The 140,131-nt window shown below is 46.0% G+C and overlaps 8 protein-coding genes across 11 annotated transcripts; 4 read left to right on the top strand and 4 right to left on the bottom strand.

Moving 5' to 3' along the window:
• The first annotated feature begins 31,782 nt into the window (after positions 1–31,782).
• Positions 31,783–62,197, top strand: TSC22D2 (TSC22 domain family member 2). 2 transcript variants are annotated; one of them, XM_059822627.1, is made up of 4 exons: positions 31,783–33,798; positions 50,754–50,825; positions 59,744–59,795; positions 60,594–62,197. In XM_059822627.1, the coding sequence occupies exons 1-4, from the start codon at positions 31,802–31,804 to the stop codon at positions 60,852–60,854; spliced, it is 2,382 nt and encodes a 793-aa protein (XP_059678610.1). In that variant the 5' UTR covers positions 31,783–31,801; the 3' UTR covers positions 60,855–62,197. The 2 variants fall into 2 exon arrangements, with proteins under 2 accessions (XP_059678610.1, XP_059678611.1); XM_059822628.1 differs by lacking the exon at positions 50,754–50,825.
• A 6,714-nt stretch (positions 62,198–68,911) lies between these two features.
• On the bottom strand, positions 68,912–70,908 carry SERP1 (stress associated endoplasmic reticulum protein 1). The gene is made up of 3 exons (XM_059822769.1): positions 70,804–70,908; positions 70,646–70,721; positions 68,912–70,474 (listed from the first exon to the last, which is right to left on the bottom strand). Exons 1-3 carry the CDS (start codon positions 70,885–70,887, stop codon positions 70,434–70,436), a joined length of 201 nt encoding a protein of 66 aa, XP_059678752.1. The 5' UTR covers positions 70,888–70,908; the 3' UTR covers positions 68,912–70,433.
• Positions 70,909–71,222: 314 nt separating this feature from the next.
• On the top strand, positions 71,223–86,988 carry EIF2A (eukaryotic translation initiation factor 2A). Of its 3 annotated transcripts, XM_059822650.1 has the most exons (14): positions 71,223–71,251; positions 74,190–74,259; positions 74,598–74,672; positions 76,170–76,288; positions 77,459–77,558; positions 77,949–78,031; positions 79,349–79,422; positions 79,563–79,707; positions 80,619–80,735; positions 82,384–82,955; positions 84,280–84,396; positions 85,277–85,405; positions 86,362–86,427; positions 86,512–86,988. In XM_059822650.1, the coding sequence occupies exons 1-14, from the start codon at positions 71,224–71,226 to the stop codon at positions 86,575–86,577; spliced, it is 1,761 nt and encodes a 586-aa protein (XP_059678633.1). In that variant the 5' UTR covers position 71,223; the 3' UTR covers positions 86,578–86,988. The 3 variants fall into 3 exon arrangements, with proteins under 3 accessions (XP_059678633.1, XP_059678634.1, XP_059678635.1); XM_059822651.1 differs by lacking the exon at positions 74,598–74,672; XM_059822652.1 differs by lacking the exons at positions 77,459–77,558; positions 77,949–78,031.
• A 443-nt stretch (positions 86,989–87,431) lies between these two features.
• SELENOT (selenoprotein T) lies at positions 87,432–96,694 on the top strand. The gene is made up of 6 exons (XM_059822617.1): positions 87,432–87,531; positions 89,078–89,188; positions 90,299–90,425; positions 91,767–91,854; positions 93,948–94,099; positions 95,960–96,694. Exons 1-5 carry the CDS (start codon positions 87,455–87,457, stop codon positions 94,070–94,072), a joined length of 528 nt encoding a protein of 175 aa, XP_059678600.1. The 5' UTR covers positions 87,432–87,454; the 3' UTR covers positions 94,073–94,099; positions 95,960–96,694.
• A 2,656-nt stretch (positions 96,695–99,350) lies between these two features.
• On the top strand, positions 99,351–100,262 carry LOC104259352 (glucose-dependent insulinotropic receptor-like). The gene has a single exon (XM_059822361.1). The coding sequence runs from the start codon at positions 99,351–99,353 to the stop codon at positions 100,260–100,262; it is 912 nt and encodes a 303-aa protein (XP_059678344.1).
• Positions 100,263–101,154: 892 nt separating this feature from the next.
• On the bottom strand, positions 101,155–110,240 carry ERICH6 (glutamate rich 6). The gene is made up of 11 exons (XM_059822885.1): positions 110,129–110,240; positions 107,918–107,964; positions 107,703–107,819; positions 106,359–106,460; positions 106,124–106,281; positions 105,054–105,121; positions 104,039–104,196; positions 103,820–103,905; positions 102,393–102,545; positions 101,879–102,110; positions 101,155–101,418 (listed from the first exon to the last, which is right to left on the bottom strand). The coding sequence occupies exons 1-11, from the start codon at positions 110,238–110,240 to the stop codon at positions 101,155–101,157; spliced, it is 1,497 nt and encodes a 498-aa protein (XP_059678868.1).
• Positions 110,241–114,219: 3,979 nt separating this feature from the next.
• On the bottom strand, positions 114,220–124,047 carry SIAH2 (siah E3 ubiquitin protein ligase 2). Its single transcript, XM_059822726.1, has 2 exons — positions 123,664–124,047; positions 114,220–115,301 (listed from the first exon to the last, which is right to left on the bottom strand). The coding sequence occupies exons 1-2, from the start codon at positions 124,045–124,047 to the stop codon at positions 114,744–114,746; spliced, it is 942 nt and encodes a 313-aa protein (XP_059678709.1). The 3' UTR covers positions 114,220–114,743.
• Positions 124,048–129,554: 5,507 nt separating this feature from the next.
• Positions 129,555–139,529, bottom strand: MINDY4B (MINDY family member 4B). Its single transcript, XM_059822884.1, has 13 exons — positions 139,423–139,529; positions 138,410–138,559; positions 137,671–137,740; positions 137,048–137,302; positions 136,671–136,790; positions 135,118–135,209; positions 134,185–134,350; positions 133,671–133,736; positions 133,056–133,126; positions 132,148–132,220; positions 131,575–131,727; positions 131,276–131,456; positions 129,555–129,697 (listed from the first exon to the last, which is right to left on the bottom strand). The coding sequence occupies exons 1-13, from the start codon at positions 139,527–139,529 to the stop codon at positions 129,555–129,557; spliced, it is 1,647 nt and encodes a 548-aa protein (XP_059678867.1).
• Positions 139,530–140,131: the final 602 nt, after the last annotated feature.

Here is a 140,131-nt window from a genome sequence, read left to right as displayed (position 1 = left end):
AGGAAAGAAATATAGATGGAAGGGAAAAATGAGTATATCCATTGAAATAATGTGTCTGTGTTACACAGGTTGCACTGATGGCTCTGAGGCTTTCACAGCCCTGCTATCTTGCTGCTTACAGCTTGAAGGGACGACAGTGTCACCTCAGGCTATAGGGAGAAAAAGTCCATTGAACCACATTGCCTCTTTGCTAGACAAAACCCAGAAGGATGACTCACACCTGAAATGTGAGGGTTTTCCTGACAACTTCCAAACAATCACTTTGTTTCATGCCTCGACATCAGTTAGTGAATTTCCAAGATAACAGGTAAACAGAGACAATTAGGAATTAAAATATCTGGTGTTTCCTTTGCACCACAGAAGCTTCCAGCAGAGCTTTGTGCGCATTGCGCCGGGTGGGAGAACAGTCATCGTCTGACTCTGTCATTGGCTAAAATCTGCACCGTTAGAGGACAGCTGAATGTCTAGTTATAACTTTGTGAAACTATAATGAAAAACACACAGAATACCAGAACACCGTAACAGCCAGTGAAGGTGCAGGCGTGAACCCAGCATGCTAAGGCAGTCACTGCTTAAATCAGGATACTGTTCAGCAGGACGTCTTTTCTGGTGCTATTCCTGAGACCAGAGACCCACAGCGTTTAGTCAGCATATGAAAGCAGATCTGTCTCTCTGCTTGTTTACACAGACTGTCACATCCGTGAGTGTCGGTGATCACTTGGAGCAGTGGCTCTAAATATCCACAACCAGCACCACATCCCTCTTTCAGAGAAGTGTTTTGAAACACTCGTCCAGACTTTTCAGCAAGGAGCGACAATTTTTAGAAGGGGAGTAGCAACACAAAATTAGAAAAAAGCAAGCTACAGTGGAAGGGGTAGACTACGTGAATCTTCAGCTGCATGTCAGAGATTCATCGTGCTCTTAACGGAGTCCCAGCTACATTTCTGCAGGCAGAAGGCCTAGAGACTGGATGTGTTTCAGTGGCTGTGTACTTCTCATAGGCTTAGTCTTGGGGTAGCAACTGTCGCTATCTCAGCAACGGCAAGGCCACATGATGAAGAGCTGGATCACTCTAACATGCTTCTTCCCTCTTCATGCATGCTTTAAATCCAGAGACATTTTTTGCTGCCTGATCCTCACTGAGTCCCTGCTAGAGACCACTCCTGTTTTTCTTCCCTGGCTTCTCCGTAATTATATATAGAGCGTGAAGCCAGTAAATGGGATACAGGATTGCTGCTGGCTAGTTCCCTGTGCTGAGGACATGCAGGCAGAGGCAGGGCTGTTCATACGGACTCTTGTGAAGGGCAGTATTCAGTTCCTTAATAAATCTATCATGGTGCAGTTGGATGATGATTCATGTGCAGTGGTGGACCGAACTGCACTCCCAAAGCTCTTAAGACCACAGGTTACCTTCCACACCACTATCTTGGAGGCTGCTGGCTCTAAAGCAAGAACAGATGAGCAGGACACAGAGCAGCCTCTGAAAAGCCACGCTTTATAGTCTGGTGCACGATGTAACACAGACAATACTATATCAGACCAAGGCCCCTGTTAGTCCGGTGTCCTCTCTCCCAACCCAGCTGCAAGCAGATACCTACAAAGCAGTAAGAAAATGGCAAACATATCTGCTGTTTTCCCCCTGCTAATCTTCCAGCCTTTAATATTTTCAGTTCGGGGTATTTTATGAGCTGGTTGTGGTCTCTTCAGTAATTCCCACTGGCTCTGTTCCACGTACTCATCCATTTTGCCCTTGAGTCCCTGAGAAATTCTTGCCAATGCCCTTTGGAAAGCGTTCTACAGGGCTAGTGCTGCTGTATGAGGAGTGACCTCGTCTGATTTGCTTTGAACCTGGTTCTTATGATTCTTCGCCCTTTGTAGGCTCCCTTAGCCACTCTGTTCGATGGCTTCTAGCATGTTGCCTTTCTCTGAATCTTTTCCAGTTCTAATGTATCTGTTGGAGATGAGGCGACCAGAACTACAAACAATGCTCAATGTGTGGCTGAACCCTGGATTTGTACCCTACTGTCATAATTATTTCTTCTGTTTTGGTGCCCTTTTTGTCCCCTAATAATTGCCAGTGTTAAATTTGTTGGGTTTTTTTGACCACTGCAGAGCACTGAGCTGATGTTTTCACACAATCTAGCACAAACTCGAGGCCTCACTCCTGCCTGGTAATGGTCAGCTCATTTTTTATAAGTGAAGCTATAATTTTTTCTAGTTACGTCACTTCACAGTTATATACATTAAATATAATTTGCTGTTGTATTGCCCTGCACTCAGTTTTGCTAGGGTCTTACGCATTTCTTTGTAGTAAACTCTTACTACTGCAATATATTGAAATAAGCACTAGTAATCTTTAATGCACTGCTAGAAGTCCTGTTCAGCATTTTCCCTCCAGGGTTAGCAACATCCAAGAGAGTCATGGCAGGAAACTGGCAATGGTTACAGCATCACTCATCTCAGTTTAGTTTACTGTCAGATGTAAATCAATGCCTTAAGCCCACTGTGATAAAAATCTTTATGATCTCTGCAGTGGACAAAGCTGTTTGGCCAGGCCAAGTAGCCAATTTTAAACCAGTCACTATAATCCCCTTTTTCACCAAAGCAGGTGATTTTGTGATCACTGTGTATACTAGATCCCACCAGGAAATCATTATTCTAGAATGTTAGCTGCAACACTCAATTTACTTTGGGCTTTGCTAGAATACATGATGGAGTTGTTAGTTTGCTTCATTCTCACATCACAAACTGCACTGACACGTAACATACAAAGCTAAGTTTCTTTGCACTGTTACGTGAACTAAAAAGATTAGAGTAGCATCTTTTTCAAGAATGAAGAGCAAGCGTCTTTACTTAGATGAAGACAGGAAGTCTTGTGGTTAGACACCCACTTAGGAGCCACAGGACTTGGCTTGTTTCCAGTACTGAACAGATTTTTTATATTATCTTTGAGCCCCAGCTTCCCCATTCAGGAATTTTGTGAAGTTCAAGTGATTCATATTTCCTAAACTGATTTCTCTCTTCCTCCTATAACCATTTTCGCTGACTAGGCTTGTTCTTCTTCTCTTGCAACAATTAGACTTAAATATGAGTCAACCTGGAAGAAATCAGTAGCACAGGATGCACTAGCTTTTACCGAGAGAATAACCTCAAGTGCATACATTTCAAGAATTAAAGTGGGGCGTTACCACACTGTCCACATACGAGGTCCACCTCACTTTTCTCAGCTGACACAAATCTCTTCAGTTCAGAAAAGCCAGGGACTCGGCAGACAACCGCTGTGATGACATTCATTTTCCTCTTGGGTAGGTATATGCAAAGCTCCTGTAAAGGACTGACTAACATGCTCTTCTCCTGGTGTGTTACAGCAGCTTTCCAAAGATCAACCCATGCGAACAAAAGAACTCATGAGGCAAATACCACGAGCCTCTAGACCCCTCACTTACTTCCAGGAAACTTTATTACTGACATACGTAGCGATGAGAACCTCCTTTGCATTCCTCCTGGCACATCTACTGAAGGATATGATTCAGAGATGGCCTCTTATTGTGGACAGGAAGGCATTTTTGAGCTTTCACAATACCCAGGCATTAAAACATAGGTGACTGCACCAGAGCAGCCCTTTCTTTTGAATGGCATGATAACGCTTGGCACATACCTCACGTTTCCAACAAAAAGCCCTCATTACATTACCCCAGAACAGAGTACAGCATGTGCTTCCCCGTCTCCTGATGAGCCCATTTCCCATCACACTGTGCAGTGTAGGGCAGGCGCTTGCAGTGACTCTGGGTACTGTAGGGGGGGGAACACATCCGCAAGAGGCTGTTGGCACCGTATGCTCGATCCCTCCACATCAGCAGACCTGGGTTAGTGACAAGACAGATAGAAGAATAGGGCCGAAAGTTGGCAGACACCCAGTGCAACCACTGAAGATGTCTGCTTTCAGTGGCTGAATCTGGCTGGCTTTATTAAGGAACCAGAATCCTGTCTGGTAGTAAACATCTTAAATTACCACACAGAAAAAGAAAAAAAAAACCCAAACAATCACCTAGCCAAGTCTTTGGGATGGAAAATCTTGAAAGTCTGGATGAGATGGACACAGCACGTCTCCTGCCTGGAATACCTGGGAGCGTTTGTTGGTAGCGTGCCTGATCGCGTACTGCTGGTTGGACACGGGGCCAAGCCCACAGCTGTTCCCCTGCCAGCTGCATGATCCCTGTCCCTCCTGCTGACTGCGGGAGAAGCAGGTGATGCCTGGGTGGGACAACTGCCAGGCATCAGGGAAGACCACTTAGCCTATGCTTCATTTCCCAGGCAAGGCATACCTTGTTCCCAGGTGCAAAGCACTGATTGTGGCCAGCGCCTCCACCGCCACGCTGTGACTGTTCTCAGGAGTGTGCTGCAGCACTTCACGGCGGCATGGGACCACCAAGGGGGACCGTGAAAGCCAACGAAGCCAAGGAAGCAAATAAGGTGAATGGCACCAAACTTTCTGGGGGAAGCAATTTTGGTGCCACGTTAACCACCTATACTTCAGAGTCATTCTCTGCAGCGAGGCAATGTGGGCAGGCAGAGCACTGTTCACATATGGCTTGTGTAGGTTCCTTTGGTATGCTACAGCTGAAGCACATACAGTGAAGAAAGAGAGGCTCGCAACTCAGTCACAGGGCTGATCCTGCCACAGCTTTGACTTGCAATCTGGCAGACTCTGTACATTTCAAGTTGCAGAACTCAAGCCTTTCATATTTCAGCTTTACGAATGCTAGACAGTGGTTTTGCACATTTCATCTATCAGATTTCTCAGTTTTATCCACTTTCCATCAGAGTAAATTAAATCCCTAATTTTGCTGCCTTTCCTCGCTTGTAAATGGGTGACAAGGAGGTCAGCTTCAGAGAGGCCTTGTGAAGAGGAGGGTGGCAATAGCTGTGAAGTGCCCTGTCCGGTAAAGTCTCAAATGAAAGACAGGATGGCTGTGTAAGGCATGATAAGGTATTTGAAAATTAAGATAATGACAAGGCAGGCCCCTATCTTTTGCCAGTGTGTGAGATTCAGAATTGCTGCTGCTGAACAGCATTTCCATGCCAGGAACCTGCACCAGCTGCTATGGCCACAGAGCAGTCCTTCAGTTGATACCAAAGCATGGGTTGTGCTCTGGTTCTTGGACTCCTTCACCTCTGTATCACCAGGATTTCTTCAGCACAGTCATTAACAGCTCACACATACCTGCCACACCTTCCAGCACACGCCTCTGCATTCCTCACCCTGCTCCAAGACATGCCTTCTTCACAGACTCGTGCTCTTGGAGCTCACGATCGCTGTCTGTCTTATTCATGTGGTCCTATGAAGTGCTGCTAAGCTGTGGTCATGATGAATTTAGCCCACAGTGACCCTGTCCTTGCAAGAACAGATCAAGGGTAGATTATCCTGTCGCCTAACCAGTACTTTTTGGAAGTATTTTTCAATTTACATAATGAAAAAAAGTGCTGGAAATACCCGATCTGTAGTGACAGCCTCTGGACCTTACTACACACATAACAGAAGCTAATATCGTCACTTAATGCATTTTTGTCTGTTCTCCAATCTGTGACCGGAACTTGCAAGCTTTCTCCCAGCCTTTTCTCAGCTTATAAAGCTCTTCCTACCACCTCTTATGTTCACTAAGTCTCCAGTTCCCAAGTGCTGTTGATATTTCCAGCTCTCAGAGTTTCTGTGACAGAGACAGCTCTGTCTTCCAGGGAATGCAGTACCTGGTAGCTCTGACGGAACAAGCCAGCACCTCACCCTGGAGGGTACCTGGACTCTGGACCTTGGCACAGGCCAGACGAAAAATGATCACACCTTCCCCGCTTCTCATTGTTCTTCTTACACAGCGCAGCAAATCAAAACCTCAGATCAGCACAACTCCTATTGTTGCTTGATTTGCAGTCTAGAAAAAAAAAAAAAAAAAATGAAGCTCCTCATTTCCATACAGCAAGTGGGAACCAGCAGCGGTTGGCAACTTTCTAGCCTTGGCCAAGGGCAAAGGAAATAGTTAATCTATCACTCCTTTGAAACACAAATCTCTCTGCTTCTTACCGGGGCAAGGGAAAGATCTGAGTCCTTGACTAACATTAAAGTGGTCAGCTTAGGCTGATTTAATTTCCCATTTTTCTGTTCTAGTCTCAAATTTTATGCCTTGATTTTTAGTTTAATCCTTTAAGGTTTACCTGGCATCAACTGCTTCTCAAAACTATTAATTCTGCCCATTAATTAGACTTATTAGCTGTTTACCTAACATGTTACCTGATTACAATTAAAACAGTATTCTGTTCTGGAAAAAAAAATCTAAGAAGTGATACCTCAAGAAGAGTTCTTAGATTTGTATGGCAGAGAGGGTGTCCCCGGGCTCTGGGTGGGAATGACGTCTCACTGATTACCCTCGTTTTCTTCCAGTCACCTTTCTGCACATGCAGGTCCTGCTGACCATTAGATATGAGAGTCATGACAGGTTAAGGTATATATTTTGAGAACTTGCTTATGGTAAATAAGACGTCGCTGACAGATTCACCTCAGCCCCTTTGCAAAAGAGCTTCGTCTAGGAGAGATTCCCGGGAAGAAGGATGGAGATGCATGCAGGAGCCGGAGGCTGTTCGGGCAGAGAAGCCCCTGTTGTCGTCTACCTGAAGGTCTGCAGTCCTGCTGCAGGGCAGGTGCTCTGCAAGCCTTCCCGAGGGAAGAGTGGCCGGGTGGTGGGAAAGGGCTTTTCTCTGGAACTGATCCCAACCCACACCTGCTTTCAGGCTGTGGATTTCTTTTGCTGGTTCACTGCAATATTGTTTTGATTTAGGAAACTGACACACCTTGAGATGTGATATCACTTGTCTGATTACAGCAGAGACTCCTGAGCACACACCAGTGCAAGGCTTGCCTGCTTTCTCAGTTTTATTTTCTACTCTCAGCTTTGTAGTCTTACATCCGTGCTATATTGGCATACACAAAACTGCACTTTAAAAGTGGCCAGTCTGTTTTCATTGAAAAAAATCCCTCCTTCTGGTATTTTTGCTAGCATCAGCCCCCAGAACACAATTCCTAACACAGGGAATGTGTTCCCCACTGATGTGCCAGACAAAAGTTCATGCCTTTGTCTTACTGAAAATGAAGTCTTGATTATTCATGCAGTTCCCAGTGAGTCACTCCACACCCTTGAATTATTTCTGACAGATGTAAAATGCCTTCTGCTGAATTCCTACTCCAAAAAGCCTTTTGCATTACCGGTTTATCAGTGAATGTGAGCAGACTCATGATTTACAGCGCTTCATCATCACGGCATGTGTAATACTAAACATGATGACTAGGGAAACCAGACCCACCTATTTTTTGCCATAGGCTCACAGCCTCAAAAATCTCCTGGCAGCCACACAAGAGGCATTCGTGCAGGGGGTGTGTGCGTGCAGGGAGACCCTATATTACTCTGTGGATCTCAACAGAGCTATGCAGATGAAAGAAAATTGATCGGCGGAGGGTATATTAATTCACTTGCAGGGGTGATATGGAGACCGAAGTGCTAACCTGAAGGCCTATTTCTGTCACTTTTCACTTTCTTGCTTTCTCTTTGCTGCCAAGAGTGTGCTTACCACTGGCTGAATACTCAGCTGTGGCGCAAGTCACGCATAGTCACTGTCCTTGGGTGCGAGCAGTGGAGACCAGACCTTTTCAGCTGGGAGCTAGAGTTCAGCTCTGCTCCCTCAGCCTGCCGTGCTGACCTTACCTCCTTTAAGCTGGAAGTACGCTCTCTGCTGTGTTTACCCACAAACACGGTTAGTACACAGCAGTACACAGTCAGGAGACACAGATAAACTTTCCTCCACACCCTGAAGAAGACAGGCATAGGCTGCTTCCCAAAGGCTCTTTGGTTTCTTCCTGAAATGGGGGATCCCCAGGCTGGCCTGAAGGTTTTCAGATTTGCTTTCTCCCACAAAGAAAACCTCTTTTAGGGGCTCCAACATTGAGGGGACCTTCTCCAAAAGAGAACCTCCTCCACAGCAAGAAGGCAGTTGCCGTAAGGATGCTCTCAGGGGTACTGACAGCCCGGAGCTCGCCCGTGACCAGCCGCTGCTCTTGGGTGCAGCTCCAGTGTGCACCGGGAGGTTTAGTCTGGTTAGATGTAATCATTATCCTGTACATGACACTGCATGTATCTCACAAGAAATGGTGTGATTTCTTATAAAAGGGAGCTCTGCTGAGCAGCTGAGCACTCACTGTCAGAAAAGAAGACGCAAAAATCCCTGGTGCCATACCTGCAGTTAGTGACAGGGGCTGATGTGCTTTCACTGGCAGCTGCAAGCATTTCAGTGATACTCCCTAGCAGACAGCCCGTTCTGGCACAATATGAGGCCGAAGACATTACCTCTGCAATGTGAGATTTTAGGCTGGGATTCCACATTTCTCTCCTACGGAAATCTCTGTCACAGCAAAACACAACAACAGCACCCAAAACCATGTTAAACAGTCATTTTAGCAAGTCCGAAATCTATTATTCATCTGGCCAACTAAAAAAAAAACCCTCCTCCCTTCTTTTAATTTACAGATGGTCATGATGATACCTTTGTGTTCAATAATTAATCATTTTTGTGTCAGGCTCAACTTGTTTTAAGGAGTTAAACTGGGTCTCTTGCTCAAGGAAATCTGTAATTGAGATACAAAACTCTGCATCTGGGCATCTGTGAAAGACTTGAAGATTTGTGCAGATTACTAAATATATTTTTTCAAACATATTTTACTACCTTAAAGGTATCTACACAGGATGTTAGTAGAGGCTGATCTGTCACCTCTCTGTCTTGTCAGTAGACCCACTGGATTCTGACAGCTGAATGGAGGTTATCGATTGGAACTGCCAGGTTTTGTCAGACTTTTGTCATACTCCCTAGATAATTCAGTCTTATGCATTTCAAGCAGCTTCAGTGGGAACATGACCAAACCTTTACATTTCCCCCTAAATTCTATGCCTCTCCTTCTAAGAAAGAGGATTTATTCCCACAGTAATAACCCTTTGCATTTGGGGGGGGTGTGGGGGAGTGGTGGTGGGGGGGTGTCAGCGTTAAGGAGTGCCCAGGTTTGCACTGACTCCTTGGGCTGGGAGCAGCTGTGCTAAGGTTCTGGTATTAACTCCCCACCCTCGTGAAGGTTACAGAGGATAATGCCACAAGTTTTGCAGGAATAAAGAGCCTTTTTCTTGCTTTTCTAAGGAGGATCTATGCTAGAATAAGCAAACAAAAATTGGACCTGATTTCACATCCCTCTGCTCCCACAGCTATCCTCACTGGAGTCAGTAAATCGTCTCCTGTGGGTATAATGACTCTTAGCTATTCATTCTTAAAGGAGAAGTGTTATTTTTGCATGCCTATGACCTATTTTTTAATTTCGCTATATGTACAAATTTACTCTTCGTAGCACATCTATGAGTCCTTTGAAATGCATGTGATGCAGAGCAAATGATTGGACCTTAGAGGCATATTTAGAAAATGCCAGTTTTGTTTATTTTACATGTTTCTAATCGTCTCTGGCCACATTATCATTGATGATTTTCCACGGTAGCTTTCAAAGTAATGTTGGTTTGTCTGCATATGCAACATTGTTAAAAAGCACTTAAAATGTCAAACACAGGAACAGTTGTTTGGTTTTTCTCACTACTACAGCCTAATACATAGCTGAACCATGAGCCATCACGTTACAGCTTCTGAAATCAAAGCAAAGCTAGATAATTTATAGCATAGCACAAACGTATCCTGTAAATATACAGAAGTATCTTTCAGGAACCCATAGCATGCAAATGGATGGACCTTATAATATATTTTCTCATTGTTTTTTCAGTACATGCTTGCTTTTGTTTCAAAGGCATTTGAAAATAAAATTGTTTGGGTTGAGAGATTGGTTTGGGATGAGATAATAACTTGTAGTCGTAATGGACAGGTCTTTTATTACGCTGCTTACTTTCTAAATTATCCTCATCAGAGTTTCTCCTTAAACATTTAATTATCCCTGCTCCTCTCTGCTCCCCAGGCTTCTCTAGTCAGTGGGGACTGAACAGAAATTCTGTTGCTGGACCAGAAACAACTTTTCCTTCCCTGTAGCTATGCCATAGTAATTTTATAAATTTTATTTTTCTGTAAGGGATTATTTTATTTATTGTAGCTGAAGGAATACTACTAAATAACTTATTTAAGCACAATGTGTACATATTATAATTCTGTTTGTTTATTTGCTTGTAGAGCTTTTTGCCCACCCTCACTGGAGGAAGGAAACGGATTTATAGAAAATCCAGAATAAGATGTTGTTTCAACTGGAAGAAAATATTTGGGGGGCACACCACCATCAAGCTATACGACTGATCCACCCAAGCTCAGTCCCAGCTGGGAGCGGGTTGGCAGGTCCCCGCCCCACTGCCCGGGGCACACAGCCCTTCTGCAAGGTCAGCTCAGATGAGCAACGTTTCGCCACTGTTCACTCACACAGAAGGTGGTGCAACAAAACTGACTTTCCCAAGTGCCTCCCCTGCTTTATCCTATCCTGGAACATCCTCTGGGCACCAGCAGCAGGGAGCTCTCTCTGGCATGTTTTTGGTGGAAGCTCTCTCTGCACCTTAGAATTAATATGATTAATTATATTAATTAATGGGATTACTCAGGGATCGTGATCTTCTTATATAGTGTAAGTGATTGCCACCAAGGAGTCTACAGCTAAATGCCCCTACCCTACATGCTGCTGAAGGTATCCTTTGAGCATGCTAGGAACCTCAGCACCCTGCTGTCAACTACCTATGTTGTAGACAAGCAGAGTTAGACAAGCTAAAGTCAAGGAAATTCTACCTTTCAAGTCCAGCTTATGCTGCGCGAGCACCCAATTTTATAGGAGAAAACTAGGATATATGATTAGAGGTTAATACAACCTCTTACTGTCCTAGACTGCAATAGCAATTATTTTGCACGGACAGCTTGTTCCTTCCATGTACTTCTCAGAGATGGATCCTATTCAGAAACGTATTCCCTGCCCAAACAGAACAAAGGGCTATGTCATCTTCTTCGGGAGTAACCCCTGTTCAACTGGGATGCCACAGATTTGCCTTTGGGGCCAACCTGAGAGACAATAGAGCGTGGAGAAGGCTGGTTTCAGGTAAGACAAAACATGCAGTTTGCACACTTGTGAGTTTGTTGACTGCCAGACTTCCATGTGGAAGTCACACCAGGATTGAATGCGTTCCAAAGGGAATTCATACAGCTCCTTCCATGGGGGCTCCCATGGCTGCACAGAGGCAGCTATGGAGGCAGGTAACCGGCATCTCTGACATTCAAGAGGATTTTCCCACAGCTCACCTGGATTCAGGCAGTAGTCTCTAGAGACTCCGTTGCCTGTCACACTTTTTCCTCTAAGGTGTCCTCTGCAGTGACTAACACAGTAGCCAGGTTTTCTGCTCTTGGTCCCTTCTCATGGGGCTGCCCAGGGAACGAGGGACTCTGGTCCACCCTTGGGCCACCTCTTACGTCAGGGTCAGCCAACCCAAGGAGCTTGCTTTTATTCTTGATGCAATGGTGGCATCTTATAAGACCACTTGCTGTTAATCTCTGCACTGCGCGATGCAGTGTAAGGGCTAAGTATAATGTTCAATTACAAAGTGGCATGAATAAGAGCATCTGCCAGCGTCTGCATATATATGAGGTCAGTGGGTTTACGTTCCTTCAGGTCAGAAAACAGAATAAGCGTGATCTCATCCCCATGCCAGTTTCTCCACATTACAAAGTCACCGCAAGACGTGACGACACATTGTTCCTGCTCCAGGAGGATGGGACCAAGGGCTTGTCTGCACTGCTTGGAAGAACAAACTGGAAGGAACAAACACGCACAAGCAACCTCGAGGTAAGAATGCAGCGGAGAACAAGCACACTGGTTTTCCCACAGCATGAAACAGCCAAGCTCACAGTATATACCTCCAAAAAAACTTAAATGCCTGGTCTTTACTATATTTTTACCATAGTCATTCATGCTCCTTAGTAAAACCATACCGTATTTATGAGGGACTGCAAGATCTTAGTGACCACAATTGCTTGGTGTTTGCCCACCTGGTAGGCAAAAGAGGTCTATCACTTTAAAGTGATGTATACGATCTAGTGTCCAGCCCCAATGATAAGCAAGGGAGAGGAAAGCAGAATAGTGGGAGGCAGCTACACAAAACCTCCACAGAGCAATCATATTTTCCCACTCCTCATTTGTTATTCTGTGTGGCAATGTATTAATTCCTTAACTAAACACTTTTGATTATTTTTAAAACCCTTACTGATGTCACTCTGAATATTACTGTTATCCTTATAAATACACGATCCTCTTTCTGAAGAAATTTTAGCCATCCAGCTAACATGCCCTATGACTTTGACATCAGTACAGTAAATTCATCAACGGAAGTGAAAATAAAATTAAGCTTTGGATGAAAGCTACACTACATACCCCTACGGCTTATAAATTTGGTCTGCTCCAAGGTATAAGTACACGTCCCCAAAATGAATATCATTCTGATGGGGTTTGTATGTTTCTTAGACAGGACTAGACAATTTTAGAGGCATACATATGTGTGCAAAACAAAGTTATGGTTATAAAGGCATGTCCTGGGTTAAGGCAACAAATGTTGTATCATACAGAGGTTTACATTAAGGATGGGAATTGCTCAAAATTGGTGTGGGTAAAGCATTCCTTCAAATTTTATTCACTTTGGCAATACCCGAAAGATCAGACTCCATCTTGCACACCTTTGCTCTCTGTAAGCAAGCTTGCTGCAATGTAATCTGTCTAGAGTGGCAACAGCCCTGCACCTAGCTCTGAGTCCGGTCGGCATGTATCCAGCTCTAACGGGCAGCAAGCTGGCAAGCTGACGTTGGCACGGAGCTTGTCCCCAGCAGTGGACCCTGCTGTGTGTACCTGTATGGACAGCCACGCCGTAATAGATAATGGAGACGTTTTTCTGCTGCAAGGACACTGTAAGGCCACCATATGCACGGGTCTGCCAGAGGCAAGAGTAGGCAACAGACAAGAAGGGCTGGAACACTGGCACCATCAGGATTGAGTAGTCGCATTTACTGAAATGCAAAGCCACTGGACAATGGTCTTGATTCCAGAAAGAGGAATGCATCCATTCTCCTCCAATTTAATACAAAAACATTGGACTCTCCTTAAACATGCCACGTGTGAGAGTTGAAGTTAATGTTGGTGAATGGTGAACATGCCTCTGACACCCATTTGGATCATGTTTCATTGCGAGAGGATGGTCTTCACAGAGACTGCCACTGATTATATGTTCAGGACCTATTTTCCATGCTCAGAGAACAAGTTTCCTACTTCTTTTTTCCAAAAGCTACAGAACCTCAATATACTCGCTACCTTTGGGCCCAGCCCTGTAAATCTTGCTCCCATGAGCAAGCCTTATTCATGAACATTCTCATGCCATGAGAAAAAGCTTTTATGGAATTATGTTTTGTAAGTACTAATGAAAAGATAAGCTAGATGGCACCTAGATAAGACAGTGATGAATACATGATAATCGGTTTTTTGTATTAATAGCCAGACCCTAACACCCACAAAATGACCATACATATTGAGTAACAAACAAATGAAGAAGTCAATTTCTGAAGACCTACTTGGATAACTTAATTATTCTTTTCAATGCATAAAACTTGAATAGGGCTCTGGGAATTAGCAACATAAAAAGAATGATGATGGTGATGAATTTAAAATGCTCTCCAAACAAGAAATTGAGGAAGTCTTTAGAGAGGTCTTGTGGTGAACTTGATAAATCTTTCCACAGTTTTTAATTCTCAGTATTAGTTATTTCATAACCTACAGTGCTTACTTAGCAACTGCTACAGGCTATTGAATAAACTATCATGGCAACATACAGCTTTTGCCATAGGCCAGGATCATGAAACTACATGTGGATCATTTGTCATCCTCAATCTGCCTATGCTGTTGTTATTTTATAACTGCAGATCTCAAGGCGATTAACAACGCTGGGTATTCATCAACCTTATTTCGAAAATGGAGTAACTGTGATGTAATGAGATGAAGAAATTCGCTTGATATCATTGAATGAATTAGTGTCCATACAAGGATTAGAACATGTTTCCTTATTCCTGGTGCCATTCGTAATCCACTGCAGAAGAATGCCAAAACCACTTCTTGTTACCTTTCACCATGTTTCAACAGTCTAGGGCATCAAAGGTCTAGGCATTAAATCTTCTTCACTTTTCAAGTTTTTTTTTAAGAAACTCTGTTATGACTAATAAGAGGACTTCAGCAGCTGGAGAAAAAAGCCCACGATGTGTGCTCTTTCACTACACTGTTCCTCTCACAGGTCTACCTCTCTGTTCCCGCACTCCATCCTCCCGAAGAACCTTGAGTCCCACCACGCGTTAAGGCCTGCGCTGACATTGCTATGACAGATTTTTGCAGTTCTTGACCTTTGCAGGAACATAGCACGTAGCCAACACAGCTATGATACAGGATTTTGCATTTATTCTTGCTGAATTTTGTAAGGGCCACTGCTCCAGCCTCAGTATTTCTGCGTGGCAGCTCTGCGCAATTTTTCCAGTGATACTGATTCAGATTGTGGCTTATTGCAATGGGAATCCTTCAAGCACAAAGACAATGCCTTGTTTCAAGGGTGGCTTTGCTTGAGAAAGGACTGTTGTTATTTAGCTTAGACTATCATGGCTTTTTAGGGACTGAAATTCAAATTCTTCAAAAGCTCATACAAATTCAAGACGAAGATCATACTTACGCAGAGGTGATTTTCTCTACATATAGAAGTGTGGGTTTTGGTAGTGCTTTTAAGCTTCAGGAAGCCACTGAGGAGAACAAAAGAAGAATATACAGCCACGATATTTTTATGACATTTCCTTTCTTGGGCTTTTTTTGGGATGGGTAGTTGGCATATGGTTAAAAAAATGGTGGTGGAAAATGTAAAGGTAGGAAATTGAAGCAACTGATATGCAAATCCAATGTTCATGGTTATCCACTGGGTATTTCTCAGGTCCTTTATGTTACCAGAAGTGAATTTTTACAGAGTCAGACTGTACACAATTTCTGTATTACTTCCACTTGATAGGGCAGTTGTTCCAGATAGATACCAGCACAATTAAGAACAAGGTTTGTCTTGCATTGTATTTAGTGAATTTGGAAGCACTCTTGACATCAAATTTCTTTGCCTCTGTTGTCTTCTTCTAAGCACTTATACAATGCACTATTGTAATTTTTTTTAAAACTCTGCTAATACTCATAAAATTTATGAATAAAAACGTTGCTGACTTACTCTTTTCTTCTTGTTTTAGAACCTGTGAATATAAGCTCATAAAACTGTAACACATCTTTAACCTCCATGCCTTCCAAGATATTCTGATATTTTTTCTTTGCAACACAGCATGGAGGAGACTGAGGACAAGTGCTTTCAAGTCTACTCATTATCAGAGCTGTGATGTGAGCTTGTAATTCAGGTTCTGTGTCATCTGGAAAAAACTGTAGAATGCTCATCTCTGCCCCCTGCACCTACCCAGATGTGGTATCAGATTCTGATCGCATTAATCATTAAAACTTTTTGTTATTATTTGAATTTGAATACTGCCTAGATGATAGATTCCTTACAGACCAGAATGTTACTATGCTCTATGTTACCTAGCTTTTTCTGCTCTGTATTTATAGATGCCCGAATGGTTTAATTTACCATGTGTTATTCCGTATAAACGTAACTTCAAAATAAAGAAAGAAGGTTTGTCCTGCAGTCATGATCCTACCATCAGCGCTCTGTCACAAAGCTTTTTCTTTTACAGTCGAGTGGGCTAGTGCCAGTAACTACTGCAGAGAGGAATTCGTCCAGGCTGGAATGAGGGTCAGTGGGGACTGTGAGGGTGTGGTTTTTCATTTTGGTATTTCAGCAAGAGGAGGCTGAAAGGTATTAAGTCTAATGATTTCCAAAGCGAAAACAGGGTTACAAGGTTCCTATCTACGTGCAACTGTATATGAGTCATGGAAGGAAGTAATACACATTACACATTCTACAGGGTAAAGTCATATGAACTTGTCACTTGGGGTTTCTTGGTACATAACACAAGTCTCTGTCAGGTTCCTGTTACTGACTTTATTTCACGTCCCACAGCTTGTCTTCGTGAATACTGGCCAAGCAAAGCCCCAGATCTAACTACTGTTTTCAGTTACGCTGACGTGACCTAAATGTACATCCTTAATTAAAAACTCTAGCAATCTGCGAGGATGACAGAAGACTTGTCTTGCAATCCTCAAAGTGCCGTGCTCGAGAACTTTGATGACCAAACATGAGACCACCAGCTCTGGGAAGCCACTGCAGCTCCATGGAAGTCAGCAGCACTGACCACCAGTGGAGAATCTTACACGGGGGACCTAACAAATTTCCTCCTGCTGCCACACATGAAAAAGGAGGAAGTGGGAATGAGCAAGCAAATGTGGTAGGGAAAGATATAAACAGAAAATGTGGGAGGGAACTGAAAGCATCTCTCTTCTCCTTGCACAACTTTATCTACAGCTTTCCAAGTTTCTGCTCTGCATCACCTCTGTTATAAGCAGAACCTTGTTTCCCTCCTTGTCTGAGAACACACAAAGAAGTATAGGCTTAAAAATCCTTTACTAATTTAACACTTAAAATCACTTTTCCCCCCATATCCTATGTGGTGTCAATACATCCGCAAAAATACGGATGCAGAAACAACAGACTAGTGCAACATGTATTATATAATGCATATATATGCTCAAGACAGTTTACGCAAGGCATTGTTTAGTGTTCACAGTAGTAGGCAGGAGATGAAGAAATCCTAGATTTTTATTTTACTTTGGGCACTGACTTGGTCTGCAGCTTTGAGTGAATCAATTGCAATTTAGGTTTCAGTTTTATTACATGAAAAAATTGGGAGATATTATTTATAAGCCTTGTAGAACTTCTAGGAAATTCCCCTAAAATCCACCTGTTAATTACACTTCAACAGAAACTGAAATGTTTCTGCATACCATTCACAGAATCAGCACTATAGAAACAGACAGTACATGATACAGAAGATATGGCATATTACTTTTAACAATTGGGTGTATGACGGTGTTGAAGGCCTGGTTCTGTGAAACACACTGGAAAAAAAGTAGGTATTTTCTTAGGCATCGAGCTATAGACTAAGAAATTTGAATATGTCAGCATTCTTGAAATGAGTAATTTCAGATAAATTATGTGTATACTGTCATGCTAATTTGAACAGCATGCCTGCATGCACTTTTTAACTTTAAAAAAATCTGAACCCCCTTTCTGCTACTTGCGTGCACACTGATATCGCTTAACCTTCATGTTCTTACAGAGCTCACCATGAACTTTCCCACATGCTAAATCTATCACACTATATATTTACTTACCATTATAAAAGTCTTTTACCACATGAGTAAATACTGAAATATTTACACAGGTTAACCACGATATTGGTCTACATAGAATAAAAATACAGTCCCACTGTACTGTTGTTCTGTATTTCAGCATCACACTTCCACCACCATCTTCGTTTCCTCCAGTTTTTTCTGACCTATGTGTACTCATAAAGACCTTGACAATACAGTAATCTTCGAACCGGAACAGACTATGACTGGATAGGGTCACCCCTAGTACCACCCTGGGAAGAAACTCTGATTCACTGAAACACAATATAGCCATCAGACCAAGAATTACGCCCTGTGTGTCTTTCACTGAAGGCAACTGCTTGCCATAGTCACCCCCAGCCAGGGTCGAAGAGAGCAGGGGCATGCTCACCACCTCCCTGTCATGGCTGGCAAGGCGAGCCCCCATGTTGAACGAGGGCCACCCACACTCTGACAGTAACATTTTCTCGTAGCCTATATCCTTTCCCTCAGAAAACTTCCATTTATAGTTCACATCTTGTGCTCAGCTTGTTTTGCACTGGTTTGCACATACCAACATTGAATTAGCATCTCTAAATAGTAAGGACTATCAGGTAAGGGCCATGCAACTTGCAGACAAACTTCCCCATCAAGGTGTTTGAGATCGGGAGGACCGCTGCAGACCTTCTTTAGGAATTTTGTTTGATCCACTGCATAGCATTGTGCAACCTGCAATTCTGTAACAGAGAGCAATATTGATTTCACTTATCATCTCTGCCCTTTGTTATTGGCACCAGATGAGACAAAAAAAAAAATCAGCTCCGAGATAATTAGATGGAGAAATGTCCTAAAACGTAAAAAACCCAGGGGATCTTTGATCTAGGCAGTGCCTGATTCATATAAGATATGTAATCTTCTGAGTGCCTCACTGAGGGGAAAAAAGTGAGAAACTGAGTGGCTTTTATATGGCCATCGTAGTGCAAACTGAAGGTGCTAATGCTGAAAGACTAGGAAATTCAGAAAAAAACTTTTCCCTTTTCCTTCAGCTGATCTTCTCTTTGTATGACTATATCATCTAAAAATTGTGTATGACTTAACACTGAAAAAAAGCCAAAACCTCCTATACTGCAGAGACTACAATAAAACTGCTTACAAGCTGAATGAGTCATAATGTACATTACTATGTGCTGTTGAAGTGAGTTATCCGCAGAGTGTATCAGCCAGTACAAACAAATACTATTGTCCAAGGGGGAAAATCTACATCACTCGTGGTATTCAATAATCAAACCCTGTCTATCGGCTACTTAACTAGAGCAGATTTTTTTTTTTTCCATTTTCAAACAGTACATAAAAACTGAAAAAGAAAACAAATTAAAAGTACAGGCCAAATTTGTGCTGACCTAGAATAGGGTTATTCAGGTGGTAGAATAACTCCGAAAGCATTTTAGAACCATTCTCAAGGGAACCACGCTTACGTGAGTTGAAATTGTTATTCTCTCTAAAGAGGAAGGGAGAAAAGGGGTAAAAATTGAATGAACAGACAAGTGTAAGATTTACTAATTCAGAGAGAAATAGTCCATATATTTTCACAGAGCAAATCTCCTTGGAGATATTGGATAATATGTTGCATAATAATTGCCAAATATTTCATTTCATTAGGGTGGCCCATTCTCAAATGAATGCATATTATCTTTACAGATTTGTGAGCACAATATTGAAGTAGAAGGAAATATTGCCATTCATTTCAGTTTGAGAGGGATTCACCTCTATGTTTTCTAATATGTTTCCAAACCATGTTTGGTTTTAATATAAATGCATCTGACACTTTTTCTCGTATTTGGAAGAGTATTGAAAGAACCAGTCATAACAATTTGATGCCTGCAACTTCAAGCAGCGTTCAGAGTGATATTTAATCTCTGCGTCATCTCCTGCCAAAACCAAACCATAGCACGATGCCATAGTATGGGAAAGGCAGTAAGACTCCATTCTCCTCACTGCAGTTCCAGCAACTGTTATTACATATGTTATGTTTGAACGCTCTGGTTGTGTATTCATTTAAATTTCAGATCCAATTAAAAACTTCTTGAGAATTTCACAGGCTTTGTCATCAGTTGGGGTTTAAGTTAAATCATCAGCAGTGCCTGCACTTGACTAGCATTTTAATGAAAGAAAAAAACATGAATCTATGCATCACAGAGGGCAAAGCGTTTAGAAACAGCTTCTTCATGGTAACAGACATTGCTAAATCTTGCTAAATTCTTGCTGACACCTATTTCCAAACTGGATTTTGATGGGAATTCTGCTTGAACAAGGATTTCAAGCTTGATTCCTGCATTTCATGTTTGCCTGTCAGTATTAATTTCAGTTCCCCAACTCTGTACATTTTTCATAGAGGGCAATACAACATCAAGACTTAATTCCACATGATATTTGCACTGTTCAGTAAATTTATCCACAAATAAGGAAGTCATAGGGTTGCTTCTAATTCTATCACTAACTAAACAACCATATAAGAACAGCACTTTCTGATGTCACAGATCTATTTTTCTTCATAGTGTCAATAAATGTATTTGTTTTTCCTAACCAAAATTTGATTATTTCTTTTTTATGGCTTGGTATGTCACGCTACAGCAAAACAGCAACTTCCTCTTTCAAAAAGGAAGGACAGCAATTAATTTTCTTATGCATCAATACAGAATTGTTACTAATAAAATGGCCTAGCCCTTAACTGCTGTTTACTGCAGCAAGGCAACCACTAAGGAAAAACATGCTTAGTGACGAAGACTTGGTAAGAAAGACACCATATTTTGTTTTCCATGTTCTCAGCACATTATTATTTACTTTTTGCAACTGTTAATGTAAGCTAAATTCCATTGATATAAATAGAATATAGAATTAACAGCTGTACCTGAGACTCACTGCATGATTAAAGAAAACCTTGTTAAGCAGAAGGGGAAACAATAGTGGCCTGTTAGAGTAAACTAAAAGAAAGTGTCTGCCTTTTTGCCATGGAATAGCATGGTCTGACATTAACAAGCTCTGAAGGTGAATCCATGGTTTTCTTATTAGGATTACTCTCGTGAATGGGGAACGAATATTTCTTTCTGACAAATATTTTCTCCATTCTCTCATATAATTTACTTGCTGATGATCACAAAAGCCTGTGTAAAATGGGCTCTCACGCTTCTGTCTTGTTGACACCTGCTACAAAACAAAGCCAAATACCACTTTTCCAACTAGCACGTTATATATAAATCTGTTTTAAAACTACTGTAAATGCTAATGAGTGGGGAAACAGAGAGAGTACTAAATAAGGGAACTAGTTCTGGTATTGTACAGGTGAAATGCTGTTTTCTGATGGGATACTTCTTGACAATGCTGTACCAGACAGTGCTTTTCTGCCCGCCTTTTGATTGGGTTCCTGATAAAAGCTTGTTACAAGCTCTCTCTGTGACCTTCCAGCTGAGCTTCTGAGATCCACAACTACTATTTTGGGAACGGCAATAGCTAACAGAAATAGTTTTTTTACTGCATTCCACGCAAAAGGAAGAGCGTTTAGGAACAACAGCAGTGGCAGTAACAGCGGGGCAGGTATGTCAAGAAGGGGAAGACACCCCACGGCCCCCAAGTGCAACTTACCTGGACCTGGGCGTTCAAGAAGCCTTGCCTGTTGCCTAAGTAGTGCAGACATAGTGCTGGACCCATCACAATTACACTAAGCTCATGTTTCTGATACCGCTGCTGTTCTTTACTTTCTGGCATCTGTACTGATGTTACAAGGACATTTGGTCAGCTGCAGCACTGGGAGATGGGACACGGGTGTGCATTGCACGGGTCAGCGCCACTAACGGTAACACTACCACAAGATTTCCCTTAGGATAAAGATAAAGACCTAACTCCGTTGTTTCTGTATAACTGTTTTGTATCTCCTGCATATATTGCATATATCCTTCCACACTTAAACTTGGCTGCTGTGATGTCGCATTCGCTGCAGAGCAATGCTAACATTGTGCAGCCCATCCACTAGTTCGCTTCAGATGCTGTCAAATTCATTCAAACATCAGCAAGAGTGTGACTGTGGTTGGAAAAAAACCAACAACCACCCCTCTCTTTCTATAAGAGGGAGTCAGTAAGTCCTGACTACTGCCCGCAGGGACCACAGATCCTCTTCTTGGAGACCACTCTGTATCGATAGCCTTTAATGATTTTCAGATGCCTTAACAGAATATAAGCCCCTGAAGAAAAATACCCTATGGTCTTAACTTGCAAAATTCACAAACTAATTTTTATCCATATGGAATGACTTATTTATAGGGCAACTGAGAAAAAAAAATCCTCTTCCAAATGAAAATGCGTAGTATATCACTGCTTTTGCAATGTATTACTAATGCGTTTCCACTCTATTTAACACCTTCAGGAGAATTCCACTGATCAAACTCCTAATGCAGAATCTATTAGGGCTTGCCATGAAATAGGTGATTTTTATGGAAATCCTAGTAGTGGGGGTTTTTTAAGTATTGTGATATTTTTCATTTAACCCAGAAGTAAGTTTGTACCACTTCCATCAGTTTACTCCGATAAGCTTCAGAATATTCACTTCCCCAAATGTTCTGTTTTCTCATTTCTCTCAGGCTCCCAAGACAGAACTCTGAAAGCGTTTAGAATTTGCACACATGGATATATACTGAGATCACTTCTTCAGCATTAATGACGAAGGACAACAAATTGAGCCTGTTCTCTTAATCAAGTTTATAATGGAAGTGTTCCATTACAAAATAATAATAATTGCAATACAAAATGCAGGTCATCATAAGCAACTATTGCTTGTCTACTTCTAACACATTTATTTTTGCTGAGCAATCTTTCCATTTCACTGACAATTTGATTTCAGTGCATTTCAGTGGAACTACTTATGTAAGTCTGAAAACAAAATTAACAGCAGAAAAACTGAGATTTATGTGAACAGAATTTAGGTTTCTATTCGCCACATCATTTTAGCGTCTGACAGCATGAGTGTTTCAGTAGGTGCAAAGTCACAGGCTTTTATAGTACCTGTACGCTCTGATGAGAAAAGCAGGAATTAGCTACGGAAGTATTACTATTTTGTATACAGCTTCCATTTGGAGCCAGAGAATCCATCAATCCACTACAAAAACAATATTTGTGCTTTTGTAGAAAAGTTGCAGCTATTACAGAATGTAAGTTTTATGTAGCACATTTATGCAAAAAAAGGCCAGGGAGACAGTTTTGGCTAGTAAGTATCCCACATGCTATGGTAGCAATAGATCTGTCAAAAATTACTCAGAACCTAAATATGTAGAAGTTCCCCCACACCTTTATTTATCTAGCTCTAATCTTTGCTCTTGAATGCATGCTTAACAAGTAAAAAGGGGAAGAAAAGGCATTGCGTGTGTTGAAGTGAAATGTGAGGGGCATAGACACAGGTTCACCTTTGAACCTGAGTATCTCACACACTTGAACAAAAGGAATGTTGTCTCAGCTAGTTAGAGAGCACAGACATCACCATTCCAAACAATCAGGACTCCCTGGAAAGTCTATTTAAATAGGCCATCTAAATATTATTATTATAGAGTTGCAATCACTTTAATGTCTACTCTGTAACTGCTCTCTCATCTTAAAAATAGACCATCTTTCTACTCCACACTTCCTCTTACTCTTACGCTACAAATATTACCTAAGGACCTACACTTTAGGAACTCAGTACTGCAAACTGATCTATAACTATAGATCAAGTCATGCCACAGGTTATTTAAAGTATCTGACTAGCTATCTGAAATTTGTGTACATTCCCTTTTGCTTAGACAACATCCAATGTTAATGAAAAAATAAATGCCCTGCCATTATTTATGCGTTTAACACTGAGAGATAATTGATATAGCTGGTAAAAAACCTGAATAATGGTTTATACACAAAGTAAAGTGATTACTTACTGTTCAAAGAAGAATTATTCAGGAAAATGAGCAACCTAGATTCTAGGAAATCCAGCAATGAATTATTGAAATGTCCCATTAAAATACACTCATGCCAAACAGAAAGATTTAAGACATACAAAGTCTATCGAAGAGATGTGGATTTTCTCCACTACTGGTATTAATCTTTACTCAATATGAATTTGAAATAGATGAGAGAACATGCTGCTGAACTCTGTGTAAGATCTCTGAAACCATTCACATTGCTCTTTTAACTAGGTTAAATGAAACCTGATCTGGATTCCACTTGATCATAAGACTGGAATGCTGAAAATGCTGTAATCTATTTATACATCAAATTGGAGAAATTTTGTGTGTCTTTAAATTTCGTTGCATTCCAGTGTATTAACTAAATATCGACAGTTTACAAACATGTTCAAACTGAGAAAGAAAAGACAGACCAACCTGACTTATTTATCCTAAAGCCAGGATTTATTTCCTGGCTTTCAAACTATGGACCAAACCCAGGTCTGCTCTATGACTTCCTGAAAAGTGTTGTTCCTGCAGCAATAATTCATTGCTAGTGCCAACACATGGTAGTTGCTTTATAATCAGTTCAAAATACATACTTTTTCTCAGCATCAAGAACGTACTACAATTCCAAACTGGATTTGCAGCTCAGATTTGACTTATACTTCTCTTCTTATTTCTGCCTCTAAACCACACATGATTCAAAATACAGCAGAGAGCAAGGTTGAGAACAGCTATGTAAATGAGAACAGCCAAATCAAATGGATGAAAACCACACAGGGGCTTATACAGCCCAGAAGTAATTGACAATAACTAGTCTATTTACAGACAACCTCAGACTCCCCTGGTGAAACAGCACTCTTTAGGCAACTGTTCCATATAATGCTGTAATTTCCCTAAATCATTGACATAATTCTTTAGGTGTGCACAATGCTCTGACACGATATGCTGAATAGAGGAAAAGTCCTGCCCCGGACTGCTCCCAGTCAAAGAGCACAATCAGGCGCAGCACTAGGTAGTGTGGAAAAAGTAAAGGTACCCAAGATGAAGAAGAGCATGTTACACTAAAGACCTGTCCGTCGATCTGTACAAATATTCATCTTAGATTCTAACATATCTTAGTTACGTCAAACACAGCTCCCACTGACATTTAATGGGTCTTGCCATTGGCTTGAAAGGGGTCAGGATTAGGCTAACAACAACTGATGAGATTTCATAACATTTATTCATTTCTATTTGCACTTTAAATGTGTTTCCATGTGTGTAGCAGTTTCCATTTGTTCTCAGTTGTCGGTCATATTATTTTTTTTCATTAGTTGTTGTATTTAGTGCCTATTATTTTCCATATAGAAGACAATGAGCACTGCAAAGATAAATAAGAGCAATTTCGTTAGGGTCAGGAAAGAGGAAATTTCCATGGGTTTTGTCACATGAGACTTTAAGAAGAGCCTAAAGCTAAATACTGAAGCTACTATTCGCTGGTTCTCTTGATAGTTACTGGCCTTTATAAATGCAAAAATCCTACTTAGACATTCAAGTAACTCATTTGCCCTTTTCCATGCCCTTTTTCCCTCCAGCAGTCTGTAACCTGGAATTTGTCTTCCAGGCCTTGCAGTCAATGTCTTGCAGTTTGAAATTCAAAAGGACTTGAAATTCAAATTACCATTGCATCTCAGTCTGGTTTGAGATCATTTGTGGTAATTTAGATGAGTTTTAAAAACAAGAAGAATGTGGATAAGTGTCTTACTGTCTAGCACCACTAGTTTAATAAACTGTAAAATGTACAGTTTACAGTGAAGGAAAGGAATTTCCGATATTACTGTTTATTTTAAAATGTAAGATGCTAATGCAGGATCTTGATACAAGAGTCATCTGAAAGGGAGTGCACTCTCAAAATACCAAACTGGTAAACTTCAATTCACATATGTGAAAGTTTAATTTTTAGTAACTCCTAAACTTCTGTTCAAATTTGAAAGGAACCTGATTAATGAATTGCTTATCACTTGTCCATTATTCTACCAGTATGTTACTATTTCTAAGACAGTATCACATAGCCTGACCAAAATTTAGGTCTCAGTACTCAACACACAAAATAAGGCAGGCAGAGCTCTGAAGACTTCTCTGTGTCTGCAGACGAGGCAGGCTGATAGATGGGAGAGAAAAAAAAGAGGCACCAAGAGGGAAAAATAACTTGCACAAGGCCACACTGCAGACAAATACCGACTTAGGTGTAAGACTGAAGTTAAAAAACTAATCCCCTGAACTTTTCCTACTGACTTCCACACAAACAGTATTTCAGTCTGGACTCCTGATACTTGAGCAAATGCCCTATCTGTTAGACCACACTGCTTCCCCAGGCTAGTTCTTAATCTTCAACAATAATCACCTAATGTTATTAAAGGCTAAGAAATCTGAACCCATGAACTCTAGATACCAATAAATAGTCCAGCTCCCTCTGATAATTCCTACAACTTTATTTTAAAAAACATTGTATTTTTGATGTTATCATTAGGGATCTTAAAAATTTTAAATGTACATATACACCTTTTAATATACATCTTTATACACACATGCATACATCTCTAGATGTGAGCATGTGTGTGGCTGTGTAAACTCCGGAAGTGTTTAGGGTTTTTAATGTACAGCTTTTATCCCTGTCTTGATGATTTAAGCTATGATCAGTGGGAAGGACCACCTTTTGCCCATTTAAAATCATATAAACAAACAAACAGAACATTTTAGTACCGTTTTCACTGGATACATACATGCGAACAGTGTTTGAGTCTTTATAGCTTACACTCTACAGAGGAGCTTCTTTTTTGGTCTTCTGTCATCTGTGATAGCATTTCTGCTCTCTCAGTCTCTGAGGCTGAGAGCTTTTGTGAAAGATACGTGTCTTTTGCATGTCTGGTGCATGATCCTTAAATGCCAAAATACATAAATTCACCTGCAGTCCCCAAACAGTAGAACCATAAGTGTGGAAAGCTGCTAATAGCTCTCACTGCTACTGAAAGATCCTCCTAGTGAAATGTGTAATGGCAGAAGGAGATGGAGAGAGTGTGGAAGATTTACATGTATGAACACTGAAAAGCAGCCTGGTGCCCTCACCCAAATCTGCTACATCTGTCCTTGCCAGATCTTGAAAAAACAGGAACACGCACACATGGACACAGAAACCACGAGAGTCCCATACAGTTGACACTCACAGAAACTCAAACAGGAGTCGTGTGGGAATTTCTTTTAACTAACTGTGGCAGATGTTTTTCTTGAAGGCATTTATTTGCTTGACGCTTAATAAAAATATCAGTATGTTTATGCCCAACATACTAGAATATTGTTCAGCACTAATTCAACCTTGCAAAAATATTATCAGTGTAATGCTGCCAAGGCCATTGTGTGGATTATTTGTGTATATCTTGGCTACCCTGGCCATAGGCTGTAGCAATTTTTATACTTGACTTTTCAGAAGCCTTTCTGGTTTGTTAGTGAATCAGTTCATCTTGTTCATGCTTGTTCCTCATCCTTTCCCTAGTTTACCTTTCATTAATTTCCCTTTCTCCTTTGCTAGACTGCACTAAATGTCAGCCAAATAGCCCATTCCTCATTACATTTTAGGTTATGTTAAAATATGCATATATATATACAGTTCATGAATGGAGGGTTTAGCAAATAACTGTTTCAATCTGGGATTTAGAATGTTATAATTTCAAATGTTAATTTATTCTGAACAAAAACAGTGACAAATTAATGGATCCCAAAATAGCATCTTCGCTATTTTAAATTTCAGACCTATCTAAATTAGAAGACCACTCTATTCTACTAACGCATATTTTCACGCACTAAAGTAATGTAGTAGTTGCATAAAAATGGGAAGAAAGTAACTTTTCATTTTGGTTTACTGCACCGCCAGGAAAAACATCTGTTCTTACAGTTTAGCAGCCTACTGGTAGTTGTTCAATGTTGAAAAAAGTGTTACCCTATCTCTTACAGGTCTGTGTACCTATATGGTGGGAAGGAACTTCATCCCACTATTGATATAGCAGTCTCCTTCCTATAATAATTCTGAAAGAATTATTCTGAAAGAATTATTCTGAAAGTTTAAAATGTCACTTCCTGAGGGAGACTTTTTTGATTTCATGTTTTACTGAGATGAAATAACATACACAAATCCAAGTCTGTCAGTAAGAATCTTCACAACTACCTTATATCATTGTGTACTTAAAAAGTACTATCTTAAAGCAAAGAAAATGCAGCTTGGGGGAGATTGTGCCACCTTTGCCCATGATAAACAGTCCTCCACAGACTGCCTTATTGACTGAAAAGTATTTGTTGGATTGACTCACTGTTGTGTTCTGGCATCCTGAGTCTTTCCACTGATATGCCTGTTATTTATCTGTGTGGGGACAGTGTTTTTAAAATGTATTCCTATCTAGAATGGTTTTATCATATTTTGTTCTGAATGTATCGGATTAATATGCCCTAATGCTTTCCATTTGAAAATGCAGAAATTAAAAAAATCCATATACAAAATAGATCTCTAGTCTTTACTATTTTCTGTAGCTAGCTATTCCTTGCCCTTGTGAAATTTTCTCCGAAGATTATCATCATTTATAGAAGATCTGCACCACATACAATCCCAGCTGCTTCACCTCCCTACAGCTTTCATACTAACCTGAAAAAAAAAACCCAGAAATCCTGCTGACCTCATTGGTATCTGTGGTATAAACAGTAGTGCTGTAGAAGATATTGCATTATTATACACCTTTGGCCATATGACTTTCCCTTAGCTATTTAATCCACCATTGTTGTGACTAATTTAAAAACTCCCAGACACATCCACATGCTGCCTGTTAAAATGAAACTGAACTTGCCAAAGCAGCATCTCCCTCTCTGCTGAAATACAGAGTTCCATTCTTCTGTCAAATTATGCTTGGTTGACTTGCAGAACAACGAGTTCATGGGCTAATGGCAGGTTTAAGGTCTAACACCTCATGTCCCATGCCAAAAACACACTTTCTCATGGACATAAGACATTTCTTAGATTGAAATACAAAGTTTTAACATTGCAATTTTGTATTATCGTAGAACCATAGAATCATAGAATCGTTTAGGTTGGAAAAGACCTTTAAGATCAAGTCCAAAAGATGATCTTACTCATTTTTAGATATCTTGTACTGTGTACATCACATTTCATGCAGTGAAGATGGTGCACAAATCATGCAGTGAAGATGGTGCAGGAAACAAAGGATTGCATGTTGGGAGGAAGTTTGGGGGATTGTCTTCATTCCCTCTTCAAAGTCAGGGTTGGACAGAAAAGATGAATTCTAAGAATGTGGATTCGATCAGAGGGTAAGAGATGGCAGTAAACAGAAGATAAAGAATATGCTTTATCCTCCAGTGGGTGCATGGTGGAAGCTACTCCAGAAAGTGCTGCCTGACAGAACTCACGTCATATCAGGAGCAAAAACTCCTGTACACCAGGAGGAAATCCAAGAATTACAAATGGAGTTCAGATGGGAATTCAAAATCATGCAGGAGGAAAAAGGATGCCGCACAGACAGTTCATCATCTCCTAACATATGCAGAATGAAGAAAACTCTAGAAGGCAGACTTTGAAGAATATGAGGACAGGAAATAATAAGGGATGAGCTAGTACAAAGAGAAACAGAATCGAAAATAAGGTTCATACTAGTGTAAAAAGAAGTAGGCAGAAGACAAAGTGCCAAGGAAGATGAGAAGAAAAGCAAGTCTTGGCACACTGTGTGCACACAGACATGGAAACCAAGGATGATACACGCATAAGGAGAATTCACAAGAAACCACAGGACAGAATGCTTTACCGAAAGCAGAACAAACAGGGCATAACCTGAGGTTCAGGACTCGAAAGAGACTGCCCAGTGTGTATGGTGAGAGATGAAGGGACAGTCCTCTACTCGGAGCATACCCAGAAAGGCTGGGGTTTGTTACTTGGCAGGACATAAACTGTGGGACATTGACCTGAGGCTAATGGAGAAAACCCCACTGGTTATCTTCTACATTTGGTTAAACAACACTACCGGTTTCACACTGATTTATACCAGAGCATCTTCACCGGGCTGGTGAAAATGATGGCAATGCTCAAAGAAATGGAGACTTGGGTGATCATCAGAATTCTTTCCTCCCTGAGAAGAAACGGGAAGGTGTGACAAGATAATGAAGACAGAAAGTTCAAGGACGGAGGCTCTGACCGTTTGAAAGATCTGATTAATGGAAGACGCTAATAACATGAACGGACACTTACCCAAATACCTGTTGCAGAAGTTTTCTGGAAGGTTGATAAGAACTTCAAATTAAAGTTGGGGGAAAAAAAAAAAAAAGTGGGAAGGCATTTGCCAAAGACTCGTGTAATTGGCATGCCTGATTTTAATGGATAAATTTACCAAGGTGGCTCATGCCAGTTTAACTCAGAACTCTTTTCTAACATAAATTATTTCTTACATTGTCAATGCAGTAGATTTAACCTCTGTTGAAGCTAGAGAAGTATTTGGTGTGATACCATATTGGAAAATATTACTGAAAACAGATACAGAAGAGATGGATTAGCATGCAAAATTGCAAAATAAATCAGAACTTGGCTGAACTGTTGCATTTACAGGGAACAGTTGAACTGAAGGGAAGGCAGCAGTGGGGATCTTCCGTATTTTAGAGCTGGTCTTTAATGCACTTTGTGACCCTACACAAAAAGCCAGGTGGGGTTAATGGTACAGTTGCAAGGCGTGACTGTTCAAACCGGGACCAGATTATCATACAGGAAAACGCTGATGACATTGGCGGCGGGAACAACGGAAATGAGAGATAATAAAAAGTTGACTTACATATCATACCAGGGGTTTGTGAGAGGCGAGCACCTGAAGACACCAAAGGCAGGCTCCCCACGGGTGGGATGTGAACCACCCGTACGATGTAGCTGTGGGAAAAAAACGACAGAAGAGGATGTAGCAGGAAACGCAGTGGAAATAGACACAGCGAAAAGCCGCTGCTATGCACTGCCTCATCGGCCAGTCTGCTCGCTTGTCTGTAAGCGGGATTGATTCAAACTGCAAACCACGCGGAGCAGGGCTGCGAGAGTCACCCTGGGAAAGACAGCTCCAGTTGTGAGGGGTAACTAGGAATTGGCTACCTTTATGAATATAAAACCGTGACTAGAAATTGGCTGTAAACAAACGCAGGCTGGGAAGTATGGTTACTTTAGCAATTGGAAGAGTGATTTTTGAAATAACTTCCTATTGTGTCGCGGCAGCTGTCATTCAGCGGGAGGGATGAAGAGCTTAAATGCTGTCACCCGTTGCTTGATGAATTTAGGGACGGGGCCTGGCCTTGACGCCCCATTAACAGCTCTCCTGGAGTAACTGTACCTCAGCAACCAAATGCGAACAGACAAAAGGGACGCCTCTGCCGCGAGGCCCCGCGGGCAGCCCCGGCCTGAGGCGAGCCCCCTCTCCTCAGGGCGCGGCTGCGTGCGGCGCGCGAGGGGCGCTGTGCCCGCGCCCAACCGCCGACGCCGGCCCGCGCGCGGCCGGGAGCGACCAAGCCGGGCGGGCAGGGGGCGGGGGGGGAGCTGGCGGGCGGTGGCACATTCCAAACAGCCAGCGCACGCTCCGCTCCCCCCCCCCGACTCGACCCGCCCCCAGGCTCCGGCGGGGCGTGACGTCATCGCGCCGCAGCGTCGGGGGGCGTGGCCGGCGCCCTTCCCAGGGTGCAGCGCAGGAGAAGTTGAGCCCCATCTTGGGCGAGGGGAGCCGCAGTCGGAGCCCGCGCTCCCGGGGCCCGGCGCAGCGCAGCGGGGCCGCCCGCGGAAGGGCCGCTTCTCCTCCTCCTCTTCCTCCTCCTCGCCGCCGCCGCGCCGGCCCTCCGCCCCGGCGGGGGTCACCTGCGGGGCTCGCCCGCGGGCTGGTTCCGAGCAGGATGCGCCTGGCACTGGTCTCCAGGTAGAGCGCGGAGACAGGGCGGGGGGGGGGGAGACGGGGCCGCCTGGGCCTCGCCCGGCCGCCGCGGGGCCCCTCGCGCGGGGCGGGCCGCGGGCCTGCTTCTGCGGCCGCCGTCGCGCCCGCCCGGGGCCCGCGCCGCGCCGAGGCCGGCAGGAAGCCGCGGGGCGCTCGGCCGGCCCCGCCGCCCTCGGAGCGGGGGCTGCGGCGGGGAGGAGGAGGAGGCCCGCGTCCCGGCCGCGGGAGGAGGGCTGCAGACGGGGAGGAAGAGGAGGAGCCCCGCCGCCCCCCGCGCGGCCCGCGGCCCGCCAGCGGGAGCGCCGCGGCCCGCCAGCCCGCCGCAGGAAGCAGCCGGAGGATGTGCGGTAGCGCCGGGGGCCCGGCCGGCACGTCGTGACAGCCCGCCCCGGCACCGCGCTCGCCTCGCCCCGGCTGCCGGAGCCCCTCCCCGCGGAGGAAACATGTCCAAGATGCCGGCCAAGAAGAAGAGCTGCTTCCAGATCACCAGCGTGACCACGGCTCAGGTGGCCAGCAGCATCACTGAGGACACCGAGAGCCTGGACGACCCGGATGAGTCCCGCACCGAGGACGTGTCTTCTGAAATCTTTGATGTTTCCCGAGCCACCGACTACGGCCCCGAGGATGTCTGCGAGCGGAGCTCCTCCGAAGAGACTCTCAACAACGTGGGCGAGGCCGAAACTCCTGGCAGCGTCTCTCCCAACCTTCTTTTGGACGGGCAGCTGGCTGTGGCTGCTGGTGGGGTGGCTGCGGCGCTGCCAGCTGTGGCCCCCAATGGGGGGGCTGTGCCCAAGAGCTCTGCTGTGCCGCTGCCAGCTGCTGCCCCTGGCACTGCCGTGGCAGGAGGCGGCAGTGCTCAAACCGCCTTGCCTTCCACAGGGTCTTCTGCATCTGCTGCTCCTGGGACGATGTCTCAGACAGTGGCTGCTGCGTGCAGCTCACGCTTCAGGGTGATCAAGCTGGACCATGGTACAGGGGAGCCCTACAGGCGAGGACGATGGACGTGTATGGAGTATTATGACCGGGACTCAGATGGTGCTGGTGGTGTCCTGGGCAGGACTGGAGATTGCATTCGGCACAGCAGCACCTTCGAGCAGGCTGCTCAGGAGAGGGACAGTGGTCTTGGTGCCACAGGAGGTTCTGTCGTGGTCTCGGCTGTGCCAGCGTCGGCCCATGGCCCTGATTCTGTAGCTGACAGTTCCCTGACTGCTGTGTCACAGCTGCTCCAGACAGAGAAAATGAACCAGTCCTCTCTACAGCAACCTAGTTTTGTCATTGGGCAACAACAGCAGCCACAACAACCCATAGGTGGGGCCATGCCTCAAAGTACTGCTCAGCCTATGTTTTCTGGGGCTTCGGCAGCAAATCAGCAAATGATGGTGCCACAGCAATCCCAGCCACAGGTAAATACGCAGGGTGTTGCGCAGGCTGGACCCAACGGGAAAGGTATGGCACCTCCAAATGTGACAATAGGGCAGCCAAGCATTCCTGTGGCCCAGCAGCAGGTGCAGCAGGCAAACATACCAGTGACTCAGCCTCAACAATTTGCTTATTCTCAGTCCCAGATTCCACCAGTGCATCTACTGCCGACGCAACCTTCTGGTCAGACCGAATACATGCAGCACATGACAATTATGCAGTCTCAAGGAGCTATTCAACAGGCTACTACGGGCTCTGTTCCAAGTACTGTGGCTTCCAGCCTTCCTGTGGGGCAGGTGACCGGCCAAAATCCCTCACCTGTGGGAGCGCCAGTGATGGGGGTGTCAGCACAGCCTGGCGAGGCAGTCGGACAGGGATCGGGATTAATGCAGGGTGGCCAGACACAAGCTAGTCAGACTGCCATTCCGCAACCGGGAGGTGTGGTGCAGCAAGGCATTGGACATACGGGGGTTGTGCAACAGAAATCTGTGACTCAGCATCAAATGGGTGGAAGCGGTCAAGTGTCCGGAATGCCTGGTGCTCCCCATGCTGTGGTCTCTGGAGTTCAGAACGTGCCTGCGGTTGTGCCCGGTACAAGTGTGCCTAGTGTGTCTACCACCACTTCTGTTACTATGCCAAATGTCCCTGTTACGCTGGTCCAGTCCCAGCTGACTAGCCACGCTTCTGTCAGCAGAAGTACCGGTGTTGTCCAGCCACAGCGCGTCGGACACTCGTTAATGCAAGGCACGCCTAATGTACCTGCAAATCTGCCACAGTCAAACCTTGGACAGTTTCAGACTCAAGCTCAATCCTTAATAGGCCAGATTGATGATACTAGAAGAAAATCGGAACCCCTACCTCAGCCACCACTTTCTCTTATAGCCGAAAGTAAACCTCTTGTGAAGCCTCCCATTCCAGACACTCTAGCAAATCCTCTTCAGTTACCTGCAAGTACTCCTATGAACAGTCTTGCCAGCTCTGTGTTTGGCATATCTATTCCTGTTGATGGTGATGAAGACAGGTATGAATTATTTTATAACGCCATAAAAATACCTTTTCTTAAGGGGAAAAAAACCCCCAACTTTCAAGTTATTGTTACGTGGTTTTTGTAAGTTCATATTTTCAGAAAGTCATACTGAAATTTACCTGGACTATTTTTTTTTTTAAGAGTACAAAACATAGCTAAGTGTTTAGGCAAGTAGTGAACTGTACTTGTTCTTCTCAGGCTGTGAGTGTGATTACTTTTCTGTCAAACCAGGGCAGAAAGTAGCCTGAAAGCTGCTTAATGTACAAATAACATGACCTCTTCCAAATCAAAGACTGAAAACTGTCCTTCTGCATCTAATTGCTCAGTGTGTGAGGAGCTCTGATCTGTCCCCTGAACACATCGTAAAACACTGGAATGACAGCTAGGTTAAAATGGATTTATCAACACCACTATATTGCAGTGTTGTTAAAAATAGAAGTATAGTGCTGTCTTAGGGCCATCGGGTGAGGTATCTTTGAAAACTTAAAGGCTTATGACACAGATCCTTGATTTTTATCCTGCTGTTGAATTTGCACTTTATAGTATCAGTTAGTAAGGAAAGTACTTGCATGTGGATATGAATTTGTATGCCCTAATGAAGTGAAAGCTCTACAGATAACTGTCTTTTGCATTGAATAAAAAGGACGCCAGTTACTTGAGCAAAGACGTAGACACAGTGGAAAGTACGTTACAATGAGTTTTCTTTATAGGAAAGTAATTTGGAACTGCTAGTTGTAACAAAAGCGTGTAGCGTGAGCAGACTCATCAAAGGACCTGAGAGGAAGCATGTATGTGACTTCTATTCCCATAGATTTGTCAAACTACTCTGAAGGGTAGCATGATGGCTAAAACTGTTCTTAATTGACTTTGAGAGAAGACTTTCAGGGAAAGCGGTGTTTGAGCACTGAATTAATGTCATTAATGTTTACTGTTGGGATTACTGCAATTTGGAGGAATAAAGTACATGTGGGTGATACATATTTGTATTTTTAAAAATAGGCGTAACACCATTATGAGAAGGTCTGATGTGCTGAACTATCCTGTAAGCCTTCCCTCACCTTGGGAGAATACCAGACTTTAAGATAACACAGTCAGTGTTGCTCAGAGTGCCTTTTAGTAAAGCTGCTGCTGCTGGGTTAGGGTGTGGTGGATGGAGAAGGTACCTCAAAGACAGATTAGTGTTTGGAGAGTTAAATCCGCAGTAATGGAGGTCTTGTGCTCGCTGGAGCTTTGGCTAACGTTACATTTGAGATAGTAACTCTGCTAGTGCCTTTATGCAAGCAAAAGCTGTGTTGTAGAGAGTTGTGCTAGTTCTGATTAAAGTGGTAAAGGACTTAAAAGAAAAAGTTAAACAGTTAAAATTTTCTAGCAGTTGTGCCTACCTTAAGAGGATTGCTGACCCAGCTGACAAACTCTTCTTTGTGCAAATAAGGTTAGATTTCAAGCTGGTAGGGTTTTTTTTCATAGCTCAGTATATTATCAGAAGATGATTTGTCTTGTGTTTAATCATTCTGATGATTAAGGAGTCAGAAAGGAAGGAATGTATTTTGCATTTGTTCTGCATAGCTTCTAATACTTAATATTTTTATAAATTGTAGTGACAGACATGATTATCTGTGACAAATTAATCACTTTATATAACGATAAAGAAAAACTTGTCCTACTTATTCAAACCTGTAGGCTGCTAACTTTGTGTTGCACACTAGTGAGACAGTTCTTCGTACTCTGAACAGTGATTTTTAAAGATATTTCCATAGTTTTGTCTTTGAACTTAAGCCACTTCGCAGCATTGCTTCACACATTGTTCATTTCTAAGGAAACTTTTTCAGAAACTTGGCTATGAGAACTACCAACGAGAAATAGGAATGGACTCTAAATGCAGAGCACTCTTTTACGTGCCACATCATGGTGTAACTAACTTGTGGTTATCGGAAAAGAAATGCGTACTTCTCAGTTGTCCGCTTCTGCGCTGGGTGATAAAACCTTGTCATTTGCTGAAGTGGTACACTACGTAAGGAGCTATATGGTATGTGAGAGTCTTTCCCGGCTTGGAATAGCTTTCTTTAGTAGTGATACTGATAAGCAAGAAAAGCTTACTTAAACAGGCCTAGACTTCATACAAAGTAGGAGATACAGAGTTAGTAGATCTAAGTTTATTCTTCGCTTCCCTCTAACAGTATTCTGACTTCCACTGGTTTCAGACAGAGAAAGGAGAAAATAAAAACCTAGCAGCTTGTTAAGGCTGTTTTACCACTTATTTTTATTTGCTTTACTCACTGACAAAGCTTTATTATAAAACTGCCTCCTGATTGTCTGCTGTTCTTCTTGCTCCTGCTTTTTTCCTCTTTCCAGCCATATAAATTATGCCACTACTCCCATGGGCTTATGCCCAGCTGCTTTATCTACCGAAATCAGTGGTGAAATAGTTAATGAAGACCTTTAAGTGCCATTAATAGGCTAAGGGTTGACACCCTGATAAAACTAATAGGGTGCAAAGGGAGTTCACACATCATGAGTTGCTGTTTCAGGCTGCCTGCAGGTTCAGGAAGTTAACGCTTGGTTTTGTTTAGAGAGTTTGCTTTGATCATAAGAGCTAGAAATTTGTGGAAGGTGTTTTTCTCTTATCTTAATATGTAACATACTGGGGGGGAGGGGGGGTGTCAGTGTGTCGGCAGATATCTACATTTCTTCTGACACCTTCAGTTATATTTAAATATTTGTACATACTTGAAACTTGTGTAGATCATTCTCTTATAGTCATCTTCTAAAATAATGGTTCATCAAGGAATACTGTATAGCTCTAAATATCCAGGATTTATCTAGAAAGTCATTCACCATTCTGAACATGAAGAGGAACTGTTTTAAAGGTAAAATAGGTTAGGATGGGAAATGTTTGAAAACCGAATGTGAGAAATACAGTAAGTACGAGACAGAGATGTCTGATACAAAAAGCTGGTCATTTTCCATCTTTCTGCAAAAAGTTCTTTGTATTATTCCTGTCTTATGGTCTGCTGTTTTAAATCAAACTACATCTAAGATAGTTAGAGGTGGAGGTGGAAGGTTATATAGCCTGATATATAAATAGATAATATAGAGCTATGTATCTGTAGATGTAGAACTGACCTTTTTGCAAGACATTGCCTGAAAACCTTTTGTTTCCTGTTCTGATAGTCCAGTACACTTTTACAGTAGTCTAGGCAAAACTGTGGTTTTTTGCTTTGATCTGATGAATAATGAAAAATCAATTAATCAAGAAATCTTATCTGGGGGGGAAGCAAGAGTGGGTAGGTGGTCCAAAAGAATTAAAAAAAGAAAGCTTTGGCATGTCATAACCTTCCTTTAAAAAGCAAAGCTGTTTTTTTTTTTTTCAGTTGATGTGTCTAAATTGCTAAGCTCTTAAAAAGAGAAATGTTCTGTGGAAGTTATGAAAGATATACAGCATAACATAGTTTTATTTTCTTTTCCTCTCTAAATGTGGCTACAAGTAGAATAAACTGCAACAGTACTCAAGGATGGAGGAAATAGTACTCTTATTGAGGCAGATGTGAATATTGCGATCCACTTTGAATTTGGAGTCTGACAGATACTATAAAAACACAAGTAGAGCTGGATCTCAAAATTGCCCTGACTCTTCATTTGCTGGACTTCCGCAGCAGTACTAATTATTTTGGATGAAGGGCAGTCAGAGTACCTGAGAGGATTGCAGGATCAGTGCTTGTCGGTTTCTCCACTCACCTTTATGCCCATGTATACACAAATTTGTAGTTGACAGGCATAATATTCCAGCTGGCTTAATAACTTTATTTTGGCTCTTGGGGGAAAAGAAGTATGTTGCCTCTGTTAAAAGAATGTTACTGAGAAAGCTTGTTCAAACCTCCTACATGTTTGGCAGGCTTTTGGGGCAAAATATTACTAGGCGTGTTGGAAAAGGAGCAGAGTATAGATCATTTTCCAGAGATAGCTGACCAGCTTGGACTGCGCAGGCTGTATTCCAGGAACGCTAATGAATGGCTGCAATTGTGAACTGTCAACTACAGCAGCTAAACTGTTGAAAACCTGATTGTGCAGACCTCTTCACATATGTCTCTGCTCAGCTAAATCACGTATTTGTATAGCGTACTAACTGTTGATAGAACTGAGCTCTTGAGACCATGTTTGTAATAGAAGGACAAAACTGGGCATGGGCATTAATGTAACTTTGAGAAGGGCTTCCTTATGTATTGCCCTAGATGTATGTTTTATTGTACTCCTAAAGAAAAAAGAAAGTAATCTGCAAATACGTACCAGTAAGCAGTACTTGAATTGCATTATTATTGAATACTGTCCCTTTCTTTACTTTGCTTGTAAACTTACTAGAGGTTTGAGCTCTACTGCAGCTGCAGACTTGAATGTTTTCAGCTCTCCTCCTGAAGGATTGTGTTTACGAGTGTCTGTAGAAGCAGGTGAGAATGAAACATGGACAGACAGACATGCTCCAGTCATGAGTGCCTTCAGTTTGACGGCCAGAACTACAGCATTTGGAAAACAGTTGAGATAGGACTTCCAAGGTGGACATTACAGTTGGTGATACCAAATTATGGTTAATGTAAACAAACAAAACTCCAGTTAGTTGTGTTCACTTTTTGCTGTACTTTCTATAGCAAAAATTACATAAGGTAATTCCAGCACCATACCGGTTTCTAGGTTATGGAAAACCTGTCCTGCCATACATTCAGTTTTTGAGTGTTACAAGATAGCTAAACAGAAAAATGTTGCTCATTTGCCAGCGCTGTTGCCCAGTTTAAACATTCAAGTGCCTTCGTTAAGGAGGAATCAATACTTTCTTAAAATTAATGAGCTATAAGTGCTTCAGATGAGATACTTTATTAAAAGGAGGAAAGGGGGAAGGTACTTGAAAGACATTTACAAAGTGAAACAGTTCAATTTGTTTTAAAGACTGTAGTGTACCAGCTCTGACATAAATGGTTCTCTGTACTTCGTACTCCTAAGTATTCTGCTCAGCTGCTGTGCGTTAATTTTTTTTCTGCTCCCCTATAGAAAAGTGCAAGTGTTCCATAGCTTATTTCTGAATGCTGTCTTGTATGGTAGAAATAACAGCATATGGTTCATGGAAGCTGTTTTAAACTTCTTGTTAAAAGCTGAATATTCAAGTATTTAGGTTTTTTGAGCAGGCAGGACTACCAAACTGCTATCAAACTACTGAAGAGCTGAGTTTTCTCTCGAGCTGTGCATTTCTACAGGAGGTGCTGATAATCTCTTATGACTTCAGGTGACACTATAGTAAAAAGGAATTGTCCCTGTTACTGTACTGGATATTTGAATATCAGCCTGTTACATGTTGAGGATATATATTAATTTTTCAGTTTTAAAGCTGGTGATTAGCAGCTTCTGTTGCTTATGGAAAATGCAAACTTTGTTTGTGCTTTCTGTGTGTCGGCAAAGATTCCATAAGAAACTTCTGTGAGACTCCTCCTGCTAAAGTACAACTGTTTTAGTTCTGGTAGATAAATCTAGATTGTCAGCCACAGGTGTCTGCTTTTATTCCTATATTTGACAAAGTGTAAAGATAGAAGTATTTATAGTAACTGCTAAAGCTACTGTCTTCTGAGAAGGTTCTCCAGACATAAAAGGTCACTTGAAGTGCAGTGTAAGGTTGTATCTTCATTCCTCTTCTTGAAAATTCCTCTGTCTCTAAACTTCATGCTTTATAAATACATATGTGTACTGAGTGCTAGTAAATTCTTTGCATTATGGGATAATCTATTTTTACTTATGCAGGACAGGTGAGTTACTCAGCCACATGAAGGACAGCTGGATGCTTATCTTAATTTTTTTTGTCATGCAAAATAAAATTATTCCAAGAGGTTTTTTGTATATATCTATTCTCCCTTTTAAGCTGGGAGTAATGCATTTGTATCATGACAGCTTGCCTGAATGTTTTTAACAGTGCAGAGAGAAGGTAGAAATATTAATTAGTACTGTAGAGAGGTGTCAGCTGTCTGTCACAATGGCAACTGGCATGTTTGGCTAGTACTCATTAAAGATTACAAACTGAAATAGAGATCTATGTCAATAGCAGAAACCAGTCACAGAGTCCCAGAACAGTTGAGGTTGGCAGGGACCTGTGGAGGTCATCTGGTCCAACCCCCCTGTTCAAGCAGGGTCACCCAGAGCCGGTTGCCCAGGACCGTGTCCAGATGGCTTCTGAATACCTCCAAGGACGGAGACTCCACCACCTCCCTGGGCAACCTGTGCTGGTGCTGGGTCACCCTCACAGTGACAAAGTGTTTCCCGATGTTCAGAGGGAACCTCCGGTGTGTCACTTTGTGCCCATCGCCTCTGGTCCTGTCACTGGGCACGGCTGGGAAGAGCCGGGCTCCATCTTCTTTACGCCCTCCCTGCAGGTATTTGTACACATTGATGAGATCCCCCTGAGCCTTCTCTTCCCCGGGCTGAACAGTCCCAGCTCTCTCAGCCTTTCCTCACAGGAGAGATTATTTCTGGTCCCTTCATCATCCTGGTGGCCCTTTGTTGGACTCTCTTCAGTATGTCCGTGTCTCTCTTGTATTGGGCTACCCAGCACTGGACACAGTCCTCCAGGTGTGGCCTCACGAGTGCTGAGCAGAGGGGAAGGATCTCCTCCCTTGACCTGCTGATGATACTTTGCCTAATGCAGCCCAGGATACCATCCACCTTCTTTTCAGCAAGGGTACAGTCCTGACCCTTTTATTTCTGGGAGGGGATGAGTGTGGTATGTATGTGAGGTGGCAGTGGAGAAGTGTAGAATGGATAAGAAATGAGATACTGGTTTCAGTGAAGTACCCAAAGATTTTGTATCTGTCTAGCGCTAGTTTAATTTGTCTGGTTTATTGGAGGATGGGGTGATCAAAAATGAGGGTTGAAAGCCCCCTGCTTGCTTCTCTGTCAAGTTATTTCAGCTATTTTTGTAGGGGTGTAGATGACAACTCCTGGGAATGTCTCCTATGTAGAATACAGTTCAGTGGGTGCAAGGATCGTAAATACCTTGACCAACCCTACAAATGCCTTTTTAAAAATACTGTTTCTTTAAGCCAAGCTGTAAGCTCTCATACTGATAGAGCTTTAGTTAGAACTTCAGCTGAGTGCAGACTGGAGTGAAACTTGGAGTTGTAAAGAACTTGTAAATGGTGTGGAAAGGCAGACAAATGCATTTACAATATATTATGTAATAAACCATGCCACACATGGTCTAGGTTATAATATCTTTTTTTAAAAGCTAAGTATTTAGTTTAAAATGTTTGCTAATAGATGCTTTCTTGACCAATGTCACATAAGTAAGGACAGGTGGGATTTGGCTGAGTCTGCTTGAATCTGTTTTCTTCCACTTGCTTTTTTCCCACAAATACTGAAATATTTTGCTGTTAAAAAAAAACCAGGAACCACTTGTATTTATAGATAACGGAAATATCTGAAACTGCTGTACTGCAACTTAGTGGAAAATGAAAATCTCATTTTTGGACTGTTTTCCTTGAAAATGAATACTCAAGCCATCTGTTCCACTATGCAAGGCCACTTTCACCAATAATCACAAGCAGCTTTCCCTTTCATCAATAGGTTTGAGGAAATCTAGTCCTGTGGGCAGAGCAGGCAGTAGGAGCCTAATCCTCTACAATAACATGTTCATACATATTAATAAATGCCTTTTTCTTTACCAGCCAAGTTGTGTAAAAGTCAATATTTTTAAGAGTTTTGACATCTCTTCCAGATTTTTGTATGTATAATGCAATACTAGCAAATGTGGATCTTTCTAAATTCAGAAACAAGGAATTTATCTTGTTTTTTACTACCTCCTTTCATCCAGCATATTAGGATCTGCTTTTTAAATGCATTCCAAGCTTGATCTCTTGAATGGGATAATTTGCAAAAGAATAATATGGCATAGTGATGTTAACTAGCAAATTACAATAGATGCTGAAGAACTCTGTCCCTTGTGAGGTGAAATTCAAGATGTTTGTTGAGACCACATAAGTTATTTTCAAGAAGTCGTCTTTTTTTTTTTAAGCTTGCCTCAGTTCATCCAAACATGGGTAATATTGATGGGCCTTTCCATGGCTTTTCTTGAAGCTTCTTAATAGTGGCAAGAATCCCTGACTGAGTCAAGCAAAGACTTTCTGCATTGCCTTTAAGTTTATCGACTTCTAATCTATAACTGTTTCTCTTTGAAGATGTGATCTCTTGTGTTTTTTTTTCTTGGAAGCTAAGCTGTGTCTCATGTGAACTACATTGTCTTGTATCCTCCCTACAAGAACTGAAGGTTAACTTTACCTAGTGAGAAGACAAGTCATTAGTACGAGAGATCTTACACTTGTTACATGTTTTGATTTGAGAACAGAATCACTCAGATTAGTCCTTACACAGTCTGTAAGATTATGTAATTAAAATTCAGCCTGACTGACAACCATGACAGCCTTCACAAAACAGCCTTGCTTTATTAGCATGCAGTGTTTTAATAAGCGTATCCGTGACGATGCTGTCTGCAGGGAGGAAGAGCACGAGAGCGTCTGTTACCTGGCTGGAACAGAAGTACTGGTCAGGAGTGAACTAAGAGTGCACTGAGTCTGGCTTTGGAAAGTGGGAAGACAGGAGGTAGAGGATGAAAAAGATCATCAGCGAGTCCTGAACGACCTTAAAGCTGTTATGGTTACAGGATTGTCTACTATACAGGACTCCTGAGGTTTGGGGACCAGTTCTGGGACCTGAGAGAGTTGGACCCTAGAGTTTTGAGTTACAGCTGTTGAAATCAGAAAGAAGAAGAAATTTAGAAGATGAGTACTTGCATTGTTCTTTCCATGATTAGTATCAAATAGTCGTATCAGAATTTACTATTTGAACTCTTCAGCAAAGCTCCTTCAGAAATGTTGAATGATTATTACCTAACACAGTTACTGACTGCTGTTATTCAGTTATGTTTTAAGGCCAAGTGCCACCGTTTTACTGATCCAAGGCTCTGTGAACAGGAAGCACAATGTCCTACTAGCCTCATTAATTTTTGCCAGTATATGTAAACTTTAACTCTTTATAGAAACTTGGACTCACACTTTCAAAGAATGTAATAAAATCAAGGGAAATGTCTCATTTTTCATGTTCCTGTACTGATTTATTATCTACCAGAGACTTGAAAGGCAGAAACTTCAAAGCAAAACTTGGTAGACTTAAGTGAATAACTAGGTGCAGTTCCACCTGAAACATCTAGGCTGGTTAGCTTCTGTAAAGCAAATAACTATGAAATGCCTGTGCTAAAGAATATTTTGTACTAGCTGTTCTCTGGACTATATATTATAAGAAACTATCCTGATTTTACCGCTAGGAACTTTATATTTGCAGAAGATTTGTTGATACTAAATTATTGTAACCTGTTAATTGAATTTGAATCTAATACTGTGTCAAAATGCTTCTTGGTTTTTTTTAGACCGGATTTTCATAGTCAATAGTCAAATCCTTTGAGGAAAAAAACCCAAAAAACTTGCTGCTGTTTTATCAGATAGTAAGTGTAGAAGTGAAGCTAGATCACCTTTTGTTTCTCAAACCAGTATCACCTCAGGTCTGTCAGCTGAGTAAAGATGTCAAATGGTATAGTGCATCTGCTCTAATTTGGTACAAGACTGTTAAAGGCTTCAAGTATGTTTTAAAATGCAGTGGTGAGTCAAGTATACAAGTGTTTTCTACAACTATTCAGTGCTGGGACAAGAGAAGAAATTGTTGACATCTCTCTGGTATAACTGAGGAGAATGGTGATTGTCCTCAGGTGAGCGCATGTGGTGATACCAGTGACTGCTCTTTGTTCAGGGTGGGCTGGAACATTTGAGAAGCTTCCAACTGTTGCTCACTAAATACTCATTATTTGCTGCACTCCTCTGTCTGACCATTACTGATGTTGATCTAACCTGCTCTGTCCATGCTGCATTCTCATTACCAGTTTTTGTAAAAGTGATTTTATTCTTTCCCCTAGCATTCATAGGGACTAAAAAATGTTACCGGTGTCTTTTTTTAGAGAGCCAAGCCCCCAGAGCAGGGGAAAGCTGATCCCAGCATCTCAACAGAGCAGGCAAGTGATCAGTGAAATGCCTCTGCCGGACTTTCTTACCCGTGCACTTGAGACAGTCATCTCTCGTTCACTTCTCCACTTCTCCTTAGCGTCTTCTAGTCAGTGCAGATTATTTTCCAAAATCCTCTTTTGAGAGCAAAGCGAAGAAAGTATGGGCTACTGTTCTGATCTTTGCTGTGGAAAGGAGGATGCAACTCTGGTAGTAAAGTCTAGTTCTTCCTCTTCTGATACTTGAAATCCAAACGTCAGGAGTTTGAGAGGCAGCTAGTTGAAATGGAGCTGCTGATGTCAGACTTCCTGTCTTATTTCAGGTGATGTGTGCTTTAGTTCTCTCAGTAAAGTTACCTGAAGGTGATTTTCATCATTTCTGGAAGTGTTGGGAAGGGGTGTGTAGTTTGTTTGAAAGCGGCTGAAACTGAGTGCTGGTGCTGCTGGCACTGTCTTGTTAATGATTGTATAGTACATCTGGGTGTTCCTTCATCTCCTTCCTCTTGAATTCAATTACAAAACTGCTGTTAAGCATGTCCTAGTTTAGTGATTTTTAGCACTTAAATTTGTGTATCTCTTGCTTTTTCCAGTGGAGGTCAGATTCATGCAGTATGCTTTCTCTCCACTGTTACGATGTCTTCATTTAGAAGTAGCCTGTGAACCCCTTTAAAGTCCATTATGGTGGTTGAGAGCCACTGTCCCAAAAACTGTTATGCAGGCTGCTAATTGAGTCAGCTTTTCCTGTCATCTGTAGCTAGAATGCACCTAAAGGTGAACGTAACAGTGTCTTGCTGGTTTTTCAGGGTATGTCTTTCAAGTATAATGGCTTTAAGGAACTACATGAACAGAGTATGTAATTAAACACAAAACTTAAGAGCTTTAATCTTGAGATTTTTTTTTTCCTTAATTCTACATTGACTTCCCCACATTTAATCTTTGTCAATTCTTTCCTGCAAAGCTTTCTACTCCATTTACTCTGTTTTGTAGGTGGAGTCGTATGAAATAAAGCTGATTCAAAGTTGTAGTTGCTTTAAACAGAAGGCGACATAAATAAAAAAGTGAAATATCTTTTAAAAGAAGGACGGAGAAGGAATTCTGTTACTAGTGTAAACATAACGTCAAAATGCCATAAACTTTACTGGGAGTTTCCTGATAAGCTATGATCAAGTGGTTGCAAACCCTGGTTCAGATTCTGAATAAACCATGCCAAGTGTTTCAATTCGGAGACCAACTGTAATCAGTCGTCACTGCAGATCATAGCTAGTAAGCCAGTTAAACACAGCCTTTTAGTGGTGATCAGTAAGACATATAGCTAAAAAATAACTTGGGTTTGAAATGTTTCTGGGTAATAAAACATCCAATCTTTTATAAACTTTAGAAACTAAGGAGGGATTAATTTGTTGTTCTTCAGTGCACATCAAATTGGGCATTTGATGGCTCTATGTTCCTTGGTTGGTTGGTTTTTTGGTGCCATGATTCCTTATTGATCACCATAGTAAAAACACATCTGTATATGTTGATAGTTCTCTTAAGTAAGCTCAGACTGTGTGCTTACCATCAGGTCTTTGATTGTTAAACAGTAGTTCTGACATTGCATAAAGGCTAAATACTTTTATTTGCTGACTTCATCTTTAGGCTATTTTTGAGTCACTTCTTTCTCAAAGTGTTTAGTTCACTTTCGGCACTCTAGGAATAATGTAGGTGTACAAAGTAACATACTAACATTTTTTCTTTGATAAATGTGGCTGAAGAACACAGTTTTACTTACAGGCATATTGTCAGGCTCCTACAGCTTTCTGGGTAGGAAGCTAGAAGCTTGTTGTTGAATTCCCAGTCCTATTGATGCATCACTGTATGATTAATGACCTTACTTCTAGGACTAGGAACACAAGGATAATGGATGTTTTACTGATACTTCCTAATCTTAAACTTGATGCTTCAGTATAAGCTTTGTCTGCAGCTAAGAAGAATTTTGTTTTAGAAAGGTCTTTTCTCACTTTCCACCTAAAAAAGACATGAACTTTACAGTTGAATGGAAAGGCAGTTTGATTTCAAAGTATAAAGTCGCCTCTTTCTTTACTTCTTCCTTTTCTATTTCATAGTTAAATTTGGTTCCTATAGGCGTTGATCCTATTCAAAGACAGAACTTCTGCTTTAAAGTTCTTGCTAGTGGTATCCTGACTTCTCAAACAATTGTGAAAGATGGGTCTATGAGCTGATCTGGAGACTTAAGGACCTGAAATGTTTTGGAGCAATAATGGCTTGAGCTCTTCTAGAATGACAAATACGGGAATCCCACCACTTCCGTAAGAAGTCTTTTCTATTCCTTGCTGTTTGTGTGGAAAATGATTCTGACATGTAGTTTAAACTTTCTTTGCTGCAATTAAACCCTGTAATGTTTGTGCTGTGTTTATATCTAACAGATAGGAGAACAAGTTTTCTTCTCCTTTACAGATAATTTATAAACTGTGAAGCCTGTAATTGTCTCTTTCATCTCTTTTAAGTGCTTAGTTTTCCTACTTAGTAATTCTGATTATTGGAAAAAATTGGAATATGACACGTCTTCTAGTCATCTTACCTGGACTTTGGTAGGCTTATATCCTTCTGGAGAGTTGGTATCCGAAACTGGCCAAAAAATCTAACTTAAGGGCTCAGAAAGGCTGAATAAAACAAGACTTCAGTTAGTATGTGTACATCCTGTGAAAGAGAAGCACTGCAAGTTTGACACCTTCGCAAGGTTTTTATTTTTTAAATTCTGTTTAGATTCTCTTCTGTGGAATTGCAGTCAGCTACTCGTTCCATGTTTTGTACTTGTGCAGCTGATTTATTGCTACCAGAGCATAATACTTCATGCTTATCCTTATTGAATTGCATCCTTTTTATTTCAGACCATTGCTCCAATTGGGCAAGATCTTCCTGAATTCTATTCCTGCTGTCCAGAGTGCTTGCAGATCATCTGCAGGTATAAAGATAGTCTGTACTCCACTGTCCAAGTCATGGATTAAAGTATACTATAACACACTCGGAGGAGACCCCTGGAGAGCTCTGTTTGATGCATCCTTCCACTCTTCCACTGAGCCATTGGAGAGCCGCGTGTACAGAGTAGTTATCGATGGTGGACCCGCTTTGTATAAGCCGTGTTCTTACTTACAAAAATGTCATGCAAGAGGGCATTAAAAGCTCTACTGATTTTATAATGTGATCACATCTTCTGTGTTTTTTCTGTATGAGGCCTGTTAATTCTTCTCAGAAGGAATTTTTGTCTGACGTAAGCTTCTGAAAAGGCCATCCACGTTGGCTGGCTGCTGTCTAGGTAATAATAAATAGGTGGTTCTGCTTTGCTTTGGTTTTCCTCTGAGGTATTGAGCACAGGTTGTCTGACCTGTTATTTTCATGTTCTTCAAAGACAGGTGCTTAGGCCTTTTTAACTTTGAGAACAGGAATGATCCAGAAGATTAATCAAAATAGTAGTCAGTGATATTGAGAGAGAGAACTGTCTGAGGTGGTCCAGTGTGAATTTTTTATTTTGCCACCTTGGGGAAAAAAAAGTGTGGTGGTATTCATGTGTTCCTCCTCTTGTTGCGCTTAATTGCTGATGTTGGTCAGTAGTTTGAAGATTGAAACATAGCTTCAGCTATGTCATGAACAGCGATGTTAGTATTCCTCCTTCAAAGGTAGTAGCTGGAAAAAGGCATCTGTTCAGCAGCCTCTGTATGCCAAGCTGATACTCAGCACTTCCAAAGCCAGTGTCATTATTTAAACTAAAAGGCATTTATCTGTATACTTGAAAATTTGCCAACTTTCATGGGCATGGTTTCTAGTGAAGCAGAGCCCTCTAGAATAAAGTTTGTGTTTGGCATATGCTTGTCCTGATTAACAGCAGTGGGAGGATACTCTTTCAAATGTGAGGTGAGACTTTGGATGTGGTGTAGACTTCCCTTTTAAAGAGACAACTTGATGTTTCACATATTCAGAGAACTGAATAAATTCTCATCCTTTAGAGTAAATTTCTGTTGCATGAAAACTGTTGTTAGAAACATTAACATTGGAGTGTGGTGAGAATATTGACATTTGTGAACTTTTAAAGGAAATAAATATGGTATGTGTCGTAGGACTTCTTTATTGGAGATGTGGAGGCATTTTTTTCCAGTCAAGGTACAGTTTGGATGTTGAAACATGCTAAGCTAGTTGTCTGTCATAGTCTCTGGGACTGGAATCGAGCCTCTCTATCCTTGGGGGAATACCTGTTCTCTTCTCTCACCAGAGACAAAGAAAGAGAAGTGCCTGGTGTACCTCCTGTGGAAGAGGAGGTGGGCTCTCCTTCTCTGGTTCAGCATCAGGGACGTGCCCTTTCTGGCTACCTCTGCCAACAGCTGGGACTGAGCGACCTCTCGGACCCAGCCGTTCTGCCGGGGAGGAGACCTGAGGAATCTGCTTTTCTGGTCCAGGCTGTTCTTACATTCAGTTAAGGCAGTGTCAGAAGGACTTCTGGTGTTTCAGCTGTGACACAGCAGCAGCAGGCTAGATTATACTACTTCTGTCAGCCGTTTCTCAATTGTTTCTGCAAACTGAAAGGAGTTTTTAGTAATTCTCTAACCTTTTACTGTTTCATGTGGTTAAAAATAGATGCCTCAACAGTTTGAAACTCAATCGTATTAGTTCAGACCTGCACATTAGGCATGATTCATATTACCTCTGTGGATTTGCTTTTCCTGTTTAGGTAGCACACCCCCCCTTCCAATTAACATCTTGCTAAAATATAGGTACGGAGTATAAAAATGTTCTTTTAGTTGTCTGAAGTAATGCAAAAGCAATTTCAATAGCAGTGGGTACAAATGAGAGTTTAACGAGGAAAACTTTTTCATACCTTTCCAGATACTTGCTTAAGAATAATCCAAGAATATATAGCATGTAGGGTATCAGTATAAAAATAGACCATATGAAATACATACCATGTGATTATAAACCACAACTTTTTATACCTAACAATAGCAACAGCATTTTATATGCTGCAAGTAAATTCATCTTAGAAGTTAAATGACTTTCTATTTACAGACACTTTCTGAGGAAGAGACTTTTTACGTACTCCTCACAGACAACTGAATTAAAAAAAAAAAAGAGCTTGGCCTCATCCTTCCCTTCAACAAAGGAATGCTCTCTTGATCTGCAGATGCCAATTGCTTTCCATATGCTAAGTCCCTGTATCACTCAAATGTCCTTTGGCTATTGAGTTGCTCTTCCTGTAATTAGTTGTATTTAGTAGTTACTCAAGTGTGCAGTACTTCTTATGAGAACATAAGTAGTACCAACATAAAAGCATGATATTTATCAGCTCGATCAAGCAACTTCTGTAGCAGGTTTTAAGCTAAATTCCAGACTTGCATGGTTTTTTTTTTTTCCAAAGGGTAGAGTGGTGAAGGTGGGAGAAGGAGTGACAAATACTTCAAAGAAGTGATTCCTGATCATTGCTGATACACAAATATTGTTATCCTTGCGAGGTTTTTGGTATACACCTGCCATGGGAATCAAATTACTTCAGATAGTGTTTTGTTATGGTGCTGCTTCTGTGATTTTTTTTGTTGTTGTTGTTATTTGGTTGTTTTGTTCTATGATTTCAACTATACAGTAATTGTACTTAAATGGAAATAATTAAATAACTTGAAGCCAGTTGTTTTAAGAAGTATTCTTGCTGTAAACTTAGAAAAGGGTTGGGCACCTGTGCTTCTAATGTTAGTATAAACTAAGTTTAAAACTGGCTTTAAAAGGAATTTGAACTAATACCAGCTTTTGTGAAGCTTTTTCAGCTAAGCTGTTGCATTCTTCTCTAGGGCTGGTATAGCTATACCAATGTAAGGATGAATGGCAGTATTGATAAAAGGAGTTTAAGCTTAAGTGTAATGCTCTGATACAGCCACTAGCAGTAGAGAATTTTGACTTTGTGCTTCATCCAGTATCTTGTAAGCAGTAAGCGTTCAGATGAGACTTGGGAGAATAAAGATCTTCAAATTACAGCCTTGGTATAGTTGCTATCTATGGGGCAAATGCACGCTGAAGGAGGAGTGTCAGGCTGTCTCAAGGGTTTAGCACTGGTGATAGAACTTGTGCCATAGTCTCTGGTTTTCAGCAAAGTTACTGGAGCCTGCACTGAAGCCTTGTGAGACCCAGGGCGGTAGCTAGAGCACTTTGATTTACTGCTTGGCAAAGTGCCTCCAAACAGCAGTTGCCCTATTGCACATCAAGGAGAAGCATGAGGATGACTGACAACAGCTTGCAAAGTTAGTGATATTTTAGATTCCGCTTTTCAATTTTAACTTGATCTGGTTTTCAGTTGTTACTTAATCTGTCGTAGCTTGAATGTGGCGTATTTAGCTCTGACTTCTAGGTCCTCTTGGGGAACTCATGTGTGTGGAATATAAAGTAGGGTGCTAAGTAGAATAGAAGTACTGGTTACTGTTTGCAGAGACATTTTGTGAAATATGAAAAATGTGAAAGGTATCTTTTGAATCTAGGTATGTATAGCATTAGAGTGGTATACAGCTTACCTATGCAAGATTGTCAGCATGACATGAGATGTTTCATTAATGGCTTTACAGTTGTCTTTTCACGGTAGGAACTTGAAATAGCATGAAAATCCGTAGGGCTTGAGGATTACTTTTTCTTTTTGAATTGGTATGTTCTTAATGGAAACCCATAGAAACAGTAAGGCCTTTCAGTCATTAAACTATTCTTCAGGCATTCTGTGAAGTCTGTAAACTTTTTGGACATAAATTTAATCCGTCTGGACAGCCAATTTACTTTGTAATGCGGGTTGAATAAGAGAGTATTTTTATCACGTACCCATTTTCAATATGTCTGTTTTGATTCTTGGATCTCATAGGAATCCGTCAACTGCATTCTACCAAGCGTTCCATTTCAACAAGTTACGCGAGTCAAAGACCTTCTGGGATAGGTATGAATGCTTAAGTATGGAATGCATACATGCTGAGGTATGCATGAACAGCTTTGCTCTATGCAAGTTTCTCGTCATTTTTGTTTGCACAGAACTGCTGCTTGTGTTCAGAACTTCATATTGGGCTTGTGCAGCCTGAAGGTTTGAAAGCAGTCATGGAAGTGAAGTATTTGTACTGAAACTTAAAACTAAATAAGTCTAAAATACATGATGTGATATTTTTTCTTCCTCCTTCTATTGTGCATGTATCGTACATAATGTATAAGCTGGAAGAGTTTAATGCTAGTCAGCTACTAGCTGACCTGCACTAAAATATTTACAGCTTCCTTTTCCAAAAAAAAGGAATTTTTTTGGCATTGTGGCTATTGAGTCCAATACCAGAAAACAAGTTGTGAAAATGTTTTATGTTTAAACACAGTTTTGGCAAAGTTAAAATCTTTCAGTCTCAAAACCAGGAAAGGAAGCTTTCTGGCTTGCTTTCATTCTGCTTAAGTAAAGCTAGATGGGGAACAAATATGAACCGTGACAAGATACGAGGACAAAGTAAACCTACTAAGTTAGCATTGAACTCATGGCGAGAAACTGCAATGAAGTGCAACAAAGTCATATCTGTTGCGGATATGACTTGTCAGAGATGCATTAACTAATTCATCAGGAGCTGCAAACTGTTTCTTTCCTGCACTTCAGTGATTTTGAAGGTTTTTTTGTCAGCATTAAGTTGAAGTCCTAGTGATTATGTGACTTCATGCCTTGTGATGCTCTGGCTTGTCACAATACTTCTGCTTGGCAAGCTCTGTAGAAGCTATTGAAGTATTGATAACTATTTAATCTCATTGTACTGGCTGTATTTGACTTGAGGCTTTTCGACTTGCAAAGCTTAACTGAATCCTTTAAAGTTTGCTTGGCAACAGCTTGTATACCATACAACGCTGATGGCTAGAAGTAATGCTCATGCATCCTGCTCTGTTTTTTGCTGCAGTGCTAGCATTAGGCTAAGTTTCAAAAGCATATCTTCCTTTTCTAGCAGAAACTTGTACAAATTTGCATTTTTGCTTTTAAGCTCTGGATGATGCCACTTTCCTGTATTTATGGGACAGAGTTGGTATTTAGGTTCCAAGGACTTCATTATTTAACTGAAATAAACTTCAGGGCCTTGAATACAGATCTTGTAGTTGGACCAAAAGCTCACTTCAAGGTCTAGCCTTCATCTGTATCTCTATTTTCATGTCTCTAAACTTGAAATAATTCTTAAGATGAGGAAGCTGATTCAAAAAAACCCTAAAATCAAATAATTAATGATTAAGACTGAGGCTTCACAAATCTGAGGTTTATGTACAATGTCTGAAGCAAGTACTGGAAGCATGGGATATAGAAAAACATTAAATTCCGGTAGAAGAATGTAAATGGCTTCCTTTAAAAATAGTCTTGCATCTTTGTTGTTGAACACTTTGTGGTAAAAACAAGTATTTGTAAAAACATGGAAGCAAATTTGTCAGGATTGATGCAAGTTTTAAACTTCTAATCTGTTCATATTCCAAAGTCTTTGACAGGTTTTAGTAGGTTTTGCATTTATAACCCAGTTACTAGATTTTCTTAAGATCACGTTACGTGGTTTTGCTTTACTACACGACTGAAACTGAAAAGCTTTCAACAATAAACTTCCAGTGAAAAGCTAATGGAGGGAACTTCAAGGGCATAGCCAGTAAAGCCAGTTCAGGGGAGCACTTCGCAGGGTAGGGTTATGGTGGAGCTCAGTTATGTGGCTCTGCCAGCGACGTGCGGCTTGGCAGCAGCCGGACGAGAGACTGACGGTGCCCTGGTAGCTCCGCTTTGCCATAGGCAGGCCGGCCTCTGATGCAGGTGGGCATCTGTTGTCAGACTTGAGTAGTTTGATAACAAGTACAGCGGTTTGGGGCTTTTTTTGTGATCTCTGGTTTGTAAAAGAGAAATCTCTGCCACAAAAATGATAAGCTTGTCTAATTTCCTCAGAATCCCTTTATTTCCCCATTCCAAAATGTGGGGGTTAACACACTGCAAAACATAAGGATCTTAAGCCTGCTGGCAGTGGACTCTTCAATTACATTTTGTAGCTCCTTCAGAAGTAGTTTGTGAACTGCAGGGGCTTGAGTTAGGAGACTTTAGTGTAAACATAATAGAAAATCTTTCTGTGTAATTTTGGTGTTTTTTTTCTGACAAATACGGATTACTCTGTTACGAGCAGCCTTCTCTTAGGACCATTGGAAGTCAGCAAAGCTAACCACGTGCTATTGCAATAGACAGTAAAAGATTGCTAAATTGCTCCAGTAAAATAGAAACTTGTTTACTTTTCCACTAACACACCATGGCAGGGAAGAGTGCTGGTAACATCCAAACCATTAAATATTAGTGAAATACTAGTTGTTACGGATACATTTGCAGGCTTCCTGCAAATGTTTTTCTGCGTAGTGTTCACATAGGTGTTGCTAAGGGCACAGGTCTCGTGGGTCTGTCTTTTCAACTGGCATGGTTACTGAGAGGATTAAGAAGGGGAAAAATGGCTTCTTGGCATATTCACATGAGTCTGGGTGACTGTTCTTCTGTGCCTGCATTGCCTTTGTATCGTAATAGTGCCATAGGAGCTTTAGATGGGTTTGCCTAACACATAGCCATTGTTGGTAAACTTGAATTTAAAGCAGTAGGATTTGTGTTTCCATTGCATTTTTGTGTGAGGCATTAAACCTTCACAATATAAATTAACTCATAAAATGTGGATTTTCTCCCCACGTTAGCACCCAGATAAATATATTCTAAGTGTTGCTGCTAAACATCATCTTACGTAAATGTGATGAATTAGACAGCATCTCTTCATGTGGTGGATTTTGCAGACTTCCATTTCCCTATTCCATGCCTTTCTGTTAAATGAGATGCTCTTCCTGGAGACAGGAGAAAGTCAGGAGTTACACATCTCCCACTTTCTGATTGTAGCCTTATCTGGAGGTTCTTTTAGGGCTGAAACTTTCCTGATTTTTAAATTAGAAGTCTAAAACTCCATGTGAAATTTAAAGAGAGTCTTCGGACAAGGCTGACATTTAACGCATTGATCCAGTCAGTATCGTGGTTAACGTGTTTCTTCTTGATGCTTGCTTCTCATGGAAGTGGTACGCAATGTGACTGTCTTCATGTGTAGGGAAGAGTGTTTGTTTCATTAGTGTAACTCAAAAACTTACCAAAACTGTGAAGGAGCTACACTTTTCTTTAATGTCCAAAAAAACCAACCCAAAACCCAACAAATTAAAACCAATCCAACTCAAACACCATCTTGGTTTTCTCCAAAAGTATTCTGTCTTTTACAGAACTCATGCATTGCTTCTAAGATCAATTATGATGTTCTGTTGGATAATTGATCTTCAGAGTTTCATGTAAAACTGAAGAAAACGTAACTGTCCTATGGAAGCAAGTACTTCTCTGACGGAGGAGCTGACTAACATGGAGCTTAAGTAGGCTTGCAGGGAAAGCCAGGCACCTGCCAGTAATCCTGAGGCTGTGAATTCACTGCCTCAAAATTTCTCACATTCTCATGTCCCTTTGACAAGGAAAAATGATGAAAATCTGAAATATTTGCATAGGTACTCTTTCAAGGCTGGATAATTGATCGTATTGGGAAGCTACCATTATAAAATTTCATATTGGATGGAGGCTAATTAAACATGCCTTAACTGTTTCAACAATAGACAAGGTTTCTCTGGACAGACTAAATAGCTCAACTAGTGCTAAGACATGAAGAGTGGCTGGTTAAGTGACTATAGTAGCTCATAAATGAGTACATCTATGAGGGGAAATTAACACACTCTTTTGGTTTGTAGTTCACTTGCAAGCAAAACAAATGTGGGAACACTTCAAGGTACCTTACTGTTCCTTCCAGAAAGGTTGCTTGATAACTTGATTTAAAGCAGTAGCAATGAAAGAGCTAGAAGAGATACGGGAGATCGCTTGGTTCAGGGGTGTCTGTCTGAGACTGTGGTGTGTAACATCTTTTCCACTTTAACCTAAAGCAAGGTAGATCTAGTGCTTTAAAGGAAGAATTGTGTTATAGAGGCTGTTGAACAAGACTCTTGCTACATCAGTGTACGCTTTTGTAGTCTGTTCTGCAAGGCAGTCTTTTCCACTCTTGCAGGATTAGCAATGTTGAGTGACAGGTTTTATGTATCTAAAAGCATGAGGTGAATAGTACAGTAACTCTTGATGCTAAAATTCAAAAGAAATATCAACAGCAAGAAAAAGCAAGAAAACTCATGATTTCTGGCAGTCTTTTGGGGGGTGACTTGCTGCTAAGAAATTCCTTGGGAAACTAGTATGCAGATAGCCACTAATACAGCTGAATACAGAATATTGTTTTTGTTACTGACTAAAAAACCTGAAGCTTCAAAATTAGTTTACATCGTCCAGTCAGTAGGATTTGCAGTCTCATTTAAACGTGAAACGCTAGTCTAGTACTTGACAGTGCCAAAGTAGGGCTGTTTGTAACTCTCATTCCTAACACATCCAATGCTGGCATAAAATACGCGTATTACTGAGGACTGGAATCTCTAAAAATGAACCATTGCGTTCTTTTTTAGGGATACAGAGTTCATTAAGCTGCAAATGCCTTTATTTTGAACTTTGATTCCTAGTCTTTCTACCTAGATTTCAAAGTGTGTTTTGAAGTTGAGAAGGATGATAGTTATATCTAATAATCCTCTATAGTAAGCTTTCTTGAACTGCAAAATTATGCTTTACAAAGAAGACTTGTTTGATCGTTATATATTATCTGTATTTTCAGTGAAGTTGTACACTGGTATGCGTTGTGCTAACAGGGCTTCCAGACACTTTTTAAAACAATATTATAGCTTGTTGATGATACTGAAACATCTTTCCAATAATATCTTCCCGTACTCTTGGGATACCATGTCTCCATAGGAAAAGTTTTTGCAGCGATGAAGTCTGAATTCTACCAAGGCTTTTAAGAATGTGATGCATTATGGAAAGTGTGATTGCTGTATGTTGTGTAACATGCATTAGAAATCAGACTTGCACTTAGACTTAGCAGTTCTCTTGCCATTTTCTTAGTCTGTATGTACATGATTGTCCAAGACACTTCTCTCACTTTGTTTGCAAGACATTTGAAACAAAAAAATTACAGTGCTATTCTTGAGTGGTAAGCATATAGGAGAAATACACCTAAAATAGAACATAGAGAATTCCGAGGTGCAAGCTGTATTTGATAAAACACTTCCAAACACAGCATACCTGGTTGTGAGCTGTAGCTAAGCAGTGTTATTAGCAGTCAAAATCTAGTTTTCCCCTTGGACTTCCGAAGTCAAATACGAAAAAATTATATTTAAGCCACTAGGATTTTTTTTAAACAATCAAAATGAGGATTTCTCAGACTAAATAGGGTTTTGTTTATCTGGTCTGTAAGGTACAAAAATGTTGGTTTTACCATCCATCTCTGGAAATGGCAAACTGTACTTGGTGATCTGTATCATTTTTGCTGACTGTAAATCTTGCCTTGTACTTGAGGGGCTCCAGAGTGATCTTGGTATACCAGTATAACTTCTTCCTGGTCAGAGCCTTCATTTATGTAACCTTAACTTGGAGGTCCAAGTCAAACTGAATTGTTCTTTTAAATTGCAGTGTGTACCTTTGGTAGCTACTTGGCTGCAAAAGCTCAGTTTGGGGGGGGGGGGGGTGGGAAGTAACAAAAAAAAATTATATGCCTAATGCATTCCTTTCAACTGCCCTGTGTTACTTGATGTGGATTTTTGTTTATGTGTTACAGCTTTGACCATAATTGCGAGACTTCTGTAGTTCCTGGAGCACTCAACTTTGTCTTTTGTCCAAAAGCGCGGCATTGGCTGGGATTTTTAAATTTAAAAAAAAAAAATCAGTCTCTTATTATAAAAGCTAAATAGTGTCTTTCCACTTCTAACTCAATAATTTGCAAGTTGAGGCATTGGATATACAGTGGCTGCTGCAGTCACAGAATGTATCAAACTTGCTCCAGTTATGACATCCAAAAAGACATTTAACAGATTTTTTTTTTTTCTGGCCTTTTCATAACAACTGGATTGTATCTATAAATTTCATTCTCCAGGCCATGGGATAAAATATTTCTATGCAAACTGGGATTTGATATCAACAGCTATGGATTTGAGGAAAAATACAAAATCTTAAGATTTGGCAGCTTATTTGGACTGTACCATAAGAATAGCTGGCACTGGAGTCCTCTGCTTCCGAATGGCTCACAGGAGCTGTTTGTTGTGGGGAGCCCTGTAAAACGAATGAAGGACAGAATCATATGGGAATTGTGCTAGCATAGAATCTGATTCTCATATACTTTTTAGAAAGTGAAATGAAATATTGTCATCAGGATAAAACTGCATCGGGCTAACTGAAGGCTGGAACTTCTCCCGGGGTGGGCGGCGGTGGTCTGTGTGGTCCTGGATTCTGCCTGCGGGAGGGACACTGGGATTTGTGCAGGGAGCCGGTCTGGAATCCTGACTTGCTACTTCGATAATAGCACAAGCTGCTCTGGGGATAAGGGCAGCAAGAATATTGCCACGAATAAAAGTACTGTATAAGCTACTTATGGCTTTCAGCACTGTCTATTAGTATCTTTAAGTGTAAAATATGTGTGGGAGAACAATAGTTTCTCTGGCTGCAGTCAAATTGCACAGGGAGGGACAGTTCTTATACCCACATTGTGAACACTGCACTCATGTAAAAGGCAGATGAGAATTTAGAGCACAAGGTACAGCATGGGAAAGGTGCTTCTGCAGCATGCCGTGCGGGTATGAGTGTTTGAGGTGATTAACGGGAAGATTGCCTGTCTTCTGCTTGAGAGGCTTTTTCATGGAACTGATCAAATGCCTTAACTTTGAGTGGTGTAGCAGACTATTTTTTAAATAATCACCCTGCAAAATAATTGAAACAGGAATAGAAGAACAGAGCCCCAATCTCAAATTTAACTAGAAAAGTATTGACAAAAGGTGTATAATTACGCTGTAACAATGCAGAAGCAGCTTCCACTACAAAGTGTGCTGTTTGCTTTAATTTTGCTCCTCTTGTCTTTACCTCTTCAGAGCTGCCTCACCTGACTTCTAGAGTGGTGTTCATGAAAGGCTGTCTCAGGGACATGGAGCAGTCTTAGGGATTTCGAACACAGGCGTTTTTGACGGTTTCAGATAGATCTGAAACATGTTAATTCAAGATGGAAAGAAATGCTTAACCTTGTCATGAATTTTATGCTGAGGAGGTTTACCACGAATGTGGCTTGAAAGAGGCTTAGAAGACAGTAAGACACTGGAACAATTTTCTTGTGAAATGGGTGTTTAGCACTTTTGTTTTAGATTACAAGCTTTGTTCAGTTTAGCAATAGAGGCTGTTACTCCCTCAGTCTGAAAAGCTGATGCCCTCTGCTTGGAAATGCTTGGTGCTAGGTACTGACAATTCTTGTGACACTTGTTAAAATGGATTTCTCTAAATAGTGTCATATTCTTTCAGTAGACGAGCTTTGTTTCACGTATGTAACTAGTACTGCTGAGCGCATTGCCAATACTAATTTTAAACAGCCTTAAGTAGATTTTTCTTAACATTTGGTTTCAGTGAGTGTTACATATTTTCAGAGAGGTGAGTTTCCAAGCATGACTGCAAACCTTGCGGTTTTCCTGTATGTTAACTTTTTTTAAACGTAGCTGCACACTGCTGATAGCAACTTCCATCGCTGGGGAGCATTATCAGTAGTTATCACTGGCGGGCCTGGCAAATACTCCAAGAACTGCTGTCTTATGTCAGACACGGAGCTGTGGAGTAAAATCGGACCACTGAGACCTAGTATGGGAGGGCGGACATGGAGAGTGTGGGACTGAGAGAGTGTGTGTATGGATGGAGCATGCTGCGGGGGTGTTCCTCTGCTGTAGCTGGCGGTGCGGGGTGCTCTGACTGACCTCCTGGGGAGAGCTACAGCTCTACAACGGAGAGATCGGAGTCTGAGAGAGAACAGGGACACCCCTGCCGCCCCGAAATTCTGTCTCCAGAGAGTTACAAGTGAGAGACTGGCTTTGTGTTCCTGTATTGTGACTTGAAAGCAGACCAAAGATATTAAGGCCTGAATTGCCGTAACCCAGGATTTAAAGATGTAGTTCAACATCTTGTTTCACACAGTAAATACACATTCTTGTAGTGATGGCTGAGATGCTTGGTTGGACTGTTCTGCACTGGTATGTCTTTGGAAGAAGACTGACCCTAACTGTAACCAGCCAACTGCAGTGCATTTCTTAAGTGTTAAACGTGATCCATTGAGAATTCATTGAAACTGAGTAAGTGTGCTCATGGAATTCAGGTTTTGGTCATGTCTTGCTCTTCTATTGACTACTGCCACTTGATTGCAAAGTTTTAAACACAGTGCTCATCCAGGAAATTTTTAATTGGAAAGTAGTCTTCAGGTAAAGCCAGAGAACAAATATTATAACAGGTTGGTTGTTTTTTTTTTTCTTCAATGCTTTATAAGACCAATTTAGCAGAAATAAAACTAGAGGTAAGGACCTCATAAATATCCCATGAATTCCTGTTTTCCCCAGTGCAGAAAGCTGAAAAATGAGGCAAGGAATCAAAACTGTTTATTTACTGTTTATTCTAATGCATTTTTCTGGTTATGGGTGTCATAAGCATAGTGTGAGGAATTATAAACTGAAGGAGCAGTGTCTCTTAAGAGCTTTAACTGTACTAGGCAATACAGTGGTGATGGGGGAAAACCCCATGACTGTGTACTGAATTCTTGAATCTGAAGCTTTAGCCTCTCGGTGAAAGCATGTTCTAGGAGTCCTGTGGGTGCCACTGGGTGCACAGTTTTAATTGAATGATACAGTAATGCTTACAAAGCTTTCTCCTTATATTTACAGTGCATCTGGTGCAAGCGTTGTTGCCATTGACAACAAAATAGAACAGGCAATGGTAAGTAAAAAATAAGTTGTTATTTCTAATTGGATTAGTGGTTCGTCATTGAGCATAAGTTTCCAGCTGTGGTGTGTTTCTGTGAGTCTGTAACATCCCTTCAGTCAGGTCAGACTGAGACCATCATTTGAACAAAGGATTTCCTTTACCAACTGTGGGATGACCATAAACCAGGATTGCTTTTACTGTTGGCCCAGAAGTGTTCTTAAATGAATTTTCCTATGAATTTCCGTGAACAAGCTGATTGAACTTAAAGGGGTGCTGAAATAAATAGCACATTTAAGTCTCTTTAGTGAAGTTTATTACTGTTTTTTCTTAATTGTTAGTTATGCTGTGCCATCCTTGACACTGTTCAGCTTCAGTTACATCTGTTTGATTTTTGCTTCTGCTGATTTAGAGGCTTTCTTATTTCTTCGTTCTCGTACACCTTAGTGCTTGGGATTGTGTAGCACAGGCTCCTACCTCCAGGTCTAAGCTTCAGAGCTGATGCTTTCATTCTGAATAGCTGGACCGTAATTCTAGTCCTTGTCTTCAGTGTAACCGAGGTGACTAGAACTTCATGCTGAATGCTGGAAACAAAGCTTTTGATGTAAGGGACACTTTACAGTGAATTACAGTGAATTAAAGAGCTAGGTTATTTGCTTCTGAAGGCTAATTTATTTATATATTTTTAGTGACGAGTGCTTTAGTTTTCCAGGCTTACCACTTCAGTGAAAGCAGTAAAATAGTAAATTCTGGGGTTGGAGTGGAATGAAAGTGTTCTTGCACATGGTGTAACTGTTAACTTGTTCTTCACAGGATCTGGTGAAAAGCCATTTGATGTATGCAGTAAGAGAAGAAGTGGAAGTCCTGAAGGAACAAATAAAAGAATTAGTTGAAAGAAACTCTTTACTTGAACGAGAAAACGCACTGTTAAAATCTCTTTCAAACAATGATCAGTTATCCCAACTTTCAACCCAACAGGCCAATCCTAGTAGCACTTCACAAGCGCAAACAGTGATAGCACAGCCTCCGCAGCCAACGCAACCTCCACAGCAGCCGAATGTCTCCTCACCGTAAAGCTTTCTTGCCTCCTTTGAAAACAGAAACAAAAACCTGAGAGCAGTCTGTCCTTGTGTGCCACTGATGTTCTTTCCACTTTATATGAAAGCGAGTAGCCATGCTTCTGTTGTGTGTTTGGCCTTTTCAGTATTAGACAATCATTCTACAAGAGCTGTCCCTCACTGGTATATCATGAAGTGCAGTTGGTGTCCGTTATGTCATCAGTGCACAAGGGAAGTCGTAGAAGGAGTTGTTAATGCAAAGAATGCATTTGCTTGGTGTGCAGGAGTGAGGTCTTTAAGAGCTTTGGTGGTTCTCCAGGGTTTCCATTTCCCATGGATTACTTTGAGCCTTGCTATCTGGTAAGAAGTAACAATTCATCTTAAGAGCCACTGTTCTTTCAATATAAGTAACGTTTGCCTACATTAGTTTCATTTATTTGTTTTATTTATTACAGGGCTGCTATTTTCATAATGTACATGAACAATGTCACAGAACTTTTTTTAATTTTTTTTAATAAATGTATGTATCAGTAAAATGATAGATGGGATTGCGTTTAATAGATAAAATGTTTAGGCAATAATTGAACAAAAGAATCCTGGCATATTTCTAACACTAATGGCAATTTACCTTTGGTATTTATTTACGGTAGTAAAGATCCAGCTTGAATGTAAATTTTGTATAGAGTGTAAGTATGAAGACCATAGTGCATCTGTACAGGTAGTCACCAGTTATTGTGATATAATAAATAATTGATGGGCTATTTTGATGAAGAAAACTTTGCTCATTTCTGTTTCTACTTTCTAATAGAGAGAAATTGCCATGATTCCTCTGCTTTTCGACATTTCGAATAATTTTTTTTTTTGGGTGGGAATAAAAAGCTGTGAAATTGTTCAACCTACTTTGTAACCAAAGAAGCAAAGCTGTGTAATTGAGTTTTTTTATTTTATAATGCACATTCTTTATGTATTTTTATTTAGTGTTTTCTCATTCACAACTTTCTTTGCTGTCTAGCATGATCTGCATGACCTATAATCTTTGAACCACTTTCGTACCTCATGTTTTTATCCAGCACTCTTATTGTAATATGTAATAGTCTGTGAACAATGTCAAATAAAAAAGAAAGAACAGCTGGTGTTGGTGGAGCTGAGCTAGTGTGCTATGCACTAGTTGTTTAAAAAAAATAAATGAAGTGAGCCATCTTTTGTTCATTTAAAATGGTGTTTTGAATTTCGTATGCAGAAAACGTTTTGTTACATTGCAGATTTTAATGTATTTAATAAATGCAACATGCAGATTAAGTGCAGTGTATACTGAGTATTTAAATTAAAAATGTACATTTCATAAATACAGTTTCAAGAGAGACCATCATTTGTGTAACTAACGCAGTGTGTCCAATTGATGTATAAATATATATATTTTAACACATTTTCTGAAATTAAACTGCAGTTTTGTTGAATTTTTTTGGCTGTAGATGTTGTTACAGTGTAACTGAATTCAGTAGCACTTTTTCCTCTTAGAATGGAGAAAGGTAACTTCAGTGTGCCAGTAATAGAATAATGCCGAAATTATACCTGCTTCTCCTGCAACAGACTTTTCTTTTATTCTAGAGAAAGCATAATTCTGATGCTGTCAGTGACTGTATTGGTTTTGGTTTTGCAGCGATACAGATAAATTAACGTTTGGTTGTCTGCTGGGGTGTTGAAACAGTTTGGTATCTTGGTGTGTTAAAACCCAAGAATTCACTTTTGAGAAACGCCTACAAGAGCAAACTGCACAGCGTGCCTTCCCGGGCAGGCGTCACGGGCGCAGCTCGAGTCACTCTTGAGCCTGTTCCTATCTTGTCAGGTTGCCCGCAGGTGTTTGCTTCAGTATCTTACGCTTGTATATGTCTAACTCTGGTCAGGTTTATGCATTAGGTAAAGCAAAAGAAGCCACACTGGAAACTGCAAGTTTTGATGTCTTCAGATCTCAAGGAAGCATCCGTGTTCCAGAAACTCAGAGCATCACACCTTCCTGGTAAGCATCAGTTCACAGCACAGTTCCAAAAAAGTCGTGTATGTGTGTATAAATACATATTAAAAAGTACTCACTGAAGTAATACGCTCAAATGATTTTCACTTCAGTTGTAGATTGGTGCTCTTAGCCTGCTACAAGAACGCACGTATATTGCTGTAAATCCTTTAGTGAAACAAGAGCTTTGCAGGCAGATTAGGAAACAAAATATTTCAGTAGTTAAGTGTGTTTTCCCTCCATTGTGAGCAATAGCTCACTCCAGCTACGCAGGAAGGATGTAACTGGCAAAGTGAGTAAAAGGGGACAAATTGGGGGACTTCTGGGAACCGACGTCCTTCAGATGAATAGTTGATTAAAACTTCTATGGAGGGAACACTGTAACTGTCACTTCATTCTTAAGGAGTGAAATAGAAAGGAGATGTTTGAAGCATGACTGAGGTTGTTAATGTCCTGCTGATGGTAGAAGTAGAGAATCAAGCTGATGAGAAGACAGTCCCAAGCCCTTCTGCGTTCTGTGGAGCTGGTGTCTGTGCGTCTCCTCTCCCTCGTGTAACGCTTATGACCTTGTTGTGTGGAGTTGTCTTTGTGCGAGCTCTGCCGCACAGCGACAGTTAGATCCACTTATATATGGGTGTGCTGGAGAGGTTTTTTTCTCCGAAAGAAAAAAGCATTTAGTAAATCTCCTGAAAGTAGGCGATGAAACAAAGGTTAAACTGATCCTGTTAGAAATCCTTTGTTTGCTCTGCTCCATTCCTATCGGGTTTGGGTTTGGTTTTAGTTTTCTCCTAGTGGTAAGTTGTATTCAGCTCTAAATGCCAATGCAGCTTGCTGAGCGAGTACACTATAAAATGGCAGAAGAGGATCTTTGAATTGCTGCTGTCTGTTCCCGAGAGGCTGCCTGGGGAGAGAAAGGAGTAGCATTTCCTCAACGTGAGAAGATCATCCTGATGTTATTAAATGTTTGATGTCGGGGGCGGGGGGGGGAGAAAGGCTTGTTGACAAACGATCGTGTTACCATCAGGCTGTATCGGCTGCTGCCCTGCTTTGTGTCAGTCAGCTTCCCGCTGCCCTAAAGCCTTTCTTTGTCCTTAATGTGTGACGGCACCAGCGATGTCAATCAACCGCCCATCAGCGTTTGCATCGCATGAGGCTGGGCGGCAGAGATCTGCGCTCCCCGCACTCGGGGGTCTGGCTGGTGCTGTGAATGGGCACGGGCAGCTCTGCCCACTGCTCCCTCCTGCTCGGTGTCAACTGATTGCTTTCGGGTGCTCTTTTGGGAAATGACTCTGTTTAGGGAGCTGTGTGTGAAGGCGAGCTCTGAAGATGCGATGCTGTCCTCTGCGGGACGCAGTGCTGTTGCGTATTCCTGTAATACGTGTCTTTGAAATTATTCCATAGCTTCAGCATAACGAATAGAGAAGTAATTCAGCTACTGGATTTGCCGTGCTTTGAAACGGGGTTGACCCTTTGGATTGTGCATGCTTGGCACAGGTGGGAGGGAGACTGCAACTGTGGTGTCTGCGGCAGAAAGCACACTAGAGCAGAAAGGTCTTAAAGCGATGACGCTTAGCTTTGTGGTGGCTCTGAATTAGCCTCTGCGTCTCAAAGAGGCTGTGACAGAACGTGCGAGAAAAGGCTACAAAAATAATGGAGGATGCGGAGGAAATGCTTAATGAGGAAATGCTAATGAGGAGAGCCTAAGAAGGGTGTGACTCTGGCTTGAAGGGAAGAAGGCTGCAGGAAGGCTGACACAGCAGCTCAGAGTCTCCAGGGAAGGTGATGGGCGAAGTGAGCACAGAACTGTTACTCCCCAGATCTCACCTGCAGTAAGCACGTATTTTTTCATGTAGCAGAAAGCGAACTTTGGAGCCAGTTGCCACGGGATGTTGTGGAGGCAGGTAGGATGTTCTAAAAGGGGTTAGGCAAATTCTCGGACAGCAGGTTGGTGAAAAGGGATGTACCCTCTTTCCACCCCTACACAACGCTTCTGGCTGGGAGGAGAGGAGCGGGAGGGGAGTGAGCTGTAAAGGGGGGCTAAACGTGCCTGTCCTTCATAGCGTCTCCTACTGCCACCGCTCGAGACAAAGCACTGGGCTTGTTGGGGCCTGTCTCTTCTGACAAAGAATTTTGTTCTTCAGTAACAAATTCACAACGTTTTGTGGTCTAAGGTAAGATCTCAGCTGAGCAATGGTCTAGCAAATCGGCCCGCTCAAATTTTAGTTTGAGCAAGGTTTGCTGCCTTTCTATTAACATGCCCCAGAAAGGCAAGTCGCCCGCATCACTGCGGCATGGGATGTAGCAATTCTGAGTTCCGGGAGCCAGTACACCCCTCTTTCTTTCCTTCCCCCCTGCCCCCCCCGGAGCACACAAGGGGGTCCATGTGATAAACTGCTTTTGTGATTAACAAGTGCTTGTTAAAGGACCATCAGTCTTCCCTTTCCTTTCCCAAGAGAGCCCGAGCGGTGACGCTTGGCCCAGTCCCAGGTCCTCTGTCTTCCTTCCCCAGGTACCAGCTGAAGGCTCTGCCGCATGGCGACGGCGGGGGAAAGGCCCCGTCTCCTCTTCGCCTGTCGCCCTGGCCTGCAGCGGGCTGCTGCTTTTGTAGCTGATGGCCGGAGCTGCCCACCCAGACCTGCTCCGGCTCACGGGCTTCGCTCGTCGTCCCTGGGCAGGAGCCCCAGCTGGCTGGGCGCTGGTGTCGGGGGAGCCAGCTCCAGCCCCAGTCGCTGCCGGCGGTGTTCCCGGGTGCTGTACCGGGGCTGGGCGCGATTCCGCGGGGCGGTGGGGGTGCTGCCCCGGGGGGGGCCCTTTGCCCAAACCCCCCGAGCGACCGAGGCGGGACGCGGGCCTCTGCTCAGCCGGGCTGAAAGCAGGAGGCGGCGCTGTGAAGAACAGCAGAATTAGCACTTCGTGCGAAGCGAGTCTGCGGCTTTCTCTGCGCTCGTGCCTCGAACAGGCGTCAGCCGGGCGGCTCTGCGGGGCCGGGGCGGGCGGCGGAGGGAGACCCCCGGCGGAGAGGAGGAGACGGCCCCTCCGCGCGGGGGTGGGGGCGGCAGCGGCTGCTGCCCGGGAAGGGCCGAGCCTTCCGGCCGCGCGCCGGCACCCGCTGACGGCGCCTCGCGTAGTAGCCCGGCACCGCTGACCCCGCGGCGGGGAGGCGGCAGCGGGCTGCCCCGGGCCCGCCCAGCCTGCCCGCGGCCGGGCTGTCGGCGCGGCCTGGGAGGTGCCGCGGGCAGGAGCGCGGCGGGCGCGGCTCAGCGGGGCGCTCGGGCGGCGCCGAGCCCGGCCCGGGGCCCGCAGGCGCCGCGCGGCCGCCGCTGTGGCGCGGAGCCGCCCGGCCATGGCGGCCGCCGGCCACGGGGCGGCGCGGCGGGCGGGGGGCCTGCGCCGGCGCCCCGCGACCCTTCCCGGCGCCGCCCCGGGCCGGGGGCTAGGCCCCGGGGGAGGGCGGGCGGGTCCTCCGCAGCGGAGCCGCTGGTCCTGCGGCTCCCACCTCCGCGCCCTCCTACCCCAGCCCGGCCCCCCGCCGCTGGAGCTCTGCGGGGCCCCGGGGGCCTCCCGCGCTCCTCCCCGCGGCCGCCTCGCCTGCCCTGAGGGCCGTCCCCGTTGCTCAGGCCCGCCGGCGCCAGCCCTGCCCGGCTGGCGGGGCAGGTCCCTCGCGCCTTTCCTGCGGGGCTGCCGCGGTACGTCCCGGCCGCCCTCCCCGCAGTCTGCCTTGACCGACTGTTCGGGCTGCCCAAGTAACGGCCTTCGGGCTTCCCAGCAGTAATTCTTGCGAAGGGCGGGATTATTCCTTTTCCGCAGGTTATTTGGTTCCCTCACGGCTGTCTTAAGATCGTGTCTGACATCTGACACTATCAGGTGAGCTCTGAGCGTCCCTTACGCCGATAGCGGGTGGATACGCGTGGTCGACATCGGCCCCTAAGATGGGTTTTATCACTGGACGTCTTTCACGTCAGCAACGGGTCGCTCATTTTTTGGTTTGTGCCGTACTAAAGCGAAGGGAACCTCGCAGCGCGGTCCGGCTGCAGCTGGTGCTGCAGGACATGATACCGGGGGGGTGTAAAACACCAGAGACGAGGCTGCGGTCGCTGTGCTGCACCGACTGCAGCTGCAGTTCAAGCCACGCAGCAACAGCCAGGAAAGACTTGGCAGGAGAAGACGGACCGCTCGCCTTGTGAAGCAAAACATATGCCGATCCCGATAGGCGTTACTGAAGTGCAGTCTCACAGCCAGCCTCGAGAAGGCTTCACATGAAAAACAAGACAAGGATTTGAAATAAGAGTGAGTCGCATGTGGTTAATAACGTCACCTCAACGGAACAGCGAGTTCAGCTGCAGCAAAGAACCTGACCGTCTCTGTAAATTGCAGCACTGCGTTATTTTGCCAGGACGGTGTACCGCTGCAGGCCATCGTATCGGAAAAGATGCTCTACCAGTTCCTGGAAAGCAGCATCCACTCCTCGGGAACCTCTCCCGCAGGTGTATCCCGTCGGGTCCCATGGACTTGTGTACGCCCAGTTTGTTTAAACGTTCCCTAACCTGAGTGTCCTGTGCCGGTGGCTCGTCCTCCTTGCTACACAGCCGCCAAAGAGCATCCGCCACTCACAGGATCCTAGAAAAAAAGCAAGGGGTTATTCTTTCTTTTTTCATCTTTTCAAGTTGCGTAGTGTCACACACAGTTGGATCTTTCTAAGCATGTAGAGTCTGCTGGTCAAAGGAAATTTTGTAGTAGTTTCATGTGCTCAAATCAAGTCGCTTTTCCAGTGTGACGCAAAGTTGTTGTAAATTAAAGACCCGTATCACCTAGGATATCAACGTCCCCTCAACTGTCACAGCGAACACCGCTCAATGCAGTTTCTAAAGATGAACTGTGCACAGCTCAGATCCCAACAGCCCACCGCTGACCACCGCTGTTTCCTCTCCCTGTCCCAGTAAATGACGAAGCTGCCCTTTGCTGCCCCGGCAGAGTCCCTCGTTGCGAGGGAACATGCCTGGAAGCAGAGACCCCCCCAGGGACTCTGGCCACCGGGCGCAGGCAAAGCAGACGTGCTTGCTCCTAGCGCAGCTCCTACGGCGCTTTGCCGTGTCCCTCTTCTAAACGCATTTTCCTGATATTTAATATCACATCACCTGCAGAACGACCTCGCTCTTGTTTTGTCAGCTCATCTCAAAAGCAGCCCTGAGCTACAGCCCCTTCTCGTCCCTCGTGCGATTGCCTGTTCTTGGCTGTTGACTACTCTTTCACCACTTTTCGATGTAGGGCACCCCCAGAACACTTTGGTTTCAATCCAGTGGCACTTCTCAAGTGGCGCAATATGCCAAACTGCAGTTATCTGGCAGGCCACCGCTGGCCCTGGTCTGTCAGACAAGGATTGCTGTTCATGCTGCAATCACAACAAAAGCAGCCGCTGCACATCCCTTTATTTACATGTGACTGTCAATGCGCTTCTGTTCTTCTGAGTCCAGCAGTGCTAGCAGTGCAAAAAACACACTGAGCTACTGCACAGGCAAAGCACCGCCAATGCCAGTGCATTCTGTATTTGCACCAAAGCAAGCAAGTCTTCCCCAGATTTGTTCTTCAAAGTTCAGTAAAAAACACAGTGAACATTCAGGTCACCACAGCCCCTTGTGAGGCTGTGTAAGTGCTGTCATGGCTATGCCGTGAAAGTAACCGTCTCCTGCAGAAGCAGGAACAGGTCAGACCGCCCAAGGCCCCCGCTGCATCCCCAGGGACCAGAGAACAGACACGCGGGGGAGCAGCCGCCCCCCAAACCCCTGCGGGAACACGGGCCGGTCCCCGAGGGGAAGGGGAGCAGCACCGGCTCGCTTCCGCAGCCGGAGCCCCTGCAGCCGATGGCTCAGAGGCACCCCGGCACCAGCACAGCCCAGACCCCTGAACAGCCAAACACGGGGGTTTCCTGCGGCAAAGGGGCTCCTCTCGGGGAAGCAGCTAATTAAAGCTGCACTCAGGGTGAAGTGGCCTAGTTTCAACACCCAGTAAGGCACCGTTCTGCCAACCTCAAAACGAACACAACTTGCATTTGAAAAGAACTTTATTTAAAATCAGAGATTATACATACTGCCCCCCGCCACCTCCACTTACAAAATACGAGTGTCCAAGAACAAGGAACGGCTGTTACCTCGTACGGCTCGATTCTGGGGCATGCTCTTGGCCGCGCTGGTTTACACCAGTCCCAATGATTTCATATGGAAATATGACAACTCATACAAAAGATCTGCTCTTTCACAGCTAACAGGCATTTAATTAATCTCTACAGAAACTTTTTTCTATTACTTCTAATGTAACCAGATTTTAAATTTGTCTTCTGCTAAGAAACCTCAAAAAAGAAGTTTTCCTTTAGCAACTGTGTACAACAGCTGACCGATTTCAGACTGCCTGTGTTACTGCAACAGACAGCAAGCGGCCAACGCAAAGCCTGGGCCACCAGCTACACAATATGATCAATAGCAGCATTTTCCACTCAAGTTAGTTGTCGACAGATGTAAGGAGGGCTTTTTCTTCTTTCCTTCGGTGTCACTAAGAAACAACTGTGATCATCCATAGGGAAGCAGTTAAGTACGGGATCCATCGTTAGATGAAACCGAGTTGAAAGCAGGATTTACCTTAAATAGGATTAAATATATATTGCAAGACATACCACACTCTGCAGATGCTGCACATAAAAGCAGAACCGTGGGCAGGAGGGGCAGGGTCCCAGTACCCGCACGAAACATTCCCGTACAACATCGTAAAATTTAAAACCATCACCGCTTGTTGAAAGCTGTCCCATAAGTATTTACAGCACAGTCACGGCCGGCGGCCAGGAGAGGCTCGGTAAGCCAGCAGCTCCAGCCCGAGCCGCTCAGCAGCTTGTGGAGCTTCAGCATCAGGTTATGTCAGAAACAGCCGCTGCTCGGTCATGCTGGTTTCTCATTAACACCCACTAACTCTATACGAACAAGCATTTTGTATTTATTAGGACAAGAGGTATAGGATAAAGTTTTCCGCCGTGGTAAGCGTTTCAGCGCTAACGCACTGCCACATGCTGCAGTAAGACTACTCTACGCGTACAGAGAGGACGAGTCACTTTTAGGTAAGCTACAGAACGCTGCGCGGCCCAACCGCTTCATTATGAACATGCTTCAAATTCGTACTCCAGCTACTGTAAAAATCCCGGCTTCCGACTTTAAATAAAACCGTTTCCAGCTATACAGAGACTTCGACAGACCTCAAGAGCGGCGTTTACAACAGATGTCAATTCCTAAGTATCTACATCGCGTACAGTTTAACGTATCTACAGAGAACATGACCGTATACTTCACCGAATAAGTAGGTCCACGATTGTAGATCAACAATATAATTTTATTGCTTTATACATGTGGTGCTGTTCAAGGCACTGTGGCACGGGCTAGAAAACTCGGAATGACTCGTGAAGGGACCTGGAATGCGACACGGCCGATGCCCGGCACCGCTCCTCGGCAGCTGCTGCGATGAACCGGGGCTGAGGGGCGCCGGCCGGGGGGACAGTTCATGGCAGCGCTGGGGGGCGCGGACGGGCCCGGCCCGGCGACGGGCCCCTCACATGCCCATCCGGATGCTCTGGATGATCTGGAAGATGGCTGCAAGAGAGCAGAGGAGGGGCGCGCTCGCCGGGCAGCCGCCGCAGCGGGCTCTCCTGGGGGGCCCGGGCCGGCGGCGGGGCCGAGAGGGGCCGCGGGGCGGGGCAGCGCCGGGGCCCGCCGGGGCCAGGGCCGGGGCCGGGGCCGCCCGCGCCCGCTCCGCCCGCTTACCTGAGCCGCAGACCACGAAGATGAACAGCGCCAGCAGCCAGGGCCCGACCGACGCCTTCTCCTCCGGGGCCGTCCTCTGCGGGCACAGCACCGCCGTCACCCCGGCCCCGGCCCGGCCCGGCCCCGCCGCCCCGCCCCGCCCCCGGCCCCCCGCGCACCGAGGTCTTGGCGACGTTCCCGCGCTGCGTGATGTTCTTGCTGTGCTTCTCGTTGGCCATGCGGATGCGCTGCTTGGCCACCATGGTGCGACCGCCGGCCGGCCCGGGCCGCCGCCGCCGCCGCCGCCGCCGCTCCGCTCGCTCGGCTCCGCGCGCCGCCCGCTGCCAGCGTCAGCACCGCGCGGCGCCGCCCGCCGGAAACACGCGCCGCCGCGGGCGGGGCCGCCGCCCGCCGCCAACCCGCGCGCCCGCCGGCAGCGCTTCCGGGGCAGCGCGCGCCGCAGCGGGCGGAAGCGGCCGCCCACGCGTCACGTGCCGGCGCCCCCACCCCCCGCCCCGCGCGACGTGGACGTCTCTGGGGCGGCCGCGCTGACGCTCACCCGGAAGCGGAAGCCGAACCCGCCGGGCCGCCGCGCCAAGATGGCGCCCCCCGCGCCGCTGCTGGCAGGTGCGTGGGGCCTGGGCCGCGGTGGGGCGAGCGCGGGGCCGTGGGGACCGGCCCGGCTGAGGCGGGCGGGCGCCGGAGCGGCCCAGTGTGGCGCAGGGCCCTCCGCCGGCCCCGTCCCCAGGGCGCGCCGCTGCGGCGCGGCCGGGCCCAGCCGCGGGTCCTGGCGCCTCCTGCTGTGCCCGCCGGGCTGGGCCCCTGCTCCGCTCCCGGGGGGTCGGGTGGGGCCTCGCCGGTTCGTGGTGTTGCCTCGTGGGCACGCTCAGGCCTTGGCCCAGGACACGGGTGGGCCCGCGGCCGGGCCTTCTCCTGGGGATGCCGTCTCCTTGCCGCCGTCCCTTCCCCACCTGAGCAGCCGCTGCTCCGCCGGCGGGCCTCCCCCCCTGCTCCACCGCGGGGAGGTGCTCGGGGACGTAAAAGCATGTTTATCACAGCGTGTTTGTTCTTTTTCCTGGGTTAATTCTGTCGTGAGGCCAGCTGGTACCTGATGAAACGCTCCCGGAGAACCTGTGCTAGAGGAGGTAGGGCGACTGGGTGAGAGCAGGGCAGGCCCGTTCGCCCAGTCCGCTTCCCCGGCCCTCAGAGCGGATGGTGGCAGCCCCAGGGACCTGCAGGACGTGGGGACTGTCCTAGCGGGGCCTCTGCAAACTGATAGCTAGCAGGAGCTCATGGCTGACTGATGTATCTTCACTGTATTTTGTGGAGTTTCTTTTAATAGTCCTTCTTTCATCTCTCTTCTGCTTTTTAAGTTGTCTGTAACGTACGGGATAAGTTTTTTTCCCTTTCCTGTGTTTCTAAGCTTTAAACGTGAGCATATTTATCCTCACTCGGGTGTATTGGGGGGCTGCAGTTGTTCAGGGTGGATTTTGGACTGCTTGCTGCTGTCTATAATCTGTTGTAAACTTGGATCTTAATTTTTCTTGGGAGCCTGACGGAGGACCTGGAGAATAGACTTCAGGCAGGGGTGTGAAGCTAGTGGATCATATTTAAAGTGTTGTTAAAACATACCCTTGAGGTATGTTAGGTGTATGGTGTACCCAAGTGAAGTACAGGGCTATAGAGCAGGTGACATCTATCAAAATAGTATTTTCTCCAAACTAATAAACTATTGCTTAAAATGTTTTCCATTTGTTAATTTCTGAAGTGCTATGAGAGAGGTGAAGTAAGGATAATTGGCAGTTAAAAGAGCAGCTCTGAAGAGCGGCGTAAGGTTGATTGTGGCAGATGTTAGTGTCGTCCAGGTGTTGCTGCATCTGTGCATGGATTCCGTCGTGTGGTTCACATATGGACTGACCCGGCTGAGCGGGAATGCTGCCGTTCTGCTGTCAGGCCTCCCGTGCACTGCTGGCCCTAACGCTTCCTTGAAATAATACAGCTGCAAAACCTGCAGCTTGAGCTAGTACAGATCTTACTTTCTTGAGTCATATTTTTCAGTAAAAAAAAGACACCTCAGTAGGTATCTTTGTCCCAAGAAAATGCATAAACCACAGCTAATGGCTGCATAACAACTGCCCATTTTGTGGTTTAACTTTTAATTCTAATATGCTTGTAATAGAACTACCTGAAAAAAAAATTTGTTTTATTCACTATGTAACAATTACAACTGCATGATTTTGCATTAATATGTCTTTATTTCTTGTTTGTTTTCTAGTGCCGTAAGCATGGCAATGTCTCTGAAAAAAATGAAATTTGAAACACATTTTATATTGATATTTCTTTCATGCCTTCTGTTTTCCAAGTTGAACTTCAATGTTGAAACTAACGATAGGGCAAATCCTGTCTCACGTCAGCAAAAATTGAGTCTGACACAATCTTTTTGTGGCAAATGCTCTTCCTGTCTTTAGGCAGCTAATCCTCGCTTTGGGGAATATCTAGGCAGCCCTTTTCAGCTCCATTGTGCAGGACTCCTGTGCAGCTCTTGCAGTGATGGAGAATTTTCAGCTTCTGCAAGTCAGGCTTCATGGAGGTGCCTCCTGCAGCAAGTTGAGAGCAGAGGACCATCGGCATTTTAGGATGAGATGTCCCACCCTCCTTCCTTATGCAGGTGCAGCTCTTCTGTAGTTTGAGGTCATCCTGCGAGATGAAGCCAGGCTCTTGTTTTGTGGTATCCTGTGAGGGGATGATGGGCAATGGGCTCAAACTGAAATCCAGGAAATCGCATTTAAACATAAGAAAAAAATATTTTACCATGAGACTGAAGACGGGTGCAGGCTGCCCAGAGAGACTGTGAATCTGCATCCTTGGGGTTACCTCCCGGCCAGGCACCGCCCTGCAGCCTGGTGTCGCTGGCCCTGCCCGAGCAGGGTTGGGGTGGGGGCTCCAGGGGTGGCCCTGCCTTGGCCCCTCTGCCGTGCATCTGGTTTGGCTCTGTCCTGCCCTGCTCTGTTGCCCTCAGCAGTGCTCTGCTCCCTTCGTTGCACTGGCACCAGTGCTCCTGTGGCAGAGGGACGAACCAGTTTGTAGACCAACCCTGTTGGGAAGGCTACGCTGGAAGGGTCGTGCCGGTCGAACGGGGAGTGGGTCGCACGTCTGTGGGCACGGGAAGGCTGGGACCAGCAGCAGTTGTCCCGCTTCCGTCCTCAGCTTCAGAGAAGCACTGGCTGGTTGCTGTTGGGTCTGCAGAGGTGTACGGCAGACTGGTGTCTCAGATGCCTGAGCATTGTGTGTCAGAGCTTGTGGTGCTGGGGCCGATAGCTCAGCTCAGCTCTGCCCCTCTGCTGCCTCTGTCCTGTGTTTTAATCCTGCGGCTGCCTGGGCTGAAGCCAGGTGTCTTGGCACGTGTTACATTCTGAATTTCCTTTACAGCCCTCTCTCTCGTTTACTCTAAAATGCAAACAGGGGAAAAGTGTGTGCAGGTCTCAAGGTTCACAACTTAGATAAAACTTTTGCTTTGGACAATTTTCTGAATTTGAAATGAGTAGTTGTTTGTTTACTCTTCCAGTGAGAGGATCCGAAGGGCTTTATATGGTGAATGGGCCACCTAGTTTCACAGAGAGCACAGCGTTTCAAAGGTACTTTTATTATCACTATTTTTGATCCTTTGCATGAAAGAAATAATTTTTTAAAAAGTAAAGGTAGACTCTAGAATTGAAATATGTATAAATACAAGTAAATTTTTTTCTTACTGTCAGTAGTTCAGAAAATCGATGGTTTTGAAGGCTTTGTGCTTGCCTGACTTCTCATTGCCCAGGTAATAATCACTGAACAATCGCAGAGTAGATTGCACTGTTACAAAGTGCTGCTCAGGAGCGCAGCAGGAAAATTGATGTGTCGCTTTTCAGTTTTGTTAAAAATACCTTAACTTACGCAGTATGTTTTGAATACTAATGTGCATTTCTTATTTCTTTAGGGACTCTGGAAAAAATTGCAAAGCTGTTGCTTTTAGCAAGGACGGTTCCCTCTTTGCCTGGTGCAACGGAGAAAAGTTGGTACATTTTATGATATTAATAATTTAGTTTGTATTAAATAAACTGGATCAGTTATGCCCCATTTACTCTTGTCTGTGTAAAGGCTATTGCTATTAATGAAAGTGGTTGCATACACGCTTTAAAAGCAGTTTATTTTTGCATTATTCACAGGAGTGGCTTTGTTTCCTGAATAGCAGATGAAATATTTACTTTTTTCTCATATTTATAATGCACCCATTCCTGTGGAATCTGGATATGCTTTATTTTTTTTTTTTTTCGTAGTTCCCAGTACAATAGTACCTGGTTTTCCGGTTTTAATCTATTAGTAAAGTTCACAGAAAATTAAGAGCCTATGCACCTTATGTACAAACATCACAAGGTTTCTTTTTTATAGACCAGGTACATTACAGAGTTCACTAGAGGTCATCCTTTACCTAAGAGTGCATCATGGGGTTGCTGCTGTAAAGAGGTGATAAGGCTTCTTCTGAAGTGTCAGTACCCTTATGAACAGATTAAAAAAATCTGCAAAAGTATTTAGTAATACCATTTTAAGTTAAAGTAGGTAACTTAGATGTAGGATTTGTTACTTTCACTGTTGTTTCTGGTTCTCAAAAATATCCAGACTCTCAATTTTTCATTAAAAACTTTATTTTTGTTAACTAGAAAGGTCCATTTCCAGAAAATGTTTGTTGGGAAAAATGTCTTTCAAACAACCGGGTTGTATATCTGGGTACCCATACTTTAAATGAGAATATCCCAAATGGCAAATCTTTCCAGTCCTGCCATGCCTCTCTGTTTTGGGGGCTGTCCATCTTCCTTCATTTTTGGGGGGGGGGGGGGGGGGGGGGGGGGGCAGTTAATGAGATGGTGAGGACCAGGCTTCTAATGCAGCTTCTGACAACAACAGTGGCTTGGATGCATCTTGATGGGATTTTTTTTTTTATTTTTTTTTTCCTTTGGATGCCATATGTGGCAGATCTTTAATATATGGTGTTCACAGGTGCTGTTTTACCTTGTTTGTTCAGCCGTCTGAGCTTTTTTTTTTATTGTCCATGTCTCCCTGCATCCCTCTACCTCAAAAAGCCCAAGTTTTTATTGTTGTATACTTATAGATAGAAGACCTTTAAAAATATGTGAGATAAATGCATGTTTTAATTCAGTTAGAATCCTTCTGTTGGCCGTTGCTCAACTTCAGCACTGTGGAAGTGTGGATGGACTCTTTACGGATAGAGTGTATCTTGTCTCTGGTTCAGAGTTTAAAAGTTGCAGATAAAAATATGTGATATATTTTGACCAGTGCTTTCGCTTAATTTCTGTTATGCTTGGGTATCTGGTTTTAAAATGTGTTCTTGCAAAAATTTAGTAAAAGCAGGAGGGGAAAAAAGCTCTTCTAATTTTGTTACGTTGGCGGAATTTGGAACAGATCTAGAAGAGTCAAATATGTGAAAAATTACCCTGGCTATTAATTAACTATTCTAAGCACATTTTATTGAAATAGCATCTTTTGGTTCCAGAGTAAATATTGTTAATGTCACCAGTGCTGAGTTACTGCGTTCCTTTGATCTTCCAAAGGCAGTTTGCCTTGAATTCTCGCCAAAGAATAATGTTCTGGCAACATGGCAGGCCTATACAAGTGAGTATTTTACCAGCTGTAAAAGTACATGGGGTAACTGCATATTTTAATTTGGTTTGCAGGCTTTCCATTACCTGATTTGTCATTGTAGCGTATTTATTGGCTAAATGAGCAGTATAGAAAGTGTACAGAAAATTACATGGGTAATCAAGTATATAGTGGAGGAGGGAGGGATGCCATCTTCTGAAAGCATCTGCTATCGACCGTTCTTAAAACACTAAATCAGAGTGCACGTACTAACAATTACTCTATGAAGTAAATCACATGTTTCTAAAAATTGCTAACTGATTTTAGTGCAGAGTGTGTTTGGATAATACACTGTTTAAGCAGTTTATATTCATGTATAGACAAGGAAAATTGTAAGCTGTCTCAGAGTAGTCGTGTCCTCCACTGGGCATAGGGGACTTGAGCGTTTTCCATTGTTCAGAGGGCTTTATTCTCTCTTCTGCCTCTCTATGGATTTTATGTTCCTCATTAAGACAGCCTCAGTCTCACCTAAGTTGTGTGTCTGAAGTGGACGCTGTAAATGCTTCCTTAGGCAGAAAGAGCTGGCCATAAGCTGAGTGTGTGGGGAAGTGGTCTGGGACAGGTGGTAGGATAAGACAAGGCAGCACAAGTGACAGAACTGATGTCAGCTGTGGACTGTTAGAGAACTGCTAGGAGGTCTGTTTTGAACCATTGGTGGAAATAGACAGGCTGTAGTATCCAGAATGAGTAGAAGGGTACAGAGAGTTTAAAACCAGCAGAATTGTTTTGTATGGCTTGCAGATAGAGCTGTGACAGCAGCATCATGGACAAAATGTGTTGCATTCTTGTGAGAACAAAATGTAGAGTGGAAAACATACCTTCATTGTTTGCCAAGAGGACAGCTTTTGATTTTGATTAAAAAACATGCATTAAAAAATCTGTCGTAGTGTTGGTGGTCCTTGTCTTGTAATGGGAAGAGAAACCCTACACTTCCAAATGTTAATTCTTTCTGTTGACTGAAAGACTTACATTAACAGGAAAAGCAATTAGCAGTCTAGGGTTTAGTCCCTCAGGTGGTAGGATGCTTCTTATTAGAAGTTTATGTGCGTTTTGTTGCTTGTAGAATCATGAAATGGAATGTCATCACGGTGAAGCAGATTTAATCCCCAGAGACCACTACTGTAATCCATCTTTTTGTTGCAGCTGCTAAAGATGGCACAGCAGGGGTGCCCAACCTACAACTTCATGATGTGAAAACAGGAAAATGTTTAAAATCTTTCATCCAGAAAAAGATGCAGAACTGGTAAATAACTTTTCCAGATGCTAATTGTTTGCAAAAAAATGTCGTTTCCAAAATCTGACCCAGGTAAATAGAGCTTTTAGTGTGGTGTTGACTTTCAAAATTTTGCCTGCTACTAGCTGAAAGCAAGCATCTGTGCTTGTAAGTATCTTTGTAGGTAGTTATAATTATTCATTTCTTAGTATAAATTCACTCTAATTTTGCACCACAGAGAAAGCTGGGGAGACAACAACTAAGTCTAGTTGTGTATTTTTCACTATGCAGATGTCATTTGTGCATTTGAAATGTGTATGATATTTGAACTCGCTTGGCTTTAAAAATAGAGGAAAAAAATCCTAGACTACTAAAGTTGAGCATCATTCAGTGTTTCTAATCTTTTTTCTTTAAATGTAGGTGTCCTTGCTGGGCAGATGATGAAAGCATTTGTGCCAGGAATGTAAACAATGAAGTGCACTTCTTTGAAAACAACAACTTCAGTACGCAAGTACTTCTATAAGATAGTTTCATTGCATTCTATAAAGGCATCTTCTTTTGGGTGGGGTGGTTCTTTTCGCTTTCAATTTTTTTCCTCATTTCTTCTTTTGCTTCCTTTTTATTTGAAATATTGCCTACACTCTATTTTAATTTGGATTTCAGAATCATTATGTTTTAATGAAATATGTTTTCACTTTCTTGTTTATCTTCCCAGTGACTGATCTAGTATGAAGCGCATCTAATTTTCAATTAGAGGCGTGATTTTGTATTGTTTGTCATTTAACGAGATCCAGGAAATGGTCAATAGAGAACGTGGTCTATGATTACTACTTTGGGCTGTGTGTATTCTGTCAATGAGCTATTAAAAATGGCTCATTAGAAAATTTATATTGGTTTATAGTGAAGCTAGAGCATTTTTTTCAAGGAAATTTACTACTAGTGGTAGAATATTTGGAGTCAATAGAGGTCAAAAAGGGGAAGGGAAAGAAAAAAGTAGGAAGGTAAAAATTAATTAGAACAAAAATTTAAAGGAATGAAAGAAAACTGCTGGGGGAAGAACAGTGGTGTGTGGTTTTGGTTTTTGGTGTTTTTTGGGTTTGTTGTTTTGGTTTGGTTTGGTTTTTTTTAAATTATTGAGAAGAATTATTCTGGGAGCTAAAAACACAGCCTATGAGAGATGCAGTTTCCCGAGAATTAGCCCTATTGATGTTAATGAAGCTATACTAGCGAAGCATGGAATGTCTGTTCCAGCACGAGGTCTGCTGCTCAGTGCAGACTTGCTTGCTGGAATAAGGTTGTGGGTTGCTGCTGTTTGTTCACTTTTTAAAGATGCCCATAAGTTGTTTGTGTAAAGGAGCAACGTTCAGCACAGAACAGGCCTTTATGAACACCTCCCATCAGGAGGAATCATCCAGTAAAGCTGTGAGGGGAGAATCCCTGGCTCTGTGTAATGGTGTGTGTTATCTGGACGTGACTGATGCTGCTTCCTCTGAAGTCAGCACAGATAAGATGAACACTATGCCTTGCTTAAAACACGAGCTGTGTTCACGTGGGGTTCAGAAGCTTCCTTGCTGTTTGAACCTCCAAATACTAAATACTGGATTTCAGACCTAGGCTTAGTTCAAGTTTGTTTTGTAAATAAAAATGTGTGATGAAATGGGAAGGCAATGGTTGTTTGCCTACTAAAAGAAATACTTTATCATTATATAAACTGTTGTTTATTATCCATGATACAGACCCATAAAAAGGTATAGTTAAGTAATCCAGGCTAACATGGATTGTCATTAACGTCATCACATCTGTGACTTTTTTTTTTGCAGATACTATTGCAAATAAATTGCATTTGCAAAAGGTTAATGATTTCGTGTTATCTCCAGGCGCACAGCCAACCAAGGTATTTCTGATGCTGTTTCCATTTTTTTTCTTCGTTTTCTTAAAAAAATTACTGTAATCTTAGTACAGTGTACTAGTAGTGAATAGACCCTGTGCTACCAAGAATATCATCCGCAATAAAATCTCGTGGCTTTGTTTTAGGTTGCTGTGTATGTTCCAGGCAGTAAAGGTGCACCATCATTCGTTAGACTCTATCAGTATCCCAACTTCGGTGGTCCCCAGTCTGCACTAGCCAATAAAAGTTTCTTTAAAGCTGACAAGGTGACAATGCTATGGAACAAAAAAGGTACAACAGCTGTATATTTCAACTTCTATATTCCACCTATTTTGGATTTAATTACTTTGTTTACTGTGTGGGTTTTGCATTTAATTTGCATGTGCCGATAAACACTGAAGATATCCATTAATGCCAATGCAATGTTAAGGTTACAGTTCTGAATACCCTGAAGTGCTTATAACTTTCCTGTGTTGACTTCCGTGATTTTGTATATTGCAATTGAGAATATTCTACATCTTGGTAAATTTTGCAGTTGAATAGCAAATTCAAATTGAATTGTGCATTCTGTGATGATAATGTATTTAGACTGTAAACATAAGATTATACCAGAGCACAAACTGTTCTTAATCGGTAAAATTGTATATACACAGGGGTATATCACAGTTGGGATGACTTGCACAGTCCCCTGTGTGTTTTGCTGTTTGTTAGCAATGTTTCAGAATTAATTTTGTAAAAACCATTTTGCTTCAACCCACATTGGTTGGCATACAGGGAAGGTATTACATACATGTAGAAACCATATGTCGGCACACAGTTTTGGATAAAATAGATGTATGTTGAATGAAACGTTGATGAAACATTTTATTCAAGGACTGATCAGGATGCTTGGTTCCTGCCTTAGTCAGATTAATGTTTTTTTTTTTTTTATGGCTGCAAAAGTATGTTCACCTTCTCTTAATTCAACAGTGAATGAATAGACTTGCCTCACACTTTTCATCTGAGAAAGGAAGATAATCGTTCTGTTTGGGTTAACATTTAGTAAAAATTAAATTCAGATGGGAATGATACTAGTACTGTTACACAAGCAACTAACTAGAATTCATAATCAAACTAATTTCTCTTTGTTCATGGTAGTTTGTGAAATAGTTCATATAATTTGCAATAATTGTATTGAAGTAGCTGTATGTCTGTTCCATTAGCCACTGCTGTGCTGGTAATAGCTAGTACAGAAGTTGATAAAACAGGGGCTTCGTACTATGGAGAGCAAACTCTGCACTACATTGCAACAAATGGAGAAAGTGCCGTCGTACAATTGCGTAAGTAGCTCTCAGGCATTTTTTCATTGCATTACAGCTCTCGACAGGGGGAATTGCTCTTTCACCAGCTTTTGTTTAATGTATGAGGGGTTTTTTTTGTTAGTGTAATGAAGTAATCTTTAAAAAAAAGAAGTACTCTTAACAAAAAATCCTTCACCAGAATTTTTTTTTAAATCTGGAGTAAGGTGGGTTGTTTTTAATAGCTGAATTATCTTGTTGTCTTTGGTATACTTGTTGTCTTAAGGTCAGTGGCAGAGTGCACACACACTTTCAGTTAAAATATACAAATAATCTGCTTGGGAGGGTGTTCATGTGCACAGCTTAATGTCTGAGAAATCAAAATGGGCAGGAATGTATGTTACCAAACAGAGTAATCCTACATGCACTTTTAGACATGCAATGTACTCCAGGAACAGGGGCAGAGTGAGAGCATTTTGGTTTTTTAAAGTATATTGGAAAATGGAATTCCTATATTTCCTATATTCCTATATTTTGTATGGTGAAATGGAAGGAGTTCCAAGACATAAAAATGGCATGTTGGGGAGAAGCAAGTTGATGCTCTTAATTTCAGTGTCTTGTTTGAACTGGAAGTCCATTCATTAATTTCCCCTGTGGTGGTATTTTTTCACTATCTTGAGTTGTTGCTGTTTATGTTATACACCTGTCTTGGAATTATAAAGAGGCTAGTTTCTTGTGAATATTTCAAAACACTAGGGATGGGGTGATGTAGACTATCCATGCTTAAGTGACTGTAGAGAGATCAAATATATTCTCTTCCATACTGCTGCTCATTGGGAGAGCATCTGTGGTTTACCTTCTCTAGCAAAACTTGCAGTAGCAAGTACTGTGCCCCATTTCCCTTTGTTGCTACCTTCACTGGGGAAGTAGTTTGATATTTTGGATCAACATCTGGATTTAAGAATTGTCAGTAATGCACTTGGCATTTTTCTGAAATACAGGTAAAGATATCCAGATTATGAAAAGTTTTAATGAGCTATTGTTTTTACTTACTCCTGTATGTTTTAGATGAGTTTCCATCACTAATTCCTTGTTCTTCAATATCTCCTAATGATCTAACACTCAGAATAGCTTCTAACAATATCAAGTTTTAATCATTACGTGTAAAAACATTTTTTGTGTGTGCTCTTACTTTAAAATCTGTCTTATAAAATACTGTGCATGAGCACAGTCCAAAGATAACTTAGATCAGTATTTCACTGAGCTATGCAATATTTCTTAGATTAAAAAAAGAGGAACTAGTATCCAGCTGGTATAAAACTCCTGTTTTTGCAGGTTTCCAGTGGGACAGTTTGAGAAGGTCCTGAGAGATCATACTTGAATAACGAGGAAAAAAAATAAAGGAATTTTTTTACATGAAAAAAATATGCTTACTGTTAAAGTGCTGATGCTGACCCTACAGAGGTAATTTGGAATGGCTGCAGTTACTGTTGCAAACCTTAACTAAAATTATCAGAAGATGAAATGTTGTTTCTACCTCTATTGTTAGCAGAATTAATTTTCACTGTCAGTAATTAGATCACAGCATTTTAGCAAAGCATGAAGTTAAGAATCGCTATTGATCTTATTTTTCTTGCACTGAAAAGCTATAATCTCCTAACAACAGCTGCATATTTTCCTTTTCCTTTAGCAAAAAATGGTCCTATTTATGATGTTGTTTGGAACCCCAATTCTGTGGAGTTCTGTGCTGTGTATGGTTTTATGCCTGCCAAAGCAACAGTTTTTAATCTGAAATGTGACCCTGTGTTTGATTTTGGAACCGGTCCTCGCAATGCTGCCTACTACAGCCCCCATGGACACATCCTAGTGCTAGCAGGATTTGGAAATCTCAGGGGACAGATGGAAGTGTGGGACGTTAAAAACTACAAACTCATTTCCAAACCAGTCGCCTCGGATTCCACATATTTTGCTTGGTGTCCTGATGGGGAACATATTGTAACAGCTACGTGTGCTCCCAGGCTACGAGTCAGTAATGGTTACAAGGTATGGCACTACACTGGCTCTCTATTACACAACTATGAAGTTCCATCAAATGAAGAAATGTGGCAAGTTTCCTGGCAGCCCTTCTTGGATGGCGTGTTCCCAGCGAAAGCAGTAAAATACCAGGCAGTTCCCAGTGAATTGCCCAGTGCTGACCCAAAGCCTGCTCAAGCATACAGACCTCCAGCCCTGAGAAACAAACCTGTAACAAGTTCCAAACTTGTAAGTAGACAGTGTCATACATGAACGAAATTGTTCTGTTTCATTGCTTTGCCTGTCTTTGAAGCTTGGCCTCAAATATGTGTATATTTTTAATAAGGGGCATTAGAAGAGTAATCAGACTGACAGTAGTATTGTGGGTTTTTTGATGGGTTTTCTTGATAATCCTCTTCGACACTTTGCTCACTGTTTGCAAGAATTTATGCTAAAGACTGACATTTCTTTGGTCCAAATGCTGTCCTTTACGAAGTTGTTTGCAAACTTTAAAAACACCCTCTACAACATGCACTGGAACAATAAACTGCAAATTGGGTTTACAGTGAAATTGGGTACTCTAGTTAAGATAGAAGCCTCTGATTTGGGTGACCTGACTTACCAGTCTAAACCCACCAGACAGGTCGTTGACTGTCCTCCTAACAGCTGCTTTTTTTGTCTTTTTACTTGCTAGAGAGATTCGATTGTTAGCAAGTCAGCTGCAGTTTAAACAGGTCTCAGACCTACTTGTGTAATTAGTTTCTCTTCTGCAAGTTTTCAAATTAGGCTGAGTAGCAACTAATTACATTTAACAATTGCACCCTTGATGTTTAAGTCTTAGAGAGCTTTGATTTTAAGCCTTGTGCTTTTGAAGGAAAGACTGCTGCTTGGGTTATGAGGAATCTATTAAACATACTAATGTCTGACTTTGCAAATGATCCACAAGCACAGGTAGTAGAGAAAAGATGCGTTAAATAAAATAATTCTGTGACTTATATGAGCAAGAAAGAAATCTTGTCATATGTGTTAAAACAATCCAGCTCCTCAATTAAGAGTTATCTTAAAAACCCAAAAGACTAACACCCCCCCTTTTCGCCTCCCATCTAACACCTTCCACCCCATCTCCCCTCCCAGCAACCCATTTTTCCTTTCTCGTCACCAGGAGTTTGAGTTAAAAAGTTGTCAACAAAAGCAAAATGCCAAGCTTCAGTCATTTTGTGCTGTTTTATTCCTCTTTTGATTTGATTTCTGCCTGAGATAGAAAACATGATGATTTTGTTATTTTACCAGAAATCCATTAAATCTTTAGGTCATAGAGGATACTCCGATCCAAACTTGAGAATGGATGAGTTTGAAACCCTTTTCACACTGTCTTCCGTTACTCAAAAGAGAAAGGGTGCATACTTTTTTTTTCTTTCTTTCTTTGTTTTTCCTTCCTCTTCCTTTATGGTTCATCTTTCCATATGGTGTTGTCTGAAGTAGGTTTGGGGGTTCACTGTTAGGTATTTTGTACCAACACGCTTGCCAACATGGAATACAGATTTCGTAACTGTTAATTTTGCATATCCTGCAGCATGAGGATGAGCCACCTCAGAATATGAAACCACAGGTGGGAAGCAGTGATAAGCCACTCTCTAAAACAGCTCTCAAAAATCAAAGGAAACATGAAGCGAAGAAAGCTGCTAAACAGGTACTGCAAAAGTAGTTCTTTCAAGGATAATTAGTTTTCATAAACGGCACTGATCAGTCTCAGAGCAGTGACCGTTAGTTGCAGTGAGAACCCTCCACACATTTTGCACGTGCTCAGCTGTGGCGAGGGTGGTAGATTTTTTTTATCAGACTGAAGCAGGTACAAAAGGATGACTTAAAAATAATATCTTTGGTTAGTTGCTGTGAATGTTAGCCAAAATCAACGTTAAGACTAAGTAATTCTGCCCTTTCACCTTCAGACAATCTGCATATTTTTTTCCAGTGTTAGGTGAGAGGTGAGAACAGACTCGCTGCTTTGATGTGTCCCTGCACCAGGGCAGGGCTGAGGGATGTTATCAGGGCAGACCAAAGACAGCCTGTTCTGGGTCACCTCTTTGCTTGCTATCCTTTGGCTACATAGATGAAAATCAGGTTTTGGTATAGCCTTCTAATTTCTAGTAACTTCTGAAGCAATAATTACTTTAAATAAGATTTTTTTAATTTCTTACACTGGTTTTGAGTCCTTTCTTTTACTTCAGAGACAATGACCCCACCAGTCTACTTTATAAAATATTTGTGTTATGTGTTTGTCATGTCATCCTTCCTGATGTTTCCCTATGCTATGTATGGTTGGTGTCTTGAGGAAGTAGAAATTAAGCAAGAAACAGCATGTGAGTTGTTTTAGATAACCCTTTTTTTCGTGGAAAGCATATATATAGGTAATGCAATACATCAAAACAAGTCACTTAAGAATTTTGGAGAACACCAGCAAACTAGTGAAAGAAGAAATATTAAATGGATCCCTTGATATTATTAAAGACATCTTGCAGTCCCTTTGTAATCTAACTTATTTTCTACATAATGTGTTTATTTATTTACAGGAGGCCAAAGCTGATGCAAACCAGGAATCTGCACGGTCCTCAGCACCACAGGATGCACCACGGAGTGCTGTGCCTGCCGTAACATCAGGAGATCCTGAAGTTGACAAGAAGAGAAAGAATTTAAAAAAGGTGAGGGGATTTTTTTCTAATGAACAGCACTCTCAGAGATGGTCTCTAAGGTCTAGTCTGATTGTAAGGTGACTTGAGCTCAGCAGGGTAGCATTTGCATAGATGGTAATTTCCTGAATTTGTATTACAACTTCCTTTGCTTTTCCATCTTGTAAAACAGTAGAGGTCCTCACTTGCCAGGACTCCTAAAGACCTTACTGGAGCAGCATCTAGACAGCATAGAAGCCACTGACAGATGCACAGAAGAGTATTCCAGTCTCCTATTATGAATACTGTTGCATGTGCACCTGGTGCTCACAGCTGAGGGGCAGGGGTACAGCTTAAAGGTGTTCATGTCTAGAAAGCAGCTGTGTGGGCTGCTTGTTTATTGGATCTTGGATCTGAGAAGGGAACCATGCTAGGTGGTTTTGGTTTCTTCCCTAACTTCCAAGTGGTTTGAGTACGAAGTTTACTGCCAATCTTGGAAGTTATTGGATTGAATAATTTCAGAATGGAAGTTGTTTGGTTCAGGCTAGAGAATCTTTCCTGCTTCTGCATAATCCATCAGGGCTTTTTTCACTTGGCTGCCTCCTGCTTTTCATGGTCTCTGTTTGGATTAATATTCCAGGCTTTCTGAGGAAAATGTGTGGTGAAGAGGGATAGTGATAGTAGAGGAGTAATTTCTGAATTTGGATCTAGCCCTCCAGTGAGATAGTGCATCGTGTTTATGTTTTGGAGATCAAGAGGCGCTTCTGTTCCCTAGGTTTTGTTCTTGAAGGATAAGTCTTTTATTGGTGGGGAGCTCTAGATTGAGCATCTGGAGATGCTTAAATGAAATGTGCCTTCCATATTGAGACCTGCCTCTTGGTAAATCAGGCAATTGCAAGTGCAGGAACTACTAAGACTGTTTTTTCTATTCTTGGTTCACTAATATTTTTGCGTTAGTGTGGGTTTTTCTTTTGTTCTGTTTTTTACAGAAACTAAAGGCAATTGAGCAGCTGAAAGAACAAGCAGCTGCTGGCAAACAGCTAGAGAAGAATCAGGTACTCTTAAGTTGCATGCAGTTTATTCAAGTTTCATTTTATAATAGGCTACATTTGTGACATCTTGTGCTTTTTTTGTTCTAGCTGGAGAAGATTCAGAAAGAAACTGCTCTCCTTCAGGAACTGGAAGACCTAGAACTGGGTCTTTAAAACTTCATGGAAACCCAATGTGGTGTTAACACAAAGTTCATGCAAAATATAATTTGTATTAACGTCAACATAATAAAATGTTTCAGCAAATGCCTAAGGATGCAGCAGTCCATGGATTTGCTGCAGGTTTGCCTTTTAAAAGCTTCCCTAAGGATTTGTGCACATGTGAAACTGTAAACAAGTAACAAATATCGCATCAGCCAGCTCTGCCGCTGTTCGAACCAGGAATGTGCTTATGTTCTTAAAGCATATTGTCTGAAGGACAGAAGCTGCCCCTTGGTTTCTCTTCTCCTTGTTTGGGTGCGAGGAGAGGCAGTGACGAGGCTTTCCCGCTCGATAGCTTTACTGTATTTAAGAGAAGTGATCTTTATGCAATAATGGGGGGTAGGTAAAAATAAAGAGCATTTAATAACAAAAAGCGCTTCTCTTCTTCTGTTAGAAGGGCAGACCCCCCATACCCAGGCCGTGCCGCCAGCGTCGCACACAGCCGCCTAAGGGGCCCCGCGGCTGCTGCGCTGACCCCCGCCAGCTTCTTACTCCGCGTTTTCCCTTCCTCTTCCCAGCGGGCACGTACCGTTACTGGACGCGAACAGGCTCCCTCCTTGTTTAGGCAGTTAAACGGGGCTTTAGGTACCGTTTACCTCAAGGGGCCTCCCCGCTGCCCCTGCCCTCCCCCGCCCCACAGCCGCGGGGGCGGGGCCCGGCGGGCGTCACGTGGCCGCCGGCGCCTGCGCGGAGCGGGGCGGCGCTCGCGTGACCTTGGTGCGGCGGCTCGCGCGCTTCCGCGGCGGCTGAGGGCGGGGGCGGCGGCGGCGACATGCGGGCGGCGGTGCTGTGGCTGCTGCTGGCGCTGGCGGCGGGGCCGGGCGGCGGCTCGATGGACCACGGGGGCCTGCCGGCCAAGAAGCTGCGCATGGCCTACGCCACCGGGCCGCTGCTCAAGTTCCAGATCTGGTGAGGGCGCCCGGCAAGATGGCGGCGCCGGCCGGGCCCGGCCCTCCCCCCGTCCTCCGCTCAGCGCTGCGGCGGCAGGACCGGGCGCACGGGCCGGGCCGGCTTCGGCTCCGCTCGTCCGCGGAAGGCGGGCGGCCGCCCCTTGTGCCGGGGGGCCGCTGCAGGCCGCGGGGGAGCGCCCGGGCGAGCTGCCGAGGCGCCGCGGGCGGCCCGCCCCGGCTGGGCCGTGGGAGGCGACCGGGGCCGGCCCGGCGGCGCGGGCGAGGCTGGTGGTCGTGGCGGCGGGAATAGGGAGCGGGGAGGCGGGAGCGCCGTCCCGCGGGTGCCGACGCTCGCTTCCCGGGGCCGCAGGGCCCGCCCGGCCGCGGGCCCCGCTGCGCCTTGGGCGGCCGTCGGGCGCTGGTGCTCACCGGGGAGCGCTTGAGACGATGAGCGAAGGATCGGCTAGCCGCGGTAAAAACGCTCTTTTCGGGCCCTTTCAGTATACGGTGTGGCGTTTTACTGACTCGCGATTACGTTTAGGAGGAATGGGCATTCTAGCGGAGAGTGCGGTGAGGGGGTTATGTATTTTTTTAACGACTGTATTGCTAGCAGTCGGGGAAATCGGGCACCTTCATCTCGCTCTAAGAATATTATCGACAGAGTCCGCTGCTCGGAGCAAAACCGAGCAGGAGTAGGAAGGGGCGAGGTAGTTCCAGCACACAGAGCTTGTTTGTGAAAAAAAATAGCCGTCAGCGCCTGTCACCGCGTTTTCGTGGTGCTGTGAGGACGGGCAGAGCTGCTGCCGGGCCCGGGGGGGTCTCGGACCCGCCGCTGCTGCGGGGTGCCTCGGCGGGGCGGGGAGGAGCCAGAGCGCTCACTGCGGCTCCCGGAGCAGAGTCTGCTCCAGGTTGTGTCATGCGGATCTGTGAAGCTCCGCAAAAGGCGTGCTCAGTAGAAAGTACTTTATGTGATTTCTTTTGCGGTAAGCTGAGGCGGGATAATTTTTATTTCAATTTTTATAGAGGCAGCTGGTAGAAATGTGAGCCGTAGTACAGTCCTGTAATATTTAACTCTTCTGTAGTTAATCTGGTCATCCTTACACAGAAATAACTGGGAGCCATGTTACCTGCCTGTGGGCAGTCCAAGAAAGAGTTAAATTTAACTAGTGAGGAAGTACAACCGTATTGTGTGAAGCTTTTTTTTTTTTTTTGGACACAGAGCAAGGTGATACTTACACTGACTTTCTAACTTAACAGCTTTTTACGGGGGAAACAGGTAATTCCTTTGCTCAGTGGACTTCACCAAAGCATTGTGTCTGTGCTAGTAGGTGAAAACAAACTCGTATAAAACCAAGTGCCTAGCCAGCTGTCAGTATTTTTGATGTATAACTTAGCTGCAAATCAGTTTTATTCTTTGGCATGAAAAATTTTAGTTTATTTTAGTTTATTTTAGTTTATTTTAAACAAAAGAGATTATGAACAGTGCGAGCACTGGTGTTGCTGGTTTAGCAGCAACTTTAACATAGAGCATTCCAGCTTCAGTGACAATCCCTGTCTGTGTTTAGTGTCTCCTGAGGCTACAGGCGGGTGTTTGAGGAGTACATGCGGGTTATTAGCCAGCGGTACCCAGACATCCGAATTGAAGGGGAGAACTACCTTCCTCAACCTATATATAGGTAAGCAAATGACTGACAGTACTAATTGTCTTTGTTCCACTATGTAAGCTCAGGATGGTGTGTTACAAACATGGGCATTTACACGTAAGTTTCCATTTTCAGTATTATTTCAGTATTATTTAAGTGGGGGTTTTTCCCATTATGATTACATACAGGCTCAGTTATCTTCTCCCTTCCAGATAGCCACCTTAGTTTTCTGTACAAGTATTACCATCTGGATGTCTGTATAATGAGGCCTGTTGTGTTTCAGTCTAAAGTAAATTATATAATTCACTTTTTTCACAGTGAGTTTTTTCAGTTTTCCTTCATGATGTAGGTGGACATAAATTCACATTTGTTGCTCAGGCTTACGCATGTAGCGACAAATTCCTGTAACAGGTTAAGGTTGCAGAAGAGCGAAGAGTTCGTTTTTAACATCTAAATCAGGAGAGGTAACCTCGTGGGAGAGACTACCAGGATGTCCTTAACTACAGTTTGGGGGCGGGACGGGGAAACCCAAAGAAATTTGGAAAAAGACAAAATGAAGACAGCGTTATTCCTATTATTTAAAGCATTGTGTACATGATAGAGAGTGATGCCATAGTTACTGTGGTGGCGTCTGAACCACTTCTTGACCTAATTACTCTAATAATTACAGTGGTAATAATGCTACAAGATTGAACACCTCAGTGTTAATTTGCTCTCTGGCAAGAAACTGCAGGGTTTTCTGCATCTGCTGGGAAATGCTTTACGAGGAAGTAGTGCTTGTCAGTTAAACATGTCTCTGTAATATGGAACAACTTCTTTAAGAAACTGAATGTATTATCCAGTTTGGACACGCGTAAGTTGAAAGCAAATTTCTATTTGAGGTCTGCTTAGGAAAAAAAATAAATGTGTATGCATGGTGTACAGGAATGGTATCCTTCTGAGGATGCATGTTTTTGTTAATGTGTGTTGCTTTTTTCTGTTTTTTAACAGCGAGATAAACTTACTTGAAAAGTTTTACATTTCCTCTGAAACACTTGATTGTACACTATCAAAATTCTTCTAATTAGGTGACTTGCAGCTGTGTAGTGGTGAAGTAGTAACTGTTAACCTTCTAAGTCACTTTTATATGTTGTCTTTTGATAGGCACGTAGCATCCTTCCTGTCTGTCTTCAAACTAGTATTAATAGGCTTAATAATCATTGGCAAGGATCCGTTTGCTTTCTTTGGCATGCAAGCTCCAAGCATCTGGCAGTGGGGCCAAGAAAATAAGGTAAACAGTATGCTTTCTTCTTTTATTTTGAAAAAGCGGTTTTAGAATGACTTCATCAGAGTGCTCTGGGAGTACTTCACGGTTCTTACTGATTTGACGTTCATACACTGCAACCTTAACAGAACCTTTAGGTTTCTATAACTAAATATACTTGAGAATTTTACAGTAGCATAATTATTCTTAATAGTACTGCTTCATGTTTCTGACAGACCCAGATTTGATTCTCAGCATCTCTCTTTCCAAGCTGATGATGCTGCAGAGGGACAGCCGAGGTTGACGTTATTGACAAAGACGATAAAATATTTTTCATTTTTCAGAGCTCAAGAGTAGAGTTTCAAGCCAGTGTTGTTGGTGTTAAAATTACAGCTTCCCTTTTCTATTGTCTCATAACATTTTTGCAGTTGTTGCTTTCATCAGACTTTTAATAGATTAGGCATGCAGTTTGGTGGGGTGAGAAGAATCAAGCTGAAAATTTGTGGGTGTTTTTGCAGAACATACTCGGGCATGACAGACTATGCCTTGTATTTTACTGGTGCACAGATCCTCAAACTGAGCTACCCAGTGCAGTGGGTCTGTGTCACCAGTCAGTTTGTACGTACAGAAGCTGTAATATATCCTGTTTAATTCAATGGGCCAAATACACTACCAAGCTAGGCTGGCTGCGGTACGTCCGTGATGTCGTAACCAACTGTTTCCCATGCTAAATCCTTTGGTATTGCAGTAACTCACGTGAATGTGCCCTTGTGCGTGAAAAGGGAATTATAAAGGTGTGGGCCATGGAGGGAGATGCCTTGTTGCTGAAGGTGGCATCATTTCATCCTGAGGCACCAATACACACGGAAAATTCCAGATGATTACCTTGAAGAAATGCTAGAGGGTTGACAATTCTTGTGAACAAATGCAATTTGACTTGCTCTGCTGTTTGTGTCTAGGCCTGTGGTTCTTTGATCTGAGGTGTTACTCTGACAGTGACAGGCAATACGCAGGAACAGTTGCGTTCCCTTGTCATCCTGCAAGTGCCATCGTAGCCGTGTACTTCTGCAAACTGGCTGTTAAGATGCGCATGGATTTGTGGAGGAAAGGAGCTAGAAGATGTAACGTGGTTTGAATCGGGATTGTGAGTTGGGTGGTTTCTGAAGGTTTGATACCTGCCTGTGGAAGGCAATGCGCACAGTCTTTTTAAAAAGAAGATGAAGATGTCTATGCAATTGGAAGATTGCTTGATAAATTGCAGAGGGGAATTCAAAGACACCTGTAAATTCCAGCGCTTGTTAAGAGCAAGTAAAATAAGCTGTGGCTCATACAGCTGAAGTATCGGGGATTCTCTCTGTTCTCTTCTAGGTTTATGCTTGTATGATGGTCTTCTTCCTGAGCAACATGATTGAGAACCAGTGTATGTCAACAGGTGCATTTGAAATAACTTTGAACGGTGAGCTGAGAACTTTCCGTTTGCGGGAATCGCATTGTGTCGCATATGTACACACAGATTTGTGAGAGCTGTTGTGTTGGGAGAATGAGGGGTGACGTTATGAAACGTGGTGTGTTTCAAAATGTGATGGAATGTGGTAATTGCAGTCCAGTTTGAAACTTGAGATGTTAAATATCACAATAAAATGAAAATCATAGAAGTCTTACAAAGCAGTTTATACAGATGTCAGTTACCTGTTTTAAAATAGCTATGTAAAAACTTACTTAGAGGAATGCTTGGTCACTTGGAGTAACTGCATTATGTTCTTTCTTTGCATGTAATGTGCATTAAGCAAGAAATTATCAACTAGGGAAGCGTACTCTCCGGTTAATTAGATGCTTTCCCTGTTCTGTTTTGCAATGTGGTTTAGCCTCAGAATCCTATTGAATCCATTGCTGTTCCCAGATTTTCGGTATCAGTGGACAGCAATACTGATTTTTCAGGTTACGAGTCTGTGGATCTTCTGCCTTCAAATAATTTGATGGTTTTAAAGATTATGTAAGCTTGATGGAGTACAGAGTTTTCAAGCTGTAGGTGTAAGTATGTAATCTAGCTCTGTGCTTTATAATCTCAGTTTATGATTGTGCAGGATGCATTTCAGTATAGTTTCTAAGTCATATATATACTGCAGAACCTTTTAAAGACTGGCTGTATTGCATCAACGTAGTTGAACTCGATGCACTTCTAGTCCTAAATCTCGGATTAGAATTGTCAGCAGAGCCTTCCTAGGGGTGAACAGTCACATCTGGACTTCTGTAAGTTTCTGGTTTGCGTTTTGGGACAGTGTGGTTCCAGTCTGGCTTTTGTTTCATGTAGATGACAGCAATTGTATTTTTCAGAGTGCGTTCATAAGGTGCTATAGCAGTGAGGGATATTTGAGGGAGCAGGTATTTGTCAACATCAGAAATGTATGTTGTGTTTACCCTAAAGTATTTATGGACTGTGCTGCCTTTTATATTTCCCGGGGCGGGGGGGGATGCCAAATAACGGTTGCAGCTACTTTGAGTGGAACCTTCCAAGCCAGATCTTAGTAAACAGAACTTCTGAGGGTCAGCCTTAGATGTTAGGCAGAGTGAGGTGAAGACTAAGGAGATCCACAAGTTTCAAAGATTTAGCGATGGTTTAAAAACTCAGTACGCTATTCTGCCACTCACTAATCTATTTTTAGTCATTCTGTCAATGTGTCGTGGTTTAAGCCCAGCTGGCAACTAAGCACCACACAGCCGCTCACTCACTCCCCCCAGGTGGGGTGGGGGAGAGAACCAGAAGAGTAAAAGTGAGAAAACTCGTGGGCTGAGATAAAAACAGTTTAATAGGTAGAGCAAAAGAACACCGCGCGGAGAAGCAAAGCGAAAGAAGGAATTAATTCACCACTTCCCGTCAGCAGGCAGGTGTTCAACTATCTGCAGGGAAGCAGGGCTCTATCACGCGTAGCGGTTGCTCGGGAAGACAAACGCCATTACTCCGAATGTCCCCACCTTCCTTCTTCCTCCCCCGGCTTTATATACTGAGCACGATGTCATATGGTATGGAATATCCCTTTGGTCAGTTGGGGTCAGCTGTCCCGGCTGTGTCCCCTCCCAACTTCCCGTGCACCCCCAGCCCACTCACTGGTGGGGTGGTGTGAGGAGCAGAAAAGGCCTTGGTGCTGTGTGAGCCCTGCTCAGCAGTAACTAAAACATTCCTGCTTTATCAACATTGTTTCCAGCCCAAATCCAAAACACAGCCCCATACAATCCAAAACACAGCCCCATACTAGCTGCTATGAAGAAAGTTAACCCCATCCCAGCCAAAACCAGCGCATTGGATATTTTGAACCTCTAAATCCATATGATGTACTTCTAAATGGAAGCATGAGACTCTTTGTTCTAGTTGGCCTGGGTTTTAGTATGGCCGGAGGTTTGAAGCATTGTCAATCCAGATATTTTCCTCCATATAAAATAGTATCAACTTGCATAGCTTCCTAGAGCTTTTAAATTTTATGTTTAAACTAGCCCTACATGTTTTCTGACTTTGTCAATGTGCTTTTCTCCCCTCCGTGTGTTTTGTGGTAGATGTTCCAGTGTGGTCTAAGCTAGAGTCTGGCCACCTTCCTTCCATGCAGCAGCTTGTACAAATTCTCGATAATGAAATGAAGCTCAATGTGCACATGGAGTCAATGCCTCATCATCGATCATAGCCCCATCTATCAGCACTGAAACTTCTTGTAAGTCTTCTTCCAGTCACCAGCTGTCTGTTGACTCGGATGTGAAAGATCGCATGTTGCAGATTGAACGTTGTAGTTGTGTATTCGTTAATTTAAAAGTGTTTTCCTGGAGAACCAGCTCTAGTGACCTTCAGTAAATTGACACGTATGATTTTACAGGTACTGTTTTGGTTTGGGGTGTGTTCTGCCTGTGTCAGGACTGGAAGCTGGCATTCTCTTGGGCAGAAAAAGATGTGTTACTGCATGCAGGAGGCCTTAAGTTAGTGAACTGTATTGTGCAGAGATCAGAAAGCACACTGCGTTATGTGCTGTAAAACAGTCTGTGTGCAAAGGATTTCTCTAACTTACAACCTAATTGAATTGCATGACCCTAGAAAGTAGAACATTTTCTTGCTCCTCTCTGTGTGCTACACCGTTTTAAACTTTTGCAAATACTCTTTGACTGTTAGGAGCAGAGGGTTTGCATCCATACTTAGATACTTGATGACAAACCAATTCCCTGTTCCCGTGTCACCTGTGGCTTTCAAAACATTTAGCTTACAATTCTTCATAGGAGCGTTGATCTGCTACAGAAAAAAACATCTTCGTGCAAAAATTGACAGTTTACACTTAGGAGACTTCAGTGAAGTATGGATTTGCTGTGGTGCAGCTTTTTGCACAAGAGCGCTTTGGTTTGAGAGAGTGGTTTCTTGACATTACCGTGCCAACAGACACCCCGCTCTCAAGTGATGGACCCTGGGCTGCCATTTCTGTCAACTGACATCTCGCAACTTGTCTCACCACCTTAAACTGATCACTTGGCCCCAGCTGTAGCAGTTAAGGGCCTGGCTCAGTTCAAACACCTGCACAGATTTTCCTTTGGAGCTTCTGCAAGTCCCTGTTTACGTAAGCAAGAACGCAGCGCATGGAGGCATGCGTTCAGAGACATCTGAGCTCTATCGAAGCACTGCAGGTGGTCTCACTCCTTGTAGGAACCCACGCTCTGTAGCTGGGGCTTGCTCTGCTGTTTCTTGCTGCTTCAGAGCTCAGACTCTGAACCCCGCTTTCTTGCCCTATCGACCTCTCCCTCCACGAACCCTCCTGCCACTTCCTGAGGTAGGGAGAGCAATTCAGAGAGATTGCTCCCTCGCAGTCCTCGTGCAGGGAGTATGAGAAACAGTTGACTTTTGAGTCCTGCAGGCATGTCCTCTTTCTTCAGTTAAGTCTGGTTTGTCCTAGTAATTTAGCAAAAGTCATCTTAATCATGAAATAAGTTGTTTTGTATTTTTAAAATACTGTTTAGTGTTAAGAAGTTTGGTGTTTCCTGTACTTTTCAGATGGGCTTGCTGCAGCCCAGCATCCTATGTGTATGGATTTGGAGGGTCTTAGGCAGCACTCTGTTGCAGAGTAGATTGATGTCACTTTCACGCTTACAAAGCATGCTAAGACTGTTCTTACTTAGAATTCTATTTAATGGGATGTGAGTTTAGAAAAAACAACAACAAAAACCCCCATTCCGTTGTATTTTCATCCATGTGGGAAATAACACTACAGGTTAGGAGAGTCTTACAGTGAGACTTGTTGACTTTGTGTTGTAATGTCTCCTGACTTGAATTCACGCTAATGTAATGTCATTCTGATGGTATCGTTGTGGGCCACCGCCCAGAATAAAATAATAACTGTACTCTCTTGCCATGAGCTATGACCTCCTGAGAGGCAGTGCTTGTAATTCGGGTTTTCTAATCTGAAGCGTACGTAGGCTGTTGTTCTCCCAAGCTTACAGAAAATGCCTCAGCTCTCCGTGCCGACAGCGCCGGAGGTGGCTTGCTCGTTTAACGCGGGAGTAGTTGCTGACTGTAACGCTTGTGTCTCCGTTTCCAGGCATTAAGTGGTGATTTCCAAAGGCAGCGTGGCTCAGACCCATGAAGGCCTGTACTGAAGACAGCATGCTGTTAGTACAGACTGGATGCTTCTCTCGCAGCCACGTTGTGCCTCCTGAAAAAACACTTCATGAAAGACCTCTTTCAGTGCTGGCCTGTTTCCAGATACTGCACAGTCATGGAGTGCAATAATACTGTATAGTTTTTTTAAGATTTCATTCGACCAGTTCATAGCTCAACAATGCAGGCATTACTAATTGTAACTTATTTTATATTCGTGTTTCACAGAATGGCAGATTGAGTTGATACCTAATTTTTCCTTGGGGGGAAAAAAGTTTGTTTAATCTGTTCTATTTTATATGAATTTATGTTCTTTTTGTAGTTTAAAATGAAGTTATAGGAGTGTCTGATACTGTCCTAAACTGTTAAGTAATTGACAGCTGTCTATCAAATATCGCTAATGTGGTTAAAGCAGGTTTGTATATTTTTCAAAATATATGGCAGAGTTGAACAGTGCATTATATACTAAATTATATAAACAAAATTATATGCAGAGTAGTTACATCGTTTTGTGACTTCAGTAAAAATTAAGCTGATCAGCTGCTCTTTAAATTGTGTTGGCCAGCTCAAGAGGTTTTCCCTTGCCCATTCTGAAGAGGTGAAAAGCTGCGCCTTTCTACTGTCCTAAATAGGAGCCAAGAAAGTTAATTTAAATAAAGAGTTCTCATTTACCGTGTGAAGTACCTTGTTTGAGTCACTGGTGGATATTCTTAGAATTGCAGCTGAAAAAATGCATAAAAAGCCTACTTTCCAAAGTCACTGATCTTGTGTCTGTCTTGCCTAAGCCCCTAACAACCTCCGTGTTCTGGAAGGAGCCTTGTCTTTCCCTTTGTGCGCCTGCCAAAATTCATCTGCGACCAGAGTTCAGGTGCTGTTGCACCAGGGAGCCCAGCGGGTTAAAGCCGAGTCTCGGAGGCAGGCAGTTCTCTTGCAGGGGCTGGCAGTTCTCAGGCTGGCTTCCCGAGTCGGCGTGAGCTGCGGGCTGCAGCCTCTGGTCTGCAGTTCCTCTTCGCCCTCCTTCCTCCCGACGGTGGTGTGCTCCAGGCTGGATGGCCGAGCAGCTGCCGCTCTGGCGCGGGTGCGGGGAGGCTCAGTCCTGGCAGTGCCTGCCTCCTGCTCCCTGCTCTAAGCTACAGGGTTTCATACCCCCTTGGAAAACTGGCTAAAGTATTTCTTGGGTCCTTACCAGAATTACCTGGGATGGGAGGCGGAGGAGGAAGATGCCTCTGCTGGGGCAGTAAGTTGGATGAGAAGGGAATCTGCAGAGCCGCGACGAAAGCAGCTGTCACGGTTCGTAAGAATCTTCTTTGACCCTCCCCAGGGCTTTAGGGACTGATGTGAGGAATGATAGAGGTCTGGTGGAGTTGCTGTGAGCTGGGTGCGGACTAGGGAAGGACAAAAAAATGGGTCTTGCGTTTCCCACTGCGAGTGCAGAAAAACGGGCCATTACACATAGCTGTTTGCAGCAAAGATCTGTGTTCAGGTCTCGTCTTGCGCTGGTGTAAATCAGATGTAACCCTGCTAAAAACTGGACTTACAATGGCACAACAGGTCAAAATCAAACTCCCGGCTTTGATTTTCATCTTTCTAAACCAAAGATTTAGACTCTTGAAGATTTTTAATCTAATCAAAGATTTTCACTCAAGCCACCGTGCCCGAGCCTGCAGAGTTTTGCGGGAGGTGGGCTGTGTGGCAGCAGGATGCTGCTCTGCCTCGGGCCCTGAGGCATGGGGGGACGGTCCCTTGCCCACCTCTGGGGAAAGCTCTGAAATGGCCTGGGCACGGAGAGGTGAGGGGCAGCTGGCAGCGGGCGTGTGGTAATTTTAGTATGCGATTTTGCCCAGTGGACTGTGTTACAGGCTTTGGCGTGGATCTAAACCTCAGTTACTCCGTTGAACATCCGGTTTCTGCCCTTTCCCAAAGGCCCTGCGCCCCACTGACACCCCTGTGATGAGACCAGCGTGAGCCCGGCTGAGCGAGCAGGAGCAGTCCCCTGCACTGCCCCTCTCCCGGGGATGGGGCGTTTCTCGAGGCGGTGGAGGCTGGCAGGCGCTGTGCGTGGCTGCCTGGCTACGGCGGCATGGCACGAGCCCCTTCCAAATGGTGTTTGCAGTGCTATGAGCAGAGCTATCACGCCGCTCATTAGTGAGAACTTGCAAGTGGTATCTGTCTTGGACTGGTAGACTTAAATTCCAAATCTGTAATAAATGTGAACTTAATGAATATAGTATGTTCATCCAGAGCCTAATTTGACATAAACTGGATTTAATTTTTTTGGATTTGTTTACTGTGCAACTCCCTACTCGTGTTGCAGTTGCAGCTGTATAGAGTAAAAGCTCATTTCATGCATGTTTGCTGACCTGTGGCCAGGAGAACCTGAGGAAAGGCGGGACAGTGAGGAACCCTCCAAGCATGGCCCCGCTGCCCTGGTGTCTCCAAGGTGCCCTTATTTCCCATGGTCTTAGCAGACCGACCTTCAAGATGTTCTGCACCGGCCAGGGCAGCGCTGCCCGGCCATGCCCCGGCTGTATGGACAGGCTGCCCGGCTGTGCCCCGGCTGCCCTGGGCCCGAGGAGGCGCTTCCTTTGCCATTCCCCGTTCCCCATGTGCTCCCGTCCGTAAGCGGGGTCTGGAGGCTGCGAGGTGTCCCATGTCAGATGCCGTATGTGGCAGCCCGGGCTGTCGGCCCCGCAGCGCCCAGTGCAGCATCCTGGTGCAACAGGTATTCCTATGGCCCCACACCTCCCTATTGCCAAGAGGCAGCGCCCCAAGGAAGCTGGTGCGTTGGCCGCCTGACTGCGGGTGCTGTGCTGGGAGGGGATGGTGCTGGCTTGCTGGGAGGAGTGTGGACCGCCTGCGTTCCCATCCTCGCTGACTGCTCTCTCGGCTTCGTTTGGCAAAGCTGCTCCTTATCGCTCTGCGTCACAGGCGTGCTCAGGAGCTGGCCGACCCTGCCAGCGCCCGGGCGGTGAGCTCCTGCCCTGGGTACGTTCACTCTGTGACAGTTCGTGCTGAGCGCAGGCGAGGACTCTGGCTCTTCTGCATCACAGAGCATCCCTGCAGGCATAGAGCAAAATCAGATGGGTAGGAGGGAGGCCAAGAGCCCTGGAAAAACTGGCGACTCGTGGCAGTTGGGAAGGTCCTGGAGGTCTCCTGGGATCGACAAAGTGCCCCTTGAAGGACTGACTTAGGTACTCCTGTCCTCGGGCTGCAGCTGGAGGGTCTGAGGCACTTCTGTCCCATCCCTCCAGCTCAGCCACACATCTCCTTGTGGTGGGGATTTTCCACACTGGGGCCAAGTTTTCCTGGGCATCTCTTTCAACCCAGGGAAGATGGTCAACCTCCTGTATGCGGTGCTGCACTCCCTCCTGAGCTGCCTCATCCCCCCAGCCAACCTCCTGGTGATCCTGGCTGTCTACCAGCTGATGAGGAAGCAGCCAAGCACCAGCTACATCTACATCCTCAACCTGGCCACTGCCGACCTGCTGGTGGGCGTGATGTGCATCACCAAGGCGCTGGACAACATCCTCGACGGGGATTTTGACTGCAGCAAGTCCTTCTGCCTCCTGCGCATCTCTATGAGCATGACGCCTTACATCGGCTCCATCCTGACCCTGCTCCTGATCTCCCTGGACAGGTACCTGGCGGTGACGCTACCGCTCTCCTACCCCACCCTCCTGAAGAAAATGCCTGTTGTCCTCCACCTTGTTGCCCTCTGGATGCTCTCCTTCCTTTTCGGGCACTTGCCTCTGATCTTATCCTCCCTCCAGTGCGGCAACTACACGGGTTACTGTGGGCTCCGGTACGCAGCCAAGAGCGAGTACCTCTATGTGATCTGCTTCAGCATCTTTGCTCTGTCCCTGCTGGTGCTGGTGTGCCTGCACATCTGGGTGGGCAGCATCGCCTACATGCAGCACACGCGGCTTCAGCACGCCTGTGCTCAGGCAGGGCCCCTCCGCGCCCGCCTGCACCACTTCAAGGCACTGCGGACTGTGCTCATCGTCATCATCGGCTTCAGCCTCTCCTGGGGCCCCTACCTGGTGGGGGGCACCGTGCAGGCCGCCTGCAGCTCCTGCAACCTGGCCGGGCTGCTCAAGGATGCTTTATTCCTGCTGGGTGAGACCAACTCCCTCATCAACCCACTCATCTATGCCGTGTACAGCAAAGACATCCGGAGCCACCTCGCAAAGCTGCTCAGGTGCAGGATGAAGGGCCAGGTGAAGCCCCCGGCCTCGAACGTCTGAGGCACCTGGTTTGTGAGAGGTCTGTGCCCCACCACCTCCACTCGTGCTGCTCCTGTGGCTGCTGGGCCCACGGTGGGAAGGAAACGCAGGGCGCCCAGTGCAGCAGAGCCTTCCCGCTGCATCAGCCGTTTATGAGCTGCTGCCAAGAGGCTGCGGCTCATCCATGCTGCCTGCTATCTGCATTAACGTCCTTCTGTCCCCAGCAAACACACAAACGTCACCAAGACAGTGACCTTTGATTGCTTTGGACAAACCATGGGCTTTTGTCCCTCTCTCTGCATGGGGAACCGCTGTGTCTCGTACCTGCAGCGGGCTGAGCTGCCATCCAGCACTCGCGCCAGGGAAGTCTGGGCATCCCGCTGGTGCCGTGTCCTTGGCGGCAGCGCTGGCTGCACAGAGCGGTGCAGGTGACTTCTGAGCAAACACCTCCTCCCTGTATACCTGTCACAGGCCATGACATAGCTGTGCTCTGTTTGCTTTTATCTTTGTGCAACACCCACGGGCTGAAGCGACTGGTCAGCCTGGGCTGGTTTCTGCTGGGAGACTGAAGGGAGGTTGCTCGGGAGCAACGCACCAACATCAAGCAGAGATTCACTCTACCCCGAGCAAAGCCCCTCTTTGTGCCTCCATGGCCAAGATGCACTCCGGTGTGGGCTGACAAGAAAATGTGCTCTGGTACTCCCTGCCCCACAGCCCTGCACATGCAGAGCGAGACCCCGTTGGGGTGGGATGGCCCCAGGAGAGGGGCCGTGCAGAACGGCCACGGGCTGCCCTTTGCTCTGCGCCACAGCAGGGCAGGGCTGCAGGCAAAACCTTGCTGTGTGTGCAGGCACTGCAGCAGCATGGAGGGTCTCACTTGGCTCGTTTTGCTTTCACACCACACATGTGCTGGTCAGACTTGAGCATTTACTATTGCCCTGACTGAGCTGCGTAGCTCATCGCTTATGTCAGGAGCTGTGCAAAGCTGTAAGATCTTTAAAGTCTGTGTGATAAGGTATGCTGGAGGCTTGATTTTGTTCCATTGGTCATTAGAAGGAAAGTTTAAGCATCCACGCAGTCTGTCGAAGAGCCGCAGAATCCTCACCCTGAAGGCAAGCAGCAGGAGCTCGTCTTCACCCAGCCGGGCAGGGGGAGGTAGCCGGCTGCTGTCGCTGACCTGAGGAGCGGAGGCGAACGGTGTTAGCAGAGCCACAGCAGTGCGGGATGGGGCTTCGGTCTCTCCCCCACACACAAACCTGCCCTCGTGGCAGGAGTCCGTGGAGGAAGGGAGCTGCCATGCGCCCTGCCCACATGGATCGCGGCTCTCCTCCCTGTGGCACAGCCAGGGTGACCCTCGGGGCCATGGCCAGGGACACTAGGGACCTCCCCAGGAGCACTTCCCACACTCTGCAGCCCCTTGCAGAGAGCCAGGGCTGCCGAGCCCCCCGTCTGCATGGTGACCGAGCACGGGTACACCTCCACTCTTTGCTGTTTTGGAGGGCAGGACCATGGGGCAACATGGGGAGCACTCACCGTGGGGTGAGTGTGCTTCCCCACGGATGGGAGCTTCCCTGGCTGCCCCGCTCCCGCTATGGGGAGCGGCTCTGCGTGGAGCTGCCTGTGTGCTTGAGAAATACCTGCACTTTGGTTCCCACGTTGAATTTTGCTTGTTGCCCCATGGCGAGGAAGGAAACAGCAATCTTGTCCTGGCCCAGGATCCTGACCCCCACGTGCCGGTTCAGGGAGATGAAGATGGGGCTCAGCGGTACGTGGGGTCCTGATGACATGACGCTGTCTGGCCACGTCCACCTTCTCACCCTGCTGCCTGCTTGGTCCAAATACTGCCCTCCCTGAATACTCATGTTTATCCTAAAAGAGAGGAAAATCAAAGCTCTGCACCCCACGGCTCCCACGGCCGATGTCCCTCGTTCCCCGGAGGGACGGGACTGAGGCACAGCTAGTTTGGCATCTAACCCCCATCTCAAGGCACAGCTGGGGTAGCCTTGCTCTTCTGGAGGCACCTGAAGCAGGGCCCATGAGCTGCTGTATTTGTCTTTTAATTTTTGAATGCCATTAAAAATACCCTTTATGACCTTTGAAATTTCAAATGCACAGTGGAGAGCAAAACTGCTCTGACCAACTTGAACGTACCACACAGCTCCGTTTGGATAATAGCAAGTACTTCTGCCATTGGACTTAAATACTGCTTGTATTTCAGCGTTATTTGCCTTGTCTTCCTGTACTATGCAAATAAGCCGTTTTTTCTCTCGTACAACGATGATTGCCAGATTTCCAGATGGATAGCTGTTGTCAGATAAGGTGGTCATAACCCCTTTCTTTGTCTGCTTGGTCTATTATTACATACTAAATATTTCAGAGCGCTACTCCAGAGTATAAAAATTGACGTATTACCTAGATCACTGTGTTAAAGGTGGAATGGTGGTGTGCTGCCAGTGTTACCGGGGACGCTGCCTGTGCTTTTCTCCTACATTGAAATATTCTGTATACACTGACAAAAGAGCAGTTAGAGATTCAGAATACATTTTTGTTGTTTTCTAACCAATAATCCAGGCAGAACTGCTTAGCAAATTTATTTTAAAGACATTCTTGGACAACGCTTATGATTGCAGAAGCCTAGCAAAGTGAAGTGACCAAATTACTCAATTTGGATGACAGCAGAGAAAATAAGGGCAGGTATTCTCCCAGAGGAAAACCAGCAAGCAACCAGGGGGAAAAAAGGCCCTTGCCCCTGAAACCTGACTTGAATGTATCCAAACGGGAGGTATTTTGTGTCTCACTGGGGTTTCCCTCCAGCAAGACTTGCTACTGTGAGCGCACGCATTTACAGCGCTTTGCCATTTGCCATCGCCACGACCGGCAGCATCCCTGGGACAAAGGCAGCCTGGAAGGCAGAGCAGAGAAGTAGTCTCAAGCCCCTGTTTGCTTTTGTGGCAGAGCTCAGGTATGCTTTAATACACCCCCAGGTCAGAAAGCAGTCAGCCACAGTAAGGAAAAACAGCATTGGTGACTTAAAATATTATGGCTTAAATAATAGCAAAGGCAGCGTGAAAGCTATGGGGTCCTTTGGTGAAACTGCCATTTTTTTATTTCTTCAAACGATACTCTTGGTTACACTGGTAATTTTAGTTTGTCCGTGCACTGCTTACATACCGCTGCCCGCAGGACAGAGGCGACAGCCCCATGCTGGTGCCAGTGGGAAACGTGCTGGTTTGTCCCCGGGGGAAGGATGGGGCTGAGCGCTTTTGGAGCCCGCTCGGCCAGCAGCACCCTTCCACGGGTGGCCCGAGCTAGGGACTGGGTCTGAACACTGGGCCAGCGCACTTCTTAAGCTGGGTATTAAAGACACAGGTGCTCGTCCTTCATCGAAGCTACTGGCTGATCTGAAAAACTTCAGATCAAGAGCTATGTTAGTGGTTTCACTACTGCTTTTTTTCAGACTGTGAACGCGAGTGTGAGTGGTGGACCAGGTTATTCGGCGATAAAGCAGACTAGGACACATTTAAAATTACGGTTACAACCCGGGACTAATGCAGGCAAATGAACTCCGTAAAGGATACAGTAACTGCGCTGTTCCATCTGGAAGCATGGTAAGGAATTTCCCTCCATGTTTGTAGTATTTTTCCAACAATTCATTCTTCACTACCTAAGATTGGAAAAGAAATGATAAAATGGATGAGAGCAGTCCTGCACTAACTGCCCTTTACTGGGCTCCAGCTGCTCTGGAGTGTGGACACGGCCAAGGTGCAGCCCATTGCCATCAGGCAGCAGCTACTTGCCTTTCCACCCACGGAGGTAAAATCGCAGCAGGTGATGCTGTAGGAGACAGGCTCCTCCTCGGGCTCTGCTGCTCTCCCACCAGGCACCAGCGTCCTGCCCTTTGGCGATGGGGGCTCCCGAGAAAGCAGGTAGGAAATTGTGCCAGCTTGATCTGAACCTAGAGAGCAAAGGGAGGGTTTGTGTGCATCGGGTAGGGCTGGCAGCGCCGACGCCGGGGCTGCCTGACACTTCTGCAGGGAGGCTGTAACATGGGGGAGTGGGAATTTCTGGCTGAAATGCTCCATCCTGGGAGTCTGCCTCAGGGTATTTTCTATCTAACTAGGACAGTCCAAAGTGTTCAGCTACTTCAGAGAACAGGATTATGAAAGAAGATGTAGTTTTTCCAATTATGGATATATATATACACACACGTCTGTCTGAGTAAAGAATGACTTTTTGTTTGGATAGCATTCGTGGCTCCATGCTCTGGAGGACTGATGATCTGAAATCCTTAGTGCTGCAAAAGCCTCAGTGCCCTGCCATCCTCTGTGGAAATATGCCCATATTGTAAATCTAGTTCATCTGTTCTTAGTCAAAACACCTTTGATTTTATAGCTAGATCCAAAGGGCTGCTCAGTCATCCACAGCCTGGCCTAGGAATTAGTGGAGTATTCACCTGATTAGGCAAAACATTGATCACCCTAATTCTGGCAGTACCTACCTTCCAAGGACTTGGCTTTGCCAACTTACTCTCTAGGGTCAATTTCTGTGCATCTCAGCTGAAATGTTCAGCTATAAATACTGAAAGTCACAGCAAGGAGATCCTCGCTGTGCAATGGGAATGTAACTGCTTCATGTGAGGCATTATTTAATATGGCAGTATTTAATTTAATGCGATTGCATACTTGACAATGAACTAACACGTCGCTGTATAAATCCTCCTGTTCAATTAGAGAGCATTAGAGACAAGCAATTCCATTGAATTCATTGTTGTAATAAACAGACAAATAAATACATAAGGAAATGCAAACTCACATTCAGCTACACTTGTCGGCTCCACTGCCAGGAAAGCCAACTGTCTGGCCATTTGTCTCTCTTGCTGCCTGGAAAATGAAAGCGTTCCTGATATACATTCCATATATCCTGTTTTGAAAGTTAGAAGTACTGGATATCCTTGCCATGGGAACACAAGTTTTTGTACCTGTTTTTCTCTCGACTCGAATAATTGCAAATAACAGTTAGAGGCAACGGGATATCACCAAAATAATATCTCAGCAAAAAAGGAATTGCTCCCATACAGAGATTTCAGTGAACAGACTCTGCGATTGCAATGGCATCAGCTCAACTGACAGCAGATGTTGTAATGGATTTTGTATCAGGATTTTATGTAAAAGGGGAAAGCTACCCCCAAGATCAAGAAAACAGCCCATCTCCAAGAATATTTTCACTATTCTTCTTAACTAGCTTCCTATAAATTTGACAGTGTCTGACAATGGCTTTGGTTTATGCTCTGTACATAATATGAGGTACTCGCACCATCAGACTGCAAAGGATCTTCAAGGAAACTTAACGGTTTACTTCCAGGTACGCTGATTTTCTTTTCTTTAAGCCTATGTCATAGGCTTAGATACTTGTACAGGCTTTGGGCCTCCTGCTAAACAGCCCAGCAGAAGTCAAACTTGCAGAATTCTCGTGACTCTGGAAATTGGAATCCAAATGCATATCACAGTTTATGCAGCAAAATAGAGAAATACAAATTCAAGCTTTGTTTCAGCACCTGAGGTAAAAGCTAGACCCAAATATTGTCCCTCCCACTGCTGCAATTCGTTTTGGCTCTACCTGTCTCTAGATACTATGTCTCCCAGCAATAGAATTAATGCTTTACTCGGCACGTACCTTGCCACCTTCTAATACAGCCTGATAAGAGAAAAGCCAAGAGGGTCCAGATAGAACATGAACTTGTGTTGCCTAAAGCAAATTTTTTTCTTCTTTCATTCCCTCTTGCAGCAGTTTCATTTTCTTAACGCTCCTTTTCCCTCCAGGGTTGCCTGTTGTTCCTTATACAGACCTGATCCCCAGTTCTCCCTGCAGTCATTCCATGGTACCTCTGGTACGCTCTCTCCTTTGACAGCAGCCTGTCGGCTTCGGTGCCGTGGGATTCATGGGGGCCGACAGCAATGGGAACGCTCCAGGCGCCTTCGTGGTTCTTCCTCTCATTTACGATGAACTCGTAGAGGTCTCGATTACGCTCGCAGCAGAATTTCTGAAAGGCAGAAGAGCGGTGCCATGAGAGCGGGCCTTTCCACAGCAAACCTCTGCCAATCTTTCCCAACAGCTTACTGATTCATGATCCTGTGACGGTGGGCAAGCATCTTCGAAGGAAGGGAACAGCTTCAGCAGGCTGCCACAGTACTCGCACCTGGGAGCACAGTCCTCCTCTGTCTGAAGTGGAGGTGGGGAGAGAGAAGAGGAGGACAGAAATAGGGTATCAGCACGCAAATCCTCATTTTGTCTTGGGGAAGGAGGGCTCTGCTCAAAATGCAACGTCATAAAGCGTGTAAGAGCTGTGAAAACAGATCTGTGTCTGTGATATCTTGGAAGGATTTAACTCAAAACATTAGGTTCAGGAAACCACCAAAAAGAAAAGCTGATCTGTAGTAAATAAAAAAAATCTTAAAGAAATGGAATGACTGTAGTATTTATGAGACCCATTCCTTCCAAGGGAAAGCTTCACAGCACGCAGAACGGTATAGCTGAGTACTCTGATGCATTCACTCTTTCAAATACATTGTTTGGGGCTTTGGAGAGAAAAAGCTCCTGATTGTTGCACTGTTGATCATAGGAAAATTTGTGGGAAATTTCATGAGGAACTGCCAGCAGATTTGTTGACAAAAGAGCTGAGGTATTTGACCAGATGCAAAGCAGGGCTGCTGCAGGATATATTTTGAGGATTGGTACTAGATATTCTGAAAGAAGTATCTGTTTTTTGAAAACACGTTTTGAAACTGAGTTAGAGAAGATGCAGCTGCCAGGAGCACACTGCTAAATGTCACGTCTAACGCCTCCATTCCCAAGGTAGCACACGTGGCTCAGCGCTCCCCGGAGAGACAGCAGCCGTCCAGCCACAGCAGCAAGGGGTGAAGCGTGCTTGCTCCGGGCTGCTTAGCTGATGCACTTCACTTACGCTTCATTTACTATACTACATGTTTAGCACTTTCATTGAAATCCTTTTCTGAACATATTAATTTGAAATACTTGGCTTCTCTGGAGCATAGTTCCTGGAAATTCCCTCGCTCCCCACCTCATGCCTAGGATTAACTCTCTTTGACGACTTTACTCTGCTAAGGGTTATAGGGAACTCTATGCCTTGCTTGTATTCTTTGACTGTATACCTAGTATTTATTTAATTTTGTATCTCTGTTTTAGCCAAAGGGCAAGATCTTCTGCTAGGAAATTCTCAACATGGCATGTAGCCATGGGGAGAGGAGTTGCACAGCCTCTTGCTGTTTAGGTGTGCACAACAGGCATCATTTCAACAGCCTCACAAAAGAAAAACCTTTTCATAAAGGAACTCCTGCACTGGCTTGGTAAATGGCATTATTTTTATTTTTCCTACATGGGAATCATAGGAATTAAAATAAACAAAAAAAGCCACACAGTAGGGAACACCCACCGCTGACTCACCTCAATCCGTATGTTTTCTCGTGAGGATTCAGGTCTGTAGGCCAGAATAGTGGGCAGGCCAACGGAGGGGAGAGTGCACAGCGATTTCTTGAACAGCTTCACAAAATCTTCTTTGAACTCAAAATGGAAAATACCAAAAGCTGATGTCATATCTTTGTTCACAGGTAAAACCATTAAGCATAAAATGTATATATGCAACCTGGCTGAGTCCTTACCTCCATGTCACACAAAACTTCTAAGCTGCTGAACTCTTCTGATGGGGCTGCAAGTAACAGTGATAATGAGAATTACTGAACGGCAGTGTTCTCAGAAAGCTTATCTTCTAGACACATTTGTTTTGTTCCTTTTTCAGCATGCCAGCCTTTTCTCACCAACCACATCGGCTGCCCCAACACCTTCTTGCCAGACTTGGTCCTACACTTTCAGAAGGGCAGCTCTAGATCTGCGTGTAACCCTTCCCAAATGCCTGAGGGACCGGAACCAGGCACTGACATTGGATCAGGGCTTTACAAAATTGTCCCACTGAAGTCATGGAGACAGCTTATTGCTTAGGGTCAGTGACTTGTAGCACTAATCTAATGTTGCATTATCCTCTAAAGCATTTCCAGCCTCTCTTATCCTAAGAAGAGCTGTAGAAATGATTGAAGTTTTTTCTCATTTCTAAGTGCAGTCCATGCTGCATGAGTGCAGCAAAGGGGTTTTTGGCCTTTGGGGTGGCAGGAAACATCTCAGATGACCGGGTGTCTATCACTGTCCTCAGCAGCCCCAGGGTCCCGCTTGGTGGGCAGTGCTACCGACATCCAGCCACCTCAGGTCCACAACTGTGCGCTGTCCCATATACATCTCCTTCTGTTTCAGTATCAACATGGGCAGCTGCCATAGCCTCCCCTTCGGGCAAACTAAACACATTTCTAGTTCTTTTCATCTTGAATTTCAGTTCCCCTTGTTGCCACCCAATTTGTCTTCTAAGTAAGCTTGTTCTGCTCTCCAGAAAATACTCAGCCAGATGAAACTCTGGGCAGGCTGAAACACCAAATCCTTTCTAAGTCCTTCTCTTTGGAAAGCATGAAAAAATCAGAACGCATATTTAAAAAGGATGGGGTAAAAATCACAACAGCCCCGGGTCAACACCCAGCTCCAAGGCCTGCAATGGAAATCACACCTCGGGAATTTGTCTGGAAGTGAATGCACCAGCAGAGGAGGAAAAGCAGAAAGTGATCCTATGGGGTTCGCTTATACTTTTAGAAGGCTGAATGATGTGGCTGCTGGTTTGCTTGAACTTCGTTTTTTTAAATTGCAGTTCAAAGACATGTAGTTATCACCCTCTGCAATCAAGCTGTGTCACAGAGAGTAACCGATCATAAACCCCACCTGAGAAGTGACTTCAGGGAGTGCAAAGAGCACCGGCGGAGCTGCGCAGCCGGGGCACGGCTCTGGGTGCACCGTGGCACCGAGGGACGCAGGGCAGCCTGGTACCTGGGGTGCACTACTCGGAGCAGGTGGACACTCCACGTTCTTGCTCTGCCCTCTCTAATGGGCTTTGCAGCTTCTGTATCATCTCTACCGCTGCTGCATCCAAACCCAGGTAGATGATTTACCACTGGCACGAGTTTGGTTATGCTGTACTTTGATCGTTACAGCATCCCAGGGACTCGTGAAGCTCCACCTAAAGCACAAAGCCTATCATGGTGTTCTCCTGCAAACACATTCACAGTGCATTTCCAAACAAACGGAAAGAGCGCTGTTTATCTGTTGGGGGCTGTGCATGCCCCCTTTCTGTTGGGATGGATCTGCACGCAGCTTTCCCCAGTGCTTTCAGCTGGTGTGCTGTGTTTTGTGGCCCAGATGACTCCTCCTGCTCTCAGAGGCACGTGAGATGCGGGAGACGTTCTCCTACAGAGGGGAGTTGCCTGGCATTGGAAATGAAGCTGTTCAATGTGGTGCCCAAAAGGGAGGGACACAGGCAGCAACTACCGCTAATATGCTGTGTGCTAAGGCGCAACGCTGTACGTCAGCAGGCAAGCGAAGGAGCTGGTTACTCAGTCACGTGCCGGGATGACTCAGCTGAGCAGGGGGAGAAAAAAGGTTGATATATTTTCAGCCGTCCTTAGAGGCTTTGGCAGTACCTCTCACAGGAATACAATACGCTATTTCTGCCATTTGCTGAGCACTCCTACGCCTGCTGGCTGGCAGAGCGGTCCCGCACGCTTAACGGGGACCCAGAGGTTCGTTTAGAAGCAGCTCTGCAGAGAGGTTAACGAGGGGACCACAGAGGGGGATTCCTGGGGGGCTGCTGCCACTTTGCAAAAGCATCTCTGGGAAACTGCGAAGCCACGCGTCTTCTACAAGACATTGGGGTACGAGGCAGCCTGAGTGAAAGACAATACAAGTGAGCGACCTCTTTTTTGAACAAAGCTGTTTCTTACTTGATTTTCTGTAGGCGTGCTCGTGAAGCCAGCGAGCTTCTGCCTGCATCGACACTGAAATTCCCGGCACCTTCTGCGTGGCGATGGGTTCGACGCTGCCCGGCGTTTCCATTTCCCTTAATTTAAGACACAAACCCACCTATTAGTCACACGCAACGACTTCAAAGCAGTTGCCCTTGACGACTATACCAACGAAGGCTTTTCCCAATGTATTTGGCTAAAACCCGAGCGCTTCAGGCACAGCGAGGGCGCTGGGCGGCAGTTCTGCTGCAGGGGCCTGCCGCGCCCCACCGGCCCGCTGCCAAAGGGGCCTTTCCAGCGCGGGCCGCGGCCCCTCGCCCGGCCTCCCCACCGCTCCCCGCCCCGCAGTTTTCCGGGTGAGGGGGTCGGGAGGTGCAATGCTGGGAGCGCGGCTGAGAACCGCGGGGAGCATCTCCCTCACCTCGGGTCTGCCCGCAGCCGGCGCTCCCGACCTGCCCGCTCTCTCTTCAGAGAGCCCCGGGCGGCGGGGCCCGCCCGCGCCGCTGAGGAGCGGGGAGAAGCCGCGCTGGCCCCCCGGGCCCGGCCCCGGCCCCGGCCCCTCCCGCCCCGCGCCCCTGCGCTCGGCCCGGCCCGGCCCGCCCTGTCCGTGGCCCGGCCCGGCCCCGTGCGGCGGCGCTGGCGCGCGCCGTCTCCAAGGCGACGCGGCGGGCGCGGGGGCTGCCGGGACGGCGGCGGCGGCGCTTGAGGGGCGGGAGCGGCGCGGCTGGGCCGGAGCCGGGGCGCGGCTGCCCCCGGGCCCTCAGCCCCGCGGGGCGCTGGGCTGGTGCTGCCTGCGCAGGGCCGCGCTCCCCGGCCGGCGGCGAGCGAGGCACGGCCCGCGCGGGTTCCTCTGCGGCGGTCGTGGGCCGGTGTGAGCGGCGGGCGCCTCGCAAAGCCGGGGCCGGGCAGGGGCGGCTGTGGGGCCGGCGCGGCAGAGCCGCCCCCGAGCCTGCGGGCGGGCGTGGGTAAGCCGAGGGAGCTCCAGGGGAGCCCGAAGCTGCGCGGGAGCTGCAGAACCCGCGGTGTCAGGCGACGGTCCTCCCTCCCTCGTCCTCCCGCCGCCCGCACCGCCCTGCGCGCCCGCGGCGCTGCAGGGGATGAACCGCCGGAGCTGAGCTGCGGCTTTCTGCGGGAAGCGGGAGCGGGGTCGACGGTGAAACGCTGGTGACAAAACCTGGTGTGACCCGCCTGTTCGGATGTGACCTCCTCGCTGCGCCCGAGACGCCCGCCTGTACAGATTTCTCGCGGTTGTGTCATGGGCTTGTTACGCATCTGTTGCTGCTGTCTCCTGCAGGACTGGGTGCTGTTGGACCCCGCCAAGGAATTTGCACTTACAGCTTGGAGAACAGAAGAAAGCCATTTTCTTCAGATATGTCATTTGCAGGCAAATGCAGGCTCTAGATTCACCTTAGGACAAAGCATATGTGCTACATAATCTGGATTTAGGGTAAGGATTTGCAGTTGTCTTGCAAGCACATGAGTTCTGCAACAAAATAAGTAAGTCTTACTCATTTTTCAAAACGGAAAGAATATGCTGAAGTGCAGCATTTGGACGTGCTGTTTAGCTGGCGTTGGTGCTGATCGCTCCCAGTAGCACTGGGGTCCCAGGAGGTTGCTTGTGTGGTCGGTTGGTGCAGATCCTGGTATTGCCACAGCTTTCCCTTCTGGCTGCAGTGCAGCCAGTGCTGTGGCACAGGTGGAGGCGAGTGCCTGTCCTAATAGCGCACAGCCACAGGTGGGAACCACTCAAGTTGGGCCATGCTCTTGCTATAAATTCATTGGTCCCTAGGAGTTTTTGCATTTTCCTTTGTCTTTCAAGTGGAAATTGCTTTTAGGGAGAACTGTCAACAATATGGTGCAGCGACTCAACAGAAAAACTGCATCATAGGCACAAGTCTTAGTCACTCAGATTGCCTTCTGCAGTTAACTGCTCCCAGGCGGTGCTGGAGTACAGCTGAGAGGGGCTGTTGGGCCCGCGCTGTTTGCTGTAGCCTGGCTGGGTGGGGGGAGAGCTCCCCGCGGCAGGGGGGCCTGCCTGCTGCGGCTCCCTTGCTGCTGCCGGCTCCTGGGCAGTGTTCCCAGGGTATGTTCACTGTCCGTTTCAAAGTCAGGCTGCTTTGTTGGGGGTCAGGAGTTTTGTTAAGAAAGCCAGGCTGGCCTCAGTAACTAACTTTTTTTTCTGAATATTTTGAGGCACTTCCACACATTTACTGATGTGCTGCCGCTTCGCTTGGCAAGTTGCTGATGCCCTGCAAAGCCTCTCCTGCCTCTGGCCCTGGGACATCACCCTCGGGAAGTCGTGCGAGCTGTGTTGCGCTCAGCTGCATAGGGAAGAAAACCTGAAACACTTTGATCGAGTGCTGGAACAAATGTCACCTGTTCACTCACTGATCTGAAGAGGAAGCACATCACTCTTTGCCAGTACCAGATGAGGTATTCCTTATCCTAAATTAAGTTTCAGTCAGAAAAGATACTGGGTGTTGGGGTTTTTCTGCTGTGAGATGTTAACAAAAGTTTGCCATTCCTTCAGAACCAAATGGTGGGGAAAGACCTAATGAAATAATGTGTGTTAACTTGTCTAATGTGGGTTATAGGCAACATCAGAGTAATTAATTTAATTAATCCTGCTATAATCAAAGACACGCTTCAGAGTTTTGTTTTACACAAAAAAGCTGTTGTAACCCAACTGTCAGTAAGAAAAGTTATCTTCCACTATAAATGTTGCTGAAATAGGGGAAAATGAATCAAATCCTTAGGAATTCTTGCTTAACAAGTTCTACTGAAAGCACACGTGTTAACGCCTGTCAGAGCCAGAGCTTGACTTTGATCCTGCTTAAGCAGGAGCAAATTAGTTCACTTGGCTGATGTTGCTGGAGTTCGGCCAGCGCAGTGTAAATAAGATCAAATGTAGGATCTTTATAGGAACTGGATATGAAAAGGTTAGAGTAATCCCTTGGGAGTTTTTTTTCCGTGGTCACTTCCAAATTCGCAAGGCTGGAACAAGCTTCCCTTCGCTGATGTGGTCCTTGTCATTCTCCCATGAGCTTTTCTGGAGACTGCTACCAGGCACTGGGTGACGTTTGCACAGGACTCTGTCATAACTCCAAAGAGCTCTTCCCTGGAGGGATGCAGTTAGGATGTTTTTTCCTCCCTAGGTGTTACATTTATTCACACCAAGCTTCATCTGCCACTTTACATGTAGTTTTCCGCTATTGGGAGGCTTCCTACCGCTGAATAACTCAGCAGACTGTATCACCTCACAACTCATTGCCTCTTCCAAATGGCAAACATCTTAATATTCAGCAAAGCCGTATGTGGAGCTAGTTTTTTTCTTGAGTGATTCAGACAGAAGGTTGTGGTCGCAGAGGGGGAGCTGCAGGCAGATTCAGCTTCGGCGACAGACCGTGATTTCAGTTTGCACAAGTCAGGCTGTCACTGTTGCCCTTGGGACTCAAATCCCCACCTGGTTCTCCTACTTGTGCTGCAAAGTGGCCCTCTCCGGCAGCAGGGCCGGGAGGCGGTGGGGGCCAGCACCCCCTCAGGCCCTGCCGCTCGCCTGGGTGAGCTAGTCTGTGGCGGGGGAAGCCCACCAGGTCCAGCGAGGCAGAGCATGCAAAGTGACCGGGATGCAACAGCTACTGCCACGCGCGCGCCTATTAGCACAGCATGCATGCGGTGTAGTTTTTGCAAAATATTTATTACAAAATAAAAGTAAATATGGCAACAAAACTTAAATAGCAAATGACGCGACACTGGCCATAAAGCTCTTGCTATATTATTAGTCTTTTACAATAATCAATAGTCAAGTACGTCTCCAGGGAAGCTGCATGCGGACAGCCTGAGTATATTTCTGTATTATTGGCCCTAGCTGTTTGAGATACATTAGATGTGTGCCTCCTGCTTTCACCTGTACCCGGCTGTCAGCGGCTGTGCCGTGTGCTGGGCTCACTGATCCCCCTAAAACGGACAGGAGCCGGCAATTCCCACGCTCTGTGAAACCTGCCATGCTTTACCCCAGCCCCTCCTCCCCTTTTTTCTTTTAAAACCACAGCAAATGATCCGATGCCCATCCCTTTTTAATAAGGTAGCAGGAAAGGGAGTAGCAACACTGAAGTACCTATTGTTCCCCTTTGAGTCACAACTTCTCTTGTGAGAGGTTGCTTGGATGTCTTTCCTTTCCCACCTACTAAAAACTGTTACTAAAGTTCACTGGTGAGAGAGCAAGTCTGTTTCATGCTGAAAGGGCTTTTAGGTGTGCTCCAAACAGGAATGCAGTCCTTCAAGTCTCTTAAGCCACATGTCTAATGGAAGCACTCTTTAAATAAAATATAATTAAATTAAAAAAGGTGACTGTGAGTGTGGAATCTTCCTAAGGCACCCAAGAATTTAAAAAAACCTTTTCCCACTCATACTACTTACAGGACACTCTTGTTCCTCTTCTCTCCAAAGTTAAAAATGTTGGCTAGTTAGGAACCTTAGCATACACGATGACATAGTTGAATATCATTAAAAAAACCAGAACAAAAAGAAAACCCTTAGTGAATGTAAAGCACTAAGTCCAGACAGCCTAGGTTTTGCTAGCTACACAAATACGTCAGGGACAACACGTAGAAATAGTCACGTTAATGCCGAGGTTTCCGTTGTCAGCAAAAAGGTGTGCTATAGCTGTATCAAAAACTAGGCAGTCGCTGTTCAGAATGGCCGCAGACACCCCGTCGTGGATGGAGCGGGGCGTTGCCTCCCAGGTCAGCCGGCGGCGGTTGCCGTTCAGCTCCAGTCTGTACGCGAAGTTCTCTGCTTGCTTACGTGTGCCGATGAGCAGCACGATGGCAAAAAACTGCTGGTGACCTTCGTACTTCTCTTGTTTCTCCAGCACCAGCATGAAGTGGTGACCGAAGCACGACTGCATCATCACCCAGTCTACCGCCCCTGGAAGGTTAATGTCTGTGGCAAGAAAAACGATGTCTTCTCCCTGGAGGGTGGTAATGCTTTTGTGGGCATGCATGAGGTGGGACATCACGGCTTCCAAGGATCCCTGCCATTTACAGGAGGCACCAGGGCATGGGCAGGAGTAGGGACGATACTCACAGATGTCTTCGTGTTCTGGCTTTTCTGTGTGATGGAGCGTCAGAGAGCAGCCCGTTGTGGCGTACTGGAAAAAGACCAAATACAAGCCATCAGGAAACGCACCAGCACTAGTGCTCGCTGCTCCCACCTGTCAACTGGTAACACTGGTGACCAACCAGAACTCCTGTTCTCATTGCAAATTTTATATTAGATACTTCTATTTAGCCCTGGATTCAGAGCTGACCTCTACTTATGTTTCCACTTAAAAATGGATTCTTCTTGTCTTTTGTGGTTGTTTTTTTCTAATGCAAGCACTTAGATAAAATGGATTGTAAGGCTGACTTGTAGTTAGATTTGCTGTTGCAGTTAGATCTGATCGGTCCAGATCAGCTGAAGCGTTCCTGGTTTGGATTTTTCTTTTCTTTAAAAAGAACAGAAGATTCTAGTTTCAGCAAACAGCTAGTAAAGTGAAGTATTTTTAATAGATGTACCTTATTACCACCACAGAGCAAAAGCACTTCCATTAATTGGAAATGCAGATTCCCACAGGTTTGTTTTTTTTTTTTAACACTGGAACAGTTTCAACACTGCAATTGCGCGAAGTGGAAAGAGAGAGGACAGTTTTTCACTAAGCATAAAGCTTGCGCATGAATAAGTACCATCTAACTGCTCTTAATGTCACTCGGCAACTTAGAGGGTTAATTTGCTTTAAACAGCCAGGGACACTTTTCCATTTTCTACAGTCAGTTCAGTTGTCCACACTGACCATCTTGCTTTCACGCTACCTCCATGGAGGAAAAAAAAGTCTCTCCTGTTCTCCCCAAGAGCACAGCTCCCCCAGTCTGTAGGTATCTGTAGCAATACCAGCACCGCTGCTAACACTATCACGCAGGTTACAACATGCACGCATGGCTGCTTATGGACACTATGACACTTCCTTGAGGACAGGTATAACCCAGGTATAAATTATTGTTTTGGGGCTAATATGTGTGCAAGGAATTTCAGCTATAGGGTTAAATGGCCAAGATGCAAATCACCCATGCTGCAAAAATGGTGCTAGGAATACTGGGGCAGAAACGCGACCATGTGCTTCTGGAGGAGCTTGTTTTATAAGCCATAAAGAGTTAATGTCAGCCTTCACTTACTGTGTCTGCCCCTGCTGCTTAATCCTCTGCTAACGGCTTTATTGCAGGGCATCGCGGTGGAACAAGGCATCCTCCTGCCAAAGGCAGAAGCCCCATCACCGCAAACGCGCAGCCAGCCACGCCTGCTGCCCTGCTGCGTAGCGCAGCGACCCAGGTACGTGTACGCTTCCAGCCCCCCTGGCCTGCTGGTTTTTCCCACGTTCATACCCCCGTTAACACTTCAATCATGCGAGGTGTTGAAGAGCAGCTCCAAGTCTAACCACATTAACAAAATTAGTAAAAAATATACAAGCTGCTGGTTGGGTGAAACCAGACATCTACAGGAAAGTGACCAGTGGTGACTATAGAAGTGAGAGCATAAAAACAAGACAAGCAAATAGTGATGGCTTTGCCCTTCACTGTACCTGCTTTTGTGCGTTCCCGAACCCATCGCTGCAGGTTTCATTTGGTGAGGAGCCCTGCCGATGGTGGGAGGCAGTGAACAGCAAAAACTGAGTTGCTGCCTTCATGCTGCTTGGCAAATGGCATTGATCTTTATCATACCCCTCAAAAGCCTGCTTCATCTCTCCCTGTGTACAGGTTATACAATACCTCTGGGCTACTTGGCCTGTGCACCTTTTCTACTTCTACTGTGTCTGCCTTGAGATGGGGAGCCAGGGCTGCACGTGGTGTTAACAGTGCAGGCGTGACACTAATGCCTGGGCTGGCATGACTGTTTTCTGCTTTTTCGTTGCCCTTCTCATCATTTCTAGTATTCCATGCTGGAAAGTATTATGTACTTGTTTTCACAGTCATTTGTTTAGCACTGTATTCTCTTTGCTAAGAGGAAACTGTCAGCTCAGAGCTCATCACCGTATACATGGCTCAGCATGCTATGTTTTTGCCACGTATGTCATGCTGCATGTGCTGCTGTCAACTTCACTTTGACAGGATAGCTTTCTGAGTGTCCTAAATCATTCGGAAAACATCAGTTGAGCTTGAAAGTGCTCAGCAGAGGCAGGCCAGTATTATCAACCCTGTAAACGAAGGCAGGCAGGGACACAGGATTAAAGTAACTTGTCTGAAGCCACACGGGAAATCAGTGGCAGAGCTGGGAATAGACTGCCAAGTCCAAATCCCTCTGGCTTTAGCCAGCAGACTCTCCCTCTAGTATACAAGTAGCTTGAGATACAAATAATGCTTCTGGGAAGAGGAGACCTGCCTGCTCCTGTGTGTGTGTCAGCAACATTCAAGGACCCAACGAGGACTGAGACCCTCTTGCGCTTCTCTATCCTCTAGTGCTTTGTAAAACATCTGTCCCTGCTTTTAAGATCCCTCCAGCCTTCCAAAGCATTCATTCAAGCTCAGGTACAGATGCTCAGCCCAGTCTATCAGTGATCCTAGGGAGCTCCCCCAGGGACACACAGTGAGGTCCAGCCCAGAAAACGGGGAGCCTCTGTGCTTTCCAGAGCCTCACACCAGTGAGCAATCTGGCTCAGGCCACAGCCAGCTGCCCGGCAGAGTGCATTTATAAACTCTGCTCTGCCAGCAGCGCTGGGTCTGCTGTTACAGCTGGCCTGGGAAAGGACCAGAGAGCGTTGTGGCATTTCACATAGAGCGTGCAGGCTCTATGCACATGTGCAGGTAGGGTGATGTCGGCAGACCCCTATGTGTAAGGGACGTCTGTTCAGGTAAAAACAAAATAAACATGCATTTTTATCAGAAAAAAACCCCACTGCTTTCTTAGAGTCTACTACGTCTTGGAAATGATCTTATTTAGGTTTAGTATATTTGCTTAAAATCTTTAAAATGACAAATTTTTTTTTGAACTGATGGTGTAGCATCAGTGGTCTAAGGACATAGAGTGGTTCTGCCTGCCTGTCTAAAGAAAATTAAAGAAAGCAGTTAGTCTGGTATTATTTAAAACTTCTCAGTTTACATACAGTCTAACTATGCCTTCCACTTTTTAAATCTAAAGTGTTGGTTGTGAGGTGCAGAAAGACTTTAATATTTTTTCCTGCAAAGCGAAGTGTAAGAGTACAGTACAATGAATTTACTGGATTCACTTTTCTTCAAAAGGACCAGAAGCATCTGGAAACTCAGAAACACGGCAGTATCTCCAGTTAGAGATGGCTGTGTTAAAGGATCTTGGAAGACTCTTCATGCGAGATATCTGTCCTAGCTTCCAAGATGCAGAGCATCCCCACTCCTAGGGAAGCTGGTAAGAATGGGGTTTCAATCCCCTGAAAAAAATCAAGCCCCATGGACTTAGATTTTTTTTTTTTAATGTATGTAATAACTACAAAAGTAATTTCCTTATTATAAGTAAAACTTATTGTTAAGTTGAATTAATCACAGCACTGAGAATTCATTGGTGTACCTATGCAGAAGTTTTGGAGGCTTTTTTGTTCATTTGCTTTTTTCTTTTTCCCCGTTATACATTGCTAAATGCCCTCCATATAGCTGCCCAACTGGGCTGCTATCAGTGTGTAAACACACACTGAATTTGCTGTTGGATATTCTTTCCTTAGATCTGGCTAGTTTTTGCCCGTGTACGTTGGAGGTAAGTTCTACTGTAAACTGAAACGAAGCAGGAACTGCCTACAGTTTTACACAGGGCAGATGAGGAGTGCTGGTCCCATGTTGCTGCCATGGTCATGCCAAGATCACTCAAGCATGAACATCTTTGTTTGTCAAGTCCCGCCACAAAAGGCTAGCAAAACACGGCAGGGCACATATCTCGGCCAACAGGCATGGTTACTTGAGGACTGCAGTTCTGCGGATGGCTACAGAGGACACTCACAACTCCGCCTGCTTTCCCATAGACTTCGGATGAAGTGGTTAAATCGAGAAACGCCTCTCCCACCCTACGCTGCTCAGTTAGCCAGGTCGCAGTTCCAAGTTTAGCAGCTAACGATCACAGCGTATCTCACACGCTGCTGTGAAAATGGATTCGGGTGTCTCTTCATGCAACTTCAAATTCCTAAGATTTATTTTCTTTCACAGCCAGTATTGGACAAACCCCCCAAAGTTATGGAAGGACCTATATCCAAATTAGGTCAGCTTCATAACTAGATAGCACCTTTATATTATTTTCCACTAGCACTTATTTAAAAGATGAAGGAAAATAACTAATTCCTTTTGGCATTCATTAATTAAGAGTTTGAGTGTATTTATGATGTGCATTTTATCTTCTGCAGATTGCTTAGAGCACTAAAAGGCATTTTATATTTTCAGTAACTCTACTGTGACTTTAAGATTTAAATCTTTCTATAGATATTTTTCCAGAAGCCCTGTAAAGCACAGAGATGCAACAGCTGTAATTCTTTCTTAAAGCATTTTAGGAAGAACAACCCTCAAAGCAGCTATAGTGAAGGGCAACACCAAATCCCCATTTTCTGTTGGCTCTGTTGTGTCTCAGTCCTATTTATTTCAAGTACCATTCACAGCTACCTCCAGAAGTGCAGGGGCCTCCCGGCCAGACCACCATCTCCATTTGTCCCGTCACATTTTCGGGAGCTCTAAGTTTTTCCCTTCCCCTCCCTCTCCAAAAGCTTACGTCAGGTTCCCTTAACACGATGAAAAACACAGGTGAGTCAGAGCAGGGCCAGGCCCTGGCGCACGGCAGGCTGGTGCGTGCCGGCTGCCGAGCGGGGCAGTTCTTGCCGAAACCCCTGGTGCCGCTGCAGCACCCGGTGGGCACCCACCGCCGGGGGCACAGTGGATCACCTCCCCGCTGGCCACCTGCAACTACATAAGCGCCAAATGAGAATTACAGCCCTGATGGTTCGTTGCTGTTTCTGGGCCCAAGAAGTAAGAGTGAAAAACATTAACACGTGGCTAATTTCACTTTGCAGCTCTTGGGAACAGTGAAAGCAGCAGAGCAGGAATTGCTCACGGCAGAAAAAATCCACATAAAAGAGAAGGCGTGTAAGGGTAGAGGAGCAGAGACTTACTTATGCCTCTGCCTCCGCAAGGAGCTTCTGGGTGCCTGAGGAGCAAGGGGTGGAGAGCTCACGAGCGGATGCTGGTGTGCAGGGAGCATGCGTGCTCCCACACAGGTCATACCACGGCACAGTCTGGGACGCGGGGCTCCGTGAGCGCCCTGTTTTCGGGTCCGCAGGTCCGGGCTAGGCGACTCACAGGCACACGTGTGACCGCGGCAACATCCTGCTGGCAGTGCTGCCCGGCTCCCCTACATGTGGCTGGGGCCAGGAGCTGCTGCCACTCCCTGTGCTGCCCCAGCCGTCCCCTCTCACGCGCCATGGCCCAGGGTGCCTGCCTGCACTAGGATCTCACCGGGCAGCTGCGAGGTGCGGCACACCAGCCACTGCTGATTCAGTCCCTCTCCAGCTCTCCCAGCTCTCTACTGGCTTGCAGGCGCTGTACCAAGAAACCAAAGCAAGCCCTGAACCAGCACGAGCCCAGTCCATGGCCTCCTGCCTGCCGCAGCCTCTGACATGCCAACCAGCACAGACTCGCGCCTTGGGTTACTGCAGAGACCACCAAAACACCCCTGGGTTGAGGCAAAACACTCACAGCCCTGTAACCAAGATGCTGAGCTGCCCGATCCACAACGCTTGCTTCAGCCATTGCAAACCTCACCAGCATCCCTCCTCCTCCAAGACACTGCTTTGAAGAGCACAACATCAACCACAGGAGCAATACTGGGAGGAATTTTTGGAAATGCTCTTTTCTTAACTGGTTGACACGTGCTAGCCTTCTTACTATTATTTATCTTTAGAGAATGCCCAACTGGAGAAGTGTTTACAACTGAAACACCTGAACCAGAACTTGCCTGACAGACAGTGTGATTGCTGTTCAGTTCTTGGGGGAGTGTGGGATGGGGGGGTTGTTCTTAGACATACTTCTCTTTGTTGGTGCTTATTCCTCTACCCCTGGAGAGAGCAGACCTCAAGGGGTGAGCAAGCCAACCCCATCAATTAAGGGCTTAAGAAACCTTTCTGTTACCAACTGCGTAAAGTAACATCTGACAGGTAAAGTTAGGAACGTCTTATCTTCTCCTCTTTATGGGGAAGAGTCTGTAGGCTTTTTCTCCCTTCTCCCACGCTTCGTTTACCCGCAACGCATGGGGACGAGCTGGCGGCAGTCCCGCCTGGTGGTTCGGCTGCTGGACAGACTGGCACCTGCGGGCAGCAGAGCTGCACCCCGGTGCAATGAAGGGCTGCGAGGACTCCGGTCCAGGGAGCCGCTCCAGCCTGGATGCATCTGTTTCATTTAGGACAAGCAGGGAACAGCAGCTGTCATAGATGAGACTGACGAGACACTTTAGAAAATGAGAACTAGGCCAGCGTTTCAGTGAAAAACCCGCACTGGCTGTTTGTATTCCCTTGGGCTCAGCCTGGGTCACAGCTGGGCGTGTGGCTCGCTGCACTTGTTGCTGTGCTCAGCAGAGAGGACCTGTGTCCCACCACTGCGCTCCATCTGTTATTGCCACCATGAGGTTAACTCCCATTCAAGGGCGAGCAGTGAAACAGCCCCACCCTATCAATCAAAAGCTCCGCCAGACGCTGACAGCCGTCCCATCCTGTGACCCAGGCAGCCTCCCGAGGCAGATGGGGCTCTGGCCACCGACCATGCCATTCTGCAGGAGTCGACACAGACGATTCGCTCTGGAGGTGCCGTTAATTCCCTGCACATCCTTCACGGTGCTCCTGCGGGCTGGCCGGGGAAAGCTGCTGCTAGGGGCTGGCTTTTCCAGGCAGAAGTGGCGAGTGCCTGCTCGCAGCTCTCACCGGAAAGCTTGCCACGTGCTGCTGGAGCCCAGCAGCGCCCGCTCCGGCTCCATCGGTCCCACTGCCAGCCTGACCACAGCTCTCCACGGACAGCTCTGTATCTTAAAACTTTGTTCTCATATTCCCCATCAGTGAAGGCTCCAGCAGCTCCTGTATCTGTCCCTCCATCACTTCAGCCTGTGGTTTTAAAGTGCTTTTGGTTATTACGGAGGTATGAGCATCGAGGGGCTCCAGGGAGACATAAAAAGCACCCACTCAGCATTGCCTGCCTGTACGTATCTGCCATCCTGGCAAAGGTCTATTAGGAAGGATAGGCACTGTATAGCAGTTCACCTAGTTCTTTTAAATAGGAAACTCACTTTAAAAAAAATGAGACTTAAATGTTTAATCTGAATACTCGAAATAGTGCTGAGACACAACAGACTTGAAAAAAGAATAATTCAAATGTAATTACTGACCTGGCAGCTCACCAGCCCCTGCCCTTCCGAAGGAGGGCTGCAGAGAACTAACGAGAGAGACACGAACAGAATTTCTGCTACCTCTATAAAAGACTTAAGGCTGAGCATCAGCACAGGTTAAAATAACTGGGGGGGGGTGGGGGGGCAGAAGTCAAGCCTTTGTATGTACTGATTATGCCAAATACTAGGACAAAATTTAGAGCAGGATTTTCATTGAATTAGAAAGAATCATTAGAAGTTTTGCTTTTAAAAGCTGGTGGCACTCCCATCATCTTACTTTAGAAACCTGCAGAGCCGTGGAACAGGCTAATGGAGGCCAGCAAGTACCTGCTTTTCTGTTCTGCGTTTACAACGGGGAAGAACTAAAGGGAAGAAGGGGACATGGGCCAGCAGAAAACTAAGACTTTGCAGAGCTACAGTTTCGCTGTCTGCAGCGGCTCTGGATGAATCCCACGTGCTATTGTGGGAGGAGAGTCCGAGGGTATCTTCAGCGTGGGCATTACCGTAAATGCCAAGAAATCATCACCGTCTACAAACTGCCACTGGAGAAACCGTAGAAAGCTCCTCAAAGCCTTCTTGTAAGCCGCAATATTTTGGCGTCAAAGTAGCAATGAAGGCGAGGCACTAAACCCATCGGGAAATTCCGTATCAGTCCGCTCTCCCCTCCTCAGCCCGCTCAGCGTGCGAATCCGCGGCCAAACGTGACACAGCTGGTTCGCAGGGTTTTGAAAGCGAAAGACGAGTTAGTGTTTTTTTTTGGGGGGGGCTGAAAGAGAACCAGGCGCTTCTCTGCCGTTAAAAACAACGCGCTTCGAGGCCGTACCGAGAGCGAAACGCCCAAATGGGTAAGCTTTTCCGCTCTTGCTTCTCGCCGAGGGGACGCGGCGTGACTGCGAGGCGCCGACACCCGAACTTTTCCACCGGGAAAAAGAAGTTTCGCTCCCTTCTTTTGACCATCGCGCGGGTACCCCCCATCTTTTTCCGAGAGGAAAAGCATCTTTGGGGAAAGACTTAGGATGGGGGGATGGGGATGGGGGGGGGGGTCCGGGCGGCCCTACGGGCCGCCCGGACCCCCCCCCCCATCCCCATCCCCCTGGCAGCCCCCTTACCTTGCAGGGGAAGAGCACAGCCGAGGCCACCTTCTCCATGGCCAGGTTCCTGATGCTGGGGGTGAGGGAACCCCGGCAGGTGGGGCAGAGGCTCAGCTTCTGCCGGCATTGGTTGCAGACCAGGTGCCCGGCCTGGCACTGCAGGATGGGCGGCAGCACATAGTCGAAGCAGACGGGGCACTCGAAGAGCGAGGTCAGTTCGTGGTGCTGCTGCTGCTGCTGAGGAGGAGGAGGCGGGGGAGGCGGCGGCGGCGGCGGGGGAGGCGGCGGGGACGCCCCGCTGGGACCCGGGAGGACGGCGGCGGGCACGGCGGGGGACGGGGCGTGCTGCTGCTTGCCGCAGGGCTTGCTAGCGCCGGGGCCGGCGGAGGACGGGCGGCTCATCGCGCCGCGCCGCCGCCACCACCACCACCATCGGGCCGCCGGAGGGAGGGAGGGAGGGAGGGAGGAGGCGGCGCTGACGCAAGCGGCGGCTGCGCGCGGCCTCCGCCCCGCTCCCGGCATGCTCCGGGCGGGCGGGGCCTCGGCCGCGCGGGGGGCGGTCGCCCTGGGAGACGGAGCCGCCCGCGGGGCCGTTGCGCGCCGTCGCCGGTCACGCGCCCGCCGTCCCGTACCGCGGCCCTTCTGGCGAGGGGGAGCCGCCGCCGGCACCCGCCCCCCGCCCCGCGGGGCCTGCGCTCGGCCTCTTCCTCCGCGGGTGGGTCCGCCCGCGCGTGGCGGGCCGGCGGGACTGGGCCGGGGGAGCTGAGAGAGAGCGGGCGCGGGGGCTTGGCGGCGGAGGCGGGTGGGAGGCGTGAAAGGCGCTTCGGGCCGCGAGGGAGCGTCGCTCGAGCGAGGTGCCTGCTCAGGGCCGGGTCCGCGCCTGGAGCTGGCGGGGCGAGAAGTCGGGCCGCTTCCACTGCCCGGGCACAAGGAGTTTGGGGGGAAAATGCGCTCTTCGCTTTAAACATCTTCCTTTCAGTCAGGCCGGAGAAGTGCGGATGCTGAGGTCTCGGGACAGACGCCTCCCCACAGCCCTTTCCCATGGCGGTGGGACTGAGGAGGAAAGAAGAGCCGTCGCTTGTCGGTGCTGAGTCGCAGATGGAGACCCTCGCCTGTACGCGTGTCCGGCCCCCGCCGCGTCGTGGCTCCCCTCGCGCTGGGCGTAGGTGCAGTTCTCACCCATCTGTACAAAATCCTGCCCGCTGCGGCGTACCCAAGCAGGGTGACCAGAAACGAGCTCCGTCGTACAAGCTTATTTCCCCTGTCAGCCAAACGGGCAAGTTTTTCTCACGTACGTTATTTTCCCAAGAGTTCTCCTTGCAATTTGGCTCCGAGGCTTCTCGTCCTGGAAGAGCGATGCTTTCTTCTGAGATACCCTCGCTGAGCATCTAAAACACTTCACAAAAGTGTGTTATTATCAAAGTTCCTTTAGGATGTGCAGCCGTGTGACTCATTCTTGACTCCAGGCCTCACGACATTTTCAATTAAGGCACTATCCGTACCCGACTTTCCTTAAAAAGAAGGTGCTTTATCAGCTGGTCTTTTTTTTTCCTCATGTTCGTGAAGTTCCATTAAACCTTGCGAGATGGCACAGGCCAAGAAATGAGAAAAAAATGCTTTTGTATAGAGTCCTTCTGACAGGGGGTTTCACGGGTTGTTTTCCTTTGCTATTTTGACAAATCATTCAACAACGCACCGTGCATTCGGGTGTAATGAAAAGGCCTTGCACTTTTTAACGTACAAATTAACGAGACCGTAGGATGGACCTCACTGGGAAAGTTTTCACCAGGAAAGCACAAATGGGAACCAGCGCCTGAATTGCTGAATTTTTATAGGAACCGAGCACTGCGCTGAATGAAGCCTCTGACAGCCATCTCTCCACGAGCCCTAGAAGTTAGATGGCACTAAGGAAGGATTTGCGAGTTACACTGAGTAGTTTAAAAAAAAAACGGCTCTCAAAGAATGACAGTATTTTAGCATCTTGGAATAAGGCTACGGTTAAAATCTTCGCCAATGGCTTACCAAACCGGTTCTGATTAAAACTGAATTCACAACAGAAAGCCAAGCTCTTGATAACTCACTGCTGGGAAAAAAAATGCTTGATGGATTCAGACATGGTATAACTGCGATGTTTGTACCATATTCTCTAGAAATTATATGGCCATGCAATATATAGGCTAAAAAAGGCTACCGAGCTACTAAGATTTTGAGAAATTTCCCTCTATCTTTTTCATCTATAGGTTACATCAAAACAAAACAGAGAACTCAGGTTGTAAAAGCTGTTGAGAAACTTTGCCCTTGGCATATGAGCATGTCTTCTGAGATTAGAGAATCAAAGTTAACGGGCCCTGAGATTCTAGTCTCCATCCTGGAGTGCAGAGTCCTTTTCCCCCCTGATCCCATGGGTTGGTGTGAAAACAGGGCCAGATTAGTCCTGTGGTCTTGGAGAAGACCTTTTACTTGGTTTGCGGTTTATTATATATTCTGTGGTATAGGGAAGAGGAGAAATAAGAGCCTTTTCACAAATAGACTGGAAGGGTGTGGATGTTTATACAAACAAAATGTGTTTTTTCTGTGCTTTCAATAATACGGGGTAATTTTAAAATATGTTATTTAAGCTACCTGTATATATAATTATTTTTTTCAAATGTCAGAATGTGGCTGTCCCACTTTTTTTTAGCAGCCCCAAAGAATCCTCTTAAATAAATAATGTACAAAATAGTTTTTAGAAGGTTCGTGTCTGGTTTAAAGGTACTCCGAACAGAGTCCATTTCTTCTGCTTGGGATAAATGGGAGAGCATAAGTCAGACTCTGAGCTGGCCGAGGAAGTGCCAGAAAGGTACGAGGCTGCCCCTGGCCTCCCCGGTTATCGATCCTCCGCTAACAGCCACCGGTCTCTGGAGATAACTGAAGCCTGGCACCCTGCAATGCCGTAGGTTACCGTGTCTACGCCCCAGGAATAACTGTTTGCAGCAAAAAGATGATTTGTCAAACAGCGGTAAATAGAGAAATGAGCTCTGCTTGTCTCCTCCGCAGCTTCAGAGCCCATCACCCATCGGTGACCAGGTCCGTGCAGGAGAGGGACCTTGTGGGTGACAGATGTTTCAGCCATTTTCTGAAGCTACGCAGCTGGGAAGGGGAGGGCAGCGGGTAGGCGGCTGGGAGGGAAGCGGCAGCGCCCAGCTGAGACTTACGGATGCTGGCACATCCACGCGGGGAAGAGCTGGCACCTTCCCAACCTGCCAGGAAAGTTAACAGGGAGTTTGTCTCCGGAGGTAATGTGTGGCTTCAAAAGCCTTTTCATGCAGCTGATCCCATTTCTTGTGCGACTCCTTCGGAGGTAAAAGCCTGCAGCTTGTCCGCCAGCTGCCGGATGCTCTGGTACTTGTTTCCTCCTTGAGATCGACTCATGCAAGGTGCCAAAACGTGGCGTGAGTTCCATCTGTGTGTGTCTGGATTTGTTGTTCGCATTCCTTGCCAGCCCCTGATCCTCCCAAATATTCCTGTATTTCAGAGCATGACAGTACGCCCGAGTATCTGTGGGATGTGGGGGGGGGTTTGCAAGGTTTATTTGTCTTCTGCAAAGAAATTTCCAGACCAGAAGTGAAAATCTGTAGCTGCTGTCCCTGTCATGAGGACAGAGCTTTCTGAGGTGCGGGAGCTGTGGAGGTTTTTCAGACAAGTTTGACTAATAGCCAGATTGTGTCATTATTGCTTCTTATTTTTAAAGCATCCGTAAGCGTGATGTTACCTCGCAGAAATGAGCGAGGGCTTAGTTCTCATTGAGGGAAATTAGCAGCTTAAATTTAGCCTTGCACTGCAAGAAGGTTATAAAAAGACATGAAGACGTGGGGGCAGAAGGATGAAAGCCCGAGGGAGGCGTTGAGGGCGTGCGTTCCTGCGGTCTGGTGCAGCACAATTTCTCTCCCTTCTTCTGTCTGTAGCGATCAGACGGGCATTTGCTGCACCTGGTTTTGTGAGCCGGATGGGGAGCAGCGGGGTGTGGGCGAGCAGGGGCCGGGGGGACAGATGGGGCCTCTGGGGACAGCGGCACGGCCGAAGGAACGGGGGGCCCTGCTCCTGACGCCATGTTCCCCCGCCTGTGCCAGCGGCCGGTGTCACCGGTGTGGTCACAGCAGGGCGACGGGCTGGCGCAGACCCGGCAGCCCTGGGGTCCCTCTCCGCAGCGTGAGCAAGAGCCCATGCAGGCAGGGCCGGACGCGCTGACCGACCCACGGCTTGTCGGGAGCGAGAGGAAAGGCCAGCGCTGCCGCCTCACCGTGGAAAACAGCTCTGGAAGGCCGGTCTTCGCACCCTTCATCTCCGTAGTAACCTGTTTAGCTATTATACGGCATACATAGCCTCGCAATGTACTGCGCCGTGCCGGGTGACCGAGCTTCATTAGCGTTTAGGGCACAGTTTCACGAATTCATTATTAATTTGTTATTCGCGTAAGTGCGTGCTGGTACTCCCCAGTTAAAATAAGCGCTGTCTTGCAGCATCTCCTTGCAAGGCCCCTGCCTTAGCGTGGGCTCTCCTCCACCCTCTCGTCCCCGGCTCCGACACGCAGCCCCGGGTGCCGCTGGGTGGGCAGGATGGCCTCCCCGGTCTGGCAGGAGGTTTGGGGGGGCACAGGGTGCCCTCCTGCCTGCAGGCAGGCTGCCTGTCGCCGGCCGGCACCCTCTGCCTCTGGCTTGTGCTGGCAGCTCCGTGGCCGGCGCTGGGGGCTGCTGTCTCACCAATGCCCCCCAGGTTTTGGGGGCTCCCAGCCCCGCCCCAGGCCCTGCTGTGCGGTGCCCGTGCCTGGGCGGCGGTGTCGTGCCTGTCGCGGTGTCACCAGGACTGCAGGCGCGTGGGGACAGCAGCGCTTCAGCTGACCCCCAGCTCTGCAGCGGGGATGCCACGTGCTCAGGGGAGCTCTGAATCGAGCAGAAACTGAAGAAGGGGGGCAGTGACAAGGGCAGAGCCCACGTTAGCTCGCTGACCAGGGGGCTCCTCGCCCCGGCCGGCCTGAATCTCGGGCTGGTTGTGACCACTTTTTTTTTTTTTTTAACTCGAATCATTTAAACCAAACTTCTGGATCACGCGCAGAAAGGTTTATTGTTCTCAGTACAGTTGTCATTAGCAACACACATTTTGGTATGACTAATAGGTCTTTTTTGGGTGATGTCTATAAAAAAGGAAGTGGAAAGTGGTTAACGTGAGCGAGGAGCAATGTGCCCTGCCTGCGCTTGCCAAGCTGCCGCAGGGTGCCAGGACTTGGCCATGCTCAGAGTCAGTAAAATCACTGAATTCACAGCAAGGAGCACCTCAGGAGACTTTCTTTTGCCCTGGTCCCCATGTACGAGCTGTGCTTCCCCGCTGGTGCACGGGATGCGGGGCAGCTCCATGAGCCAGCCTGGCTGGGGTCCGCGCTCGGGCTGTCGCTGAAGCAGGAGAGGGACGTGGTTGCAGAAGTCGCAGCTGCAGAGGGCTGGGAGGAAACCTTACTCACTGCAAACACCTAAATGAGTTGCGCACACTGGATTAAATAAATTAGATGCACACAGTATTGTCAATGCTCAATATTAATTTCACTTCCACTGCACTCTCTTAAGAGACACCTCGATTTCTTTGTCATCTCTGCCTGGCATGGGAGGAAAGCAAATTGCCGCCCTCTTTCCTTCTTCTGCCAGCTGTCATGGGAAGCAGGAGAACCTACGTCCTGCCACCTGGAAAACGTGTGCAGTGAGGCAGTGTCACTAGCGACTGTTCCTCACCGCGCGGGCTTTCACAGTGGGTGTAACGCCTTGCTGAACAGGGCATCTGCTCAAGGCACCAAGGGCCGTTTTATTGGTGAAAGCATTTTTTCCTCCTCCAGATCGTGGTGTTTGGTGGAGTTGGCAGCGAGTGGGAGATGCCGGGACTCCTCAGAAGAAGGGGTCTGTCCCGTTCCAGCTGACGGTCGCGCCCGCCCACTTGGTCCTGATTGCCATCTCCACGGACGGACGCCTCTTCCCTGGACTGCTCGGGTCTTCACTCCGGTCCTCTTCCCAGTGGTGCGAATGGGTGTCTGAAAAGGAAACGCAGTTACAAAAAAAGGTCTAACCCCCCCCCCCCCAAAAAAATAGTTTTAGCAAAGGTTAAAAGCAGACCCGGCTGGATTGCTGCAGGTGTGCTGCCCCCCCTGCCCCGGGAGGGAGCTCGGGCCCCCGCCTCGGGAAGTTCAGGCACTATAAATACAGCCCTCGACGCCTTGCCGGCTACATCTGCATATTGTTTTTCTGAACAGATGCACACATCCTTATCTGCAGCCACGCTGCGTATCGTGGCTGTGAATCTCGGTTCACCCTTCTTCCCTGCACATTTAGCCTTTAGTGTGGTGTTTTCAATTTTCTTACTTTCCTTTAAACGCCGCAGTGAAAGGAGAGCGAGGAAAAGGGGCTGGGTGTTCAGAAAGTGGAGGCAAACGGTGCACAGTGGCACGGAGAAACAAGAAACCCGCATCCTGAGCATGCAGCCTGGTTCGCAGCCCGTTTGGGGCTGCAAGGGGCGGTTCACTCCTCCCGCTGTGGATTTAAAACTTGAGGGGAAGCAGGAGGGCCACAGTGGCACCTGGCTGCTGGGCAGGAAAATATAAACCTACGTCTCAGTTAGGTGCTGGAAACAGGCTGTTACCCATCCTGCATGCCGCATCGCTGCGTTAGAAGTAGGTTTATTCAAAATTTTGAATTAATCGTGAAAAGACTATGCTTCCAGTTGTTTTTAAGCTTTGCACCGACAGGAATGTTCTCTCCTGGGATTTGTCCCACGGGAGGGGTGGGTGTCTGTGAGTTTCCCTTCTCCTACTAGTTGTTGTAGGACACTTAGCCAGCAGGACATCCGTACTGGACTGATGGGGGCTTGACAGCAACGGAAGATGAAACACGGCTTTAAACTGTATGTCCGCATTGAGTATTTAACACAGAGGCGACAGTTGCACCTTGTATCCTGAAAAATGGTCACTCCTCCAATAAAACGTCTTTGGCCACATCTGGGAGTAGGGGAAAAAAAGGCGAAGTCCTGAGTGGCCCCCACGCCGGGAGGAGACCGCAGGCTCTGCGCCCCGGGAGGTGAGCCCGGTGGCCGTCCCCCCCGCCTGCTCCCTGGGTGGGATGGACTCTGTCTCGCTGGCAGCTCCCCCGGCGCCCACACGCCGGAGCCCCGCTCAGCACCCCGGCACTGGAGAACAGCACGGCCGGGGCTTCGCCCGGTGCTGAGCATCCTCCGTGCCCAGCAGCCGGCTGGGGGGGGTGTCAGCGAACTGGAGTTTACTCAGGGACTCAGGAGTTATTACTTCTATAGAAAATACTCCTATAGCTCTTCCCAGCAACGGGCCACCTGCTTGAGAGCGTCCCCCCTTCCAAAATGGTCACGGCCCTTTCAAAGCCAGGTTTATATTCGTGTCTTTTTACAGGGTTGTTTGGAGTAGGCTCCTCACGTTCCGTGAAAGGTTAATATATATACAGAGTATGTATGTTTATATTAAATACGGAGCATTGCCTTGCACCTGTAAGTAGACTCACCTAGCTGTAGCCATACGCGGTTCTCTGCACGGTCTGCCTGTGACCCCCGTCCCTCGCGCCCTGCCGCGGTAAGCTGGGGTGCATACCTATCGTTAGATGGGCTGTTTTTGTCTGCTCCTGCTGCCCATTGTAGAAGTACAGGTGGAAGAGTCTCTCCATCTTCCAGTCGGAGAGGAGCAGGCTGTCGGTGCCGAAGAGAACGCCGTGCCTCCCGGCGACGCTGCACAGCCAGACGGGCAGCTGCGGCGTCCTCAGCCCGCGGCACACCTGGGGAGAGGGGGGTGAAGCCTGGCGTTAAATGCCGTCTTTGTCCCCAGAGCCGCAGTGTCCGCTGTGCCGACGCCCGGTACAGGGCTCCTGCCCGCGGGGCTGGGCCAGCTCTCACCTGCCGCTCCGCCTGCGCCCTGCCCCAGCGCAGGTAGCCCACCGGGCACCGCCGCCGCCGCGCCTCGACGCCCCTGCCACCGGGCACCGGCTCCTGGCCGCCATCGAGCTCGTGCGGGCTCGCTCGGCCCGTGAGGAGGAGGCTGAGCACGGCCTGAGCAGAAACAGCCCGTGGTCACACCATGAGGCAGCAGAGCAAAAGCCCTTCGCAAAACGGCAGCTGGCGTCCCGCTCCCAGCTCTGCCGCGCCTGTCACGAGCAGAGGAATGCCAGACTACCTGTGGCTTTATTATTATTGTTGTTATTCTTATTCTTATTCTTATTCTTATTCTTATTCTTATTCTTATTCTTATTCTTATTCTTTTATTCTTATTCTTATTCTTATTCTTATCATCATCCTCCTCATCATCGTCATCATCCATTTTTTAAATGGACAGCAATGATTAAAACCTGCAAAATACTTTTCTATGGCCTTATGCTTTTTCTCTCTTTAGATTAACAAGCGAGAATTTTTTCCTAAATCAAATGTGGGAATAATAAAAAAAGAAAACTTGAGAAATGAGGCTAATCTTGCCTGTGTACAGGTGATGTTTCCAAAACTGAATTTTAACAGAGGAGTCGCTGTGCAGTCTAAATCTTCTTGGACCCTGTACGACCAAGCACAAAGCGTTAGGGCAGCGTCGGATGAGTGCCCGAGGTGATCGCGGTAGATCACTGATGAACGGGAAACCGGCAGAAGTTCCATAGGCTCCTTTAGTTCTCCTTGGGTCGGCACAGCAGCGCTGTCCTGACACAGCAGTTTTATGCTCCGCTGGAGCTCTTGCACTTCGGATCTGCTCCTATGAAACTCCAAATTTAGGGTCAGGTTCAAACCCTCCGCAGATGGAGCCGGGATTTCCCCCGGTGCAATTACTGCCGAAGGGCCTCAGTTACGCCCGGGCGTAGCCTGAACGCAATTACTTGGAGTAGTGGTGCAATTTTTTGCTGAATAGCTATCACAGTGTAACATTAGTATGAATCATGTTTTATGTTGGTATAAATATGCCTCTGTACCTTTCTAAAGCATCTCTACCCAAATCTAATTACATCGGGTTTAGAAAGACCCTATCAGTCACCTCTGCCGGCATAGCCACGCCGGCAGGATTCTTCGGTGTTTAAATAAACTTCCCGTGATTTTCCTGTTCAAGTTTAATCAGCTGCAACGGTGACTATTGCTGTCAGTGGGGTAACTCCTGGGTTTATGCAGCGCGTTATGTTTGCTGTGTGTGCAAAGGGTTTCTCTCCTCTGCGCTCCCCTCCCGCCGGCAGACACGCGGGGTGTCCGATGCCCCTATCCGTACAACACAGCCGGCGTCTGCGTCTGCCTCTGGGCAGTTGCTTCTCCACATGCGACTGAGAATGGACATTTAAGTAGAACAAGGAAAAGACCATTTCAGAAGATGTAACTAAACTAGAGGAAAATGTTTAAAAAATGAAATATACCTTTCAAGCGTCCTAGAGAAAAGTAAACTGTATAAAAATAGGATCACTCCATGACTTCCTTCGCCTTTGAACTGGAAAAAGAAGTAAGTAATCACAGGGGAGGAATTATGGCAGGTATATGACATTTAATTAAAACAATTCCTCTGCTTTAATACAACCTGAGGTGAGTATGTTGAGCCAAATGAATAAGGTGTTATTCTGGGAAGATTTTGTAACTAATTTTGCTGAATAGGATCAGGTGAAAAAAAAGAAAGAAGAAACTTCCAGTTATTGGCTGAACTGGTTTTTTACACCTTTTTCCCCAGATTTTTGCTAAAGTTGCAAGGAACCGTATTTCGTATTTGAGTAACGTACCAAATGCTGCTCCCGTTTACCCAGTGCTTGTGGACTGAGAGTGCTGACATTGGTGCATAAAGTCCCGGGGGTTTTAGCGGGAGCAGGATCACTTCCCGCAGGAAAGGCTAGAAATGATCCATCAACTAACTCTACATTAACAGTCTGAATGTGCTGCTGAAGGCGATACTACTGATCTCCATAAGGTCCACTTTTGGACGGGAAATAAGATGTAAGCAAGCAACAAAATAACTCAGAATGAAGCAAATGTCCCATACTTACACAGTTTATATGGTCAAAGATGAACTCCTGAGCTGCTGCTTTCTCAGAGAACTCAAACAGCTGGATCTGTCGGGCACGAGCATAGGGGAAGGTCTTGTAAAACAGACATTAACCATATCAAAAAGCCGAGCTTTTTAATCCGGTGTTTCCTTTAGACAAATGAAAGAATAATGCAAGAGTCTGCTCTGCCCCTCCCTAAACCGCAGAGTTCAGCTCTATGCAGAGAGTTAGAGGAACAGCTTTACGTTAACTGGTTTCTCCTTTTTGCGGGAGAAGAAAGCTCAGCCTTTAATGCCAGGGAACGGCAGCCTCTGGACTCACCTAAAGCCTCTACGAGGAGGCGGAAGGTCTTACAGGCTGCAGCTGGGGTGTGGGTCTGAAGTGTTCACTGTTTGAGGTGCACCCTAAGCTAGGGAGCAGGTTTATGAGATTTTACGTTTCTTGTCTTTAAAAGTTTCAGGCCACACGTGTCTTTAAAGAAAATCCTGTTGGCAGAAGGCGTTTTCGTACTCACTCTTTCCGTGAAGTTGTCGGCTTTGTAGTCTCCGCTTGGCCTGACGTGGACGGCTGCGGCGACGAGGCAGATGGCGGCTCTCCCACCTCCTCCCGCGGCCCACAGGGTGTCCGCCAGGGCCGCGGCCAGCGCCTCCCCCTGCTCCCGCCGGCTTGTCCTGCACAGCCTGCCGTGCGGGAGACAGGGGCGAGGGGCAGGGATGCCGGGGGGGTCCGTGTCCAGGGTCCGTCCTCGGGGATGCTGAGAGCCCCCCAACCCCGAGGCTGAACCCGACCGTGGAACGCGCCCCTTCCCAGCCGGGGCCGGATCGGGGCCCAGCGGTCCTGCCCCGCCTGAGTTATCCCGTGCCTGCGAGGACTGTGCAGCCACAACAAGCGGGAGTGCAAAGACCCGAGGGGATTTGTGGAGAAGGCAGCTGCACGCCGAGCCGTGCCCATCTTCCTTGAAATTTCCCCCATTCGCCGGGCGCCGTCGCTGCTGCTGGTGCAGACGTGCTTCCTGCGCGCTGGGAGCAACACGGTTGCCGTGGGGGCGTCCATCCCGGCTGGCGCTGCCGCGTCGTGTCCCGGCACCCAGGGCTGAGCCCTGCCTTCCCCGTCCCAACGCACCCGGGGCCGGCATCAGCCGGCAGCTTGGCGAGCAGCCGTGCAGCGCCGACACTGCCCACGCGCTGCCGCAGGCTGTGACCGCGGCACCCGGGAGCGGGACAAGGGAGCGAGCGCCACCGTTACAAACCCAAGTGTTTTGGTGGGAAAAAGCCTTGGCTGGGAGTCAGACAAGGCTTTTCTCCCGGGCGCAAATCCCCGCCTGCAGCTGCAAACCTGAGCTTGGGTCTAGTCCGGTTAAACCTGGGGGCTGGTGCTAGTCTGTCTTAGTCCAGATAACGCAAAGAAATAGTTTCCCTACGTCCCGTGGGAACACTCAGCTTCTTACCTTTCCAGGTGAGTGTATTCTGTGTTTCTTACGAAGAGCAGGTATTTGATGACGTGCGCTTGTACAGCCATCAGAATGGCTCTTGTTCCCCCCTAGAAACAGAAAGACAACACTCCCCAGTGCTAAGGAGCCGGGACCAGCACGTGCGATGTCGATCCCCTGGGACCGCAGCAGTCCCTGGCCAGTGTGAGCAGTCCCGCTGCCAGTGTCAGCAGGGTAATTTTTCTTTTCTCCCTGGGAATTCAGGAGCGCTGCCGACAACTCCTGAGATAAATGGAAAAGTAAGTGGAAAAAGATCTTAGGTGCCTAAAACCAAAAAGCCTTTAGGCGAGAAAAGGCTCCGGGGTGGCCCTGGCTGTGTGCTGGTGGGGAGGGGAGGTCCGGGGGGTCCCTCCCTTGCAGTGCTGCAGCTGCAGGGAAGGGCTCCGAGGTCCAGGTACCACGTATGCCTAAAGCTCCGAGGCTTATTTTTTCTCTCCTCCAGCCTCGCAGCAAGGGGACCGGGGGCTCAAGGCAGCGTGGGGCTTACGTGGGGCCGTGCACGAGGGTCACCATGCCCAGCTCCCCGCCGTGCTGGCCGCACACGTCAGGGCTGTCGTCCCCTCTGCCGTCACAGAGCCTCTGAACTCGGAGAGTTCCACCTGCGTTTGTACAAGGCGTTTTAGTCTCCTGGCAGGTTAAGGCTAGTTGCGGTTTTAAGTGTGTATCTTGGTCTTCTGTGTTTTTGGGGGCAGTATTACGATGGTAAATAAGGAAGAAGAAAACCTCCCTCTTTCAGTAAATGAAAGCGTAGGTAAATTCACCTATTTGATTTCCAGGCAGGGCAGTAAGAAGTGGGTAACTCTAATTCCCAAAAAAGAAACGGGCAAGTACCACTTATTTGTGCCCAGCTACAACAACCTGCTGCTTTTTTCTTGAGCCTTCACCTTGGAAGCATTTTATACCATGGTATTTAAAGTTCGCATCTGCAGCGTGCTGGATCAGGACAGTTCATCCCACTTCCAGACACGCTTCAGTGTCTCCACCGCGAGGGCAGCTGGAGCTTCGCTCCGGACCGCCGTGGAGCGTGGAAGCCCCCGCAACCTGCCCTGTGGAGAAAGCTCAGCCGGGCAGCTGTGCAGAGCGCAGGGTGCAGGCGTGCAGAGCGCGAGCTGCAAGCGTGGGGCGCGGGCATGCAGAGCGTGGGGTGCAGGCATGCAGAGCGTGGGGTGCAGGCATGGAGAGCAGGCGTGCAAAGTGCAGGGTGCAGGTGTGCAGAGCATGGGGTGCAAGCGTGGGGTGCAGGCGTGCAGAGCATGGGGTACATGCATGCAGACTGTGGGGTACAGGCGTGGGGTGCAGACGTGCAGAGCGTGGGGTACAGGCGTGGGGTGCAGGCGTGCAGAGTGCAGGGTGCAGGTGTGCAGAGCATGGGGTGCAAGCGTGGGGTGCAGGCGTGCAGAGCGCGGGGAGCAGGCATGTGCACTGCTGAGGCACCCAGCAATGGCTGCCAGCTCCCGTGAGTGGCTGAGACACTGGGGAGATGGTGCCAGTCGCTGCGCCGAAACATCTACCTTTTCTGCCTCCAAAGCATAGGCCAGGTCAGAGTACGGCTCGCGAAACCTGAAGTACGCTTTTGTCCATTCGCAGCTGAAGACGTGGAACACATTTCCAAATAACAGCTTCCGCAGCCCCTGCAGAGGAGGAGAAAGACGGGCTGGGTTCCGCTCCCTCCACATCCCAGCGTCGTGAAGGATTTTTAACGTCAAAGTGCCTCAGGATACAGGTGCAGCGTGTGTGTTCACAGCCAGCGCAGTGTAAATTGTCTGCTGAGAACCAGGCCCCATAATCTCAAAGCAAGGGTGGTGTTTGTGGTTAATTCAGTGCCTTACTTCACTCAGCATGCAACCACTCCTGTGAAGTATAGTTGCAATGTGTAAATAATTTACACCTTTCGGCCGAAGACCTGGGCAAGGCGCTCGCTCTCATCGGCGGCACCTCTGGGGAGAGAATCCAACGTCTGCGTTTGCCGGTGCAAACCCTCTATAAAGCCCTGGGCAGCAGCGGCCGGGGCGGCGCAGCGCTGGCGGAACGCAGAGGAGGGTTCATCCGTGGCCTCGCGCTCGGAGGGCAGCACGGCCATCGCTGAGCGCGTCCCGCGGCCAGGACCCGTCCAGGCGCGCGCAGCCGGCGGTTGGGTCGGCAGCTGGATTAAAAGAGAAAGTCTAAACCATCACGTGGCTTCCACCTAAAATAGAGACGCTTGCAATCTTTACCCGTGTCGGTGAGTTGCATTTACAGTAGCTTTTATCACGAGCACATTGCTGCGAGGGCAGGGGGGTGCCGGTCACCGGGGTGGCCGCGGGGGGGTGGCCCCGGCCGCCCCCCTCCCTCTCTCGCTGGGTGGTGCGAGGGACCTGCCCGGGCGCGGGTGGCTGGGGGGTGAGCCTGCCTCCGGGCCTCCCCCCGCACCACCCCACCTCTGTGGACGCTGCCTGGGCCCACCTGGAACATTTTTCCTAATTAATTTTAATTTTGGCGAATGACGTATTCGCCGAGCAAAGTAAACCAAACGGACCCCGTGGCGCTTCCCATTAAAAGCTGCTTGCCTCTGGTGTGGGTGACGGTGCAAGCGGGTCGGGAACTGGAGAAGACGGATTCCCGTGAAGCCGACAGTACGCGTGGTTATGCATCTAAACCTCTTAGGGACTGGACCTTTTTGGAGGTGTGCTCAGTAGCGCAGCCCTGGCCGGGCTTTCACCTCTGGAGTTAAGCCCTTGAGCTTCTCATTAAGTTTGTGCTGGAGTGACTGGGGACGGGGTTGGTGTGGGAGGTCACGGCAGTGGGGCCGGCACTGGGGACCATTCTGCCAGCGCCCGCAGAAACCCCCCAGCTTCTGGCGAAGGCTTTTCATACGGGCAGGGGCAACAGGCACCCATCACTGGTGGTCTCAAAACCAGGTATTTGGGTGAGGGCAGAAACATCTTACTGGTGTCCTGAACTTCTGCCTCCGGTTCTGAGGCTATTGGCTAGGAAAGCACCAACGAGCAGGGAAACATTACACTTTGTCATTTGACCTATTATCTAATGAGAACGATGGCATATCGGTTCTAAGCTGGTGTTGCAACCGTGTTCTTTAAAAGTCTCATGAATAAATCGTTACGATTATCTCCTCTGTTACAGATAACAGCAGGCTGCAGCCTTCAGCCCAGCAATGCGCCGAGCCTCCCGTAACGCCAGGTAAGGTTCCCGAGTCTCTTTCTTTCAACGAGATTAAATTATGGCTCATGCTTAATTCAGCAGGCCTGCTCACCATTGCCATTTCCAAGGAGATGGGCCGGCCGCCCGTGTCTGGAGGGACCAGGAGGGCTCCGGGGACGGCGGAGGGGGGGTGAGGCGGCTGCGGCGGCCCCGCAGGCTCTCCAGCTCCGGGTGGTCCATCGCCAGCGCTGCCTTGGCCTCGCTGCAGAGAGAGAGGGGGGCAGACGGTACATCATCCCACGGCTGCTGCCTCGCGCGCGCCCAACGTCCCCCCCAGTATTCCCAGCGGGGTGGGCGCAACGACCCGGCGATGGCCTTGCAGAGGGGCAGGGGAGGCAGGATACGTGCTGTCGGGGAGCTTTGCTGTGTTTGACTTCCAGCTCTTTTCAAACGTTACAAATACGTCCCTACAAGCTAACGACTCGAGTATGAAGTGTTTGTCAGAATTACAGCGGATAAACTTCAGTGCCTTCCAACCGACGGACACAGCAGGTTTTCCGAATACTTAAGAGATCTTAATGTGTTCTCTTTTTCTAATGGACCATGAAAACCGTTACTTTTAGACAGAAAGATAAGTTTGTGTTGGACTACTCTGACACTTTGATTTAGATCAGGAAGACATTCCTTTAAAATACCCGAAGAAAAAGTGTGGTTCTTAAAGGAGGAGTATAAGAAATAAATACCCATGGAGACTGTCTGGTGTGCTGCATATAGAGATGCAGAATTGCCTCAATATGATAACCTGGTTGAACAGTCACAACAACCACTAAAAATACAAAATGTTACCTTTTAGAGAAACGGTTACCTGATGAGTTGTATTGCTGATTTCCAAACTGAAATACAAATTAAAAAAAGAGGCATTGCTAACATGAAGAAGCAGGAGACCAGCCAGAAAAGAACTTCCAAAGAGAAGAGTGAAAGCTCTATATGTACTTGCATTACTGAGTACATGAAGACCTTTTTCCATGGTCACATAACTATTGCAATAAAACGTAACTTAAAAAATGATATTAAAAAAGCACCTGGAATTAAAAACGTGATAATGAAGCAGAGTAAAAATCTTACCCATGGAAACTAAAAATTTCTCTCCATTTCTTTAGATCTGAAATTTTGCTGGTGATCTCCTCTAGCCGTGTCCGTGGCACGGTGAGCTCAGTCTGCCGGTCACCCATCGGCAGCCGCCCGCGCTCCGGGCGATGCTGAGGGATGCGGGCGCCGGGACGGCTCCGGGAGCGGCTCCCCACAGACCCGCGCCTCTGCGAGGCACCCGAATCCCCTCTGCCTGTCACCCCCCGGGGCTGACCGTCAGCTCCCGCCGTCGCACCGTGATTAAACTTCCAGGAGAGCCCGTTGTAGCCTGTGCTTTTCTGTTTGCTGTACAAGCAGCGTTAATGTTTAATGCCAGGCACAGAGCGATGTAAACTGGCTGCAGCCACGTGTCTGCTCCGTAGGGGCTGGCTCCAGGCGTGGTGCGGTGCGGGAGCAGGGGGTATTTTCCAGCCGCGGGCTGCAGCTCCCTCTGCTCGGGCTGACAGCAAGCAGGACCGGCTCCGGGCTGCGAGGGCTGGGTGGGAAGTGCGTAGCTCAAGACAAAAAAAACGGACTTAGCAGATGTCTGTGAAGTTGAGCAAGTTCACTGGGGAGACGGGCTGGGAAAAGGCGAGATCCATGCAGCGATGTTCCCTTGGCTTCTGGCCCTCGCTGTAGCAAGGCTGGCATCCGGGGGCACGGGCCAGGCACTGCAGAGCTGAGCGGGGGAAACCCGCTGGTTTCG

The sequence above is a fragment of the Gavia stellata genome, chromosome 11, assembly GCF_030936135.1.
Source record: "Gavia stellata isolate bGavSte3 chromosome 11, bGavSte3.hap2, whole genome shotgun sequence".
Taxonomy (NCBI): domain Eukaryota; kingdom Metazoa; phylum Chordata; class Aves; order Gaviiformes; family Gaviidae; genus Gavia; species Gavia stellata.
The sequence above is the reverse complement of the archived record's forward strand: the minus strand, read 5'-3'. Positions and strand labels throughout refer to the sequence as shown.

Excerpts from the sequence above, each read along its gene's own strand:
- TSC22D2 (XM_059822627.1), top strand. The coding sequence starts at position 31,802 with ATGTCCAAGATGCCGGCCAAGAAGAAGAGCTGCTTCCAGATCACCAGC. Across the intron at positions 50,826-59,743 it reads TCAAAGACCTTCTGGGATAG|TGCATCTGGTGCAAGCGTTG; the intron begins GTATGAATGCTT and ends TTATATTTACAG. Across the intron at positions 59,796-60,593 it reads ACAAAATAGAACAGGCAATG|GATCTGGTGAAAAGCCATTT; the intron begins GTAAGTAAAAAA and ends TGTTCTTCACAG.
- SERP1 (XM_059822769.1), bottom strand. The coding sequence starts at position 70,887 with ATGGTGGCCAAGCAGCGCATCCGCATGGCCAACGAGAAGCACAGCAAG. Across the intron at positions 70,722-70,803 it reads GGAACGTCGCCAAGACCTCG|AGGACGGCCCCGGAGGAGAA; the intron begins GTGCGCGGGGGG and ends CTGTGCCCGCAG. Across the intron at positions 70,475-70,645 it reads CTTCGTGGTCTGCGGCTCAG|CCATCTTCCAGATCATCCAG; the intron begins GTAAGCGGGCGG and ends GCTCTCTTGCAG.
- EIF2A (XM_059822650.1), top strand. The coding sequence starts at position 71,224 with ATGGCGCCCCCCGCGCCGCTGCTGGCAG. Across the intron at positions 78,032-79,348 it reads CTTTGAAAACAACAACTTCA|ATACTATTGCAAATAAATTG; the intron begins GTACGCAAGTAC and ends TTTTTTTTGCAG. Across the intron at positions 85,406-86,361 it reads AGAGAAAGAATTTAAAAAAG|AAACTAAAGGCAATTGAGCA; the intron begins GTGAGGGGATTT and ends TGTTTTTTACAG.
- LOC104259352 (XM_059822361.1), top strand. The coding sequence starts at position 99,351 with ATGGTCAACCTCCTGTATGCGGTGCTGCACTCCCTCCTGAGCTGCCTC.
- ERICH6 (XM_059822885.1), bottom strand. The coding sequence starts at position 110,240 with ATGGAAACGCCGGGCAGCGTCGAACCCATCGCCACGCAGAAGGTGCCG. Across the intron at positions 105,122-106,123 it reads AAGGAGAGAGCGTACCAGAG|GCAGCAAGAGAGACAAATGG; the intron begins GTACCATGGAAT and ends TTCATTTTCCAG. Across the intron at positions 102,546-103,819 it reads GATGGAACAGCGCAGTTACT|CTATCCATCTGGAAATCTGG; the intron begins GTATCCTTTACG and ends ATCTGACAACAG.
- SIAH2 (XM_059822726.1), bottom strand. The coding sequence starts at position 124,047 with ATGAGCCGCCCGTCCTCCGCCGGCCCCGGCGCTAGCAAGCCCTGCGGC. Across the intron at positions 115,302-123,663 it reads CTGTGCTCTTCCCCTGCAAG|TACGCCACAACGGGCTGCTC; the intron begins GTAAGGGGGCTG and ends GTCTTTTTCCAG.
- MINDY4B (XM_059822884.1), bottom strand. The coding sequence starts at position 139,529 with ATGGGTGACCGGCAGACTGAGCTCACCGTGCCACGGACACGGCTAGAG. Across the intron at positions 134,351-135,117 it reads GAATACACTCACCTGGAAAG|GCTGTGCAGGACAAGCCGGC; the intron begins GTAAGAAGCTGA and ends CCCGCACGGCAG. Across the intron at positions 129,698-131,275 it reads AACAGCCCATCTAACGATAG|ACACCCATTCGCACCACTGG; the intron begins GTATGCACCCCA and ends TTTCCTTTTCAG.